Consider the following 139036-nt stretch of genomic DNA (forward strand, 5'->3'; position numbering starts at 1 on the left):
CTGTACTCGGTGCTGGTGAGGCCGCACCTGGAATACTGTGTCCAGTTTTGGGCCCCTCACTACAAGAAAGACATTGAGGTGCTGGAGCATGTTCAGAGACGGGCAACGAAGCTGGTGAAGGGTCTGGAGAACAAGTCTTATGAGGAGCGGCTGAGGGAACTGGGGTTGTTTAGCCTGGAAAAGAGGAGGCTGAGGGGAGACCTTATCGCTCTCTACAACTACCTGAAAGGAGGTTGTAGTGAGGTGGGTGTTGGTCTCTTCTCCCAAGTAGCTAGCGATAGGACAAGAGGAAATGGGCTTAAGCTGCGCCAGGGGAGGTTTAGACTGGAAATTAGGAAAAATTTCTTTACGGAAAGGGTGGTCAGGCATTGGAACAGGCTGCCCAGAGAGGTGGTGGAGTCACCATCCCTGGAGGCGTTTAAAAAACGGGTAGATGTGGCACTTCGGGATATGGTTTAGTCTGGTCTACCCTTGATTAGTCTAGAGTGGGCTTGGTAGTGTAGGTTAATGGTTGGACTGGATGATCTTAAAGGTCTTTTCCAACCTAGATGATTCTATGATTCTGTGATTCTAACTTGCACAGCAGGGGGTCCACAGATAAGTTAAATAAAACTGGGGACGTTGGATCACCCTGTTTTACACCAATCTGAATCCCAATAGGATCCGACTGTTCATTCTTCAGGTCAATATGAGTACTGATGTTATACAAGTTTGTGATCAGGACAATAATATGATTGTCCACGCCCTTCTGTTTAAGAGCCGAAATGATGTGACAATGGCTCACGCTGTCAAAGGCTTTCACTAAATCAATGAAGACTACCTCCAGGGGTCAATGTTCCTTTTTGGCATTATGAATTAGTAGGTGTAATAGCTTCAAATTTTCTGTACATTCTGATGACTTTGTAAACCCCCTTTGTTGTGGATTAATGGGACATGCCTTAGTCAACCTTGCTGTTCAAATCCTGTAGAACAACCTTAAAATAGTTGATCCAATGGTAATTGGCTGCCAGTTATTGATATTATGCTGGTGCTTTGGTAAAGCAGATGTTGATATTAATGCAGTCTGACATTCTCGTACTATGTCCGGTATAGAACCAGATACCAACCATAGATTGAAAAGTTCCATTAATTGGGTATAGCAAGGATCAATCTTGATGAGATCTCTCAAACAAAGCCCGTCCAGTCCTGGTGCAGTGTTCTTACTCATCACCTCTCCTCAACTCTGTTGAATTGTCTGCCTAGCAATAGAGTTTCAAACTGACTCCCAAAGCATCAAGAGCAAACCCAACCTCATCCTCCCCATGCTCTTGCAGGATTTCAGCTTCCTGTGGCTTGATTCTTATGTGGTTGGTCAAGTCTCGTGCTGGTAACATTCCTGTTTCCTTTGGTTTTCTCTGGGTAAGAATCTCTTCCATTGCACCGGATATTTTTTTGTTTGGCTTTGTGGTTTTTTTTTTTTAATCTTAGAATGTGGCATGTGCTGTTCTCCTCCCACCAGTAAATGTTTTGGGTGTTTAACTCTTGTCACTGAGGCACCTGGAACTTGGCACCCTCTGGCAGGTCTTGGAATGAGCCAGGAAGAGATGAAGGGCTGGTCCTGTATAATGCTCCCTCCTGCTGGCTCTGGGGATGTCACAACCGTAGTTTTTCCTCTTGTTCCTTGGTGGTACCGCTCTTCTGCCCCACAACAGATTGCTGCATGCTTCTGTTTGGGAAGCAGCTTGTGATCTCTCCCTTGTCAATTTTAAGCAAAATTGCCTGGATTATTCTACCTACCAATTTACTGAGCTACCAATTTCAATAATCCAATATGGATTTTTTTCCCTGAATGTTAACAGGAGAAAGGGGGCAACAGCCTGGATGTTGCAGCTGATGCTGTGCTTGTTAAACCTGACTTTGTGAACTGCAGATACAAGAGAAGCAGAATTCTTCTAAAACACCTTTTTCCCCCTAAAATGACAACAGTGTGTTTTAGAAAATAAACCATGCAGTTAACTCACAAGAGGTTTTTGTGAAGAAGAGACTGGGAGGAGTTTGGGGTTCTGGCTCCCTGGGAGCCACTCATCTCTCATAAATCTTGTAAGCCAGAACCTTGAAAAATGGACTCCAGTTTTGGGTGCTGAGCTAGAGATGCAGCAAGGCCCCCCTCGCCCTCTCCAGCAGTATCCTGACAGCTGCTCTTCAGTGAAGTCAGTGAGCTTGGGCTGTGTTCATGTAACTAGCTGGGTACTTAAAAAATAGATCCTTGGTAAATTGGGGCTTTCCCCCATTTCAGATATTCCATATGCAGAACACAATACCTACCTCAAAGAGCTGTTGCCATGTTTAATGTGTGATATGAAATCTCAAGAGAAAAGATGCTATGCTGTAGGTACAAAGTGTTGTGCCATTGTTTACAATTAAATATGGCCGTATGTGAAACCTTTATTTTTAGCAACTTCTACAGGTTTGACCCATCCCACCACTTACTGGCTTCTGTCCCAGTAGGACTGGGAAAGGCAAACACAGAGTGTCTCCAGTGAGCACACATTAAAGGTGGATGTCAGACTAGACTGGGGGCAAAGCTGGAATGCAGTTAACTGAGTCATTTTGGCTAAACATTTTGCTGTCTTTCAGGTTTGAAAAAAGGTGCTGTGGACAGAACAGATTAGCCTTGTGGAGGGACCAAGGGAGGCTCTAGCCCAGGAAGGTGCAAAAGCAGCAGTTCAGGCTGCTTTACCACTTCCATGTGCTAAGGGTTAAGCTGTAAACCGGCACTCTAATGCACTCTCACACTGCCAGCAGGGAGGCACTGAGAGCATGTCCTGGTTGTTTCTCAGCTTCCTGTACTTGCTGTTGGGGGAAGAGCAATCCTGATTGCTGTGTGGTGAGGGAATTTGGAGTGACTGCAGTCTTATGGCTGGCCCATTTGGTTGTATCAATTCCCTTTCAGTAACAGGAAAAAAACAACTTTAAAAATTTATAATCCTGCTTTTGTTTATTCATCAAAATATTTTGAAAATGCCATAATCCAGGCATCTTAAATCTGTAACACTTACTGCAACTCAGAATTCCCGGTAGGAAGTGGTGAGCCCAACTGTCCACTCAGCTTGGGTGTGAAGCTGCTATGTACTGAGGCAGTAGCTAAGGCCAGCCATGCTAGAGTCAGAGGAGTCCCTTATTTCAAAATGCATTTTACTAGCTCACACTTCTTTAATATCTGAAATGTTTGAACTGTGAGCCAAACAATGCAAGAAACAGAGCTATTAGACTCTTAAGGACTGAAATTGACAAGCATTTGTCAAAGATTCCTGCATGCTACTAGCTTTAATACTCTTCCAACGTTTGTGATGATTCTTCTCTCTTGGAAGGCTAAATTGGAATCATGTGACATGCATTGGCTTTTAATGACATCAACATCCATTTCCAAGCTATTAGTTACATATATTAATTAAATGGGCATTAATTTTTTTTTAGCAAGCACTTACTTTCTCTCCCTTGCAGCTGTCTTCATTTTTATATATTGAAGTCCTGATTTTTCTCAGCCAAAAAAACCCAAATATTCTTGAAGAGCACACTAGCAAAATGCAGAGTGCTTTGTAATGTGTTACTTGACAACAAATGTACTTAGTTACAGTATTTGTAGGTTCTGGTAGGAGCTGTACATTTCTGTATGTTGGAAATAAAGCATCTTTAAAGAACATGTCTGTTTGCAACTGTTCAAATTACAGTAAACTCTGAAAATTTAAGTGTGTGTGCTGCTCTCTTTACTCACAGAAATGGAGGTAAGTCTTGCTTGTATTCAGTCATTCCTACTTTTTACTAAAATGTTCTTTAATTTTTCCTGTAGAACCAGCATTTTTTGTTTATTTTCATACCACAGAATAGGCTGGTACACATCATCCTGCAATGTAGTTGGTTATTTAAAAAGGGCCCACTGGGTTTGAATGGCCAACTGAGATTAACTGGGAAAGGATTGTGTCTTCCTTCTGCAACTGAGTATTAAGAATTTGAGTTTCAGACAGTTATTACTACAGACTTTATTAAAGTTTCAAACAGTCTTCTGTAATAGAAAAATAGAATCTGCTGTTTACAGGTTCATCTGACTCCAACAGTGGCACAAAATTTACATATCCTTTACTTGGAGAGATAAAAACAGTGCATAAAAATGTTAATGTTCAGGCTCAGGCAGGCTTTGAAATCTCCTTTGCAGCATTAAAGTAGCACACTAAAGGCTAGTTTTCCCTCACATGGAAGCAAACTCAAATACATTGTTTTTTGGTTTTTGGGTGCCTTTTTTTTAATGCATTGTGCAAGGATGTATTCTAGTAAAATGTCTGATTTCTAGCTGAGATGTTCAGGATCTTGGTTTCCTTGAAATACTTACTGATTATAGTCCCAGCTCACTGCTGGTAGTCATTCCCTCTGATGAGGGAAGGGCAGTTCTAGCAGTGTTGAGTGCGGGCTGCTGCATGGACTGTCCTGCTGGCTGAGGGCAGCACAGGCTGATCAGGCTTGGGTAGGGTGAGCCCAGTCCCATGGCTCTGTTTTGTGCTGCTGCTGTCTCTTCCCTTCCCCAGGTGGGAGAGTGTGAGGCTGTGGTACCTTGGTGGCAGGGCACCTCAGTGGCAGCCCACGCAGCTGGGCAGAGCATGCCAGCTTCTGGGAGGTGTGAGAGAATGCAAGAATTAAATTTTTGAACTGACAAGGCTTTTTATGTTGTTGTACTGCCAGAACCTACCAAAAATGCAGACTACTCCTAGGACTAAGGATTCAATAAGAAAACACTCTGGCCTTGCAGTCAACATGGGCCAGGTGAAGAAAGTCAGGTGCAAGAAAGCCACAACCCTGTGTGTCAGCCTTGGAGCCTACCACTGTGGCCAGAAGGAGGAATGTTGTGGTTTCATTGTGTGCTGCACCTGTTTCAACATTCTAAAACAGCTTTTTTCAGTTTTATGATAAAAGTCTGAGCCTGCCAGGGGAGGGCAGACAGTTATAGGCTACAACGTCTTTAAGCCAGCTTCCTTAAGCCTAGCTTTATGCTACAGGCAATTTATCTTGCATCTTAAAAACACTTAAAACTGCTCAGGTGCAAAGGGACCTTTCTGAAGTGCCTATGGCTTGCATTCCTCACCTGTTTCCCTCGAGTATTGGATGGAACCAGCTGATTTCCTTTCCTGCTGCAGCAGTGGAATTCCCTTATCCACCTGTGTGTGTGGAAGCTGGTGCCACGGCTTGTGCCCTGCATCCTCCTATGGCAACTAATTATGCAGTTTTGTTTGCTCCAGCCAGAGCAGCAGAGGAAGGGAGGGAAGCTAGCCATGTTCTCAGCAGGGCTGGGCCAGAAACAAGGGAGTTGTTTGGACTGAGGTATGTTACACTCTAGGTGTGAATGGCCTCTGTAACAGTCAGTGCTGAGTGGCGCAGTACAAGGTCCAGAGTAAAATACCTCATCTCTTCTAATCTGGGACTCTAAAGGAGTGCCAGACTTTGGTCCTGAGTATCTTCTGTCTCGGCGGCAGCAGATGTGGAGGTATGACTGGCTTCCCCATTCACCTTACTCAGAGGGTGGTAGAGGTAGTCACCACTCCCATGGTGCCTCTCCAACCTGACCTTGAGAAAAAGGCCTACATTTCCCATGGCACTAACTGTGAGAAGCAGAGCCAAGACAGAGGTCATGGAGATCCAGGTTTTTCTGTCAGACAGAAGAAAAATCTGCATAAGCAACATCTCTTGACCTGCTTTCACATGTTCCCAGTGTGCAAATGACTTCTCAAGCTTTGTACTCCCTTCTCTGTCATCAGAAGCTTGTGGTTCTGCTCTCAGGCAGGTGAGAACATGCTCTGTGAAAGCCTCTGAAGGGCTGCTGTGGCAGCCAGAGCAAACAGATGTTTTTAGCTTTCCACTCAGTTAGAAAGTGATCAGCTGTGCCTGCAGAGCAACTGTAGCTTCACCAATACTACAGAAGCTGTGCTCTAGTGTTGGCACTGTCCTTGTCCATTTGTTGCATGTACACCAGTGAGAGAGGAAAGGTGGCTCTTGTTTAACTCTAAGCTGCAGAGTGCTAGGCTCAGAGCACAAACTGTTAGTGACAGGGGGGCTTCAGCTCAGCACCTGTCTTATGATTAGGTTTTTATCACCTTGCCTTCCCTATCCTTATCTTTCCCATCATGAGGGCTGTAGGTGATATAAATAAGTCAGAACACAGATGCTTTGGGCAATGAAGCAGCAGGTCTCTAAGCTTCACTGACACGCTGCCCTGGCCCTCAGGAGGTGGTGTGAACAACTCCATCAATGAAGAATTGATGGCATGGCCTTGCTGTACGTGTGTGTGTATATATATAGATGATGAGTATTACACACTTACTCTGACAGAGAGAATTTTTCATTGCTCCTTCCCTTATTCTGGGAAGCCAAACACCGCCCAGCTGGAAAACAAAGAATAGATAGGAGAAAGGCAGTGTTGGGGGGAGGGTGTAAAATTCCACTGAAAAAGCGTAAGCTTAAGTAAGATGACAGCCAGACAGCTGATGACTTAAGCAAACAGAACATTATGCACCAAAACAGCTCTTCCAACTTTTTTTTTTTTTTAAACACAACCACTGTAACTGGAGGTACCTTTGTTTAACTGGTCCTGTACTGCCAATTCATAGGTGATGTTGCAGCTGCCTGTCTCCCGGTTGCAGGGACACATGTGTTCACATGCACATGGTTTCTGGCAGTTTGGCCCATACCAGCCCATGGGACACTCTAGGGAATACAAAGAAGTCAGTCATTGTCAAAGCTCCACATGCTTAGAAAACATCCAGTCAATCACTGCAGCTCCCCCTGCCCCCAGCTCAACTGTGCCTGTTTCCCCAACTGCACCAGCTCAGTGCCAGGAAGGATGGGCACACTCAAAGCTTTAGGAGAGGCTCAAACCTCACCTACAGCTGACCGAGGTATTCGTGTTGCTTCTGTCACCACAGCAGTCCCTGGCCTTGTTGCTTCCCATGTGATTTTCTCCCCGCCTTATCTGAGCTACGGCCCTGCTGTTTGGCTCAGAAGCAAAGGTGGAGGGGGGCATCAGCAGCTGGTTCCTAAAGGGAAGCAAGTACTCATGTTTGAGTACAAGCATCCAGTGGGCTCTTTGGCTGTGCTGAGCAGTCGGGGCCCCAAGTTTCCTGCAGCCTGACAAAGCTGTTCTGCATTCCCACCCTGCTTCCTCCAGCAGCCCGAAAGCACCAAACTGTGAGTTAACTGCTGTTATTTTGTTTACTTCAAGGAGATTTTGTAAAACAGGGATCAGACTGACTGGGAACAAAGCAGCGCTAGCATAACCATGCACGTAAGAAGTTTACACCCACGCTGCAATTAACTTGTCCTGTTACCAGAGCAGGCTATTCAGTCAGAAACACGGGGTCTGTGAGCATTTCAGAAAAGCTGGAGTGGTTACACAATTGAGAATGTTGCTTGCTCTGCTAGCACTAGCGCCTGCACAGCCCGAGTTCAAAGGTTGTAAGCCACAATGGCCCTTTGGAGCATTTCACACCCACTGACTTGGATCACCTGAAGCCCAGGCTACAGGCAGAGCCTGGTGCAACACCCTCAGGTCAAGGATGTTCAAGCATTGATGTTCTACACTCACGAGCTTGGGAAAGCCACACGGTTCTTTGGGGCACAGACTAAATAGGCATCCACAATTTTCTAATGATGAAGAAAACTCCTCTTTCCTCTCTGCTCCCTTCTTTTCTTTTTAGCCAATTCAGGTAGGGCAGGCAAGCCCTTAAGAGCTAGGAGCTGGCAGGTTATGCTCCACCTGTGAAGTTCAGGCCTGAGCCTACCTGGCTAGACCTCACACTTGCTTTGTGTGGCTCAGATGTGATGCAAAAGCCTCTCCCCAGCCCAGGATGTTATTCAGAGCAGCCCTTACCTTGCTCACAGCTGGTGCCATAGTACCCAGCTGGGCAGGAACAGGCTCCGTGCACGGGGTCACACAAGCCACCATTCTGGCACTGGCATTTCTGGGTGCAAGCATCCCCATAGAAACCGCTAGCACAAGCTACAGGAGACAAGCAGAGATCCCATCAGGGCCCTCATTACAAAGGCAGCAATCCCACCCCATGTTTATACCCACAGAGTAGTCGCTGGCACAGGGTGCTGATGGCTGCTCAGAGAACAGAAGCTGAGTCTGTGCCTTCAACAAGGAGCAAGGGCTTAAAATGCTTCGCACCAAGCCAATCTTAAGATACTCAGGCTGCAATTAAACTCATGCTCACAAAAAGAAGGCACGCTGTGTAGCCTTTCCCTTCACTGCTCCCTCTTGGGGAGCCACCCATCACTGCAGGCAGCCAGCTGTTAGGAAGTGGTTCACATTATCCTCTTGGTGGCTATGAAGTAGTGGAGTAGAAGTCAGCATTACCTTCACTGCAGTTGCTGCCAATCCAGCCAGCATCACACAGGCATCCAGCTGTGCAAACACAAACAGGCATTAACAACAACAGAGAAAGACACAGAAACAGCAGGAACTCAAAATTAGGAGCCTCTGCTTCTTGGGGTGCCCTCTTAACCTTCCCTGCCTCTGCCAAGGAACCCACAGAAAAGGAATCCTGAACTCACACACAGGTTAGGTTCAAATACCCACCCACTACAGCTGCCAAACACAGCAGAACTTCCTGCTGATTGGGTTTTGAGAGGTTAACTCTGGGTCAACATCTGTAGCCACTGAGCTCTGCCCAGTCACTTCACTGGTGCAAACTTGGCTGTGAGTTCAATCAGGGAGGTAGCAAAGAAACAGGAAAACAAGGTTGACCAGGCACAGAAGAGCAGAAGCCAGAGGTCATGTATGATGGAGTCCCTAGATTCAAAACAACTTTACAGAAGAGTTGCAATTGCTCACTTGTAAAAATCGTGAAGCAGGAGAGTCAAGAAGGAACAATAAGGGGAGGGGGCAGAACTCAGCTGCTTTGTCATACAGGGTAATACGCTGCCTTTCCCATCAGCAGATTTACAAACACCCCACGAGCACAACCCCAGGGGGCAGAAAGGAAAACTCAGACACTGAGCAGGAAGTCAAGTACTATTACAGGTCCAGCTTCCAGATCTGACTCCCAGCCTAGCCCCGCTGCTGTCTCCTAAAGGCAATGTATTCTGACCACCTCTACTGCTGATTCAGATGCTGGAGGGAAGGGGGAGAGCAGCTCCATACATCCAGAAGGTAAGACAAGGGCTGAGGCACACAGCACCAGCTGGCTTCCAGAGTCAGGGCATGGGCTGGCCAGACAATCAGCACCTGCAGCCCTAAAAGGCTGGGCTCCCGGGGCTGGGAAGCCTCTCGAAAGACTGCTGCTCTCTACAGTGAAGGAAGCGGCTACTGCTGGTGCCAGTTCATGTGAACTACACTCCTTCACACCAGGGAGGGAAAAGGCTCCATGGACCAGCCAGGACTGCACACAGTGATGCGCTGAGGCTCCATGGTGGTGCCTCATGGGCAGGTACGCGATATTCCCCATGTATACACTGGCCAGGTCTGTGCTTCTCCTAGAGCTACCCACAGGCGTCTCCATGTTAGAGGCCTTCTCTGCGCACCACAGTGACTCACAGTCAGTGCAGACACCATGCAGGCTGCAGTTGGAAGGGCCACAGTCCAAGACATCACAGGCTGGGCCTCTCCAGAAGTCCCCAGTGCAGTGGCACTCCCCTTGCACGCAGTCCCCATGACCGCTGCAGTCTGCGGGCTTGCAGGCAGGCTCGTGGATACACATGATGGTCGAGATGCTCCGAGGGCAACGCCACATGTTGTCAAAGGAGCTGGGGACAGAAGACAGGTCCCATAAGGCATGCAAGCATTGTGCTGCTGCCAGCCCTACATGAAACCAGTTGATATAATCCACATTTTCATCCTGATTATCACTGGCAAACAAGAACATTAATAATGGGAAAATATAAACATAAAACTAGATGTGAGTCAATGTTAACTAAGCGTTAACTATTACTGGATAGGAGTAATTTCAAACGTGGAATTACAGAAAGCAACATGCAAGCAAAGTCTCCCTTTAAGCAGTCCTAGCTTCCCTAACTTTGGCATTCAACACGCCTTTTCTTGAATATTATTTGCTTTGATATAAGTGATGTCATTGCAGTTATAGCAACGCTTAGCTTTCAACTGTCAGACCGCAAACTGAATTTTAAATCCCTTCATGTTTACAGTCAGAAATGACTAAAAAGCTAAATTTAAAGTAAAATATTCTTTCAGCTTCTCATGTGAGGCAGGGCAGGGTCTCCAAGTCAGTGTTTCTCTTCCATAATAATAAGCTGTTGACAGAGCTCTGCTAATTCCTGTGAATGCGCAGCTCTGAATCTCCCGGTCCAAGAGCTGTTTCCTTATCCGATTCCCACATCAGGCCACTCAGTCATGTCGAACAGCTTTGCTGCATGTCTGAAAACAGCTAAACTTTAATCCCAGATGACTAAGTGGAAAAAATATGTAGTCACTAAATCGCTTTAAATTTTAGAGTCACTCCCTCCCTGAAAACCTGTCACTTGCCTTCACATTGTGATCTTCCAGCAATGCAGACTGACTCCCTTGCAGAGCAGAGGGGTAGGACTGAGCTCTGCATGCTAACAGAAGCTGCGTGGTTGCTTGTACAGCCCTTGGCATGTGCAGCCAGCACCTACCAGTGCTCAGATGGGTAGCTTGCAAGAGTCCCATTTAAGACAAGTGTTGCAGACCCTCCACCATCCAGGTTGATAGCATTGATGAGTCCCTGCTGCTTCAGAAATTCAGCCATTTCCCAGAGGTTGACCCTGCAAAAGCAAACAGTTGTTCGCTGCTCATTCATGCTATCCGACTCCAATGAAACTGCTATACTAGAAGCTTGGTCCCTCTCCTCAGTGGAAGGGGGGAAGTTCTCCTATCCCAGGTATGCTGACTCACTGCCCGAAGGCTGCATTAGCCTCTTCTGGCTCTGCCAGAAAGACACCAAACAACAGTGTCTTCAGCTGACCTCTTCAGCTCTGTGAGTCTCTGCCTTAAAACGTATTCCTGGCAGCTGCAGAGTCCCTCCAGTTCCAGTGACAGAATTTAAAGACCGATCTCGCACCTGCCCCAAGACCTTGCCACAACCCTGGCCTTACCCTCTGGATTCTGTCTGTCCGTCCACATGAACCAAGACCAGCTGCCCCTGACTGTCGTGTCCAACCGCAGTCCTGGCTGATATCACATTGATGAACTTGTTGAAGGTTCCTGTGCAGCAGAGGGAATAATTCACACACCAGATGGGTGACAGAACTGGCTGTTTACACACATCTGCCTGCAAAACAGTGCCCAGCAAGGAGCTAATCTAAATTGAAACACAATGAGAACAGAGCCCAGGTACCTCTTGTTCATCCAAGTCCATCTAGGAATAACATTTCCAGAAGCACTCTTGTTAAGTTTTTGTCTGGCACAGGGACAAAGAAGGGGATTCACAAGCACTCAGTTTTAAACTCCTGTAAGAGGCATCTGCTTTGAGTTTCTCTGGACAAGTATTAATGCCAATCATGCCACCACTATTTACAGTCCTCAGCAAATTCTATTCAACAACCCTGAACAGGCGAGTGCAGCCTCATCTTGCAGGAAGCCTATTTCTTGTACTGCACTTGCCGCAGACTCGGGGTAAAGTAGCACAGAAGAAATATGGACTTCTTAAGTGAGTAGCAAAGTGCAACTAGACAACATAGTTTCCACTGCTATCCCTTCCTTGCAACAGCCCCATCAGAAGGATAATCTACACCCAGGCTGAAGCTAGGCTTTAACATATTTACCTGTGGTTTGAATTTCACCACACTCAGCCATTTGACTCTGACTGACGTACACTTCTCCATCTCTTAGGAGCCAAACTACCCCACTCACAAGCTGTACAAACGGGTTTGCTTGATCCAAGACATCTTCCTCAGACAGGTAACTAGGAAAGAGAGAGCAGGAAGGGTTACCCAGTCACAGCAGTGTCATGTAAAAGCCTCTTCTGCTGCCAGCAGGCTCCAGAAGCAGGGAGAAGGGGAGAAGGTGGCTGAATGAAGGCTAGATACATCCAAAACTAGAGGCCAAGCAGTGCAAAACATTATTTCAGCAGCCAGACTGGACCCTGTTCTCTGCTATTCTGCACAAAACCACTGCTAATGATGGTCCCAGGCCACTGTGCATGAAACAACTCCTGCCAACCATGTGGCCAGTGGACCTGAGCCACGATAATAAGGGGAGAAAGCAAACGGCAGAACATGAGGGCAGAGACATTGCCAAATACTCAGGGATCTGTGGAAGCAGCTGTAACATCTTGCTGCCTGTCAGCTTCCATTCTGCAGAACAGTGATACTAAACAGCTTTTGAGAGTTTTCAGCAACAGCATCCAGTCTGCCTACAGCTGCACTGAGGGGAAGACACTGCTGGATGCTACCTGCTCCCCTCCGTCTGGGAAAGAGCTTCCTCTACTCTTCCAGACAGCAAAACCTTCCACTGAACAGTCAGACAGTAAAAGGACTGTTCAACAACCATTCCATGATGGGGCGTCGTGTGTCACTGTTGTGGGGTGCTTCCCAAGGGATATTCTTCTCTCGAGATTTAAGGTGCTGAGTAACATCTGCCTTATCAGAACCTGATGCTAGGTGACGTTTGCAACTGACAGGAGAGGACAGCAGCAAAGGTTGGGGATGAACAGCTGTGTTTTCGCTGTAAACTCTGCCAGTGGTTTCTGGTTTAAAACTGCTTGCTCTGCATGCTCCAGACATGTCTTGTGGGAGCTGGATGCTCAACTTTTAGTTTTCTAGTATCCATGATTGCAGCCAAACAAAGCTTCATGCTTTGTAGAAAAGTGTCATTGAAAATACCTGAATGGAAAACAGGCAAAAAGAAATCCCTTTACCCATGGGAAGGGGACTCAAAGACAAAATGAACACAGCTGAAAACGGATCATATTGCACAACAGCTTGAGCATGGATTAATCAACTGTCAGCTCTTAAAGCCTGCAATTAACCACTGCCAGTCTAGGTGGTAGAGGCAGCATCTTTGCTAGGTGGGGCCTAACAATGTGCCCTGGTGCACCATCCTGCTGATCATGATATGGTGTGAAAGGGTCAAGTGCAAATTACTGCCCTGACAGACCAAATTATTTAGAACAAAACTATTTCTAGTCTCATGTTTTGGAAACCGCAAAGACACCAAGCAGACAACTACTCACACAGTGCCATGACTGTATTTAACACGGGAAATCCTGCCAGAGCAGGAAAGAAGCAGGGCAGAGCTGAGATTAAGTACTCAACAGTGACCTTGCAGTTGCTGATGGTCCCCTTGGCAGAAGCCCCCTCACTAAAGCAGACAGGTCACCAACTCTGCCAGCCCCTCCACCACAGAAATTAAGGCCATGGTTCTCAGGGCTATCAGAGAATGCCTGAACACTAAAGCCCCGGCTTGGTACAGTCAGTTTGGCTTTGCAGGGACCCTTGCTGAGGTCTGCAGGCTGTGGGAGTGGGCTAACAGAAGGGTGGAGAACGCAGCAGCTTCCAGACTGCTTCTCAATCTTCTGAGACCATCAGAAGGACCTCTGGGAACCCTCCTAGGACTTTAGGGTGCCTGCTGCTGGGGAAGGGTAGCTACCAGGGGCCTTTACTTCCAGCAAGCACTGACAGTCCCTCTGTCAGCTATTCCTCACTGAAGGGTGCTTTGAGCTTTTGTCTCCAGCTGATTAGGGAGTATCACACACCCTTTCACCTGGTGTCAGGAAGAGGCCTATGTAACTGCCAGGCCGAGACCACAGCTCCCAGCAGCCAAGAGATGCTGTGGCTTGTGCAGTGGGGAGCTGGAAACTCTACAGAGAGCAGTGTCTGTGGTCAGCTGTGTGACACACCACAGGGAACAGCCTCCAGCACTGACTTCTATAACCACCCCCAACACAACAGACACCTCAATTCAGCCAGAGTAGTGGAGGGTGAAGGCAGCGCTCCAGCACTCAGGCTGTGGGGATACCTGGTGCCTCTTACTTGAAGCTGGGGCCAAGGGAAACAGTGTCCTAGTGTGTGCCAGCTGAGGAGCTATGCTGCCAAGACAAGGAGCTACAGGAGGTCTGCATACTGCACAGCAGCAGGAATGACAAGAAAGAGATAGACAGATCTTCCCTAATAGCCTGCAGAAGCAAAACCCTGAACCCCACAATGCCCAGGAGCACCCAGGATCTGCTTACTGGGGTGGTAAATCCTGTGATGATGAAAGCTGGAACTCCATGAGCTCTGGCACCAGGAGGGAGCTCTTCCTCCAACCAGGTTCAGTGCCCTGGCAGCAGGCAAGGGGCTGGGAGCTCTGTGAAATGATGTGTCTGTGTTAGCTGAGCCTGAACCCCACAGCAGCACCAGAAGAGGTGGGTGAGTGATGGGGGGAAGCTCCCTGCTGCAGGGGACAGAGCCCTCACCTGCTAACCTGTCTAGGGAGGTGTGCTGAGAGCTCAGATCTAGGATGGTGTGGGGAGACTGCTGAGGCTTCTCCAGCCCCAAGACTATTACCCCCTGCTGCTCTTCCACACAGGCAACAACAGCACTGCCAGGGGAAACCAGGATTGTATCAAGAATGAGTGCATGGCTCTGGGGGTGATAGCCAAGGGTGGTCCAGGTGGTCCTCTCCTCAATCCTGCTGGTGAGGAGGAAGGGCTTGAGAAGCAGTGGATGGATTCTGTGGGTCAATATGCAGTAGCACAGCTGGTGTTGACAATAGGAATATGTCTTTTACAAGGACAGAACCCTCTCTGAGGAATAAGGACCTGACCAAGTGAGGCAAAAGTAACTTCTGTAAATAGGTGATCTGTTGAGGAGAGCTTCACACTAGGGAGGAGCTTTACACAGGAGGGAGATGATCACCCACAGTCAAGTGAGGAAGTGGTAGACCAGACTGGGAAGTGAAGGTTGCAGGGTGACATGGGCATAAGAACTTGAAACAGCAAAGTATAAACAAAAGCGGATCTCAACCATATGCACACAAATAAGGAAATGGTGAGAGGACTTATGGGGAAGGTCTCACACTCATTCTAGAAAATCAGAGTGGGTGCCTATGTGAAGTTGCACAGTAATGCAAGCAGTATAGGCACAAACAGGAGGAATCAGAGGTCTGTGCAGCTGCAGGGCTACAACCTCACTGGGATCATCCAGACACGGCAGGATAGTGCATGTGACTGGAGTGCTGCAATGGATGGATACAGGCTCTTTAGGAAGAGCCTGTACCCAGGGAGCGTGGTAGGAGAAGCGGGGAGCAGTTGCCCTTTATGTGAGAGAGCACTGGGAACGCCTGGAACTTTGCCTAGGCACTGACCACAAAATAGCTGAGGGTTTACGGGTTAGGATTAGAGCTCTGGCAGATCAACATGGGTGACATCATGGTGGGTGTCTGCCACAGACTGCCTGGTCAGTAAATAGTAGATAAGACCTTTTCAGAAAACTGGAAAAAGCCTCATGTTCACAGGCCCTGGCACTCATGGGGGACTTTAACTATCTGCTGAAAGGGCAACACAGCAGAGCACAGGCAATCCAGGAGACACCTGGATTTCCACTTAAGTAGCTTTTTTTTTTTTTTTTTTACCGTAAAGGGTGGTCAATCACAGGAACAGGTTTGCCCACAGAGGTTGTGGAGTCTCCATCCTTGGAGATGTTCAAAATCCAACTGGACATGGCCCTGAGCAACTTGCTCCAGCTAACTTGTGCTGAGCAGGGTGCTGGATGAGGCACCTCCGGAGGTCCCTTCCAACCCAACATTTCTGTGCTGTAGCCAGAGCAGTTATGCAGTCCACTCTGCCTCTCATCTGTGGGGAGGACAGAAACCTCTTGTTCTTCTACCATAATCAAGTGTACCTGCTGCATGTTGGGAGAGGAGACACAGGAACCTAAGCAGCTAGAGATCATCAGAGTAATTTATCCAGCTTGTCTTCATCCTAGGAAAAAAAGCCAATGGCCAGAGATAGCTCAATGGGGTACAGGTAGGACAGCCCTAATTTAAGTGTTCAAAGCATCCTCATGCTGTAACTGGGAGAGGCCAAGGAGGCAGTGCCTGGGCAGTGCTTCCTGCCTCAGTGATTCCTACTGGCATTCAGGGAAGAGAGCGTGCCCTCCAAACATCCCCCAAGTTCTTACCCAAACACCATGGTGCCATCCTTCCGGATGCCGAACTGAGCATTTTGCAGGCCTCCAGAGTTTCTCACCAGCTTTCCATTGCTCACAACATTTCCAAGGCACTCTCCAGTTCCCATGTCGAAGTACCCACCGTTCTGGGCCACCAGACACTTCCCGAGCTTTGCGGTCTCTTCCACAGGGGCCCTGCGGTTAGCCTGGCAGCCTCCCACACCGCCCGGCTCTAGCACAGAGAAGGTCCTCAGAGGGTTCCTCACAAAAGTGAAGTGGCCATAGACTGCCCTGTGGTCCTTGCCCCCCGAGGGGATGTAAGAAACAAATGTTCTGGTGGTAGCCACTGGGCTGCCCGTCCTGTTGTCGCTGGGCCAAGCTTCGTGTGTTACGTTGCCATACTTGACGGGCTGACAGTCTCTGACGTGCCGGTGGTGGTGCCGAGAGCCGTGCCGGGAGGGGAAATACGGCTGCAGCAGAGGGTCGCCCGGGGGGGTCCTGCAGTGAGAAGATGCGGTTGCCCCAAGGCTGCCCTGGCAGAGTGCGCCTGCAACCCTGCGCGGTGGGGCAAGAGCTGCTCCGCTCGGGGCGGCGGGCGGGGCAGGCCTCACCGACACCCCGGGCCCCGCTTCTCCCCCGGCCCCGGGGAGGCTCCGGCACCGCTGTAACCCACCCCGGCTGTAAGGGGGGCTGTCCCGCTTCGCACCCGCACCACCAAGGCGACCTCGGGGCACCGGCTCAGCGGCGCCCAGACTGAGCGCCAGGAACGGAGCGGCGCTACGGGCCGCTAAGGGACCCCCGGCGCCCTCCCGTGCCGCCCGCCCGGCACGGCAGGGCTGGCACCGCCCCGGGCACCCGCGCGGACACTCACCCGGCGCCGCGCACCGCCTGCAGCCAGCCGAGCGCCGCCAGCGCGGCCGCCAGCACCGCCCGCCCCGCCGGCACCGGCGGCCGCCGCCGCTCGCGGCCCCCGCCCGCGGCCCCCGCCGCCCTGCAGGCCGCCATCTTGGCGGGCGCTGGCCGGCGGGCGCTGGAGCGCGCCCTCTGGCGGCCGGCGGCGGCGCAGCCCCAGCGCCCGGGGGCCGTTTCCCGCCGGGCCCCGCCGCCCCCAGTCAGGGGGTTTGTGCTGTGGGTGCGGCCTGTGCTCAGAACAGCGTCCTAAGACGACATTTACGACTAGGAAGATGGAAAGAAATACTTTTAAAGTCTGGTGTTCCAATAATAAGCTACGGCCCGTCTCTGTATAGTTGGTGCCGACGCGCCTGAATTAGCTTTAGCCTCAGGGAGGACATGCTCTCCGTTCTTCAGGGTCTGGCATTTTCCCACCACCATCTCTGACAGATTCTCACCCGTGTCTCACAGACAACGAAGCAAATACAGCCTTTACAGCCACTATAGCTTCACCATCCTCACTGGGAGGATTAGGATTTTGTCCATTTTCCACAAGGGAAAAATAACTAAACTGGGGTGTGTGTGTGTGGGGGGGGGGGTGTGTGACAATATATTCAGTCATCTCTAGGTTTTTCTAAGTGTAACTTAAGTGGCTTGGATTCTGCGATACACCATGGCTAACAGTTAGGATGAAAACTCTTGGAGAGCCTTAGTTTACGAATCTGGGAATTTTTTTCTTTCAAGAAATATCCAAGTCAAATACATGATTATAAAAAGCAAATCCTCCATTGCTGTATCAGCCTATAAGGTAATTATTTTTTCTAACCAGGAACTAGATGCCAGACCCCTCAATTTCAGTAAAAATGTTTCTCTTTCTAATCTCCATAGTTCTATTTTGAATCAAAGAACTATTTTGTTAACAGTGGTAGGGACATCTACTTTATTCGCTGTGTTTCATCTTTATCGAGTGCTTAGTCCTGTCACCTCCTCAAGCTGTACTGACTGCTCCAAACACTTGTTAAGTTTCGTATTTCTTTCTCTTGACCTCAGTAGCTTGCTCTTGGTGTTTTCAGCCAAGTTTCAGCTCTAGCCCTGACCAAACGAAAGAGACTGTTTGGAAAGCCGTAACCACTGAGAAAGCAACAGTAAAAGCAGGCATCCTTTGCTTTTCTACTAAATTCTAACAAGTTAAATAGCAGAGGAAATTAATTGGAGAGGTGTTGCCAGGGTTTGGGGGCTAGTTGCTAGGGGGATGTAAATGCTAACTTCAGGACGCTGTTTCAGTGTTTCATTGCTCCGTTCTGAGCCATACCCATCACTGAGGAAAATACTGCTGGTATGTCATTACATCGGAAATGAAATTTCAAAATGTTTGTCTTGGGAATAAAGTACATCTTTCAGGCGTGCAGGCAGCTCCCAGGCTCATGAGGCTAATCTTAAAATCCAAGCTTCTGTTCCCCCTGGAGGCATGGCTCTGGCACAGACTTTGACACCTGTGAATGCAGAGGGCAGGCCTGCTGCTGCTGTCTGGCAGCAGATGCTCCTGTCTTGGGATGGGGGATGCAATTAAACTCTTTCTTTTCCTTCCCTGCGTGCAAATAAGCAGCTTGAGAGAGAAGTTTCATATTTTTATTGCAAAAAAAAATCAAGCCTACTGCTGAGCTGCATTGCACGCAATTTCCCTGAGCTACTCGGTGAGTGGAGGAGAGGGGAATTCAAGGAGGAAGCTTTGGGAAAGCCCCATTCTTGCTGTAGAACGCTTCATTACATTTGCCTGACCTGTGTTTATGTCTGTTCAGCCTGTGTGAGGCTGATGAAGAGCTCAGTTAGTTGTCTCCTTACTTTCAGGAGTTTGACTCCATAAATGATGTGTGATACAGGGGCAGGTATCGCCCCTGTGAATGGGGGGAGTGGGGCTGTGGAGCCGCATGCCCAAGGCTGTATTGCAGAAGCCAGTGTTTCCATGGCCAGTGCTAAAGGGGGAGGGGGGGTAACGCCTCAGCTCTCCCAGGATAAGTACACCTGGTATAGGTAGGTGTGCTGCTGTCTCAGGTACCTTGCAGGTGGAAAAATGTACTTTTATTTCAGAAATAAACTGGAAAACTCCCTTAGCACAAACCAGTGCACTAAAAGATTTTAGCAAATGGGTTATTGTGCCTCCACTTTCATTCAACAGTGGAAAGCTGCATGTGTCCTGCTTGTGTTTCGAGCTGGAAACAAGGCTGCCCAGTTGAAACTCCAGGGTGGACTAACAATGTGGTTTTAATGCTCTAACTCAGCTCTGCATAAGGCAGTGAGTGGAGTACTCTGGCAGTTCATTCAGGACCGTGCTTTGGCTTTTGCTCAAAGATCTTAAACTTTTTGCAGGGAACATGTACTAAAGGGCTTCATCAGAAAGCTTCCACCCAATTCCCAAACTTACCCTGTGTTTTCCGTAGCTTACAAGAGAGGCTAAGATCACAATGTGGGGTGTAGAATCCACAGGCCAAAAGCTGCATTTGGAAATCCATAGGAAACAGAAACCGCATGCAAACCAGAATGGAAAAAAAAAACCAAAAACCAGCAAAACAAAACAAACCCCCAAAACAGTATTTGAAAGCTGAGTAGTCTTTCCTCTCTATATAGTGCATTTACTTTGCAATTTACTTTCCTCTCTAAAGCAGCCCCTCCCAGTGGACTAATATTACGTACTGCATGGAGTATAAGTAACTTGTTTTTCTAGAACTTTTCCAAGAGGGAAGGGTGGGCATTGTCAGAACTTCAGTGTTTGTTTGCGGTGACACAAGATTTCCCCATTAATGGAAATAACTACCTGTTGTTAAAGATAACCAGTCCCGATTTCAAGCATGTCACAAACACACTTGCCTCCCCAAAATACAAGTTCTAAAGCATGTATGTGCAGGTGCTGGCAAACCACCTTATGACCGTGCTGGAATCTCAGAAGCTAAGCTGTCCTGGGCTTTGGTATGAAGACACAGTTCCAAACCTAACCTAGGTTTTAGTCTAGGTCAGGTTCTAAATCAGAATATCTCTGTTTTCTTCACTAAGTAGAGGTCAGCCAAACTTGCCATTCTTTTTTTTTTCTGTTATCACAGTGAGTATCATGAAAAGAATGTGCATGCTGATGTCTAGATCCAATACTAGCTCCACCTCTGTCTTGAACCAGAAGTTCAGCCCAGCTCTGAAAATTATTGTGAACACAATTATCAAGTATTTGATGCTTTTCCTGTAATTTGAAAATTTTTAGTTGTGGAAAAACATGTCTAATGATTATTAATTTGAATTGCCTGTGGGAACTTACCAGGAATCTTACAAGCTGTATATACTGGCTCTTCTCTTTCTGATTAACTTATCTCCCTTTTTCTCTTCTATGCCCATATCTGTAAAACTGGATGGAAGTAAATAATTAATTTCTGTAACATATACCTGTACCTGTCTGAAAATATGCCTAAGCCACTACAAATCTGTCAGGAGAAACTGTCTTTGGGAAGTTGTGTAAAAATTTCTTCTTTTTATCTTCACACTTTCCTTAAGGGATTTCTTGGGTTGGAAGAAAATTAATAAAGCTGATAAAAAGCAGCTAGTGAGATTAAAAGGCAGCAACTGAAAGAAGGGTGCAGAGTTTGGAGTGGTAGAGAGTGCTATGTGTGGAAAAAGGGTCATTCTTAAAAGGGTCTTTCGGCTCCATTTTCCCTTCAGGAGGGAAGGTTGAGGTTGGAAAGCTTGGTGAAAAGATTACATGCTATGGTTCTATCTAGTGCTAACTGTAGTCTTAGCATAAAGGGGAGAATGGCTCACATTAGCTGAGGTTAGGCAGGTGTACAGTTCACATCACAGCATGTACTAAATAGAATAAAATTAATTTCATATTTTAGAGCATGGTGGTCCTTAGAGGAACGTTTAGCTTGGGGCCAGGGAGACCTACCTACCTTTGAAACACCATAGTCTTTTCATGCTCAGTGCAGTGAGCAAAGCACAGGAGATTCTCGGCAGCATCAAAACAGGCTGTGGGCTCAGTGCTAGGCTACCTGCAGTTGCATTTCAGGCTACTTAGAATTGCTTCCAAATTGAGCTGCTTCTGTGCCCAACTCCTTTCATCTCCACTATAGCAGGTGTTGTACTTTAGAAATTGAGCAAAGAGAACAAACACAAGAAGCAAATTACCTTGCTGTTAAAAAGGGCAATAATTTATCATATGATGATATAGCACAGCTTCAGTAGTCTGAACCCTTTGAAGTCATGTTGGTTTTATGACCACTGTTAGTCCATACCCCCACAGTGCAGGTGTGGTTAGTGCAAATAAATACTTATTACTGAGATATCCCATGTGAATTTTTTCAGTGCAAATGAAAAAAATATAATGCAATTTTTAAAAGGTTTGTACTACATATATTATGTGACAATAAAAGTAGCCAAGGTAACGGCAGGTTTTTGCGGGGTTAGCTTGAGACAGTTGAGTTGGTGACTTCTGGGATTAGTGAAGTTCCACTAGTGTCCTGGTTTTGGCTGGGATAGAGTTAATTTTCTTCCTAGTAGCTGATATAGTGCTGTGTTTTGGATTTAGCATGAGAAGAATGTTGATAACACACTGATGTTTTTAGTTGTTGCTAAGTACTGCTTATGCTAGTCAAGGACTTTTCAGCTTCCCATGCTCTGCCAGGTGCACAAGAAACTGGGAGGGGGCACAGCCAGAATAGTTGATCCAAACTGACCAAAGGGCTACTCCATACCATATGACGTCATGCTCAGCATGTAAGCTGCGGGGAGCTGGCAGGGGGACAGCGATTGCTGCTTTGGAACTGGCTGGGTATCGGTTGGCAGGTGGTGAGCAATTGCATTGTGCATCACTTGCTTTGCATATTATTATTACTATTATTATTATATTGTTGTTATTATTATTATTACTATTTTACTTTATTTTATTTCAATTAGTAAACTGTTCTTATTCAACCCGGGAGTTTTCTCACTCTTACTCTTCTGATTCCCCCATCCCACCGGGCCAGGGGGAGTGAGCAAGCGGCTGCATGGTGCTTAGTTGCTGGCTGAGGTTAAACCACGACAACTAGTCAGAAGGATTTAGGCTTCTGTGTCTCTGCTTATTGCACTTGCAGCAATCTGTCAAGCTGAGGAAGACTTGAGATGGATCCTAAGTGCCTACATGAGCATGTAGTGTATATCTGTCAGGGAGAAGAAGTTTGGTGATGTTCACAGGAACAGACATGACTCAAAAGCTGTGTAGCCCTTTGATTTTTTTAAGCGCTCTGAGGTGTAACCCAATGAATAACATAGTGGCTAACTGGTTATTCTGTACACCCTGAGATATTAACAGGCATGACAAAGGAATTAAAACCAAAAGTGACTTGAAACAAAAATCTGCTAACTTAGCACTGCTCCTGAGAGCAAATATTGCTGGGATGCATAAAAAGTGGCCGTTTAAGCCAAACAGTCTTAGGAAGCTGGTGCTGGGTCTAGATTTTTGACTCATTGAGCTTAAGTAGACCATTTCCAGAATATACTGCAAACAGCATTTCCAAATTTTCTGAAATGTCACAAGAAGAAAAGAGGGAAAAAGCCTTTTGAAAAACATAATTGTTATTCAATAAATATGAAAAATTTTACAAGCAGAAATAAGTTCTGTCACAAAATGCATTTCTCATAAATGCATTCATCTCTATTCCTATTTTCAGAACTTCAGGTATAAATGATGACTACAGCATATTCATCTTTTTCCAACTAAGTGCTCTGAAGACTAGATAGGCTAAAAGAACATTTATTACGACTCTACCTTTATAAACTCAAGTCACTGTATCTATAAAGCTAATACACTTGTAAGTAATTTTAAATAGTTTGATAACCTGCCAGAAAATACAGATATATGGAGTTCGTGGTGTTATGCCTGATAGTCTACAGGAATCAGTCAGTCACTCATTCCATCACAGGACATGATATTTGCACTCTATTCGAGGAAGTAAATATGAAAAGCAGTTTGCATTTCACATTAAAGTGATACGCAGCAAGTGGCTGTCAGGTGAGCTAGGTGAGAATGAAATGAGAGATTCCCAAAAGAACAGATCTCCTTCAGGTTGGTATGGATGTATGACTGCCCATGCCAGGGGTGTATGTGTAAAAGTAGGCTAGGGTTGTGGGACAGCGGGGCTTTTCTTGAAGAGACCTTGACTGCTTTCCCAGTTAGAAAAAGATGCATTCTGAACACGATCTTTGAGCAAATATTCCAGGCTTTATTATCTTGTTGAACCAGTCTGTCCACACTGGTAATTAGTTATATGCTTTAAGAGGGAACAATGGTTTCATTGTTACCACATACTTGGTGGTAGGCAATATGGAGAATTACAATGGAAATATAATATCTAACACCTGTTTTTGTCATAGGGATAAAAGAAACATAACCAGAATACCAGCATACCATTCAGACTGGGTGGCAGGGTCTGCAGGTTCTGTATGTCTTTATTCCTATTTGTAGTGAAGAAATACTATTTATTCTCTGCATTGTGTGACACATCTTATTTGATTCCTGGTCAGTACATCTAACCTAGTTTGAAACTCTTGAACAAGGCTCTAACTTAATGAATTTTCACCGTGGGATTCGGTTACGTCCACAGGGCCTTGGCAAGATAATGTGGCAAATGTTTCTGTCTGGAGGCTTCTATTTGCTCTCGACATCTGTATTTCCACCACAAAACAGGGATCAGCAAACTGAAAATAGCTGAAAATTGTTTATTACATACATGTATTGGAGCCCAGTGGAATGCAGATGTTGAAGGTATTTAGTACCTGTTAGAATCAGAACTTGAGACAGCAAATTGAGAGATACCACAGAAATATTCAGGATATTAATTCAGATCCAGTGAAGTTGAAGATCCCTTTAGAATTCAGCAGAATTTGAGCTCGAGAAAAATGTATGCATTCAATGTATGGTAATGGGGCTGCACTGAAATCATCCCTGACTCTCTGGGATGCTCTAAAACTTACTAGGAAAATACACATTGTGGACGACTGTCCAGTATTGCTATAATTAAAAACTAGCTCCCAAGGTGGAGCTCCTCTTTGCATTGCAAGACAAGATTGTGATTTAAAAGGTCTAATCCTATCTCACTATGGAGTGAGGACTAGTATTGCTCAAGGCCCTCTCTGTGCAAGTGGCATTCCTCATTGACAGTCTGCAACTGTCAACTGTCCTCATTATTAAACAAGGTTACATGGCTTGCATAGGTGATGATCTGTACTTATTTTAAAACCATATGCATTTGGAAGGCTACAGCAGAGTTTAGTCAGGGAGATCAAATGGTCAAATTGAGCTGCAGGTTAGAACTTCAGCTGCGCTTTATAGCCATCTCTGCCCCGTGATTTGTGTGTGACCCTGGGCTCAGCATTTGAGCTCGGATAAAATACCCAGCTGTTGAGATAAGTGTAATCCTATTTTTTTACCTAGCAGGGATATTGTCAGTCTTTACTATGATAGCCACTGAAGAAAAAAACCTATCCTTTATATAATGAAAAACATTTTATTTCATGATATGAATTTGTATCACAGTATGAATAGCTTCAGTTGATATCCATATGTGCAGGACTTCTGTAGTTCCAGAGATCAGAAACAGGAACAGACAAATAGATTAGTACTGGAGTTTCCACATGAGATGAAAATGTAAGAATTTTAAGATTTCTGAATTTCCTAGTGCTGGGCATCCTGGAGTATAACTCAGATAGGGAGTCATTTGACTCATTTTATGGATGATAACGACCATTAGCTCTCTGACTACTTTAAACAGGCTGCATTAGATAACATGTAGCATTTGTTCAAGTGTTCTATTTACAAATGCTGTATCCATCATGTCTTTCAGGAGTACCTTTTTTTTTTAACTATATTGATACATGATAAAATGATAATATGGCTAAGCTGGTGAATGTGAAATTTAACCAACTTTGTTTACAAGTCACCTGCAAATGGACTTGGTGTTTCCCAGTGCTAGTTTGTCAGGGTCCTGAGTGCAGCAGCAGGCACTAATTGCCCTGACCAGACTCACCTGGGGCCTCCGTATCCACACCCTCTGCCCGTGGGCCTAGAAGCCTCATTTAAGCTCAGGCCTGGCCTTCGCTCCTTCCCTGAGCTATGTTGTAGAAAGATTTTGGACATAAACAACATTAATGATTATTCCTCTTCCAGTGGAGATATGGGGGCACCCCTTGAATTGGAGATTTCAATAAGACTTGACAGAAATGCTATAAAACAGCCCTTTGATTTGCAGTCTGTATCTTATATGTTTAGACAAAGTATCACAACACCCCACTCCTGTGGATTAAGACTTACTCACTAGGTTCCTCAAAGCATCTTTCCTTAGGCTTCTACCAAGTGAGACTCTTCTCCAGCCATCATGTGAGTTTGTAGAAGTCTGAAAAACCAGACATGCCAAGCAACGTAACCAGGGGGAACAAAATGGGACAGAAGAACACAGGTTTTTTTGTCATTACTGCTTTATATGCTTGATCTCCAGAAAAAAAAAAAAAAAAAGATGCTCATAAAGCTTAACCAAAATCATACCACATTAATCCTAGCAATCTATTTTAACAACAGATTTAGGCAAATAAATTCCAGGTTTGGAAATGACAGCCCTTACAGTATAGCTAATGTATGTAATGATCATAAACTTTACTTTATACACCTTGCTTAAGTTGGGCTAAAGATTCAGGTTGTAAAATTTGAGATAAATTATCTGGTGCTAGTGTTTCAAATGTTGGATAATTTGTTACTTTAACAGAGCAAACATGTCTTATCTTTTGTTAGATGACTCATTGCTGCTAAAGAAAAAGCTTTGCTTTTATTATTTCACAATAACATTTACCACATTGTTGGTTAACTGAGAACAGATAACATACTGTTTCCCACTGAAGAGGTCTTGAGAAGAAAACTTGAATCCATCACTTTCAATCTCCAAGTTTATTTTCATTATGCTAGCACAGAAAATACTCTTGTAATACTCAGGAACAGGTGATCGGAGCATCTTCTCTAGATACAGAAAAGATCTGAGTATTGCTCAGCATTTTATTAGACTTTTTCTTTTCCTCTGATCTGGAGTAGGGAAGAGAGGATCTGAGAGCTGTGAATTGCAATTGAAAATCTTACATTGGATTCAAATATTCTGCAATACGTCAATCTAATAGCATTATTTTTTAGCAGGATGCATCTTCATGGACCATAGGCTCCCCAGAAATATAATCATAGAATCGTTTAGGCTGGAAAAGACCTTCAATATCATCCAGTCCAACAATTAACCTAACACTACCAAGTCCACCACTAAACTAATTAAGGGTAGAGTAATAATTAATTACATATTTCCTGGCTTGGTGGCTGGATTATTTTTTAATGAAAGTAAAAAGTAGGAATCATTAAGGTTGGAAAGGATCTCTAAGATCATCAGTTCCACCATCAACCCAACACCATCATGCCCACTAAACCATGTCCTCAAGTGCCACGTCTACACATTTTTTTGAACACCTCCAGGGGTGGTGACTCTACCACCTCTCTGGGCAGCCTGTTCCAATGCTTGACCACCCTTTCCGTGGAGAAATTTTTTCCTAATATCCCATCTAAACCTCCCTGACACAGCTTGAGGCCATTTCCTCTCGTCCTATTGCTAACTACTTGGGAGAAGAGACCAACACCCACATCGCTACAACCTCCTTTCAGGTAGTTGTAGAGAGTGATAAGGTCTCCCCTCAGCCTCCTCTTCTCCAGGCTAAACAACCCCAGTTCCCTCAGCCGCTCCTCATAAGACCTGTGCTCCAGACCCTTCACCAGCTTTGTTGCCCTTCTCTGAACACACTCCAGCACCTCAATGTCCTTCTTGTACTGAGGGGCCCAAAACTGGACACAGTATTCCAGGTGCAGCCTCACCAGTGCCGAGTACAGGGGGACAATCCTGATACAAGCCAGGATGCTGTTGGCCTTCTTGGCCACCTGGGCACGCTGCTGGCTCATGTTCAGCCAGCTGTCAGCGAACACCTCCAGGTCCTTTTCAGCCAGGCAGCTTTCCAGCCACTCTTCCTCAAGCCTGTAGCATTGCATGGGGTTGTTGTGGCTGCAGTGCAGGACCCAGCACTTAGCCCTGTTGAACCTCATACAGTTGGTCTCGGCCCATTGATCCAGCCTGTCCAGATCCCTCTGCAGGCCCATCGATCCAGCCTGTCCAGATCCCTCTGCAGGCCCATCCTACCCTCGAGCAGATCGACACTCCCACCCAATTTGGTGTCATCTGCAAACTTACTGAGGGTGCACTCAATCCCCTCATCTAGATCACTGATAAAGATATGAAACAAGACTGGCCCCAAAACTGAGCCCTGGGGAACACCCAATGTGTCCTTCTAAACAAGCCTGGAGGGAATGGAAAAGAACACCAATATATGGTATACCTACACAGCAAGCAGGGACCCTCATCATCAATCTGTTTCAAGTCTAACAATATATGAAATAATATTTTCAAGCAGCTTGTTTGGCTCTCAACACATAGAGTTGTCCCAATAAACACATATGTTGCCTGGTGCTTAAGAACTAATTAGGTGCAAGTATTATACCATTGGTTACTGGGTAATGTGTCACATGAATAATGTGCATGTTACTCTTTGCAACTGGAATGTCTTTTCTATAGATTTTTGGGATGAAGTACACAGATAAAATATTGGTGTTAGTCAGGAGGGAAAGGAGTGGCCCTAAAACTAAGTTAAGAAGTTGGGGAAAACATGACCAATAAAATTACAAATACATTCCTAGCTATCATAGGTGTATCACTGTAGTTCAGGGTATTTGCAAGTGGAATCAAGGAACCACAGGCTCTTTGCTCTTTCTAAACTTAGCTTAGAAATGGTGTTCAGAGAAACCCATCTTATGCCAGAGGGTAGGTTCATTTCCCCTTGCTGTGGCCCTTTTTCACAGCCTCTCCTTCCTCAAATTCTGAAAGCAAATCAAAGAAGAAAGCCTGTAACTAACAGTGTAGTAGAGGGAGTTCTCAGGTCCTCCCTGATTTCTTAGATTGTCTGTCTATACCCAAAGGTACTCTTGCATGCATGTGCATGCAGCTATTTTGAAGAAACATCCATTTAGCTATTTTTTTTGAGGCTAAGCTATCTTGCTGACATACCACAGAATAAGGCACTTTATTTCTGCTCAAAATGACAGAAGAAAAAAAGAGTCCCTTTAAAGTTAATGGTAGTGCCCCAGAATGATAGGATGACATTTGCAAATAACCTATATGCCAGAAAAAATAATTTTTGTCTCTCAACAGATATTGGCCAAGTGTATGACTGCAACTTCACTGCCAGCCACCAGACAGCTTGGAGGGACCAAACAGGGAAGCTATGGAAGGGACCACGGATTTAGTTCCAGTGACTTGAAAACAAGCACTAGGCAAGCCTGAAGCTGATCTTGCCTCTCTGTGGCTTTCACAGCTAAATATCCCTGCTATGCAGATCTGCCCTCAGTGCATTTCTCCAGGCTGCCCCCAAAAAATCAGCAGTAGATTCTTAACTCCAAGGAGCCCTTCTTGCCTAAGCACACTCAGGACGGATACCAGATGTTGCCCTCACTCTAAGTAGACTGTTCTTTTTTCATTAACTTTAGCATCCTTGTTTCATAGAATAGAATAGAATATTTCAGTTGGAAGGGACCTACAGTGATCATCTAGTCCAACTGCCTGACCAATTCAGGGCTGACCAAAAGTTAAAGCATGTTGTTAAGGGCATTGTCCAAATGCCTCTTAAACTCTGACAGGCTTGGGGCATCGACCACCTCTCCAGGAAGCCTGCTCCAGTGCTTGACAATGCTCTTGGTAAAGAAATGCTTCCTAATGTCCAGTCTAAACCTCCCCCGGTGCAGCTTTGAACCATAGGCCATAGCATAAAGGCAGAACACTGCAATGCAAATACCTTGAGCTTGAACAAGAACTGTTCTTCACCACCCCCACAGGTCCTAGTTATTTTTATCTTTGCAATATTTGGGGTCATTCTGCACTGGAGAATATGTCACTTTTTCAATTAGAAAAGACAACTCCTTCACCAAGCTTTCAACTCGGGCACGCTGAGCAAGTAATTCACGTTCTGAAGGCCGCTCTTCCAGGGCTCCTGTCAAGTACCCTGCAGAAAGAAAGAAAATTCATTTCGCACGCTACCATAAACTCATTTTAAAATACAGCGTTTTGGAGCCTCCCCCAGCGGCCGCTGTTCACCACCACCCCCGTCCTTTACAATGAGATTTCCCCCGGCGCCCGCCGCTGCTCTGCCGCCGCAGAACCGCCGAGCTCGGGCGACGCCGCCAGGAGGCGCCTTCCCGCCCGTTCCGCCGCCGGCGCCACAAGATGGCGGCGGGCGGCGCGGCGCTGTCGCTGGCGGCGGGCGCGGTGGTGCTGGCGCTGGCGGCGCTGCTGTGGCGGCGGCGGCGGGCGGCGGCAGCGGGCGGCGCGGGGCGGGTGTGCGTGGCGGTGCTGGGCGACCTGGGCCGCAGCCCGCGGATGCAGTACCACGCGCTCTCGCTGGCCCGGCACGGACGCGGCGTCGCGCTGCTGGGCTACCTCCGTGAGTGAGGGAGGGAGGGCAGCTCCGTCGCCCCCACCGGCGTCGGCGCCCGCGGGGCCCGGTTTGAGCTACGCTGAGGCGGCGGCTGGGCTGGACGCGGGGTCGGGCCGGAGCGGGGCGGTGTGCGGGGGCCGCTTCTCTGACGGGCACTCTCCCATCTGGCAGAGAGCAGGCCGCACGGCGACGTGCTGCGGAGCGGGAACATACGGCTGGTGCCCGTGGCGGACCTGCGGGGGCTGCGAGGTGGGTGCGGCACGGCTCCGGGTCCCGGCCCCGCCGGCCGTCCTCGGCCCGGGGCGTCGGGGGAGCGAGTCGCCGGGGCCCGGAGCGTGGCTGTGTTCGGGGGCCGGGAGGAGCAGAGCGAAAACGGGAACGGGATTTACGTGGAAAAATAAACAGCCCGAAGGGGGTTGGGGCCTCGCTGCCGCGGGGCGATGGGGCCGGCCCAGGGGCGTGTGCTGGCTCAGCCCAGCCGCACGCAGAGGCTGCGCAGCCTTGGTGCCTCCCTACCTGCTTTAAGCACTTGCCGCTGTGGTATTGGAGCACGTTAATGCAGTTCTGATGCAGGCTGAAACAGGGACATTTTTTAATTCTTATTTTTTTTTAACCTTGTGTGTATGTTTATCCCTACCTACCCCGATTTCTTTCTATACAAAACACAGAATGGGAATTTGTGGGAATTGCGAGATGTTTGTTTGAAAAACAAGTTTCCATTTTTATAGTGTACTGTTATTTTAAACCTTTCTGCAGAGGTGGCTGGTTCCGTATGAGGTGCATGTTTCTGGAGAGCTGTAATATTCTTACCAGGTTTTCTCATGTGTTACAGTTGGTCCGAAGCTTTTCCAGTATGCCATAAAAGTTATTGTGCAGGCAATACAATTACTCTACACAATGCTGAAGATAGATCAGCCATCCTATATTCTTCTTCAGGTATGTTTTCTGTTGGGACTAATTTTAATAAAATAAATAGTACTACATTGCAGGGCATTTTTAGCAGTCTCAGACTTTGTTCTAATTATTTAAGAGCTAAAACTGGCCTAATCAAAGGTGTAAACCTGTATCAAACTATTTTTTTGGCTCTAAACTTTGATATTTCTGTTAACAACTCAGTTTGTTCTTCCTGTTAATTGTTGAGCTTTCAAACTTCATTGACGTGGATAGTAGTAAAGAATAAATCTTAACAGAAATGTTTGTATGTTTATTGGAGGGGAATTTTGATCCTGATCTGATGGTAAAATTTGAAGTGCCTCCCAATCTTCAGAGGAGAAACTGGCAGTTCTGTAGTTGGTGAATATAAAATTGTCTCTGTTCATTAAGATCCTTTAAAGCAATGTAATTTCAGTAATTTGATTTTATTTTTTGGTGGTCGCTTAGTGTTTGTCACTTGACTAAAGTCTTACGCTATTTTTACTTATTTTGTTTATTAAACAGAATCCTCCAGGCTTACCTAGTATAGCTGTTGCCTGGGTAGCATGTCTTTTCTGGAGAAGCAAACTGATAATTGATTGGCACAACTATGGATATACTATAATGAGTCTGAGTCATGGAAGAAATCACCCACTAGTACAAATTGCACGATGGTTGGTACAGTAATTTCTTCTCCTCTTTATAAAAAAATTACGTACCTTTGCAGAATTCAGAAGAATGAAGACCATTGGGGAGAATATCAAAGGACTGTTTCCGTGAAGGATTTCTGGATTTTGCTGTGTTGAGCTGCTTTGTATTTCTGTAAAAGGCCTTCGTTAAACACGTAGGGAGGCAACTGTTGAAGTAGGGAGGTTGCTTTTATGTGCATATGCAAACTTTGATCTTGTTACTAGAATTTCTTTATATGTATTGGGTTTTTCTCTAATACTGCTTTACACTCCAGCTCATCCTTAAAGGTCTGTTTCTTGCTGAATCTAATTGGTTACATGTAGGCTTTAAAGGCTTTCAAGTGTGGTGTTCTTAGGCCTTAGAGGGTAAGGGAGTCATGCTGTATCTCTTCTCATAAACTGATACTGCTTCAGTATAAGGAGTCAATCAATAACTGATAATTAAGTTTCAGATACTGGAGGCAGTTGGGTTTCTTTTGGTTTTGTTTGGCTTTTAATTAGCATTGGCACTGGTGGGCAGTAACTATTTGGCTATTGCAATTGCCTGTCTGTGGTTTCTAACTAAGATTTAATTTTTGTCAGGTATGAAAAGCTTTTTGGGCGTTTGTCTGACTATAACTTGTGTGTCACTAATGCAATGAAAGAAGATCTATGGGTGAATTGCAACATAAAGTAAGTCGCATACCTCTAACAAATCGGTGTGCGCGTATGCAAAGTAAAATGAAATAACATAGCCCTGATGATTCCAGATTCATAGGAATCTTATAAAAGCAACTTTCCTGAGCCCTTTCATTACCACTGAAACGCATTCGTTCAGTTTTGTAATGAGCTAGTGGAGTGTGGGCATTCAAGAATCTTCATAACCCTTCATAATTAACACCCCATTGACTAGAAGGTACCAGTCCAGGTGTTACGGAAGTTTGCTATCAAGCTGTCTATAGAATTGGAATGAGGCAGACGTCACTGCATTTATTAACAACTAGTGTGCCCTGCAAATTTTTCTTTTGCAATCAGAGGGCTTTAAGACCAAAGTTGCTAAGGGATGATCATCAAGTAAGTTTAAAAATCAGGACAATGATGGCTGCAGTTTTTACGGTTGCATTACACCCCTTGAATATGCACACAAGAAAGGGGTCCTTTGTTATGGGATTAATATGTCCATCTTGGTGTATTCCAGTAAGCTTCAGGAATACAGAAAGTTGTAAGCATCAAAAAAGTCATTATTTTGCTGTGTTAATTCACTTAATTACTTTCTCCAATACATTGCTGTAGCCTGTTGCTGTACCATATGCATTTCGTTACATCTGTGCTTTATTTAACTTGGAAATTTATTCCATTACAGGGCAGTTACGCTGTATGATAAGCCAGCTCCTTATTTTAAGGAAACGCCATTAGAACTTCAACATCATTTGTACGTGAAACTTGCCAAAGACTATAAGCCTTTTAAACCACGGTATGTGTAAGTAAAGCATGCAGTTACAGTCCTTACCCAAATGACATAAAGTTATTGCACTTAGTTACCAGAAATAGTTTTGCATGGGGTCACAAGTTACTGAACATCAGGCAAGAGTGGTCTCTGTGCGCTCTTACCAGCAGCAGATGCTGTGCAAGTTAGCTTAATTGTCACTAGGAGGGGCCAGAATAAGTGAAATCATTGAACTGTGGTAACACAATGCTTGGTGTGTGAAATAATAGAAGTGTTTTATTTTTAAAGAATGTGTCATAAGTACTGAGGGAATCTGTAATAGAATACCTCTAGGGTGAAACTCAGCAGTTGTTGTCTAGTTCCCACTGAACTAGATGACAGTGATTAGATGCTTCATTTATAGCATCCCTTCTTTTCATATACTGTGGAGAGCTCTCAAGGTCTTGGTCTGTGTTAAACATTTCTCTTTGGCTATGTGTGGGATGTCTCCTGTAGTAGATTTAACAAGGGTGTTACTTTACCAAACTAATGCTTGAAAAAGAAGTGAAAGCCATAGTGTATAGCAGTTCCTTTTTGGAAGTGCCCACCATAGAATGTATAGGTTCTGGGTTTAATTGTATAAATGTACTGTTGGCCTCCATGTTCTACTGTATGTTTGAGACGGAGCTGGAAAGAGAGGCTGACTATTTTCTCCACTTGTTAAGGAAAACACTTGTTGATGAAATCATGCCTGTAGCAGTAGTGTCACTAGGCTCTTGGTAGCAATAGGAAAGATGAAAAATGATCAGGTCTCTCTTATGATCAGGTATCTCTTGCAGCTCAGTACTGTAATGACTGTGTTTCCAGAGAAGTTGAGCAGCACATCTGAAACAAAGTGTTTGGAAATCCACGCTGGTTAAGCATAGTATTTCCTTCTGTGTTTATTGGCTGTGTTTGTGTAGTCCATACTCAGAAAATTCTGTTTCCGTAGTACAGAGTCTGTCAGTTGGAATGCAGAGATGTCTGCCTTTACAGAAATGGATGAAAATGGACATGTGATAAAAACTAGAGGACGGCCAGCTCTTCTAATCAGCAGCACAAGCTGGACAGGTTCGGAAACAAATAGCTTTTTTTTAATACTTAACCACTGCTGAACAAAAGTTGGCTGTTTATACTTCCCCGCACTTGACATGTTACAGAGGCATGTTTACATCATCAGTGGCAAAGTTACTTTTCCTTCATTTTGCTGGAAGAATTTGAAGACAACTTGTATATATACCTCAGTGGCTAAAAATGATTTTAAAACGAAGTTATATTTTAGTTATGGAGCTACAGTCTAGCAGCTTGGCTTCAAGAATGATTAAAAGAGATTTTCTACTTCTGTTTTTAACTTTCATTCTGGACATACTATATTGCATGGTGGCGTAAAATGGATTAATAAACTAAAATATTTACTCCTTTGATAATGCGTACTACATATTTTTCCTCACTTTTTTTTTCCTCTGCATGAAAAAGGGAGCAGAGACTAGAAACAAATCCATTGCTGGCAACCATGGGCAGAATTGTCTGAATTAACAGGGCAATTTCTATGCTTACTTCTCTAGCTTTAGAAACTAGAAATTTTTAACATGATAGCTTTGGAGATGGCCAGTATTTGTGGCTTATTTGTCTGCCATATTGACAGTAAGGGGAGCAAATAAGCATTGTATATGGTTATAGACTTTTATTTATGAAAACAGTTACAGCAGATTTTTAATAGGAAAAGCATGTTCAGTACTTAAATCATTTAGGTGAAGGTGAGGAAAGTCTTGATTGTTGTTACTTAAAGACAATAATTCATTATAAATTATAGAAATCTGAATGTCACTAACAGTGCCCCCTCTCTTTCAGAGGATGAAGACTTTTCAGTCCTTTTAAAAGCTTTAGAAGGTAGGTATGAAGGAATTAATCTCACCTATTCAAAGGAGAATGTTTTTTTTCTGGACTGTTACTAAGGGCTTCTCTAAAGAACAATGCCTCCATATTCAAGTGAAAATGCAGGTGCATTTGATTAATTAGCAGTGGCTTAAGAGTAGTAGTTGAAAAACAGAAGTGCAACATCTGGATTCAATTAGAGTAGTTGTCAGGGAGAATTATATTTCTAACTAGCTTCTAAATTGCAATTTTAATTTCTAAGCTATTACATATACTCTCCATAGGCATCTGATAGTAGGAAAAAAGGGAATATGTATTGTCTTATTTTGTAGACTTTGCAGTTGCAGTTTCTAAATTAGTATATTGAAACAGACGATATGGTGTAGTAGAACAAATGCTTTATGAATAGTGCATTTTAAACAGACCATAATTTATTTCTACAGAAGTTTGACAATTTTAATATTGCTAAATTTACTCCTATTTTACTAGGTATATGCTTGTAAAGAAATTACTTGAAGTAGGAAGCTAATCAATTAATACACCATGACCATTCTTAAACCAGGCATTGTCAACTCTAAACAGTTTTTTATCTTCTCCAGATTATGAGCAGTATATCAATGAGGGAGTCAAGCTTCCATCTTTAGTATGTGTGATAACAGGTAATAGCTTATTTGTGTTACAGTTCTTTCAGTGCTAATACAAAATACATTTTCAATTGTGTTCTGTGCTGACTCTTCTGTTGATGGTGAAGAGAGGAGAGGGGCTGTTGTCTTTGTCTGGTTATAAGAGTAGTGATCTACAGTTGGACTGTTACAGCCATGTAGTCATGGCACATCTTTAAAGAGGAGAAACTCTCAGCCTGCCTATCTAGTACAGCTATGTTCAAAAGAATTTAAGCTCAACATTGAGATGATGCTGCAAAAGAAACTTAAAATCTGATGTTTGGAGTGTTAAGCACAAAGGTTCTTATTCAGTGCTGGAAAATGGAACCTTCTCATCAAACAAGATTTTGCCAAAAAGTTGTGCAGACAGAATGAATGCTGTTTGGTTAACTTTCTCATTAAGGGAAAACTAAAATTCAGTGTGATTTTGAAGGGCCAGTTGTGCTGATGAAATTTATTGTTAATTATCTTACGGCTGTAGACAAAATGCAGGTCAAGACTGGGGGATATTGATGGAAGGCTCTTATAAATATTGAGTAAATAAGAACTCTAGGTTCACGTTGCTTTCAAGGGGATTTAGTCTTTTACGTGTCTTGGGGACTGTGAGTGGTATCTTTTTTGATGTACCCGATACAACAGGAGTTTGACAGCTGTACAGTGAGATGCACAGACCGTGCTATTTTCAGTCATCTTGATGAAAAGCCTATCATATATTTTTTTCTGTTCAAAACAGGCAAAGGACCTCTGAAAGACTATTACAACAGACTGATAAATAAACTGCACTTTAAACATATCCAGATCTGTACACCGTGGCTTGAAGCTGAGGATTACCCTCTTTTGCTTGGTAAATAGTGGATTATGAAATAGGCTTGAGAATGCTAAATTGTTTTTCATACAATTTGCAGAGAGCTGATAGAGATTTTGCTTGGAAGCTGGTAGAATATAGTAAGCAAATGAAGTTGCTGGTTAGTGATGGTGTACACGTACACTGTTTGTGGTTTTGCTAAATGGCTAAATTTCTCCAACTAGAGTTTTTCACTGTTATCCCAAGAAGTAGGCATGGTACCTGCGTTGCTATTTTAGCCTGTTCTTTGTACTCTTCATTTCTTCTAACTACGCTGAGATACAGTGTGCCTGTGCATATTCCAGTTTACTTTCAGGGTCACTTCAGTAAATGAAATCATAAAGTTTTTGGCTGAGCAACCAAAAGTAGCTGAAATCCTAAATTAACATGTCCTTGGAATAGTATTCCCTCAGCATGTTCATTGTATTAGCGTAAAGTGTGAGTAAGCTTAATAAAGTAGTAAAATACATATTTGACTTGATCTGTGTTCTGCACGGTTAGAGCCTGCCAGTTTATATGGCTGTAAAACACCGTATTTATTTGGTACTTCTTAACTAATGAATATAATGTCTGTAAAATCATGCTGTAATTTATTTTGAAATCACTTGAACTGGAAGAGGTCGCTAGTGAGCCACGCAGCATATCCTGTCTGGATTGTGATGGAGTTCTCCTATGCACTTGTCCATTTTTAGCAGATTTAAGAGGCAGAAAGGCTGTTTTAAGATATGTGAAATTTTAAAATTCCTTTTAATTTAATATGCACTCACCTGGTATGTTTCTAAAGCCTGACTAATTTTAGTAACAAAATATATTGCACTTTCTTTTTTTCCCCCTGCTCTGAGTGCTTGAAATCAAGTCAGTCTGGATGGTGTTGAAGGTTGCTCATGTTTAGCTTGCATCACCCAAAGTAGTACATAAATAGAATGGTTTACAGTAGGTCTAGAAGAGCTGCTTTCAGAGAATTCAGCCTCCTGTCTGTTCTGTTTGATTTTCAGGCTCAGCAGATCTGGGGGTGTGTCTCCATAAATCATCTAGTGGCTTGGATTTACCCATGAAGGTGGTAGATATGTTTGGCTGTTGTTTACCTGTGTGTGCAATATATTTTGAATGGTAAGAGGTTGCTTATTCTGTTACAGTTTAAGTGGATCATATAAAACAGTATTTTTACAAAGCAAGAGTTCAGCAGCTTCTGCATGTATCAAATGAGAATCCAGTAACTTTTTTTTTAAATTCATTAAGATAAATTAGAAATCAAGGTTGATTTATTTAAGGTCAGTTAAATTAACACCAGTTTCTGCAAAGTTGGGAGCATTTAATGCAACCAATTGCCTTAAAAACCTACCCTGTAATCCTTTGTTCCCATATACTTCGTGTAAAAATACCTTCCTTCTGCATAGATGTGTCTGTGTTTTGTGAAGGGGTGAGTGTATGCATGGTCAGCCTTAAAATTTACAGTCCTTTGGGGAACAGTAGGTTTTATAAATAAAGATACATTATTTGTGAAGGTCTCATGAACTGGATCATGGACAGATTTTCCTTGTAGGTTAATTTTGAAGTAGATTATTGCCCTGATTTTTAATGTATGTCCCAATGAATGGCACAAAGACAGAGAGGGGGGCCCTTTTGTACTGTAATGGTAGATTTATAGTCTGACATAGAAGGGAGAAACAATCTTTAAACTTAAACCTTTAAAGCAGTCTTCATTCCATTTTGTCAGGTATGAAGCTCATATCTGGACATCCAGGATCATAATGTTACAGATACCTTAGCACAGTCTCTTCAGATGTCACTATGCAACTTTTTGAATGTATATGTCCCACTCACTGCTTTTTGTCTCACATTTTCTTCTATGACTTTTGTTCACAGTTTACATGAACTTGTGAAACACAATGAAAATGGTCTGATATTCAGGGACTCAAATGAACTTGCAGAACAACTAAAGGTAAAGGCTTGACTGACTTTTATTTTTTTTCTTTCCCACTAGCTGTAACTGCACAGGTGCTACCACGTGAGCCACCTTTTCATATCTATCATCTGTGTATTTTCCATTCTCAGAAGATACTGCTTTGTGTGGTGAATGTTATTGGCCTCACTTCTATTTGAGTATGAATCTGAAGCTGACAAGAACTTTTAAAATGTTGTCATCGTTCACTGTTTATAGGGCCAGACCAAAGAGTGCTCTCTTACTGCAGCATTGTAGTTGAGGGTTAACACTGGGGAGGCTAGAATGAGCCTAAAATGTAATATGACGGTATTTTTCTGTGTTTTTCCTTTTTAACTTACAGATGCTTTTCTTGGGATTTCCTACACTGGAAGGCAAACTTCATAACTTCAGAAAAAACCTTCGTGCGTCCAAGCAGCTGCGCTGGGATGAGAGTTGGGACCAGACTGTTCTTCCTTTGCTTGGGCAGAATGAATGACTTTGTGGGGGAGGAGGGTGTCAAAAAAGCTAATCCATTCCTGGAGCTGCATACGTTTGATAAACAGTGAATAAACACTTTGTATTGTCAATAGTTGCAGTTTTTAACTACTTCATCTTGGAACAAGTGTTTGGACACACCTCTTCCTTTACAATCTGAGCTTCTCATGTGACTAAGAATAGTGCTGAAGGTGCAGCCAAGGCTATTTGCTGTGTGCTGACAGTGTAAGTCTTGAGGGAAGACATGGGCCCTGTGCTGAAGAGCTTGAGCCTTGCCATCTGGACTGCCTTTCCTCCCTGAGCACTTGGGATGAATCTTCAGAAAGTGGGAGGGAGGTTTATTTACTCTAGGAAGTCATATGTGCAAATCTGTTACCTGTGCTGCTTACAGGTCACTTTTTGGTGAAGATACTTCAATGCATATATAAACTATTACCAGTTATACCTATTGTACAGTAAGCAGTTTAGTAGGTGATTTGGGTGTGTTTTCTTGCAAATGGGAGATGCCTTTTATTTGAATTGTTTTATTTGAACTGACGATACAGTTGTGGTTTTATTTTTTCAACCAGTTAATATTCTTGGCTAGTCTTCCCTAGATAAGCGCTGAATATCCTCTTGTATGATTCTGTTGAGACAGAACCATTTTGTTTCAAAGTTTTCCTTTTTACAGTGTGTGCAGGAATGCGAGAGCACAGCCACTGGTATGTGACAGCTTTATAGAATCATAGAATCGTTTAGGTGGGAAAAGACCTTTAAGATCATCCAGTCCAACCATTAACCTACACTACCAAGTCCACACTAAACCAATCAAGGGTAGACTAGACTAAACCATGTCCCGAAGTGCCACATCTACCTGTTTTTTGAACACTTCCAGGGATGGGGACTCCACCACCTCTCTGGGCAGCCTGTTCCAATGCTTTATTGAACACTTAGAGGAAAACAGACATCTCAGTGAGTGTTGTCCTTGTACACTGAAGTGAATGTGCCCATTTACCTTGAGAAAGACCATAAAATATACCCCTTTTTGAACAGATGAACAGAAAAGGAAAAAAGAAAACTAAAACATATTATTAAAGTATGTATAAATTAATAAAGGGCACTTCACTTTCTGAGTGCTCACTCGGGGTATACCCTTCATCTTTTTATTGTTAATATCAATATTAATATGCAAACCTAATGCTTACAAGATGCTTTTTTCATCACCTTTTTGATTATAAAATAGATGTCAGTTATTTAAGGAACGAATGTGCTTGGTTTTATCATGTGGTCACTGCTCTTCAGTGGTGGTAGATGATTACACTGGGTTCTGCACCAGCATTTTTAAACCCGTTTACTGAGTAACTGTTTAATATCTGCTTTTGTCAAGCTAGACAGCCATTTGCTAATCTTGCCTTTCCCCTTCTGCACTGTGGTTATTGTAGACACTCTCTCTTGTGATAAAGATTGTTGGCAGTGATTTGGTTCCACTGGTGGGAAGGTGAAAGTAGGAGTCCAAGTTGCTTACTGCAGGAGTTTGGCAATTTCACTAGTTTATTGACTGAAGTATGATCCATAAAGATTTATTTGCCAATTCCTGCCCCCGCCGCCCCCCCCCCCCCCCCCCCTTTTCAAGCAAAATCTTGCATGATAGTTTGCCCATTCCCCTTTAGCAATTGATGTGCACATGGAGGTAAATTAGGCACTTCTCTAAACAGCCAAAAGCTTTAGAGAGGTTTCATCTTCCTATAATAAACTTTTTAAGATCCAAAATGAGCCATCTGTACAGAACTTTTGAGTGACTTGAATTTTGTGTAAGGGGAGCTAAAGAAGCTTCTGTTTGGGCTGCTAGCATGCATTTACTGTACAAACAGTACCTTTGAATTCTTCCTTCTTGGGGAGACGTAGCTAAAACCCAGGGTGGGGTTACTTCTGTATAGCCAACTTAATACTAGCAGTCATGGCCTCCTTCAGCTTGAAGACTAAGATGATTCTTCAAGTTTCAAGTTACCTATCGTCCATTTTCTCTCCATTACTACAGAAGGAGAAGGCTAAAGTATTTGTTAATTTTCTTTTAAGTAGCTTTTAAAACAAGGTACAGAAAAGGAAGTCAGAAGAGGAGAAAGAGCAGCACACTTCGTTTTTGCTTCAGGACCAATACTGTCCAACAGGAAAATTGTTAATGGATTGTGGAAAGTTTCAAAGAAGGTGAGCTCAATTCTTCCCCTTTGCAGTGTATGTAGAGCATTGCTACAGAGTATGATTCTTTTTTTTTATTTTCTGGCCAGTCTGAGATGATGGCTTCCCAATAGCTAGTTGTGAAAATGACAAGTCCTTATGTGAGAGAAATGTAAATTAAGTTCTGATATCTGTCATCACTCCAAAGTAAAGACGCACCTGATTTACAGCAGAGTCTGTTACCTCCTCTTACAGCATCATGTAAGCTTGTGACACTCTACCACATTCACTGCAGGAATTATTCATTATTCATTTTAAAAATGACCCATACTGCAAATATGCGGTATATACTGACAAGTACAAAAAAAAACAGAGTAGACAATTACAGCTGGTTTTAATATTAAAAATATTTATTACTATGAAACAGTTTTGCTCCCTTGTCAGTGTGAGATACTCATCCTGTGATCCTGCAGATGTGCCTCCATTATTTACAAATCAAAACACAGTTGAAAAAAAAAATACAGTTCAATTCTGTTGTCTTCTACAGAATCAAAGTGCAGTATGATTAGAGCTTTTTTTTTCTATTGCTTGAGGTTCACAGATACTTTTCAGGGGCAACAGCTTGCTTGCATACATGCTGACAATTACAGGAAGAAATGTAACTCACTTTGACAGCAGTCCGTGCATATAGTTGTATCCTTAGTGCCTCTCATGTACGTTTCTAGAATTCAAGATAATCTTGTTGCGAGGACGAGAGAGCTCCTGTTGGTCTGAAAATTCTAATTATGTCGTATTTGCTGAGTCTATGTAAATAGCTGTAGAATAGTTATGTTTGGCTGCACGTCACAGAGAAAAATACTGGTGCTGTGGGCTGGAACAATCTGCCATCTGATCCCAACTTTATCTGTAAAGAGAAACACTGGGAAATATTTCTGCTTAATAAAATTAAGATTTTAGTTGAAGTTGGATGTCAAGTTCCGTAAGAAGAGATCTTTAGCATGCTGTTAAAGCAAGCTACAGGCAAATGCTTATGAGTATGTATTTTTAAAACTTAATAGTAATGCTTCTGCTATGCACTCGGCAGAATTTTGTGAATTAACCAAGTGCTGTAGACCAGCTGTACAGCTAGTAGACTGCAAAATTCAGGCTTTTGAGGCGTGTATGAAGAAAAATCCAAAATTCCTCCCTATTTTATTTAATCTGTAGTTGGTTTTTTTTTTAACCCTCTAAGAACAGTTAAGGTAAGTTAAAAGTTTTAGGCTGCATCTCGAATATTATCACTGTGACAAGTGCAGCACAGGTGGTTTTCCTCCTTTAACCTTAACCCTTTTTTAGTTTTCCTATTGCCACCACATTTGCAATTCATATCAAGCTGGCACTAACAGATGTGAGCTGTGATAGACAGGATGTAGCAAAAAGCTAAGTTCCAATCTCCTGATCAAATCCATGTGGAAAAGTTACTGCTCTTAGGCAGACCACTCTTAAATCCAGCTCTAGGACAAGAATCTCAGTATCAGACAATACCCATCACCAAAAAATGCTCCTGTTCAGCTCTACTACAGATTAAGTAACAGGGAAAGAGGCCAAAACTATTGATACACTTCATGAAAAATGCACCTACCAAGTTCAGCCTGGAACAGGTGATACGTGTCTGGATTACGAATTGTGAAAGCAATGTAAACCCTGGGAGGTTTTCTATCTGCTCTGGAAGTGGAGAGTGTTTGTAGCATACCAATAAGATCTAAAATTATCTCTGGATCGTATACCACATCTGCACAAAAAGGAAAACATTCAATATTTATTGAGAATTGAGCAAGAAGCAGAACAAAAACTATGAAAATATAAAATATTTACCTTACAGGAGAATACGATTTTCTTATCGAGGGGTTAAAAAAATCCCAAGAAAAGATCTTAGAAAATGCATCTGGTTTATGTGCTATGTCAAGTTGCCCTCATCTCTAGTATCAGTCCAAAATCACTAAAAATCAGTGCTCCTTTTTGTAAATGGCTTGTCAGGTATTGTATTTAAGCCCATCTTAAGGGAGACAGCAAAAACATTGAGCATTGGTACTCTCTGTTACAACTGTCCTTAGCAGAACAAAACTGCATTGGTCAAAATCTGTATTTTAGAGGCTGATTGCAAAAGACTTGATTTGAACTGCAGCAATTTTTATCTTGAATAATTTATTTGAGAGCAGAAATAGTGATGAAAGGTAAAACTGATCACTAAGGGGTACAAAATGTCAGCCTTACTAATTAGCACTGTGATTCTGAAATGCATCAGTCTTGTGTTCAGGACTGATATTCAAGAGGTGGTTGTTTACTACACAGAAATGTCGAGGTACGTACATGTACCACTGACAGACATACCAGTTACTCTTGATTCAATGTAGTAAGGGAATGTCCTGCGGTAACTAGTAATAGCAAATAGCAGATACATATAAATCACCTTCAGTTTTAAATTGCCTTGCCTTCATGAGTCCAGCCTGGGCTGGTTTGTGCATTCTCTGAACAGTATGGTTGGCATTAGGTAACATATATACAGTGACTTCATTTTACAGAATTCATGTGTTTAATGCATCATGTGATACTTTGATGACAAAGGCAGTATATTTTGTCATTTCTTCCACCTAAATTCTTAAGTAATTTTTGTTTTGCAAAGCCCCAAGACAGGGAGTAAAATCCTGTAGCTACAGCTAAGAAATTTTACTATTGCTAGATTTTGCCATTATTAAGATTTTTATAACTTTCCTCCATATACAAGTTCCAACAAAGTGGCTTTCTTTTAAAATATGTATGTGCTATCCCTCAAGACTGCCAGTTATTGATGAGGCTCTTTTAAGATTTATCATCTTAAATCTTTTAAGATTTATCATCTTCTGTTTTTGGACTTTTTAAAAAAATACAGAAGGAAAAAATAATTTCCTTTTCAGTCTTACGTAAACTGTTGAATATCTGAAAAAGACAGAATGGTGAAATGAACTGGGAGAAGATCTGTCATACACTTCCAGATACGGCAACTGGAGGAGGGTTAAGTGAATCCTGCACGCAAATGCCTCTGCGTTTATCTCTCTAACCTGCTTATTCCTGCATGACAGCACACAGTGAGGCATAATCAGAAGTGTAAAGCACCTGCTGCAATGATGACGTCAGGCTGAAGATCCAACAGTTGTTTTTCTGTAACTGAGCCCCAGTCAAGTTCTGCAACAATTAGTTTTGGGTTTTGGTAATTCGTTGCTTCTGCCTCCTGGCCTTGGGACTCTGTTTGGATATGACGAGTAGTTTCAGGCTCCAAGACAAAGCCATTCAAACAGATGTTTTCTGTCAGCTGTTTGAGAACACAGGGGTGGTAGTCACTAAATATATATGTCTTGGGATTGCAGGTTTTACATATTGTAATTCCAGTGAAGCCGATCCCACTTCCTAGTTCCAAGACTGTCCTGAAAGGGTAATGGAGCAAAAAGTACTTATTAGGACTCTAAATTGAGTTAAGAAATCAAAGCATTCTAAGTGTATCTAAAGGTAAATTCAATTACAGATTCTTGCAATGAGTTTTGAGTAAACCATCTGCAATCTAATCTGTTTCAAATAAGTGGTAGAGTTGGTAAACACTGAAGACGCAATTATACGCGTAAAAATGAAGTACTTGAAATACTGCTTTTGCATATGGTACAAAGCATTTCCACTGCTGGGGTGAGATACATTCCACCTGGTTTTACACTTCTGCAGCATGGCTGTCTCCATCTAAACTGGTTGTCCAGTTCTTTTCATAGTCAGGTGAGAGAAACAGACACTTCATCAGCACAGTTCCTTTCCTTGTGAGGTCAATATTTAGAATTAATTTAGCTGAATCCTTCCTCAAAAGTGCTTGTTCTCTTGACTGCTTATAAACAAAGTCTAGACTATGAAATTAGATGTCCACACCTGCACATTGATCATCTAAAGTTAGGTGAGATGAATCCCATCATAGAGTGAAGTGCACTTGTTAAAGTTACTGGCTGGACAGTGTGGTAGCTGAAATTTAACAGCCTACTTTATGGAGCATGTCTGACTGCGTGGTGTAATGGTTTTGATCTTAAAACCTGTCTTAAAATAACTATGAGGTCCTCTCCTGGATTAAAGTTTGACTGTTGCAGAACAGACAAGAGTAGCAGTCAGCCAGTAGCAAAAGGGTGTGGACATTTCCATTATTTGGGGGGTAAATATTGTATATTGTTAAATTAAAGCTGCATAGCTCGCTCACAATATGAATGAGAATATGTTGGCTTTTTTCCCCATCTTCCTGTCTGTGCTGCTGTCGTTACCTGTTACTGAAAACTGCAGAGTTCTCTATTGCCCATTCAGCAAGATGAAGAGCAGCATCCCATGTGACAAGCCCTGTGGTTCCTCCAGAGATAATTGCCACGCTCTCGGAGAGGGTAACACACTCTCCCGTGGGCTGGAGGACACACGCAAGAAGAGAAGGATGGATCAGCACAGACAACGGATTCCACAGTTTACAACCAATATTAGTGCCTGGAAACTTTGGGTTTCTGGGGGTTACTTTTAAAGCCAATTATTACTTAGTTCAGATGATTAAAAGTGATTTACAGTAATGCAGCATTAGTTCTTACCAGTAAGTAGTTTTTGTAACAGTGAGTAGATTCTTCTTCATTTAAAATATCTGCCAGTGTATCATACAGTTCATCCAGGGGTTCGGCTGCTGTGGATTCATGCTATGCGAAAGAGAACAGGGCTGTTTCAGGTATCAAATTGTTTGTTACGAAACAGAAAACGTACACACAATAAGTGCAATTTTAACACAGCACTGGCCATAATATTTACACTGAGTGCTACTTTTTGTTAATATAAATAATTCAGCTTGGCACATAATGTAAGTCTGGCATGTTTGCAAGGAAAAAAGAAAAGAAAAGTTGCAACCAATGTGAGAAGTAAGCACTACCTTTTTGATGAGTTCAGTTAGAAAGCATCTTCTGTACTTGGTGGAAGGGGGATATTTTACACACACAGGGTGGAGAATCGTCTAAAACAAAACAACAACTGCAATTGAAACCAGTTACCAAGTGAATATTTTATGAAAGGCAGTAAGGGGCAGAGAAAGACACAGGAGCCATTAACTGGCTCTTTGCATCATGAAAAAGAGTTGTGATTCAGTCTGTAGCTAAAAGAAGTGACGCTGAGCAGAAAATGAAATTGGGTGGTTTCTGATCAGCTTGTTAGTTTACAGATCTGTGGCAGCAAATGCATTTTTCACTGTTCAGAAAGTAAATACCAAAACTGAGTGGAAAGCCAGTCCAATTAGCTCTATTTTGCTTTTCTCTTCTCTCTTTTGGTTTGCTGCCTTACGTGCTATTTCCTGTCCACGTACAAAGTTTAAGCACCGTAAGGGTCGATGCATTCCCACGGTGACTTGGGTCACCTCCTTCCTGACCATTAGAGCACCAAGGTACAGGACCAGCTGGGCTGATTTGCTTGTGGCATTAAAGACACCTGTGCTCAGGCACACAGGGCTTAATTTTGACGCTAAGAACAAATAAATAACAGGAAGAGAAGGAAGTTTGCTGTTCTGCTGGGCCTGAAGTCCCAGTCCCCCCTAAAATCTTTGTAATTATGGGCAAAACCCATCAATCGCCTTGGTCGCACCAGGCGATATCGGCCGTGCGGGGCAGCCCGGGCCACCGAGTCATCCCAGCCTTACCTTGTGCAGAATATCTACGAGTAGGGGGGAATCCGGCGAATTCCGTAGGTTTTGTTCAAGTTCCTAAAACAGAGGAAACAAAAAGCTGAGGCTTCCCCGTCCCCTCGGGACCCGAGGGCGGCCGCCCACTCCCCGCTGTACCGTCCAGGGGAAGGAGCGGAGCTGCCGGGCCGCCAGGAAGCGGCGCTGGAAGCGGATCCCCAGCTCCGGCTCGGCCATGGCCCCCAGCAGGCTGCGCGGCCCCCGCCTCGCCCGGTCCCGGTCGCCGCCCCGGGGCGGGGCCGCAGAGGAGCCGCCGCCAAGAGAGAGGACCCCTCCCGCCTGAACAGGGGCTCGAACCCTGGACCCTCAGATTAAAAGTCTGATGCTCTCCCGACTGAGCTATCCAGGCCCGCAGGGGGCAGCCCCCGGCCCCCTGACGCAGCCACCGGGCTCGGCCTGCTCCTGTGCCCGCCCTGCGCACGGTGATGACGCATCACTGTGCGCCCCGAGGACGTCACTGCCGCGCGCCGTGGCGAAGGACACAGCGCCCGCCCGCCGCGCAGAGCCGGGCCAGGCCGCGCCGGGGCCGGGGCCGCCATGAGCGGCTACAGCGAGGATGAGAAGCTGCGGCTGCAGCAGCTCCGCGCCCTGCGGCGCCGCTGGCTGCGGGACCAGGAGCTGAGCGAGCGGGAGCCAGTCCTGCCGCGGCGGCAGCTGGGGCCGGTGGCCGCCTTCTGGGAGCGCTTCCTGCAGCCCGGGGGGCTCTGGCGGCACCAGGTGAGCGGGGGACGGGACACGGGCCTGGCCCCGCCGCCCCGGGCCGGGCGCCCCGGGCCTGACGCGCGTCCCTGTGTCCCGCAGGTGTTCAAGGCCTACCAGACTGGCGGCTTCGTCCTGACGCGGGTCCTGGTCCCCGCCTGGATCATCCTCTACTACCTAAAGTACCACGTCATGGTGCGTGCGGCCCCTCTGTGCAGCCTCTGAAGGAAACGTGAAGAAGGGGTTTCAGGGAGAGTGAGGGAAGTCTGGGTTAAACCCTGGAAGAAGCGCTCTTGTAGAGAGAGGGGCTGATGCAACAAGCAGTCACATAGGGGTTGTATGAATATGCTGGTTAAGTGTCTGCTGCTGGGTAAGGTGACTTCCCGTGGTCTGTTCACTGCTTGTTTTTCCTTGCTTGGGTGGTACAAATGTATATTTTTTTGGTCATCTTTTATGGTAGTGACCAGCTTTGACCGTGCTGCCTCCTGTGAGCCGGAAAGCTGTGTCTTAATTGTTACTTTCGTGGAGGAATGATGACCCTGGGGATAACCTCACTGCAACTGCTGGTGTGGGGAAAGGGAATGGCCAAAGAAAGCACTGACGATGGGACAGACCTTCCACTTCTACAGTCTTGTCTTGCTTGTGAGGTGTAATTTTATTAGCCTCAGGTATTTCTTTAACTAGTGGAAAGAACCTGGCTTAATGAGCCTTGTACTCAGTAGAGCTTGTGTTTTAGAAGGGTCGTCATCCTTGTTTTGGAAATCCTTAATACTTCATCTGAGTAATGCTCCTTTTTCCTTACCCCCCTCCCTCTCTTCTCCCCCCCCCCCCCCCCCCCCCCCCCCCCCCCCCCCATTTTCAGAAAATGCCGCATGGTATTGTTATGTCAAATCCACGGATATTCCCAGTAAGTCTATTAATACTTGTTTTATCTTCCAACTTGGCAAAACAAGCAGAAAAAGGGTGAGTTAGGGAGAAGTGCAGGTTTGCGCAGTAGCCTTGCAGGGAGAATTTCTAGAAGGATGAGCTTGATACTGTGGGCAGGCTGCCCTGGAGCAGCACAGTTACGGTATTTTTGAGCAGTGTTCATCTTGTCCTCAGAGCAGACAGTCCCTGTTTCAGTGTTACCTCCCTCTGTAGCAGCAACCTTTCAAGTACCTGGCTGACGGCGCTGCCCATCCTAGGCAGAAAACACAAACGTTCCTTTATGGAATCTCCTGTAGCGACTGGAGCAGGTTCCCTCTCTGGAGAAGTACGCACAGACCACACAGAGAAGCTTTCCTGTTTGGTTCTCAGTTTGCTACTTGTGCTAATTTCATGGGAAGCTGAAGTGCTGGGTCCATCAGGGCATGAAGTACTGGTGAAAGCCAGGGCTGCATGTTCCCACCACCCTGCAAAGGGGCAAGCCCAGCTGCGTGCCTGTCGTGGTTTCACTAAGAACAGGTTGAATGTAAGTGTTAATTACTGCGTGTCTTTGTGAAGGGTTTTGGGTGTTCAGTGCCTCTGTGAAAATGTGATTATTAATGTATGGAATGACAGGAGCAGTGATTGTCAGGAGTTGGGAGGAGTTCGGTGCTGAGTGTGTTAGTTCTGGCCGCACAAGCTTGGTCCCAGGCGTCCCTGAAGGTCCCCCACACTCGGGTATCGCCAAAGAGATAGACTCATGCCACCCCCAGCTTGAGCTTTGGTTTACAAAGTGGAGGGTGTCAGATTGTTTGGTCTTTACTAGTTTTCGGACTGCTCTTGAGCTGTTACTCATTGCTTGGTGTAGTGCATCGGTAGGCAAATATGCTCATATAAGTTTAGGTCTGCTATTTCTGCCAGTTGCATTTTTTTTTTTGCATAACATCTGCCTAATTGTGCTTTATCTAAAACAAAATTACAAAAAGTTGCATCACTAACAACCACATAGCAACATATGGAAAGCCAAGCTGTGGGCCTCTGACTTCAGCCTAATTGCTCACTAGAGTTAGGTCAGCTCAGTAGGCCAAGACAGTGCCTGAAGCTCTAACAAACAGCACTTGGGCATCAGATTGATTTTTGAGGGGTTACGTAGCTCTTCATGGGCTACAGACCATGGGTTTGGAGACTCGCCAGAAGTTGTGGTATGTTGAAGGTCGTTATGCAGTGCTATAAATCCAATATACATTTTAAAACAATATAGTCTTGAAATGTTTGGCTCCTGTTTTGTAGCTGAAAAGAAAGGAGTAAAGCAAGTACAGATTTCAGATAATTTGGCTGTGATGTTTTTTCAGAATCCTGGGAAATATTGAGTGAATGAGAGTGTGCCGAGTGAGTTGTAGTAAGAATTTTTTTTTTTGTCTGGAAGTGGGGACAGCTACAGCTTAGTTGAAAGACTGTGCTGTGTGAAGGCAGAGACTGGGTGTAGGACAAAATGCTCACCATCCTCTCTCATTCTATCAGGGGGACAGAATTTTAGAGACAGGAGAAATTATTCCACCCCTGAAAGAAGAACCCGATGAGCACCACTGATGGATAAAAGCTGATTTCCTCCTTCAGTGAACAAGGCGAGAACTGCAACTGCTTTATCTCTTCTATAAAAGAGTCTTTATTCTGCATCGCCTCAGCTTTTCTGTCATTTACTTTCTCCTTTTAACCTTCTGGTTGCTACTCATGTTGGGAGTTTCTTTTGCCTTCATTGAACATTATGGCTAAGTCCTGGTGATCTCCAACCCCCCCTTCCTCAACTTTTTATCTGACCTGACAAGATCTGACAGCAGGACAATGTGGGCCTTATAGTAATGGGAGAGATGCTATAGGTCCCAGGGGATTGTGGAATAGTCTGTTGGAAGGAAGGGTGTCACAGCGAGCTGCACACACACACAGATGCAATGTCTGTCCTCTTCCAGTCTAGCAAGCCCTTTTCTATCAACCAGTTCTGACAGAGACTTCCAGTAAAAATTAAGCTTCCACCTATGTCATCCCGCTTCCCTGCCAAGAGAGGGTAGCAGAAGTGGCACTGCTGCCAAAAATTCTTTATTCTTTACCCTTCAGCACTTCCTTCTCTGTCTTCAGCCCTTTCTGAGTTGGAGTCTTCCTGCCCTCACTGGCCCCACCTATCTGGGGCACTTCATACTGGGGAAGGCTGGCCCCTAATCGAATGCTAAATCTACAAGTATTTTGGTGGCTACTTTGGCGACAGAAATGAATAAACCAGCAATCCAAAGGGTAACGTGAGGCACGTAAGGGGAGGGGCTGGGACAGAAGCCCCTCATGGAACCATGAGGTCATGGTTCCATGGTTCAAACACAGTATAGCCAGTGTTTGTGAGGTCAAGGTGACAGGCAGGAGCCCCTCTGCTGTGCCTGGGGGCAGCCACACCCCTCATAACCCCTCCAGTACAGACTCGCACCAACAGGGCCATGGCCAATGCAGGGGTGAAAACCCTCCTGCAGTCGAAGGAGATCAGGGAGGCTGTGGACCCCACATCAGGCACCCATGCTCAGCCCGCAGCCCCCAGGCCACTGCTGGGCCTGGGTGCCCCCCAGGCTCTTGCCCAGCCTGCAGCCGTCTCTTTCCCCGGGTAAAAGGCAGCTCAGGGTGGGATGGCAACTGGGGAACAAAGTGGAGGGGCAGTTGCAGGCTGTGAGAGGGCAGTAGAAACCTGTGGGTCATCACTGTGAGGCTCTGGAGGGGGGTACTGGGGAAGCTCAAGGGTCTCTGGGGGGCTAGAGAGTCAGCAGGGGCTGTTGGGGGGGCACCAGGGAAGGTAGAGAGTCAAGGGGAAGACTGGGGAGTTGAAGGTTGTCAGTGGCAACAGGGGGACAGTGGGGCTAGTAGAGAGGTTGTGGGGGCCGCAGGGGGTTGAGACCTATGCTTCCTTCCCATGGCTACGGGGATCCCTGTCACTACTTCTGCCCCATGGTGTGTCAGTCCCCCCAGCGCGGAGTTCCCCAGGAGCGCTCCTCCCCCAAACTGCTGCAGCCTGAAGCGAACCTTTGCCTGCACCAACTTGCTGCTGCTCAGCCTGGCCGACCCTGATGATGGCACAGATGAGGAGGCTTCCTCTGGCTCCCACCTGTGTGTGTCGTGCCCCAAGGATAGCACCCAGCCCACCGCTCTGCCGGTGAGTGACCACTGGGGATGCCTCACCTCCCTGGGGTGCCTGGACACCCCCACCCCACCGAGGGACTGGTTGGGGTGCCCCTGCATCTCCAAGATCTCCCTGCACACTTCTGCAAGGCTTGTGAGGGACTGGGGACCCTGACATCTCCTTAGGACACCGCCACACCCACGGGGATGCCCGATACCCCCAGGGCTCCCAGATTCCCCCAGGGAAGCCCTGACACCTCTCCCCCTCTATTGAGAGACCCTGCAGGACTACAGAGTAGTATCCCAGAGTCCCATGGACATCCCCACAGCTCTAGCACCCCTAGAGCCACCACTGATCCCCCTCATCTCTAGGTTGTGGGGCCCAGTGCTGTTCTAGGCCACAGACTGAGTCCCAAGTCTCAAGAACTGGGGTGGGTCAGCTTGTGGGGCCCTGGGATCGCCTGGGCATTTGGGAACAGATAACCCTCCCTGGGTAGAGGGAATGGATCTCTCTCCCTCGATCAGGGAGGGGTTTGACTGTCACAATCCCACCAAAAAAGACAATACAGGACACGGAACATGTCCCGGCACAGTCACAGCAGGAGCATTCATCACCACCACCTCACCTGTCCCACTGAAGAAGACAGCACGTGGCACTCAGCGAGCAGGACAACCCACCCACTGTAAGACACCATACTGCTGATGGCGTGCTGGACCTGTGCAATGAATGTGCCTCTCTACAAATACAGTATGGCTCTTCCCTTGGGGACTCTGGGCCTCAGTTACACCTCTCAGAATCTATGAGTCTTATCTCCCTCTTGCGCTAAATGTGGGTGATGCATTATCTTGACAAATCAAAACTCTTCTGGGTTTGTACAATACTGTTCCCTTAAATGTCCTCTGTGTTATACACCCCCCCCCCCCCCCAATACACATATGTACATGCAGGAGTAAGGGGAGTACGCACAGGTACATCTACATAACTTCCTTTTGAGATCCCTACTAGCTAACAAAATATTAAAACTGCTCTGATCAGTGATAGATACACACATATATATTTAGTCAAGAGTTACATTTGTTGCCACTGTCTTGTTGCAAAAAGCCTTCCATTACAACAGCTCAAGGACACATGGAGGAAGATGTCGTCCCAAACACGTGATGGACCATATGCTCTGGGCTGTGACTTTCTGACCAGCTCTTTGGAGACCCATCAGGACCTCCTTCTTCCTCAGGCTGCAGATGAGAGGGTTGAGGGCAGGCACCAGAAAAGAGCCACTTGCCGGTCCCAGGCTAGCGTAAACCGGAGGCTGAGCAGAAGTAAACACTCACTAAAAGCTTGGTGTCTTGGGAAACAAGGACTGGAAGACCTCAAGTGGTTGAACACGCTAGCCCTTCCTCTCTCTTGTCCGATGCGCCTCAAGCAGGAGCTGCTGATTCCAGCACTGGCTGCAAGAACTCAGCCAAGAAGCCTCCCTGTGCATCCCCCAGTCCTTGTCAATGCTGGGTGTGCCATCCTTCATGCTTGGCTAGCTGGGTCTGCTCCAGGTCAGCCCCCAATTTCTCCCACCCCACAGGGTATCCCTTTGCATACTAGCTCATGGTCAGTGCCAGGCAAGCTTGTTTACCGGAGGAGGAGACACTGAGGATATGGAGCCATCTCAGTGCCTGTGTTGACGTACAGTGGAACCCATGAGGATTCATACGGTGTTTGCTTGTTGGATCTTGACTGTGCAAGTCCATGGGGCCGGACAGGCTGCAGCCTGGGGTGCTGAGAGAACTGGCTGATGCTCTTGCAGAGCTGCTCTCTATCAGCTTTGAAAAGTTGTGACTGCAGGAGAACCTTTGTGACTGGAGGAAAGCAAGTTTTGCACAGTCATCAAAAAAGGATCAGAGGACCTGGGCAGCTACAGGCCAGCCAGCTTCACTTCAGTCCCCAGGAAAAACATGGAATGAGTCCTTTTAGAAGGCATGGCAGGTGGAGGAGAAGATGGAAAACAGTCATCGTGGAGTTACAGTGCCTGAAAAATGTGATGGCTTTCTGTGATAAGATGATAAGGTTTGATCAGGGCAGAGCAGTGGATGACATTTTCCTTGCCTTCAGCGAGGCCTTCAACGAGGCTTTCAGTGCTACTAAGGCATTCATTTTCAGGAATGCAGTTCACTGAAATATTGATGCCTCTGCTGTGTCGGCCAAATGTGTGATTCTCTTTATAATCAATGACAGAAATAGGAATTTATCTGGAATAACTGGAACTGTCCATCTTTCTCCATTGCTCACAGATGAAGACGTGATGACCAGTACAATTTACATGCCTCAGTTTATACATCTAAGATTAGGTGATGTGAATCCCAGTTCATGTGCCTTCCTAACAGAACACGCTGGCATTTGTCCACTACTTGAAATCACTTTGGAACTGGGCAAAGTTAGTTTTATGTTTATTCTCCAAATACAGAGGGTCAAACTGATAATGTAAGTTCAGCCAGGAACTCCCGTCACACCAGAAAAGCTGGATGTCAGCAGCTGGTTTTTTTGTGCCGAGTAGATATGGTGTTGAAACCCACACCAAGTATGCAGTGACTCCACCACTCCTCTCTTCACTCAGTATTATGCAGTCATACTTCTCATGTCTCAATAATCATGCATAACAAAAGGGACTTAATTCAATTGCCCACACATAAGCATGCAGAGATATTTTAGGTGCTTTGAGAATCCTTGTCTCCAACTGCTACTCAATAAGGTTGAAGGTATGAAGGGTGCAGGCACTGAATGGTGTCCAAATGTGTCACTGTAAGCTAAGCACCCAAGCTCCCGTTACAGCTAACGCTCAATAGTTTAGATGGTGAGAGATCTTACTCAAAATAGCCACCATGGTGTAGCCAGTGGTTTCTTTCTAAGCCCAACTTCACCCTTTCCTCAGGGGATCCTGACAGATTTTGCCCTACAATGGGCAGGGGAGCCCTACCGGCCATTTTGGGATGCTGACCCTGCACGTACATGCAGGGCCGTGTGCTGGGATGCCTGCCTGTGAGTGAGGGCAGTGGGGAACTGCTCTTCCCCAGTTCACCTCTGAAGAACAAAGGGAGGGCTGCTTCTGCAGCCTTTAGAAAAGATGTATCTACAAATAAATGCATTGATATGACTAGCAGTTGCATCTTACAGAGAGATGAACAGAAGCAAAAGCTATCCACTTGGCTTTTGGTCCCTGCATCGTCTTTACAGAAGACTGACAGGCCTCCCAAACGTGTCGCTGTCACAACTCCCCTCAACTGCCAGCACAGAAAGCTTTGGGTCCCCTTTGCGGGGGTCCAGCAGCCTGAAGAAAACATTCCCCTAATAAGCAGCTGTCCTTTTTCATTTAGCAACCATTAATCCCCCTTCCAAGTGCGGTAGCATGAATGACGCTGCTTTTTCTGGAACAACAAGCATTTATTTCACATCTGCGTGTGCCGGACCAGCTTGGCATCTGGGATTCCCCTCCCCATTTTCACTTGTGACTCTGGGAGGGGAGCAACCCTGCACCCCGCCCTCAGCAGGTGCTGCACAAACTGCTCCCACTTCTCATCTCAGTGGGGCAGGAGGGTTTGAAGGTGCTTCTTAACCAGGTGCACCTGGCAGGGGGCCAGGGTTGGGATGTCCGTGAACTCAAAGTGGGGGGATTTAGATCTGAAGCCGGATGGAAGAGCTGGCCCGACCTGTACCTACCTGGCAGCGCAGCAGCACCTCAAGCACTGCCATCGCAGCACCTGAGGGCTGCAGTTCACAGGGGAGAGCTTTTGGGAGGGCCACCAAGGCTCCCACCGCTGTGCATCCAGGTTCTCCACCTCCCCGCCAGCACGGCTCCTTGCGATCCAAAGCTGAAGCATGGCTGCACATCGCCTGGAGGGCTGAGGTGACTCGGTGCCAGTTTCAGGTGCTGCCAGGTCATTAAGAGTTGTAATTAGCCAGGGTTCAGCGGCTCCTTCCAAGGCGGCTGGGCTGACTGTGCAGTGGGAAGGCTGGGAAGCCTGGCTTTGCTCAGCCCCGGGCTTCTGATCTCTGCACCAGGAACGCCTGAGCCCTAATCCTCCAACTCCTAATGCTGGTGTCTTCCCTGAGGAGCAGATGGGGACCGCTCACCCCGCAGCGTTGGGACAGGCTCAGGGGCTCACGCAGCCTCAGAAGAAACGGTGTTCTCCGTTTGAGAGTTCAGGACCGTGCACCCTGCCTTCCGTACTCAGGGCCCCCAGCGACTGGAGACCCAGGGGCCCGCAGGCCTCGGGCCGGGCCTGGCCTCGACGAACGCCGCCGGAGCCTCTGGGGGAAGCACCGCCTTTGGTACCGACCCCCCCGCCAGGGGCGGCGCTCTCCCCCAGCGGCCCGGCGGCCGCAAAGCACCCCGGGAGTTGTAGTCCTCACCCTCAATGCAGGGCCCCCGCTACCGGCCGCGCCTCGCCGCCTCCCTCCCCCGCTCCCGCCGGCCCCTCGCTCGCCGCGGGATCCCGCCGGCCGCGTCCCGGCCCCGACCCACCGCTCCCGGCGCGCCCCGCTCGGCCACCGCCTTCCGCTTCCTCCGCGCGGCGCCCTTCGGGGTTTGTAGTCCCCCCGCGCTATTCACGACGGCCTCTGCGCTGTTTCCGCGCCGTAGCGCCCGGAGGCCGGGATGGGGCGCTACGCCACGGCGGCGGCGTAAGGGCGGGCTCGGGGACTCCGGGGCAGGCCCGGCCGGCGGCGGAGCGGGAGGAAGGCGCCGGCGGAGCAGCCGGGCGCCGCGGCGGGCGGGGGGGCTGGAAGTTGCTCTGCCCGGGGGAAAGTGCGGGGCCCGGGGGGGGACGCGAGCAGCAGCGCGGCCGCCTCCATCCCCAGGTAAGGGTCGGCGGGGGCCTCGGGGAGTGCGGGGGAGGCGGGGACGGGCCGCCCGGGGCCTCCCGCCGCAGCCCCGCGGGCCGCGGCTCCCACCCACGCCGCCGGGTTGGCGCTTTCCCGGCCGGAGCCTCTGGCTGGGCCCCGGCCTCCCCCGGCCGCCCCGCACCACCTGTTGCCGGTGGGCCCGAGCCCGGGGGGGCGGCGGGAGCCGGGCCTGGAGGCCGGGGAGGGGGGGCCGGTGTCGGGGTCCCACTGCTGAGGCGAGCCGGGAATCCCGCCTCGGGGGTCCTGCGGCTGTTGGGGTGCCTTATGCGGGGTTTGTGAGGTGACCTGAGGGTTGCGGCTGCCCTCCTCGTACCTCAGCCCGGCCGCACGCCCCGACGGGCTTTTGACGAGCTTGGGAGTCATGCAGCAGCCATGGGGAGACCGGGGAGGCTTCGTGAATCCCTGCACTGCAATGCCTTACCTGCCTGCACCGAGCCCTTGCAGTGCACTCCTGTCTCAGTATGGGGAGATCGAACCTCCCAGTCCTCCTCTCAGGCAGGTAAGCCTTGCTTATGGCAGTTAATGGGCACAGTACAGCTGAGTGCCAGCTCCGGGGCTGGACCACAGCAGAGCCCGTGAGAGAATCAGGGATGCCTGTACTTCAGGTCTGCACTCTAACCTCCAGGTTAGAAACTCATCTGCTGGGGGCTAAGCAGGGTTTGGTGCAGAGTTTCTAAAGCATTTGTGAGTTTGCCCTTTAGAATCGGTTGGCTGGCTCTTATGCTTGGGTCTTTGAAGGATCCTAAGGCTGCTTGGGCCCCAATGCCTCATCAAGACCCCTGGATTTTACTGCACGTCAGCTCAGCTGCAGTTATGAGCACGTCGGCCTCCGGATCCTGGATGCAGAAGTCAGTCACAGTGGATGGAAAAGGCGCTGTACGCTGGCTAGCCTCTCCATTTTCTGAGCAGCTCTTCTGTCCTCTCCCCTCCCTGTGCCTGCTTCTGCCTTCTTCTCGCTTTCCTCCCAAACATCAAGAAAGAAATGTTTCAGGATGGTTGTCCGGTGAACTATTGAGGGAGATGTGCATGTTGTGTTTGAAATGTCACATTGTTTCCTCCAACCGTTTTTTCAGATTGAAACCTCAGCTGGCACTCAGCGATCTGTAGGCCTTCAGGCCCAGGATGCGGATGGGTGGTTTTTCATGGTCAGACAGAAGGTTGTCTGAGAAGTGCTTACTGTACTTGGCCTGGGGCATTCGTGCATGGACGGTGGTGCGCTGCTGCGGGTTGGTCAGGAGGTACTGGAGACCAGAGTATTGGTTTAGAGAGAGACGAGGTGGAGATGAGTGGTGCGGATCACAACCGCTGGCTGATGGAGATAGGCTGCAGATCCCATACTGTAGCCCTTGTCGATCTTGCCTTACTTTGCACATTGTCGCCTGGGACTTGTACGGACTTATTCTTCAGGGGCTGTATTCTGTGCAAGCTGCCACCTTTCCTAAACTGGAGCAGACCTGTGGTGGGAGGGCGGCCAAGTGGCAGACCAACCTTCTGTGGTGCTGCGAGTCTGCTGGTGGTTTTTGCGTGGCCATTTCTTGAGACCTGCTGCCAAACAGACTAGCTTGTGTCTCTGAGTGAACCAGAGCAGGGCTGAGCTGTGCCTGAGAAACAAGCTGCGGTAGCATAACATGTGTCAGAGAGGCATGATTCAAATCACCAAGGTTTTATGTACGTGGGGATATTAACCAGTTTAAAGTTGCATCAGCTTCTGGTTTTGTCTAAGGCTTTAACAGTTGAAGGCAGAAGGCAAGACCCAGCATTGCTCCCTTCCCCGGGTGGGGTTGGAGGGCTGGAGAGGCCTTTGAAGGTTTGATGTGACTTGCTGTGTTTGCTGAGCCATATTACTTTGGCAGGAAAGAAAGCAGCCTCCTTGAGCCTGATGACTTGGTACATTAGGGAACCCGAGGTGTAGGCCAGGCATAATGTCTTTTGAATTGGAACAAATATTGGAAAAAAAACCCCAAAACTGCTAAAGTTGCACATAAAAAAGGTCGGGCGTCCTGCCCAGACTTGGAGCTGTCTTGTAGTAGTGGAAAGGCTGGGTGACCCTGTGGAGGAGCCTGGATGCCCTACTGATTACCCCGCTGTTCTCCTGGGCTGTCCGCAGGGCACCCTTTATCTTTGCTTTGGGCACCCTTTATCTTTTCTCTGAATGCTGCTGGCTTTGCAGAGGGAAATGTCCTGGACCCTGGTGTTGCCTCCGCCAGCTGAACACGATTGGCTTTATCTTGTGGAAAATACAGTGCTTTCATCCATCCCAGAGGTTTTGTAGGAGCTTGCCAAGTTTGCAACGGTTGCATGTGAGACCTAGAGAGAGACCCAGACAGTTCCCAGGCTGGGGTGTGTGGACGCGACTGTGCTGACCTCCACTGGCAGGGACATCATCTGCTCTCAGGTGAGATGCAAGTGGGAGAAATGCCTTTTTCCTCCCATCTTCCCGCTTCATCTGAAGCCAGGCTTTTATTCATTTCTGGGTTCATTCTGACCCTTTCTGTGAGCAGAGGGGTCTGGGAAGGAACGGATCCTGTGGCATTTCTCCAGTGAGGGTCCTTATGAAGCAGGGGGAGGCTGGAGTGAAGGGCTGTGGCTGCCTGTGGTCAGACCCGGGGGGCAGGGAGAGAGGAGGCTGATTTGGAAAGCGTGTGTCAGTGCCCAGTGTCCTGCCAAGATGGCTCTCTCCTAGCATGCAGTGCTGGGAGGAAACTTGTGAACAGACGATTTGATGCAACTTGGGGCTCTGAGAAAGGTCATATACAGTGCAGCTTTGGGAAAGCTGCTTATGCGGGTGGGACAGGTGAGTCAGTGGCTTCCTCCTCATTTTCCGTCATAATCTCACTCTTCAGAGCGAGACGTGCTGTCTGCCTGCTCCCCAGAAGCCTCCTGAATCTGCCTGCGTTTGCCTCAACCTTGCTGGTTGCTGTTGGACCCTGCCTGAGTATGAAGACCTTTCCAGGCCACCGTCACCATGCCGGGCAGGGAGGAGCAGGCTACTACCGAATTTCTGTTGCACTCTCGTTGCTATTTCCAGTGTTGACGCTTGCCTTCTATTTAGCAATGGCAGCTGAGGAAGCCAAGGGAGGCAGAAGGGCTGTTGCCTGCGCACAAGAAACATTTAACTCTTGCCTTCATAGCTCCCTTCCCTCTGCATTGGCAGCTCTCAGGTTGGCTGATAGGAAATGCCGGTGATGTTCCCAAAATTTGCTCGTGTTTGGTCACTTAAAAGATGAGGAGAGTTTTTGTGTGCCCTTTCCTCTTGCTTTGGAAAAAAATGCTGCTGCCCTGGTGCCTGTGCAGAAGGGAGAAGGGGTAGCCCTGGAAAGGAAATAAGATCCAAAGAAATGTGTCACCAGCAGAAGAGCAATTGTTTTCCTGCATTTATGTTGCAGAGCATCATCCTGTTCAGGCAGCTGATGTTTGACAGCCAAGATAATACATTTATATTGATGTAATTAGCGGGACGTGGAGTTTGCTGAATGGCTTGGGGGCAGCATGCTTTTCAGTCTAACTCCGGCAAATAGATCAGGGAGGATTGGAAAGCTGCCGTGGGTTGCTAGAATTGGCCCTTTGGGTTTCTGGAGGTTGAGTACATAACTGCTGATATTTCCTATTGTGCTGTACTCTGCCTAGTTGAAAAGAAAATAACTTGAGGGAACACGGGGCTATTTTTGCCAGCTTGAGATGATCAAGTTTGATTTCTGAAAACTGAAGCTGAGTCTTTAGGCTTGCCCATTTAAAACAGTATTGGAACCATATCTCTGTTCCTTTACAAATGCATGCCTCTGCACTTTGCCAATAGGGTAAACTCTAATGTGTGTTCATAAAAAAAGAAATAGCTTTTCTGTTTCTGCAATGCAGCCCCTTTTGTAGCAAGCCAGGGCACTAACTAAATGCTGTGGGCCTGAACAGCGTCAGCATTAGAGGAGGGTGGCGATTGCACTGTGCCAGAGAGGCCAAGCTGGCATCTTGCCCCAGTCCTGGGATTAGCAGCCCTTACCAAAGCCGCAGGGTTATCTATACACATTCACTTTGGTAAAATAGAGACCGAGACCTTACAAAAAGCTGTTGTCCCCGTCTGGTGATATCGCCCAGCTGCATTTCTAACGTGGCACTTCCTGTGGCACTGAAGTTTTCCCCTTTGGCATCTTGTTCCCAGTGCCAGCCCAGATGATTTTGGCTTACTGAGGATATCACAGGCAGCTTCCCAACTTGTGTTGTGTTGTGTTCTTCTGACAGCAGAAGGTCCTTCTGCTCCTGTAACAAAAAGGTTTGCAGAGAAGCTAACTCTCAGACAGCTTTGCCAGGTAACAAGATAACTCCCCCATATTTGTGCTGGTCCATGGAAGTGGGAATATGGCGTGAAGGTCTTTGTGTGCTGGGTTGTATTCTCCCTGCTGTGGCAGCTCTGCTCTCCAGAGAGGCCGGAGCACTGATGTGGTCAAGGTCTTCTCTCCAGCTTGTCTGTATCGGTCACCTGCCTGCAAGACTCAGGCCAGCAGGCAGAGCTCAGGCAGTCCTTGGAATTTCAGCACAGCCAAAAGGTTTTATTTTAAGCTGCTGGGTGTTAAGCAGTTTCTCTTCCTACCCCATGCGTATGTGAACACGTTTCCTGCAAGAAAAATGACACGGTGTCATGTAGACTGATGTAGGCATTTGCGGGGTACTCCGTCCTCTGGTGTTTGTCTCACTCTCTCTTTAGCTCTCATAGGTCTTAAGCCTTTCCAGTGAGCAGGAGCAGCTTGACTGCCTGAGTGCCTCACAGATGGTGTAGGCCAGGAGTTCCCTGTGTAGCCAGTGCTGTACAGACCCTTGTGTTTAAAAGGATCAGGATGGTCCTTTTGAACCTTAATCACTCCATTATTTACTTTTGACTGGTTCCTGAGTGGTGTCTCTTGCCCTCTCCATAACATTCTCCATTTGCTGGTTTGACTTCATTAGCAGCACGTGTCCAGGTGTTCACCACAGGTTGTCTTTCCCCCACTGCCTGGAAATCTCGGTGGTGCGGAGCGCTGGAAGAGAAAAGCTCTTTGTGAATTCACCACAACCTACCCCAGGGGCATCATGCTGCATGCAATGGTGTGGCTGTGGGGAGAGTGGGGGTGGGGGCAGAACCCAGTCTGTTACTCTTGCGTGCTTCTGCCCTGCTCCCAAAGAGGCTCAGTGATCACATTGTTCTGGCTGAATCCTTATTTGTTTTTTTGTGCCCTCCCCAATCTGAAATACAGAAAGTAAGAGTGTGCTGGTGAGCCAGACAGTTATGGACAAGGGTTCTTGTTGCCTCCATCTGATAAAAGCCTGTCCCAAAGGAGACAGCACTTTGACAAAGTATGAATTTCATTAAAATAGGTTGTTTCGAGAGCAGAGAATATGAAGGGGAAATATCTTGGGGGAGGGAGGTTTGCCGAGGCAAGTATTCAAACATCATGCCTTCTGGGGGTGGGATGGGCACATCTGACATAATCAGAGGAATTTGTACTTTTGAATTTCCAGTCGATGTAACTGCTAACGATGTCCTGGCCATGCAGAGTAATTAACATCTGTTTCTGTATTTGAACATTCAGGCGGTGTGCCCCTCCAGACATCCCTGCGTTCACATCCAGACCCCTTGGGAGATCCTGCCCTGTTGCTAATTGTCGAGAGCTGTCCAGAATCCTTATCGTTACGATCCTGCTGTGCTCATGAGGTGTTGCGTTACCTGGTACGACGACAGCTCTCACCAGAATGCTAAGCAGCAGCCGCCGTCAGAAAGAGTAAGGCCAGTGGTGGGAACAGAACTATAAAGTCACCGCCATAGGTTCTGAAACAAGTGAAGAATCTGAGTCGACCCAAAAGCAGACTGGTTCCCATCTCCAGGCGGGACCGAGCTCCAGCCCATCGCCAGCTGGATGCCGTGGGAAGCACAGAGCCTTCTGAGAGCTGTAGTTCAAGTGGATGCTGATTGAGTGACCTAAAATGCGAGGTTGGTTGCATGTGCTGGTGCGGTGCTGATCAGCCTGGAGTCTCAGCAGCCATTTATTCTTACATGCCTTTCTTTCCTCTCTGTTCACCAGCTTGGTGCAGCAGCCACTCCTTCTAGCAGGCTTGGTGTGCTACCGGTGGCTCTGTGCAGAGACCACCTAGCATGCTCCTCCACCTGGGCCACTCAGCTGGTGCCAACAGCAGTCGTTCGGTTCCAGGGACTCCAGGCTGACTTCACACCAACCCCAGTTGGTCTGCATTGGACCTGCAGAGCAGAAACTGTGTTGGGTGAGAGGCTTTTCTGACTGCAGTTGGCTCTGTGCTGGGCTGGGAGGGGCTGAAAAGAAAAAGACCTTTTCTCCTCTGGTTTGTAAGCACGGTTACCCTGCTTCTTGCTTCTTCCCACGCCTCTCGTTCTTGTCTTTCTTCCTTGTTTTGATTCCTTCTTCCTCCTTCCCTCTCCTTGCTGTCTGTGTGAAGGCCACATGCTCTTATGGGTGGGGATACTGGCATCCCCTGGTTTTGTCATGGTGAAGAAGAAACTATAAGAGTAGAAGAGAAAATGTGGGGTCTTCCAGGACCTTACAATCTTGAGCCGTGGAAACTGCATGAGTATCCCAGGGTGTGTTTGAGGCAGTGCAAGGGCAGGGAAATAAATTAATCTAAGAAACTCTGCATTGCTTTGCCTGCAATAACCACAGTGCTGTGGCAGTTCCCAGCCCAGGACTGGGACAGAGAGATGATTGTGTTGTACCTTATGTGGCTGGGCTGCTTTCAGCCTGGCGATTCAGAGCCTGCTCTGCAGAGACAGGACAACGTGGCGGGAAGCTTGTACCTTCAGGATATGCTTGCGCTGTCCACTGCAGGAGAGCATCTAATGGTGTTGTCCTTGTTTTTGAGCAAGCAAAATTGATATGGCCTTACCCAGGCCAGGGCTTTGGATTAATTGAGTGGGTGCTAGTGTGCTGTGTGTGGGCAATCTGGTCTGCCTGGATGCTTATGGGCTAGATGGAGTCTCTGTGTGACTTTGGTGTCCAGCCTCAGTAGAAGGTCTGCAGGAATCTCTTACGGTTTGGGGTCAGTGAAGCCAGGCCATAAGCACTCTGGTCTTTGAGTGGTGACTGTCACCAGGCAGGTGTCGGCTGAGATCTGCGCCATGGCTAGTTCTCAACTGTGGGAGGGATGAAGTAATGTTCCTGCTCTTGGATCAGTTTTGATGCAGCCTTGGAGTGTCTGGTGAATGCTACTGCAGGTGTGCAAAGCCCTTGTTCCCATTGCCTGACCTTGCCATGCGAGGCGCTTTAGCAAGCAGAGCCTGGTGGAAGGAAGGCTGGGGGACTGTAGCACCACATGGGGCTAAGGCAGCTGGATATGTCTTGCAAGGCATTTGAGAGTGGCTCCTGTAACATGATCTCTTCTCCATTAGCCTGTTTCATTTAACATGGGTTCAGGATACAGCCAGCTGGTCTTGGTTAAGAGGCCAGCTCCATCACTGTGCTGGGAGGTGTGTTGGATGGCCCGTTAGGGCTGCCTTTGCTGTAGCAAAGGCAGCTTCTTACTCAAAGCATCTGCATTATGTTTCAGCCCTCTCATCTTAGAGCACAGCATTTTCCTCGTGCGGCCGTTATATTTGTTCAAATAACTGCTCTCATGGGCAAATATTGCTTAAGGCGTTGTGTAATTGAACACATCCTACAGTTTCAGCTGTATTAGTGTAGCTGAAGAGGAGCCGCTTGTCACAGAGACAGTAAGCCAGTATAGCTACTCCGGTGAGGAAATGGGAGTATCGTAGTGGTGTCAGGCACTGTTATATCTCTGTCACTTCAGTTGTACCAGCTGTTATTCCAGTCATAAAATTTCAATTACAATATCATCTCCTAACAGAAATAATGGCATGGCTATGACATCGGTATGCAGAAGGATTCACGTGTTTTTCGGATGGCCCAGGACAGAGTAGAGGTGTAATCTGGAGGTGGAGAGGGGTGAGCAGTAATGTGGTGCTTCTCCGTTAGGTTATTGCACTGAGCTGTGCTAGAAGAGGAACTATCTTTTTGCCCCCTCTGGGTTTTACTCTCCCTGTTCCACCTCCCCTGTGCTCTCTTGGTTCCCTGTGCTCGTGGGGAAGGTGGCAGCCTCTTGCGTGGTTCTCAGCCATTCTTATGCTTTTATCTCCTGGTTGTTTGTGATGGAAATGCCAAATGCCACTGTTGTCTCTCAGGCTTATCCTACCTTTGCACTTGCCTGAGGCACAGCCAGAGATCTGGTGGTTTAAATCTAGTCCAGTTGGTTGGAAATTGGGATGTGGTGACTGATTAAAGCCAGGAAGGGCCAAATTGCATAAAAATGGCAGAAGGAGACAGCCAGGTATTGCTGCCCTTGTGTGAAAAGTCTATGTGGCTCCCGACAGGGCACTGCAGTGAAAACTGGGAGCTGTCTCTAGCAAGGGATGCAGCTGGATTTGGCTTGGACAAATTACGTATTTACTGTCTGTCTAATCTCTGTTAGAATTAAAGCTGTGACTGGAGTGCCTGGGGACAGTGTGCTTAGGGGTCATCTTCTCCACCCTCTGTCTCTGAGACTTCGCTTTCCAAGTCTGTGCCCTGGGTTTTCACTGGCTGTGAGACTCTGCTTCTTGCTGCAGCTCTCTTCCCCTCCCTTCTGCAGTGGCCAGCTCTTCATCTGCTTATCTGTCAGCTTAGCATGATCTGAAGGTACAATCCCTGATGTCCTTTTGGGTATGACCTCGTGCTTGTGCTATGCCTGGGCACCTATGGCCCTCTACAAATTCAGCTTGCTGAGTGATTGGGAGGAACTTCATGGGTCATCAAGTCCAGTTCCCTACTGCTGAAAACATCTTGTGCAGGTCATGAACTTGTCCAGGAACTAATTGTTGCAACTAACTGTGCTTTTTTTCCCCAGTGCTTCTGGAGCAGCTGGTCCAGAGATCTGCTCTTTGAAAGGTTAGAAACCCTCCTCTGACTTCCAGTATCCAGTTTTCCGGGGCTGGTTTATTGTTCGTGTGCCATTGCAGAGTGTCATCTTGCAGATGAGAGATGACTTGCAAGTTTTTTTCCTTCCCTGGTTCACTGTAACCTTTATGTCCTGCACCAGTCATGACTCTCAATGCAGATTTGTCCTGAGAAATGTGTTGAAAGCTACTTTGTTTTTCCATTGCTTCTTTTTGGGAGGTTGGTTTTGCTGGGCCCGTTTATTTCCGTGTTGTGCTTTTGAGTGTTTTTAAGTGCAGGTGGAGTTCTGAGCTGCAGTTTGTGAATGTTAGCGAATACAGAAGAGCACTTTTTGCGCTACTGTCACTTCTGTCGTCTTTTTTAATGTTTGTCCTTGCTACTTTTGCCGTCTTGCCCCTTCAGGAGGGAGAGATGATGTCAGAAACAGTCGAATCAAGGTGAACCTGATAAAGCAATGTATTGAAGAGCCCGTGCCTGGCTCTTACTCGTGGCTCTTATTCATGTTTATCCCTAGCTGTGAATGTGCAATAACAACAGTTCTGTTCTGCACAGGCTGGCACAGCCTCAGACAGGAAGATCTGCTGTTTACCAATCAACACTCTGCTGTAAGTGAGAAAGGGGAAAAAAAATGTTTTATTGCTGCTGGGTAACCCAGAGTGTAGTAAAACCTTTCTGGAAAAAAGAGGAAACTAAGAGCACATGTGTTACTCAAGATGCATTTTTCCTGGCAAGAGTCCCATGTGTGTGTTCTTCCTGCAAAGCATCCCTGCTTATGCTGCTTCCCATTAAATCTATAGCATATTGGTAGCAGGCAAGTAAAAGCTTTCTGTTTTTATAATGCAACTGGTCTCAGCAGGCAGTCTGTCGAGGTGATTTTTCAGCCTGGCATGTTTTGTAGCTGGGGCAGTCTGTGGGCTGAGGTAGGATAACAGAACTCTGCTACAAGGATTATAAATACAGGGAGGAGAAGATCTGGAAATCAGATCTGCTGGTAAAGTTTCCCAAGATTGGATGCTGTGGCTTGTCTTGTTTTGTTTCTTCCCCTTGTCTGTCTTTCTGTGGCATTACCACGATGTTGCTAATGAGACAAACCGTGCCAGCCCGCACACGCTTTTGTTAACACTGCACTCAAAAGCCAGCCACAATTGGCTAGTAAACTGGAGGATACAAATGGCTCCTTGCACTTCATTGAAGTGCAATGTTAATTGACTTAATAGAGCACTAGGGTTTTAGAGATTTGGGGTTTTTTTGTTGTTTGTTTTGTTTTTTTTTTTTAATGTGTGTACATTCAGACCCCACTTCAGCAATGCCTTTGCCATTTTCGTGCTTATTCAGAAAAGGATCTTCCTGCTCTTCAGCTGTCAATGGAGATAGGTTTTGAAGTTAACCCTTATTTTGAAGAAACCTTCCTGTCCACTGCTTCTCCCTCTTTTTTTTCTCCCTGTAGCTTAATTAAGATGTTGATTGCCCTTTCAAATCTGTATAATCCCCTCTCTCAAAGTGACATTGATAAATTTCCAATAGCTCGCTGGATAATCTATCACTGGTTTACAGTGTCCTGTGCAAGGAAGAAGAGGAAACTTTTTTCAGGCTTGGACGCTAGTTGCTTTGTGCCTAAGCTGGCTCTACAATAAATCTACTTTTCCTATCAATCTTTTGCTTCAGGCTTTGGACACCTCTTCCTCTGCCTGCCTACTTATGAAGAGTCAGTGCTGGGCATTAAATGCAGCTCAGCCCAACTCAGCTGCTGTGTATGAGTTTCTTCTGTGTTAAAGTTGGGCCAGAACAAGTTTCAAGGCAGTTGAAAGAAGGTAAAGATCCTCAAGCTTGCCTTTGCATGTTAATGTCCGTGGCCAGAAAGATGTGCTGCTGTTCTGGACTTTGCTAAAGCGTAGCATGAAGCGTGAGGTCCTGTTCTGCGCTGGTCTAGGACTCCAGGTTAAATTATCTTGTTACCTCATTAATAGTCCACCTGGAAATCTGTTTCCAGGCAGCTAATTTCATCTAATGATATCTCTGCAAGTAATGCACCAATCTTATTTCTCACCATGATTTGGAAAATAGCTCATTTGCAGCTTCCAGTCCCATAGATTTTCTCTAAGGCAAGAACATTTGACTTGCCTCTCTTCTCTCAGCTCTGCTGCCCCATAACAACATTTGGCTAAGTTTTACCCTTCTCTCCATTTTCCTCCCATTTGCGGTGCTTGTGCACTGCCTGTCATCCTAGTGCCTTGTGACTCTGAAAACTTCTTGGCCCTGGGAGGTAGGGCAGTGCTTTCTGAGTCACAGGACTATGCCCCGAGTCACACAGGAAGCTCTGTCGTAGAGCATGAAGGCTGAAAAAGCCTCCCACGTCCCAGCTGAGTGTGCCAACCACTGGCCTGTCCTTCCTGTTACACCTATGCCTCAGTCTGTCCTTGGAGGTACCTTCTCACCCCTCCCTGCCAGAAGCTTTGCAAGGAACTGCAACTTGCTGATGCCTTAATTTCCTGTCAAGACTGCAGCACTCAGGCTGCCTTGTAGTGCTGGCTTGGCAGGTGAGGACAGGAAGAAAGAGCAGCAAAACTTTGTTTCTTGTCACCAAGACACCAGGTTTGTGCAACATACCTGCTCAGCAGGAGCATTCCCGTTTGCTTGGCTGCTTTGCAGTAGGGGTCCCACAGGTGATCACGGGATCTCCTGCTACACTTGAGCCGTAGAGCTCTCATTGGGTTGGTGTTTAATATCTTGGATTTCAATCTGTCCTGCATCTGTCTGAGGTGGATGTCTTGTTGCTCTTTCCTCCCTGCCTTTTGGAAAAAGAGAGATTGTTCTCCCTTCCTCCCCTGCAGTTACTTCTTTTATCAGGGTCTTCTCAGCATGGTGAATACAAGTCATGCTCTGCTTGGTGCCAGTATGTGGCTTTGCATGTCCTCAGGTTCTGCCACCCTGCCCTGCAGAGCAGGGAGCCCAGCTGTGTGTCATTTGCTGTGCACACAAATGCTTGAGCTTTTTTTTCCTTGCTTGGTTGGCATAATAACACGATCAGGCCTCAACTCTGCATCCTTCTTTAGTTATCCTGTGCCAGACCTTCTCTGTGACTTAATAACCTTCTTATGCTGACATATCTCAAGCTGTGTACCTTACCCATCCCTGCACACTGTTCCCTGCTTACCCTGGAGCCCTATGAGCATGTGTCTCCTTCGGTGGTAGGTGGGGAGGTCTCCTCCTCTGTCTGGTGGCAAGATTGGTAGAGGGTCAAAGGTCTGCCCTGTCTTCATGATGTATGAAGTGGTCTCCTCCAGTCTGATGCACCAAGCCAACCACAGCTACTCCAGCTGCACTCATCTGCCCTTGAACTACTTTGTGTTTAGGATGTGTGATTTATGTCCTGCAGTCTCCAGAGAGGAGGCTGCCTCCTGCCAGGGCTGTGTGTGGGGACTGGACATTCAGAGCTCTTCAGGAACCCTTATTTCTCCATGCAAGCCACAGGTTGCATGTGAGTGGGAGCAGAGAGCTCCTCCTTTGCTGTTAAGGGTGGTACCAGGTCCCAGCATGTCTTAGTAAGCCCCCAGGCAGGGGAGTTCACACAGCAGAGGGAAGAGAAGGGCTGGTACTTGCAGCTTCAATACTAGAATTAATCCCTCTGCTATGTGGCTTCCTCTGGGCACAGCTTTGAAGGATGTTTTTCCTACAGGTACATGGTGTGCCTTCTCCTGGGCCAGCGGCTGGCCCTGCACCTCAGACAAGAGCTGTCTGATGTGTGGGGTGGCTGTGTTTTCATTTGTGAATCTTCCCTGGAGCAAGGGAGTAGCTCAGAGGTGACTTTATTTATAGACTGGAGAAGTGGAGGAATTAATGAAGTGACAAAGTCTTGTCCCAGAGTCTGGGAGGCTGAGAACCAAGAGAGGTTGGAAAACTCTGGCAGGAGCTGAGCTGGCTTGTGCTGCATGTACAAATAAATTAATAAGAAAAGGAGTGTGGGGGATATTCCATCACAAGGAGGGGGCTTCTGCATATGGGACCAACTGGGGTCAGTCCGCCTCACTGGTTTCCTCAGTGGGCTGGAGCAGCTCCAGGGACCTCTGTCTCTTCTTCCTGCTGTGTGCCAAAGGGAAGAGCTTGGGGCTGATCCTAGGAGGATCCTAAGAAAAGTTGATCCTGCAACTTCCAAGATACATTAAAACACGTGGGCTAGTTCCATTTTTTTTTTCTTTTTTTGCTCTCTTCAGAGCCAAAACCTACTTTGGAGCCAGAGGGAAGGAAAGGGGGGTGGGCAGACTCAGATCCCCACCCTTCCTGCCTGCTTCACTGTGGGTGGTGTGACAGAAGAGCTGGGGCCCAAAGGGTCAGCCCTGCTGACTGGTGTTGAGGAATAGGGTTTATCTGGAAGCATCCAGGCGACTGCTCTGCTGTCCCCGCAGCAGGAGGAACCTCCATGGGAAAGCTCTGCTGTCTTGAACTCGCTGTAAGTGCCTGCTACTCAGGGTACTGGTGGGGCGATTTGAAGAAGGGTCTGCATCAAATACAACAGATCAGGGTAAGCGGGTGCGAGTGGCTTGGGGGTGGAAAGATCAAATCTGGTTTTATTTTGGAAGCAATATTTTGGGAGCAGTTAAACAGCGTCAGTTGAAACCTGGTAATTATTGCAGCTGCAAGGGGCAAAAAACCAAAATCCAAACTCAGCATCTTGCTAAGGTGCTTAACTGTAATTTCCATGAGTGAGATCCACCCTTCTCAAGACACTTCAATCTGTTCACATTGTTATATCCTCTCCTGATTAGATAGGTGGAAGCAGTGCTTTATTAATTAGGAGGAAAATCCTGCTCCCTGCTGCCAAGCCAAAGGAGCTCTTGGCAGTTTGCTCCCCTTCCACAGCTGAAGCCTTCCCTGTTCAGCATGGGCAATGTGCCTGCAGGGCATCTCCTGGGCATCTCCTTGCCCGGTGGGAGAAGTTCCTCAAAAATAAGGCTGAGTGCTTCCACAGAGGCTTTCTTCTTTAATTGACCCCTTCCTTTGCTAGAGTGTAGTTTTCATTCTCACCTTTACTTCTTGCAGGCTCTTCATTTGCTTAGTGTTGGCCAAAGGCATCTTCTGGCTCAGTATGGTGAGCGCATACATGCTTTATATTGAGCTGTAATGCTGCCACTCTGCCTGTTTTCAAGCAGGTTCACCCTCTCCCCTCCTTGGGCCAACGTTCCCCCCTAAATATTGTTCATTGGCTGCTCTCACCTGGCATGAGGGGTGACCTGAAGAAAAGGATTTACTGCTTTGCCCGGAGAAATCCGATTTCACGCAGCACTTGCAGCCAAGCAGCCCACTTAGACCAGACAGTCTTGGAGATCAGTACGACTTAGCTAGGTTATCCTCCACCTATTTATAGATCCCTTCCTCTCCCCAGCTCCACCCACCATGGGGTTTTACCACACTGCTTTAAAGCAGGTCTCCCAGCCTCTCCTCTCCCTGCAGAGCGTTTGCGTTGAGCTGCCTGCTCAGACTCCCTGGTGCGGACCTGGCGGAGGAGGACGGGCCAAGACACAAGCAACACGTTGGGAGCCAGCAGTAATGCAGGCAGCAGGCATGTCTCTCCCCTGTTGTGGTGAGCTAAAACTGATGTTTCCGTGTGTAGGAGGAGGAAGCAAAGGGTTCTGCTTTTCCAGCTTGAGAGTGAGCTGAGGAAGTGGTCTCGAACCAGCCTGTGGAATTGCTTTATTTGGCAGTTTAGCTCTGCTCGAGAGGGGAAAAAGGCTATTAACTGACTGAGCATCCTGCCTTCTGTTTCGCTCAGCCTGTGGTGAACTGTATGGGGCTGTGTTTCTACCCATCTTGCCTTTATTTATTTACTTCATTGTAGTAGAAACCAAGTCTTGAGGTGAGACAGAGGTTGTTCTTCTAGCAGGGCTCTTAGTTGCATCCCCCATGCCTTTGCTGCCGCTCTGCAGCGCAGCTGCTGGAGCACGTACAGCGCTCGCTATGGGGGAGCTGTCGAGGGCTGTGGCAGAAAAGCCAGAGATGCCGTAGGTATGGGACAACTGATGTCTCCAGTTAGACTTGAGCTGATGACACTTGGAAATACTCTTCTCCTCACATCACATGGCTTTCATTTAGCCAGAAAATCGGATTTGTTACAAATTAACTGCTTGAATAGCAGGAAATGAGAGCAGAAGTGCCATGGATCCATTTTGGCTGCATCTGCAAAAATCAGTGAAATCTTGCTGTTGGGCAGGTAGCAGGAAGCAAAGTGTGGAGATGTGTTGGCTGATGCACTGCAGTTAGGCAGACCAATTAAAATGAGGAAATCCAGGTAGGGAAAATTGTGTTATTGGGCTTTTTTTCAGTTTTATTTTGTTAGTCCAGGCTTTGCAGGTTGCAGAGAAGAGACCACAACAGAGCAGTTAACATTCTTCGGCTAATGGCCTAATGCCGGCACATTCCGGTATTAAGCTCGTAGCAAAACTGCACCTGCTCCTTGAGCTGCAGCATTCGAGAGTCTGTTATCTATCTAGGCCTTTCTTGGTCCCTTAGAACAATCCTGGGATTGAAAAACTGTATTTTAGGAGTCTTTGTTTCAGCCTATTTACTGCACAAAGTAGTTTCTTCGCAAAGGTCCTTCCTGCAGTTCATTCATCTCTATAAATCCTGGTGGGTAATTGAATAAGCTCAGCTGTGCTAATTTTTTTTTCTTCCTCATTTCTTCTTTTTTGCTCTGTTAAATGTTCCCTTGATCCGTTCCTCCTGACATGCATCCAGATTGCCATGACTTTTTCCTTTAAGGAGAGACGTGTATGTTTAAACTTCTTTGTATACTAAAGGACACGAAATGTTTCTGTGGTTTAAACTGTGAGGATGCTCAAACAATAAATTCTAAAAAGTAGGAAAGAGAGAGGGAGAAAAGGAAGAACAGTCAAAACCCCAAACCTGGGTAGGGGGATGCTCAGTATCAGCTAAAAATTGGCATGAGCTGAAAGAAAGTATTTCATTGCACTGTGTGAAATAGTCACAGAAGACATACTTGTGCAGATACCCAGTCTGTCTGTTTTCAGCCTTACTGTGGTATTAGTGGGGAAGAGGAAAAGAGGGATATTTTATTTTACATACAAGAAAAATAAAATCTCCTTACCGCATACAAGCCATCGAGTCATACGCCTGATAGCTGAGCTGGTGTGCCACTCAGAGGCTGGAGCTTTCAGAATAACTTTTTGTGCATGTGATTCCCAAGGGCTGCTGGTTTGGGCTCTGAGACTTGCTTGCCCCCTTTTCTGCTGCTTCACCATGGTGGCAAGGGCTTTCTGCTGGGCTCTGGTGTGCTTTCCTCCACTAGTCAGGCTGCTTCCCTGTGCCTGGTAACTCCTGGTGCTTAAGTGGGGAGAGCCTCTTCTAGAGCCCCCGTACACCCCACCTCCGGGCAGTAAAAGCTGGATTCAGTGAAATGGCCCTTCCCATCCCAGTAAGTGCTGGGATGGGGATCCTGGTCAGAGCATGCATTAATAGGCTTCTAAAAATGGAGGGTTGTTGCTCAAATCATACCTTATCTTTCTCTCTTTTTCTTTCCTTTTTTTCCCCTTTCTCTTTTGTTTTTTTTAACTCTTGATCAGAACCGACCTTCCTTTCTCCAGTGTGTTGGGATCTTTACAGCAGCCCATGCCGCAGCGCCTCGCCTATTCTACCCGAACTGCCCGTGCCACTGGCTTGGACCTAACCTAGGATAAATCTCAGCGTGGCCTGGGTAGGGGGGAATCATGGGGAGCTCTGCCTCATCGCTGGCCGCAGAGACGGAGTCGGACCATGGCTTCACTAGCACACCTTACCCGGGGCACCCAGCTGTGAGCTGGTATAGGAGTAGTCACAGTGGCCCTGTTTGGGAAAGTGCCCTTATAACACGGCAGCATCAGCATTTACACCACCGGGTGCGAAGGTAAGGAGGAGGGGAAGGAGCCTGCTTACCTGCTTACCTCTCAGCTTGAATCCAGGGCAGTGCATTTGGGAGATAAGTTACTTTGCATCCTATTGGGTTGTCGGGTCCTTTCATTCAGAGGCTCAGTTCAATTCCTCATGAAAGCTAGAGCCAAATTTCCACCGATTTGAGTGATGCCAAGCCATGTCCTTTATACAGGGCTGCTGATGTCTCCTGCAGAGTAGACTGCAGGACTCATCCCAGCTCTTCCTCACTCACCTAAATTGTGAAGGTGGCTGCCTGGGAATGGGATCTCAGTTCCTTTAATGGGTTTGCCATGTTCTTGTGGCTTCTCTTCTTTCTGACCTCCCAACTACACTGTAGGTGTCACAAATGGAGGATTGTAACTCCAGGTTGGGTGGCAGTAAGTAGCAAGAGTTTCTGAACTCAGAAGAGCAAAAGAAGTGGTTTTCATGCAAAAGCAGTGAAACGCTTTGAATGCCAGATCCAGGGGAACAAAACACACCAAAGCAGAATTATTCTGAAAAAGAGCTCAGTGTTTCCAACCCTCAATTTCTATCCCTCCTTGATGAAATCAGCACCTCAAATGTGTCTCTGAGTCATTGCCTCTGCCCCTTCCCCATCAGCCACTTGCAGTGGGAATTTTTCTTCGTGTTGGAGGGTTGGTGTCCTGCATGCAGTCTCTGACAGGTTGAGAGGTATGTCAAAAGCATCTAAAAATCCTCTGCCCGGGGGCTTGGCTACAGAGGCTGCCGTGTTTTGTGCTAATAATATTTGAGCCTTTGCCTAATGCCTGCTTTGTGTAGATTCCAGTCTGGTTGGGTGTTTGTACTTGCTTCAGTCTGTTTGGAGCCACTGGTCTTTTAGGAATAGCTGCTTGCTTCTGAGTGTCCCCGAGCTGTTGTTGCTTTCCACTGGAGGCATTTGCTGTGATGGTCATGCCGTATCTGTCATGTAGTCCTTGTTTTCTTGCTTTTCTGCTGTTGCGAGTTCTGGAATCTGCTTCACGGTGTCTGGTGCATGACTCCGTGAGACTCTGAGGCAAGCGATGTTACGCTTTGCTCCTTTGTAGCCCTGTCTTGGGTTTCCTTGAGCTGGTAACAGTGTGAAACCAATTAGCTGTTGTCTTTGCTCTCAGTCATGGGCTTGAGTTCATAGCAATGCCCAAGAGGCCTTTAAAAAGGCCATTTTGTGCAGTTCCCAACATCTATTGCTGTGTGCACCAATCTTTGTGGCTGGCCCACAGTTCTGGTTGGCGGTCTGTGCTGTGTAGGTTTGTCCCCTCTAGTTTAGAGGGATCCTGTGGAACAGAGCTGGGTCTTTCCTGCAGGATTATTCCTTCCAGACTGCTGCTCTTTACCCTGTTGCCTTGAAGAGTTGGGGAAGGTGTCAGCAGCTCACAGATGAATACCATGGTTTGCCCATGCACAGCCAGCACTGAGATTTAGGAGCTTCCAGTGCAAAGCTGGCACCAGACACTGAAAAGGTTGTGTCTCTGCAGCCTCATGTATGCCAGCTGAGACTGCTTGTGATTTGAAGTCTGGAGCTTGGAGGAGCTTGAGAAACTTAAGTGAAATCTGGACACACGGAAATAAATTTCCTGAACAACCAGCCTTCGTGGTGGAACGGATGTTGGGGCAAGAACAGGAACTGCCGGTCTCAGTGCAGATAAAGCCAGTGTCCTGTTAGGACAGGAGTGTTTTTTCTGGTAATTATGTATTTCCCCTGCTAAAGGGAGAAGAGAACTCATCCTGGTTAAGTGCCGCATGGGTCCTGGAGACAGGAAAATCACTGGCCATGATTCACTGAGCAGTGAATTACGTGGGAAGAACCTGCTTTAGGCAGTGATTATGGAAGTGGGTTCAAAAGACCTGCTGAGATCAGCCAGGCTGTCAGGCATCAAAGTACCTGCGGTTCCCATGGCGAGACGGGTTAAACAACAGGGCGAAGAAACAGCAGTTTCCAGAGAGGAACAGATAAATATATTCCTTTAAAAAAATTAAGTAAGTCAATAGAACAAGTCAGGGTAGGTAGCCCTGCCTCTGAATGTCCTCGTCCCTGGAGTTCTGTAGCGCAGGAAGGAAGTGGAGTACTGGGGAGTCAGTTTGAGGCTAGACAGTAGTTCTGGGATAGACTTTGCTTTTCCTGCTGATTTCCTGTCTCTGCCTGCGGCTGCCTTCAGAGCTGGTAATGCTTAAGCTACTCTAGAGCGGCACAGAGCCAAGCCAGCTCTGGTCTGTCTCAGGGATGAACACAGACCTTCCTTGGCAGGAAAACAGGGACACAAGTACTTCACAAGTGACTTTGGTCTGTACTTGGTGGGGAAATAGGGGAGACTTCCCTCACGGTGGTGTGGGAACAAGGGAAGAAATCAGTGCTGTTTGGGTTTCAAGATTTTAGAAGCTGGGAGGAGGCTGCATTGTCTCCTGTTGCCTGGGTGAGGCTGGTGGTCTGGAGTTCCCTGTCTGCTGAAGACGTGGACATGAGGGAGAAGAAAAAGGGCCTTAATAATAGAAGCAGTAGACTTGTGACATCCAGATTTGAGTCCCTGATCTCTTCTGGACCAGGCCACACAGTCTCTTTCTATGTGTCAGTGTCCCACCTTTTAAACAGGAGTATGTCCCTGCCTTCCCCAGCATACCAGGAGGACATAGCTACTTAAAGACTAGAGGTACCGAGTGTTATATGCATGTTAGTTAGAGGGGTCTTATTGCTGAAATCTCTGCTTAGGGCACAGATGTTGTTTTTAAATACATCCTTGGTAGCTGTGTGCAGCCAGACAAATTCTGGCTTATTTACAAGTCCCCTTGGGCTCCTCCTTGCTTAAAGGTGTTTGGCCTGGGCCACTGTTGGATGAGAGTGTTCAGCTGAGCCTGCAGACCCATCACAGCCAAGCTTCCTGAGATGCCAAACACTTCATGAAGCTGAGAGCAGCAAGGTGCAGTGCCACAAGTCTGGGTGCTGGTGGCTGGACATAGCTTCATTGCTGCTGCTGCAATTGAATGGTTTGGGAGCCGTGGACTCGTCGTGGCTTCTGCTGCTGCTGCTGGAAGTGGCGGTGGCAGCTCTTTGGTGTGCATCCTTCCACATCTCTAAGCTGTTAGGAGGGAATTAGGGCACTGAACTGTCTCCCAGATGTGATTTAAGGGAGTGTTTCTGTTCACCTAGCCTTCATTCCCTAGCATTCATAAAGAGGGACAACAGGGTCCTGTCCTGGTCAAATTCTTGATGGGACCCAGAGATGAATGGGATCTTGGTGGGACCATCAGAGAAATGGGGCTCTTCCCTGCTGAACTTGCTGGATTGCTGTGTTGCTGTGGCCCGTTCAGTGAGGTCTCTGCCAGAGCTGGGTACATGTTAGCACCAGGCTGGTGGGCTGGGAGAATGCCTGGGTTGCAGAGCGCTTTGGATGTCTTGTGAAGGGTTCATAGCACTGAGAATTGCTTGAGTTTGCTCCGCTCAGTGGAGGCTTTTTGGGGAAAGTGTTGCAAGATCTGTGTGGCTGAATCTAAGTGTCTCTGCCCACCACTCAGTTTGGCTGAAGCTCTCTGAGCTCCTTCCTTTTACAGAGAATATGCATTTTTCTGGGGTTTCCTGCAGTGTTCTACAAAGTCTTTGTATTTTTCTTTAAAAGCCTCTTCAGGATAAAATAACTCTGGGCCTCAATGGCTGTGGAGGGAGGAACAGACTCTCTTAATTTTTTTTTTAAATGCTAAAAATAGATAAATCCCTCTGCTTTTAGAGGGAAGCGAGGACACCTGCTTTTGTGGTTGGCAGCTGGTGGGAGGGCACTTGCTGTACCTCCCCCCGCTCCTCAGAAGCACCACTTAATTCTGGAGAGAAACACAGAGTGAGGCATCCGTGACCTTGGTGCTTGTGAACCCCATGGCTTAAACGTGCAAAAAGAAGCAAGTCAAAACTGCTGCATAGCATCACACAGTCCTGTCTCGGGGCCTTTGAGCCATCTTGAGGTTGGTGGAGATGTTAATAAGGGGACGTTGGCATATTGATGAGTGGCAGGGAGCCATATGGAGTGGGGATGTGGTTGTGTGCAGCTCCTTCTCTCCCTCCTGTGTTGTGGCACTTCACCTCCAAGTGCGGCATAAGCAGAACTGGTATCTAGAGGACTTGTTTCTTGTTGGGGAAAGCAAGGCCCAGAGGAGAAGTGAGATGTCTGGGAAGAAAAGCTAGTGGGCAGGTGACTCTGCCAGTTTCCCTGCTTCTGTTTTCTGTCACCAGACCTCGGGTCAGTCATCAGCCTCAAGAGGTCTGACAGCCTTGGTGTGCCAGTGTCCATGCTATTTGGGGTACAGTTACCCCAAAAGAGCTGGGGTTGGGGCTGTGGGTTGGGGCAGGCACAGTTCCTTGGTTTTTATCAGCAACGTGCTTGGTTTTGGGTATGCTCAGAGAGGAGATTTTGCACCTTGCAAGAATCACAGACTGGTTGAGGTTGGAAGGGACCTCTGGGATCCTGCTGGTCCAACTCCCCTCCCAAGCCTCCATGTGAAGAACAGAGAACGTGTGGCTGTGAAAAAGCTGGGGATAGCCAAAATCTGCTCTGACTCTATATCCACAGAGGAGGGATGAGGAGGGAAAAAAAGAGACCAATCTTCCAAACCACAAGGGTACTAACATCAGCTCTGATATTCAGGACATGCCTGTTCATCACACCAGGGTGGAGCCCATGTTCCCCATGTGCTGCAGTGAGGTGAATGTGTTCCTGTGTGGGTTGTGCTCCCTCTGGAAGTTGTTATGGCATCGAAGTTCAGCTGCGATTTGGTAGAGCAGGTTGTCGTGGATACCTGCTTGATGGGAACATTGAGCTTGTAACTGTTTGCTTGCCAGTTCTCACCAAAGCACACGGCAGCTGGAATAATGTCTTGCTCAAGAAAGTGTGCACTACCAAGGAGTTGGCAGCGGGTATGCTGTTTCATCCGCCTGAGGCTTTCAGTCCTGCCCATCCGCTTTTCATGCTGGCAACTCCAGCAGTCCGCTCACTCATAAAGCCTCTTAGTTGTTTAAATTGAGGCTATTTATAGCTCTGGAGCCGTGAAGAACTGGGAGGATGGCATAGAGTAGCAGAGAGCGAAGTTCTCAATAGGTACCCAAACAAACTCTCCCTTTCCTCCCCGTTTCCCCCCCAAGCTCCCCATCTCCATTTCCCACAAGTACAGGTAACAGAGCTATCCTGCCTGCTTACCCTCTCCAAAGAGAGGGCAAAATCCAGGGCAGGGAGTCAATCAGAGCTTGTGTGCTTGTCTTACCCAGCAGGGTTGGCTAAAACCTGAACAGAAATGCCTGAACCCCTTGCCTGGAGTGTTGCAGCATGGAGAGCACAGTGGACCTGTCTCTTTGATAGTGCCAACCATAAGAAAGGAGAGCAGCACCTTTACCTGGTTTCGGGTGCTCCTGACACCATGGTAGCTGAGCACCCTTGCTCCCAGGGATGTAGATTCCAGTCCTTCTACAAGTGCAGGCATTGGGTAATTTTGCTGTGGTGCTCTCAGGATGCCATGCTGCATGAAGGGGATTAGCATCCAACTTTAGCTGTGCCTAGGTCCATGGTCCTCTACTTTTCATCTCTTTTGGGAAGAAATCCTGGAGATGTGATTTTGCTATGAAGGAAGCTGGCCTCTTGTACTCTGTGCTGCAGCAATGTGTGGTAGGAGGGCCTGGTAGAGCCCTTTGGTGCTCTATTTGGAGCAGACATGTTTCCAGATGCAGGTATGTTGAAGGTGGGGTGGAAAAAGGTTTGGCAGGTGGTGAATTTTTTCGTTTGTGTTTTATTTTTTTAAGAGCAGACAATAGTAAGGAACCAGAGCAGGGATTTTTCCAGACAAACCCTTCTGCGTTGCTCCCTTGACTTTTTTTGGCTGTAGAGGCAGGAGCTTGATCTAGTGTTTCATGGCAAATCATATGCACCACTGAGAGGTGTCATGCATGTAGCCTGGAGCTGTGAAGTGGTCTCAGCTCTCCAGAAGAAGCTGATGGATGGATGTGATGACAGTAGGAAGCTCAGGAGCCTGGCTGAGCTGCTGCAAAGAAGGAGAAAATGTAGGAAAGTGTGTGCGTGTGGGTTATTTGTTTTTGCCCCAGGGTCACGTGAAAGAGCTAGGCTGGGAACCACAAGCCCATCTACCTAACATTGTGCAGTATCTGTCCTGGAGGGAGAGGTGCCTTCATTAACCTCATGCTCCTGCTGTCAGGGGCTTCTGAGAGGGGGGGTGAGGGCAAGAACAGCCTCCTGCTTTCTGCCCGTGGTGTCGAGCAGGGACCTCCCTTCCCCTCTGAGCTGTTCAGTGCTGCCAAGTGGCCAGCTGTTTCCTGGGCTCGTTCCGGAGCTCATTGCTTTCCTCCAAAATTAGCAGGTACTGGTTGCTGCAAAAGGCACATGCTGGATTTCTCTGACCGGTAACTTAATCCAGTTTGACATTGGTAGCTCTGGGCTCAGGTATCCAACTAAGTTGACTCAGAAACGGAGAGGGGAGGACATGCAGAGCTGCAGTCTCCCCTTCCCTGCCTCCACCCCCTGCTGTAAGTGCCTGGCCTCGAGCTGGCAGTGGCACTGAAAGGCTGCGTTGATCCCATCTCTGCTGGAGGCTGGTGCTCGTGCATGGAGGGGACGGAGGGGAGTGTGTACTGAACGAACCCTCTGCAGGCCTTTGTTCCCTCAGATGAAACAGCCCCCCCAGTGCGGGGCTACCGCAAACAGAAGGGCAGTTGTTCAAGGGACACAGAGACGAAAGATAAGCTGTGGTTGAATGCTGTTTGCATTTGGCAAGCTGGGGCTGCATTTGTCTGTCCTGCCCAGGGATCCACAACCCTCCCAGGTAGCTGTGCCTTATCAGCCACTCTCCTCAACAAACTGCCCTGGGCTTTTATTTGAATTGGGTACCTGCCCATGCTTCTTGCCCTGCTGTGCCTGCCAGCCTTCCCACTCTGCCTGGTGCTGGCAAGGCACCAGTATTGCAGCCGGCAGCCCGTGCCAACCGGTGCATCTCACAGCATCCGTGCCCACAAGCATCACTGAATCCCTGCAAGGGGTAGGTGCTGAAGGTCACTGTGAGGAGGTATGAAGAACTGATCTGAAGAGAAAGAAGCTGCTCCTGTGTTACAGATGGCATTTATGAGGCTGCAGCAGGACATTCAAACCAGAAGGAAACTTGAAATGAAGTGTGAATGCAGCCTGCAGCCCTTCTGGATGGCGGTGGGACAATCAGCAGGAGAGTCAGGGCAGTGCATGGGGTGAGGATGAGAGTTTGGGCTGCAGGTGCTTAAAGGCTGCCAAGTCGGCAGCTTGCTGGGAGCTGGAGGGGTCTCGCCTGCCCTTGCCCAGAGCAGTACAGAGCTCAGCTTTGTCTCCAGACACATGGGTTCAAGCCCTGCTGCTCCCAGCGCTCAGAGTGGTCACATGCTGGGGCTTGTAGTTACATAGAGCTGGGCTTCTGCATTTGGAGTGTGGCAGATTCACTAGAGCAAAAGGAGGTGTTGGGAGGCTGGCTCTTTCCAGCCCCTCCAGTGGGGTGAAAGGGACAGGGTGTCCATACACCCCAACCTTCTGTAGCTTTCCCCACCTGTGGAGTAGGGAGAAGGTGGACACAAGCAGGATTTTTCATCTTCCTGAAAACCTGATTTTAACTTGCATACCTTGGAAAAGTGAAACTGTAGATAAATAGGTAGATATGTGTGTGTCTGTCTGTATGTATGTATGTATCTGTATTTTTCGTCCTGATTCCTTGGGACACCTTTTATTCAGAGCCCTGGCATTGGCTGGCACGTGCCCCATGCAGCACTTGGACTTCTCATCAGACCTGTGCCACCAACTGTAGCAAAAGGGGTCCTCTTTAACCTTCCCTGCTGAGGAGCTTAGGCTTCTCCTGCTGCCTTACCCCACAGCTGTTGTGTCTATCTGGGGGGGGGGGGACAGATGTGGAAACACTTGGTGCTTCTGAAATGTGGAGAAGACTTTTTTTCAGGAGCTGCAGGGTTGCAGCCCGTGGCACAGAACGGACTGATCATTGATGCTGCTGCTGTCTTGCCAAGCAGCCTCCGTGGCACATGCAGTGACGCGCATTGGGCACATCATTGCTTTACACACCCCCTAGAGAATCTCCTAGCAAAGCTTGGCACAATGGCCTATTTTCCTTGGGTTGTCTTTTCCATGTCTTCTGGGCATGCTGGTGTGGGCACTGCAGCTCCTGGCTCTCTCAGAGCGTGTGTTGGAGGGACTGCTGTTGGTGGCAATGTGATGGCGAAGGCACTGCGGCTGACAAGGCCCATCTGTCTTGTGCAGCATTGAGCCTGCTGCAGACAGGGCACGCACGCTCTTTCTCTCCTCTCTGTCCTGTGTCCGTGGGATGGCAGTGATGTGCTTCACATTGTCCTTGAGGAGCATGTGTGCTGAGGATACCCAAGAGCTGTTTGTGAATATGGGTGTGACTTGAAGAGGTTCAGGAGCTTTAAACGAAAGTGGGAGCTGCCCTCCTTGGTAGGAAGCGCTGTGTCCTGCTGAGCTGTTAGAGGAGCCCCAGCATGGCCTCTGCTGGATTGCTGCGATGGCAGGATGCTTCTCTGTGGCATGTGGACATGTGAGGGTTAATTGCACATGCTCAAGCCAGGAACATCCTCTAGATTCCAGCTGTCAAAGCACTAACTTCAGCATGTGTCATATTTATGAGGCAGTAAACAGTACTACAGTCTGAATTACTGAGTCCAGAGGCCTCCAGGGTACGGTATAACTTGTAGGGGCTTCCCTGGTAATTACTGCCTGCCTGACTGCTCAAGGAGTTGGCCAGATATGTTGCTGGCTCAGTTAAGGTGGCAGTAGCTCTAGAGCATGGGGCAGGAACAGAAGGAGCAGGTTGGGGTGCTGGGTGGTTGTGTGGCTCAGCCTGCCCCAGCACAGCATTGTTCTGCTCTGCTCCTGGCCCTTCCAGCTCCACATAACCCACCCAATCCTCCTCACTGTCTCCGAGAAGCCAAAGAAACCAAACAGCCACCATTTTCAAAGTGCACAGCAATGCCAAACTGAATCTGAGGCCAAGTGTGGGTTCCTGTGTTGAACCTTTGTTTGATGGGGTGGTGGGAGCATGGTGGGCTTCTCATGTGGTGCAATGCTCTTGTGTCCTGCTGGAGCTCCTTGGTTTGCCAATGGTATCCTAGTGGGTGATCTCCTGTGGCGTAGCAACTGCCCTGGGTGGCCTCGAGGCGCTGTTGACTGCCACATTTCACTTGGTGCCAGTGGGGCAGGAAGGTGCAGGGGAGGGTTTTAGGCTGGTGGGGATCACAGCATGCTGAAGGAGCCCATCTTGCTGTCTGCACTGGATGCTGTGCCACAGAGGGCACAGGTCTGGGTCTGGTCTGCACATCCAGGGATATTTTATATGTGCACGCTGGTACTGAAGATTGGCCCAGGACTGTCCTAGAAGCCATCAGTGCAAGGAAATGAAAATGGCAAGTAGGCTGTGCAAGAGGAAGCATTCTCAGCCAAACCACAATACGATCAGCATGATCTCACTGAGCTTCTTGGAAACTGTTGATAACTGTCCCCTCTAAAGTTCAGATACATGAGAAATAGAAGTAAGTGACCTTTATAGGTCAGCTGCAGATGCGCACACAGACCCATTGTTGTTGGTGGCGCTCAGCCTGTGCACAGGATCCCTTCTTCTCCCATCTCCCTTGCAAGAAGGAATGGGACTCAAGCATTGGAACAGGCTGCACGGAGAGGTGGTGGAGTCACCATCCCTGGAGTTGTTCAAAAAACGTGTAGACGTGGCACTTTGGGACATGGTTTAGTAGGCATGGTGGTGTTGGGTTGATGGTTGGACTGATGATCTTAGAGATCCTTTCCAACCTTAATGATACTATTCTAATTTTACTTTCATTAAAAAATAATCCAAAAGCCACCAAGCCAGGAAACATGAATAATTCATTATTACTCTACCCTTAATTGGTTTAGTGGTGGCCTTGGTAGTGTTAGGTTAGTGGTTGGATTTGATGATCTTAAAGGTCTTTTCCAACCTAAAAAATTCTGTAAGTTCTATAAGACTGAGTTGCTGGCTGGAGCACCATGAGAAGGTACTTCAGCAGCAGGGCTTGAGAGCTCACCGATGCCTGTACGGTCAGTGTTGGATTGATATTTTGGCCTCTCATTAAATTGTCCTGTAGTGATCTCTGTAATAAAGTGTGAGTCCTTAAGGCTGGCCTGGCTCTGTCTGTAAAGAGCAGGGATGCTGAGGTGGTGAAAGGCCAAAGTCTCCTTGGATGTAAGACTTCTGAATTTCCTCCGTGGTTTCAGCAGTATGGGACAGAGCAGCTGGCTCAGGGCAGGATGAGTTTCCCTGATGTCAAGAGGAAGCTGTTCTGTTAAAGTTCACTAAAGAGGTTTTGCTTTTGATTTTTCTGAAAGTTACATGTCAGCATCCAGTCCTGCAGAGCAGAGCCAGGATCCCTTGAGAGCTGCAAGGCGCTCTGACCTTTCCTTGGCTTCCCCTCAGAGGAGGGGTCAGTGGGGGTTGCGGTGGGGGAATTGTGTGGCTTTTTATACATGCAAGGATATTGATCTATGACTTCAGCCTTTTTCCTGCAGATCTAGTGTGCAGAGCTGGCAAGCTCCTGGAAGTGCAGAGGGTAATTTAGCTCGCCTCTGACCTCAGCAGGTAGGAATGGTGTTTAACCAGTGCTGGAATGAGAAGGTAGAAGGCAGGGAGTGACATTTGGGATGAGGGTGTCCCTTCTCCTGTCCTCTGGAACCTTGGAGGCTGCAGTTTGGAAGTCCTGGGAGCAGCTGCCAGCCTGCAGGTGCCCTGGACCTTTTGTGCCATTCTCTGCCTGCTGTGTTTACTGAGCCTGACGCTTCAGCTGCTGTGGAGATGGACGTATTTCTATTAACCGTAACCCGTGTGTGCCCCCCTGTGAAGTGAGTCCAGGTATTATCATTGCAGAAACTGAAGGCTGGAGCACAGCAGCTGGAAATGCAGGGTGATTTATTCAATGGAGGTGCGAGAGATGGGAGCAGACAGCTTTGGAGCTGTGTTGTTGCTCCCAATCCATTTCCCCTCCCTCCCCTTTCTTTTATTCTCTTTTTCTCTTCCCCAGCACTCTTCCAATTTTATTTTAACAGCACTACAAATTGCAGCATAAATCTTAGCTGAGCAGCAATTGGGTTGGTGACCACTGGTAAATCTCCTCTTCAGCCTCCCCACATGAGAGGGAAGTTGCACTGGGAGTAAAGGGCTATGGGTGAGTCCTGAGTGTGCCTGGTTTACAGTCCCATCAGGTTTCCCTGGCTCATAGCATCTTTAGCCTTTAGTCCCACATCTCTCTAGTCTATGGAAACAGGAAAATTCTTCTCCCACCCAAGCCTCCAGTACTAACACCTGGTGTCTTGGAAAGTGGTGTGAAACAGTCTCAAACATGGCATAGAAGGGATGCTAGCGTAAGTTGCAAATGCTGTTGTTCAGGTGTGTGACATCTAAAGTTGTTCCCTGTTCTTAAAGATAATAGAAGGTGGCCTTCATCTGGAGAAAGGGATGCAGGTGCTTTTGTTTTCTGATGCAGAATGCATGTATCCTCTGCAGGCTGTGCTGGGAAGAATGGCAGAAAATAGCCCTGTGCGGTGTGTGAAGGGCAAAGTCTTTGTCATTTGGTTCACACATGGGACCTATCTGCGCAGTCCCACACCAGGAGCCGTTTGTCCTGGCAAACATGTTTCCCAGCTGCCTGTACTGTCTCCTTGGATGTGTGCTCCGCCTGTGTTTGTAGCCCCCTTCCCACCATGCTTGAGCCTGACCACCCTGCATTGAGGCCAGGTATTACAAGAGCAGAATAAGAGTACAGACCATGCCTTCATCTTAGCCTCTTCTTGGCTGGCTCTGAGGCTTCAAAGGCATTTTCCATGAGGGGGTCTTAAAACATTGGGCAAGTGTTGAAAGATGAAAGGATAGGTCGCCTGATGTCAACAAGACTTGCTTTTTGTATGATGTACCGGTGAGGAAACCAAGGTGCAAAGGGGAAAGGCATCTGCTGCAGAAGTGTGTTAGAAAATGGTGAGATTCTGGGGTTTGCAGTAGCTGGGATTTTTGCAGAGGAGAAGCACAGGGCCAGCAGTCCTGCAGTGTCTAGGGACTGCAGGGCTCTGAGTCCAGTTGGCCACCTTGCCCCTGCCTTGCTTTGTTCTCCAGGGAGTACAGAGTCTTTTGAGGTAGACCACAGACCCTTGCTTAAAAAATAATTTCTTAATTGGCTTAAAGACAGAGAAACAAAAGCAACAAGTAGAGTTTCATCTTCTCTTCATCCACCTTTCTTTCCTCTTCAGGTGTTGCTTTTGAAGTGATTGCTCAAACATACCTCAGGTGTGGATAGCTAAATGGGGGAAATCAAGTGTCCTTTGGTCCCAAGAGTCCACCTTCCTTGCTGAAGCTGTCCCAGCTTCTCAGATGAGAGAGCAGCTTAATGAGTTCAGTTTCTTGCTCCTTTCCTTGCCTCCTCCCCTCCCTCCTGAAAGCAGGTAAGTCTTTATTGTAAAATGTAACTGAGGAAGTCAGCCCCATTGGTGCGTTCTTTCCTTCCCACTTTGTCAGATTCATAGCACTCCTTCTCTTTCTGTGCCTCTGTGCTTAGATCCTCCTTCAAAAAGCAGCCTGTGCTCTGCTTCTCCAGGGCCTGTTTCAAATTGGACCTGGAGAGAGGTGATAAAGACTGTTATTTGAAGGATCGCCATGCACAGGTCTCTGAGCTCCTCCAGTGGTACCACAGCTGCTTCTTCTGCAGCTGGGGTGAATGACACATCAGCAGGTTTCTGGGACAGCTCTCCCTGTTGGGATCCTTTCCTCCCCCAAGAGAAGTACTGCCCAGCTGGGCTGCTATATTGCAGGGTATCTTTTCTGAGCTGGGCTCACCCAGCGCATACACAGAGCCTGCTGTGACATGTTAGTGAAATTGGGGCAACAGAGACCCTCTTTATAAGCCCTGTTGTACCTACCCCTGAGGGGCTTCCTAGGTAACAGGCAGCATGGAACTCACTGCCTGCCTGCCTCGGTCCTTGCATGCAAGCAGTACCTGGCATGCTAAGAGTGTCCTTAGCCAGGGCTCCCCTGGCTGTAGAGGGAGCAGTCACAGCTTGATTCAGCATGAATACTCTGCTTCCAAGGGCCATGTGTAGCTGCTTCAGGTCCTGGTTAGATCCTGTTTAACCTGATCTCTGTCTCTGGCCTTGTCCTGGAGATTGGACCTTCATCCTGTTCAGGGGGTGGCAGCTGTTCTAGAAAGGGAACAGGAGCCCTGATGATCTCCTGGGCTGGTATAAATCTCCTCACTAGCACTGAAGGACCTAGGGTGATGTAGGTGAGCAGCTAGAAACTCATTCACAGCCCTTGGTCTGATGTTTGCAGACAGAGGTGGTTCTCTGCTCCTCTGTGGCCAGGCTCTGGTGTCTAGTGTCTGGGTGCTCAGAGGTCCTAGTAGCTCTCTGAATCCCAGGCTCAGATACATGTTTTGTTCTCTTAAGATTCCCCCCACATACATACACAAATCTTTTTATAGCTATAATAAACCATATGACCATTATTTAAATAGAATAAATAAAGTTGGAAAAGCCTCCCAGGAGCATCTGGGACTTCACCACCTTTGGAAAATCGAGTTAACAGAGCTGTTTATGTAGTGGAGAGCAGGGAGAACAGCCCATAAAGACAGTGTCAGCGGAAAAAGAGGAGTGTCTGAAAGTCTTTCATCTTTCCATTGGCAGCGCTCAGATGTGACTCCAGCTGCTTTCTATTCTGGGATGCAGGCAAGTGTGCGCTCCCACACTTGGTTATTACTGCTTGCAAAGAGCAGGTCTGGATTGACCCAAAGGTTTGGAAATCATTATGCTATCGAGTAAGGATAATTTAGAGGATGATGAAGGAGCATTGCCAGGACTTGAGAAATCCATGTTTGGTTTCTGGACTTGTCCTAGACTTTTAGTGGTTGGGCAGGACCTGTGGTCTGTCAGTGCCTTGGTTGCTGTCTAGATAACAGGCCCCATGAAAGGAGAATCTGAGGCTCTCCAAAACACCACTGTCTACTGCAGGTACAGGGCTGCATAGGTACATACGTAGAAGTGCATATAGACATGAAGTCTTGGTTTTTTCAGCTGCTGGTTGTGCTTCTTAGGCTGCAGCGGGAAAGTCATTCCCAGTTCTGTCCAGAACCTCTCCAGCTGCTTTGTGGAAAGAGGGAATCTGTCAGCCAGGCAGGTGTTGCAAGCTAAGGAGGACACAGCCATATCTCTGCATTCACTGGAGGCCAAATGGACACTGGAATTACATTGCTTCAAGAAGGGGCTTCTCTGCTGCTCTCTGTTCTCTCTTGGTTAATCCAGACACCTAGCATCCCAGATTCTTCTTGTTACAGGTTCCCTACAAGTTAAGAGCTTTTATTTCCTGGTCTCCCGGACAGTGAACACTCCACAGCCAACTTGAACGTCACTTATAAGCTCAAGATGCAAATATGAACATCCCACCTGTGTCACGTTGCTGGATGCTCCTTAACACTGTGTCTCATCCCAGAGGCATTTGTGCCCAAATGTTCAACCCCTTTTGAGGCTGAAGGGTTGAAACATGAACCCTCTAGAGAGGGGTATGCTGAGAGGTGCCACAATGTGTGCCCTGCTGCTCACTGCCAGCCCTGGATGCGGAGGACAAGCAGTGATGGCTGGCTAGCACACACCGTGCTTGCCTGCCACCAGGGTCCCAGGTGGGTAGCCAGGTGTCTTTTGCAGCCTGGTTCTTCCAAGTTGCTGATCATCTCCCTCTGTGAGTGATGCATATATCACTTGACTGCCGGTACCCTCCCCTCTCCACTCCAGCATGTAAGCCTCTGTGTGGTACACCAGCTTTGACAGAAAGAGCCAACAGGCTTTCACTGTTTGTCAGAATAAATTGCTTCTCCTATTGCATGGAGGAGATGCTGGTTCATTTGCCCTGAGTCTGAACAGCATCTGGGGCAACTTCTCCCCCCTTGTTCTTCCTCCCCCTGAGCCTGCAAGGAGAGCAGAGCCTGCTGGCTGCAGCATGGCAACAGGCTCCCAGAACGACAGCTGATGCAGCAACAAATTTTGCGCAGTCTTGCATTCATCTGCTTGACCTGACATAACCTGGGAACAGGGCTGGAGAAGGTGCGGATGATCCAGGAGTGGGAAAGGCTGGAGCTATCTGTGAGGTTGGTGGGGTTTACTGCTGTTCAAAGCCTCTGCTCTCCATGCAGGTCAGCCCACCTGACCAAGCAAACCCTTGGCCCCACTTCACCCCAGGTCAGTAAGGCATGGAGAGACGTGGCTCCAGTGCAGCAGGCTGCACCAAGCCTTTGTGCATGTTTTTTTCAGGACCTGGTAATGAATGTGAGTGCGCTTGAAAGTTGCATGTGGACCCAAGGACTCAGTGGAAAGCATGAGTGTGTGCATGTTTGTGTGAACTCCAATACCCAGTTCAACTGGGACATTGCCCCGGGCTTCTGCTCTGTGCATTGAGATCCTCCTCTGGGATCGGTGTTCTTTGGAGGGGTTACAGATATGGTTCCTGAAGGAGAAGAGAGGACATTCAGGTTTGCCCTCTGCCTTCTGATCTCCTGTCACCAAAGGAGCTGTTCAAGCATGTTGAGAGATAGCAGGGCTTGCTAGTTGGTGGCTGGGGGAAGAACACCCACCCTCACCTTTTTCCTCGCTGCCAGATGACATTTGTAGTGTGGCTGCAGTGCTTGATTTGCCATGCCCTGATCCGACCATAGGCTGAACTCCAGGGATGTTGGGAGTTGCCAGAGTTCCTCTCTCTTCCTCTGTCCCTTGGCAATCTTTCTTTCTTTCTGCAGATCAGTGCAAAGCTTGTTGGCTGGGTTATTAAGCATGAGCTGCTTTCCTGAGGCACAGAACTGGCTTAGTTTTTCATTAAGGCCTGTTAATCATCCTGAAGAAAGCCTGACAGCCGCTGGCAACGGACCACAGTGCCCTGCTGCCTTCCATCTCGCCGGTGGGCGCGAGGTCCCACTTGCGGTGCCCCAGGTGTGCCTGGCAGCTGCCGGACAGGTGCTGCATGGTCTGGTGTGGGACAGTACTACTGTAGAGCTTGGCAGTATGGGCTTGGGCCCTGAGAAGTTTCCTTGTTCGTAGGGAGAGTGCCCGGCAGCAGCTCTGCCAGGAGTCGGGATGATAGCCAAGTTAAAGCCCCAGGAGAGGAGGAGGAGGCTGGGGGCTCTGCTCTCCTTGGTCTCAGCCCTCACAGAAACACCAGTCTTTCTCTCTCCATCCATCCCAAATGGTACTGAGCTCTTGATTACTGTTGGGTTTTTCTTAATTGCACCTTGGAGCTATGCCCTGATTTATTTTTTCAGGGAAAATTTATAGTAAAAGATGGTTGTTTCTCAAGCAAATAGCGACCTGCCCTGTGCAGCTGATTATGGGCAGGGCTGGGAACTGGTGAGACAAAAGGAGAGAGGGGCTCAGCAGGGTCCTCCTACTCTGTGGTTGTGCCCGCATTGTGATAGCTCCCACCACGCCACAGCCCCTGCAGGGCCATGCAAGGGGGCAGGCAGCCCTCTCCAGACTTGTGTGGCATCCTCCAACAGCAATATTTTGCCTCTTAGGCCTCAAAGGCAGCAAATAGCTTTGAATTTCCTTCTCACCCTAGGAAGAAGGGATTTAATTTACTCTCTGAAAGTACAGGGCAGTATTTTGGAGCTGAGCTGGTGGCACTGGCGGTGCCAGTGAAGTGGAATTGCTCACAGAGCATCACTCACAGCTCCTCAATCCTGTCCCATGCCATGCTCTCCAGACATGAGATGTCCTAAGAGATGTCCTCTAGTCCATTCCCTCCCACATTCCATCTGAAATCCTTACCCTTTGAGCTCTTCTGGCCATCCCTTCCCCTCTTCCTGACCTGAGCATCATAAATAATCATTGAAATGAAACTGTCCCCATCCCCATGTCATCTCTGGGCAGGCACCACACAGTCAAGCAGGCATTCCCATGGCCAGTCTGCAGGGGTGGATAGCAGATGTCTGCCCCTGGCTTGAGAAGGGTTGATGGCAGGGCCTGGGTCAAAGCCAGCTCAGCAGTTCTGCAATGGGAATAGTTTAAGAGGCAATAACACAGGAGGGAGCCCAGAGGAAGATCCCTCAACCATCAGATCTGAGGGAATGACACACATCCTTGATGGAGCAAAAAAAGAACGTCTCTCCTTGGTATGTCAGCCTCATTTATGTCTCAGCAATGCATCAAAGACAGCAAAGTCTTACCTTTCTTCCTCTCTGGGCAAAAGACATGGTGAAGGGGATGTTCTGCAGCCTCCCTGAATGCCAATAGGCTACTGCTAATGGTTTGAGAGAGGCATTAACCCTATGTTGCTCTTCCCTGGGATCTTCTCTTGGTTTGTTGCTGTTACCAGCTTTTGTGTCCTTTTTAAAGGGCACAATTTCTGTTGGCCTTTTAAAATGAAAACCTGCCATGATTTGAAATGCACTGGTGTAATAGTAGTATTAGTAAAGAACATCATCTTCCCAGCTGTTCCTCCCCAGCATCTTGCTTGTCCTCCTAGGTCTGGCATGTTGGTCATAAATCTTCTCACTATTGTTCTTGATCTCCTCTGATTTCTTTATGTCTTGTGCTAGCCTAACTTCAGTGGTGGCTTGGAGGTCTGTGTTCCTGATGGGAGTGGCACCTGTATGATGTGTCCTGCTCACATGTTCAGCGTTAAACTGCTCACCAATTTGTCCAGATCAGCAGGGAGCCCTCATGACTGCAAGAGGAGAGGCTGCCTCCGGGGTGTGATATGGGCCAGTCAGGGAATGATTAAATGCATTTGTGGAGCCCCTGCCTTTCCTTCAAAGTCTTCCTTCCTAACCAAGGGGATCTTCTCAGAGTTTGAAATTTTTTGTTCTTTTCCAAATAAGTGTTCAGGCTTCTCCACGTGTGAATAATTGCAAACTCCCTCCTGCTGGGGCTGTTGAAGTAAAACCGCGCTGCACATCTGTACTAAACCTGTTCTCAACATCAGCAAGCAAGCGGGGCTCCAGGGCATCCACCGGTGTGGATACGCAGTGAGCGCCTCACACAGCAAGGCACTCTGCTGGTGCTGGCGTCTTGAGTCTTGTCTCTGACTGCCAGGATGTGGGATCAGCCCTCTACTTCGGTGTCTGATGTTGAGTTTTCGTCCTGTCACCTTGGTGTGGACAGTCAAAGGTCCACGAGGTTTGTTTGGTGTTTGTGTGCATTGCCACCGGCTGGACGTTGGCTGGAGATAGCTGTGGGACTTGCATCAGCAGCAGGTTGTTCTCATGAAAACCTCTCAAGAAAATATAATTCCTAAATTCCCTTTTGCTGTGTCCAGAAAAACTTTCCTCTGGCGTTGCTGTAAAAGATAAGTCTGAAGGGCCAAAAGCTGAGTTCCAGCAGCTCTCATAATCATAGAATCATAGAATGCTTTGGGTTGGAAGGGACCTTTAAGAGGTCATCTAGCCCAACCCCCCTGCAGTGAGCAGGGACATCTTTAACTAGATCAGGCTGCTCAGACCCCCTTCCGACCTGACCTTAAATGTTTCTAGGGATGGGATCCTTGTGTTTCCACATAATGTAGGCAAGATCCTTACCCTGTTTGGCTTGTGGATCACATTTTCTTTCAGTTTTTAGCATGGAGGCCTTGGTTTGATGGCTGGGTGTGAAAATCTGTTTTTTTCAAACCTTTCTGTACAAGCCATCTTGCAAACAGCTAATTGTTTTATTTAGCAGCAGATCTGTAAGATGCATCATCCTGGTCTGTGGGATGGATTTCACTGGAGTCTAAATCCTCCTCCATTTCAGGTGCTCGTGAATTTTGCTGGACAATTTTATTTTATGTGGGAAACTTCTTGGGACGCTGCTCAGACCAAAGGTGGAATGTAATTGTAAAAACTATGTGAGATAGCTGAACCAATTTTTACCAGGCTTTCTAAAGAACAAATCTACTATTTTCCAAGGGCCTTCTTGCTCCAAGTGTGCAAGAAGCTGAAGCTACAATTATCCAATATAACTTGGGTCTGTCATTCTTCTAGGGTTCAGGCCTTTCTGGTCTGTTGGGTTTTTTAACAACAACAAAAAAAATATCCTTGAGTTCTTGTCTTGTGTTTGCTGGAGGACTGTGGGCCTTTTTCCCCTGAAAATGCAGCTTTTGTGGGGGCTGCAGGCATACTGAGACACTCCCAAATATTTTAGCAGAACCAGGGTATCTGCAGAGATCCTTTGCACTTTCTACACTCAAATTACACCAATTTCATGCAACTGTGACAAAAACCTATAAATCTGGTGTACCACCTTTCTGTATTTGCTCTTAAATGGGTTCAAATATCCACTGTATGTGGATTTTAGTCAAAGTCAGTGTAGCGTAGTCAAAGTAAGGCAAGCTATGGATTGAGGCCATTCAGTTCATCACCACCTTGAGCCAAATCAATGTATTAAGACACTATCAAACCTGTTTAAGCATGTACATAGTACGGGCTGAGTTAGTACTGGGCTGAGTTAACGACACAAATTTTCCTCACCTAGTATAATGCTTGAGTGCAATTGGAGCTTGATATTGTTTGCTTTTAAATTCCCTGGACACCCAAAAGACCAGGGAAATTAGGTACAGAAAAGGGAAATAAAGTAGTTGAGTCCAGGAATGACGGCAGCAGTAGCGCTGTGCTAAATTGGTTTCTTTGAAGTAAACTGTTATTTGAACTGCAGAAATTTCCCATGCTTGCATGCAGGGAGGCAAGATGAGATTATTAATTATAACAACAGGCTGGAATTGATCTTAATGAGAAACAGTGTAGCCTGAGAGGAGCTGAGGCTGTCCCCAGGGCTGGGGCTCCAGAGAGAGATTCCTGGGCTGTTCTGCCAGCTTTGCTGCAGCAAAGCCTGTCTCGTGATGATCCGGTGTGACTGAGTGCCAGTGTAGCACATTCCCCATGCCTCCATCCTGAGTTTTGAAGATGTCACATTGCCATTGGCCATCTTGTCTGGGCCCTGTATCCCAATAACCTTGGGTAGCTGCAGGAGGTGCTTCTTTATGGGGAGACACCTGGTCCCTCATCAAAAGCTTGTGAACCCAGAGCTTGCAAAAGCTCATGACATTTCAGCAAAGCTAGAACTCGGACTTTGCTGGCCTCCTTGAAATACTTGGTCTGCCTTTTCCTCTTGTATCCCCAGGGTTTCGTCTTGTTGCCCTGGCAGAGATTTGGGTAACCTGTTCATTAGCAAAGGAGCTTTTGAGAATGGTCTTGTCTCAGCATGCCTGTACTGCACAGTGCTCTGCCAGCCAAACTGGTTTTCTTCTGAGAACTAATATCTTACAACACCAAAGCAATTAAGGTATATTAAAGGCTAATGATGCACGTCCTGTTTTTCTCACAAGGCAAGCCTTCCAGATTCTGATTCTGCTTTGATGATTTTGCATGAAGAACGATAAAAGTCTCTTGTCTCCAGTCCATCAGTTTAGGATAATGTTGCCTGTATGTCCTTAGCCTCGGAGGAAAGCTAGTGTGAGGCATACTCCTTCCAGATGTGTGTCACTTTGCATTCTTGCAGCAGCATCAGGCGAGCAACTCCAGTGACCATGTATTCAGATGAGCAGATCCCTTCAAAGGCTCTGCTCCTCCTCTCATTTTCCTGGGCCAAACCCAGCCAGGGATTTCAGCTGTGAAGAGGACTCTCCAAGTGATGATGGTCTCCTCAACTTCCTTCCTTCATCAAAGCCAGAGTTTGGTGCATGTTACAGGGTGCTCCTGTCCCAGCTGTGCCTCTGCCCTCCTCCCGTTTCCCACCCTGCTCTTGACAGGTTCCTTGGGCCCTCTTCCATGGCCAGTGAAGGGTACAGGAGTGTGTTCAACTTGCATCCTTTGCAAGCAGTTGTACTTGCAAAGCATTGCCTTGGAAGTCCTTTCTTCCCTGTCCTACAGCAAAATGTCCCCTCTCACCCTTTACATCTGTCTCTTTTGAGACAGGCAAGCCCTGTTTTCTGGGAGGTGATGGCAAAGTAAATTACAGGGAAAGCTGCAGTTTGAGAGTGTGTTCTGTGGTTTTGTTGGCTGCCAGAAAAATATACTACTGAATGAACTCCATACATCTGAGGCCAGTGTTTCTTTTTCTCAGATTTCTCATTAGTAGAGTTTGATTTTCCCCTGAGAACTTCTCAAAACTTGCAGCCTCTTTTCTTCCTGGGCAGTGGAGCACATATGAGCTGGTGGAGCTGTGTCTAGTGTGGGAAAAGTAGAAGCTAAACAGAAACTGTGCAAGAACCCTCTTGAGGTTTGGTGCAATGGGACCAAGAAATTCCCAGGAACTGGCGTGTGTCATCAGCTTGGAAAACTCTTAGTGTCCGTCTGAGCCTCTCAGCACCTTCTGGGGAGGGTTATGTGGTGTTGATGGGTCTTTAATGGCCCCATTCACTGTAAAGTGCTTACCTTTGCACGGTCTACTGCTGCAGAATTAGACTTCTTTTTTTTCTCCCTTCTGCTTTGATGAGTGATTTTTTTGCCTGCCACCATTGCTTTATTAAACAGAACAAATCCAGTTGTCCTACTTCAATTCATTGCAAGTTATTACCAGTGGAAAATGCTATTTCTGGCATAAATGCAATTGTCTGCCCCAGTGAATGGTCAGGAGCACTGATACTGTGCTGGGGCTGGGAGGAGGTAACCTCCAGAAAGAAGGGGTGTCCTGGCCAGAGCAGAGTTTGGCATGGAAGTGGAACAGGCTGGTCCCTCAGCTGTTTTTCCTTCCCCTATCTAAGCTGTGTTTCTGGGAACTGGCTGACAATTTGTCTTGGATTGACTCTAAAAGAGCAGATATAAATATATGATAAAGCTCTGGAGCACTCAATAATATTTCAGGATCAAGAATTCTTTATTTCATCAACTGCTTCAACAAAAGGAGGAATTTGTGTAGTTGTAGCCATTGTGGTTCCCTTCCACCAGACTGGAGGAACAAAAAAGAATGGTGGAGCCGGGAGACCCAGGCCCCAGCTCCAGTCCCTGCTAAAGGAGCCACGTGGTATGAGAGGACTAATTAATTTGCCTCCTCCCTGAGGAGGATGAGAGCCACCAGCCCCGTTCTGCAGGGTTGCTCAGACTTATACAGTACCAAACACTTACCTAGTGCTGTGCAAGGAGAGCAGGAGTGCAACCCAGAAAGGTGTAGTGAGATTGCAGCTTGAACTACTAAATGTATATCCAGTTTGGGGCTTCCTGGTACAGCAAAGACCTCGGCAAACTGGAGCAAGTTCAGTAGAGGGGCACTAAGATGGTCAGGGTGCTGGAGCACGTGCCCTGTAAGGAAGGGATGAGGGAGCTGGGCTTGTTCAGGCTGGGGAAGAGAAGGCTTTGGAGGAGGTCTACCAATATCTGCAGGGACATAACGCAGAAGACAAGAGCCAGGCTCTTCACAGGGGTGCGTGGTGAGATGACAGGAAACAATAGGTGCAGGATGAAACAGGAGACGATCAGACTGGGTATAAGGAGAAGCATTTTTGCCTCAAGGAGAGTCAGTAGAGTTTGCTGCCCAGAGAGGTTGTGTAGTCTCCATGCTTGGAGGTTTTTCAAGACCAGACTGTATAAACCTGAACAACGTGCTGTGATCTCTTAAGAGATGCAGCTTGGAGCAGGAGTTTGGGCTGGAGACCCCCTGAGGTCCCTTCTGACCTGAGTTATCCTGGGATCCTCCATGCTTGCTCTTGTGGAAGTGGGTGCTGCTTTTGCTCACAGGTGGAGAGGTCCAGCAAGGGCCCCTGTTTTGTGGGCACATTTGTGCCATTGCAGTTGGCCTGCCTGGCACTGCCTGACTTGCTTGCTTTGATATGAGCCTCCAAGAAAGCACGGGTGAGCATAGGGGAGGTTTTCTTTGGTGTTTCTGCCCTTCCTCAGTAGAACTGTGCTGGTGTGAAGTGGGAGAAGAGGGCAAAGGGACAGGTCCCTTCTGGTGCTTTATTTTCGCCTGCACCTCTCTGAAACTGGGTGAAGGTCACTGGTACTGAAGCCCGTGTTATTTTCTTGTCTCCCTTTGGTGGAGTGGGTGAGGCAAGATTTGGAAATACTTACGCAACCTGCCCTGTTTGTATGATGCTAGCACCGAGCTGGTGACAGTTCTGTAGCCTTCAGGGTTTAGAAGTGTGAATCAGAGACTGTTTTTCTCCTATAGGAATTTGTAAAAAGTGCAAAGTCCCTGTTCATAGTGTTTCTGTGTTGCTCTGCCAGTATATCTGCTGCAACCTTCCCCTGGTCCAGCCTACCAGCCCTTGCCTGGCTCTGCAAGAGCGAGTCAGCTCAGCCAACAGCACCTCCTTGCCTGGGCTTCACGATGTGCGGGACATGATCCCAACCCACATGCCCTTCTAACAGTTCAACTGCCAGAGTGGTGCCGCGTGGTTCCTGACCTCTCTCACCCCTTTCTTACATAGGCATGGATGTCTCCTGCTCCGGCTGGCTCTGGAGATGTGGTAGGTCCACGCGGGAGATGGCTCAGTGGTCCTCTCTTAGGTCAGAGCATGCTGTGTCATTGAAAGGAGTTAAATAGAAAACAGTGGGATGGGGAGGAGGGGAATTGATTCACAGTTCGCAGACAATCGAGGCAGGATTTTGTTTGGGGTTTTTTGTGATTTTTCTTTTTCTTCCACAAAGTTCTGGTGCTTTTTCTTGTATTTGTCAAACAAGAGGATTTTGCTACAATGTGTTCTGTTTCAGAGAACTTGGGGTTTGTACGTTGCTGACTAGAACAATTGATTTTTGTTTATTTGTTTATTTACTGCAGGAGAAAACTGAAGCAGTAAGTTTTAAGGCTTTAGCTGTTCTGTAAGAGTTTTATTTAGAGAAACAGCCTGATTCTGTTGCTACGTGCAATTTGACACAAGCTCATATAATCCCTGGAGCCCTGAGATCTCTCGCTCCAGTGCCCAGGTCACCTCAAGCCATGCGCTCTGGCAGTCCAAGGTGCTTCTGTCCAGGGCTGGTTGCCATCTCTTGCCCTGGAGCTCAGCTGCACATCACACAGGCTTGGCACGCCACCAGCTCCCTGCTAGCAGGAAAGACGCAAACTGCAGGTTTTTGGGCACTTCCTGGTCTCGCACCCTGCCCTGTTCCTTCCTGTCTTGCCCTGCTTTGAAGAGGCTCCAGAAAAGCCTTTGGTCCCAGATGACACCCAAAGGTGGTAAAGACCCCTGGCGTCTTTGATGGCTGTGTAGGAGCCAGGGCTCTGTAGCAACAGGGCATGCAAGCTCAGCAGAGACTCCTAAACTCATCGCTCAGCAGAACCCTAGGAGGGGGACATCGCTATCCTAAGGTAGATTTGGAAGGTGACCAGCTGGTGCCGCCTTAATCCCTTCCCTGTCTTGTCCTAGCAGTTCTGCCCGGTTCTGGTTAAAGGAAATTTCCTGCATGCCAGAGGGAGGCAAAGGGCCACAATGTCCCTGCAGTGACTCTCCCTTCCCTCCTAGTGACAGCCTTCCCCCACCACTTCTGTGTACTCAGAAATGGTGTCCAGAGGGAAACAGCCACACACGCTTCGGGCAGCTCTGCTTCCAGATTCTGCCTGCGAAGGCTGCCTAGGCATCCCAGTCAGTATCCCTGTCTGGAGGCTGTCACCTCAGCAGTGGGCTGTCTTTGGCACTCCTAACTACGCAAGGCAGAGTGAGCAGTAAGGTTCCCTGGGACCTGATCAGCACGCTGAAAACTGTCTACTTGGTTAAGTACCTCCTATATTCTTTTTTAAGTATTATAATTATACTGTTGTGACTGCCAAGGTAGGTGCAGTCCTGCCAATGTGGTGATGTCTCCTGCCAGCTGATGTTCACACTGTCTTGGTTGGGTAGAGCTACTGCAGTGGGAAGCATGGCTATGTAGGGCCAGCCCTGTCCATGCTGCTGGAGGTGTGCGTTGGTACGGCTGTTGCCCTTTCCTTGCCATGTGCACCCAAAAAGAGCCTCTAGCAGATCTCTGCTGCCAGCCTGATGAGCTGCTGAGAGCTTGTGACATCGTGCTCCCTGTAAAGTGTCCCCTTTCCAAGAAAAAGCCTTTCTGTGGGTGGGTGACTTTGCCAGGTCACTGTGGAGTGGCTGGTTTTGAGAGGAGCTCCTCTCCTGCACAGGCGCCTGGGAAGGTGGCAGGCAATGTTTATCTCAGTTGTGTTTTCTGGGGCTGGAGAGCATGTGTGTTATCATACAGCAGATGGGCCTGGTGAATAGATGGTGGAGACACCTGTATTTCCTCATGCAGGCTCATTGCCTGCTGGGAACGGAGCCAGCTAGACTTTGTAGGGAGAAGTACAGAGCTTGGACAGGCTGCAGTTGGGTTTCTCCTTCAGCCACTTCATTTCTGAGAGGTAGGTGTTGGTGTGGGACTGAGGCTGCTGCTGCTGTGATCCACCATGTGCTGGTATAGGGTGTACCGTATAAGGACAGGTTCCAGCCTTCTGCCCTCTGTGATCTTTGGACCCTTAAATTAAGTCTGGTGCTCCAGGCAGGGACTTGAATTGTCCATCAGTCCTAGGCAGGAGTCTGGTGGGAGCAGGCTGCAGTCTGGTGTACTGCCAGTCATCAAGGCTGGGGAACCAGTGGCTTGTGCGGGACAGCCAAAGATGCCTGTCCCATGTCCTCTCCCATTTTTGTGTGTCTCCCACTAGCTTGCACAGAAAGCTGTGCAGCTGCCAGGCATCGCAACATGGTGTGACAGCCATCCCGGGGAGGAGCAGGCAGGAAAGTCTCCTGCCAGAGCTTACCACTGCGATGGGAGCTACAGACCTTTGAGGGAAGAGCTGATGGCCTTTCTAGGAGGTTTTTTTGTTTTCCTGAGAGCTGTCATTGGAGAAAGTCAAGTAGGTGGAAAACCTAGCAGCTGGCAGGATGGTGTCCCTGGAATGGACAGTGTTGGGAGCAGACTCCTATGGTGTGGGGGAGAAGAAGGGACCAGGAGGGGGACAGCATGGCTGGGGAGCAATTGCAGCTCCCCAAGGCCAGTATCAGAGCTTGGGGGAGAGTACATGCAGTGGCAGGACAGAGCACTGCAGTGTCCTAGCTTCTGCCTCCCTTCTTGCTGCCTGGAGCTTGGATCCCCTGCCCAGCCAAGTGAAACGGTGCTGCCTTCCCTGAGCCCGCAGCTCATCACTGATAGCGCATCAAGCAGGTCTGGCAATGCGGGCGTGTTCCACTGTCCCCTTGTGTGGTACTTTTGTCTTTGAGGTTATCCTGGTTTTCCCCTTCTCTCTGTTGGTAAGGGAAGGGATTTCTTTCCATGGACCTGTGGTTGCATGACCAGAAGCCTTTGCCTGCTGGAGGTGACTGATAGGACTGAGGGTGTGAGAGTGATGTGTGTAGCAGGAAGATTGGTGGCCGGAGGGTCCCACTCTGTGGTAAGCAGCACGGCATCTGGATTTAGGGGTGGATTTTTTGGAGAGCCAGTGCTCTCCAGCGTGGTGTGCAGTGGGTAACAGCATGGGACGCTGCAGGACGGATGTGGATGGTGCAGGTTGCTGACAGTCTTTGCTTGCCTTTTGCTGATGCCTGTGGTTTCCAGAAAGACAAATGGATGTGACAGGATCACGGTGCCCTTCATGGCCCTGTTTGCTTCCTTGTCTCTGCTGGAGCCAGGCACACAGCTCCTTCCCTTTCTCTGTTTGAAGAATGATCTCCCTTTCAGATGGTTGTGGGCATGGTCCTGCCACAGGGGAGAGGACGGTACAGTAGCTTACCGCTGTAGGACTTCAGGCAGAAAAATCAATGTTTCTATTTCTTTTAGCTGGGAAAGATTCCTTAAATAACTCCAGTAAATAAATACCTTGTAAAGTTCCAACTATGAAGGCATATTGGTATATGAAGGTATATGAACCAGAATGAATTTTCAAGCTCTCTTGCAATAAAATGAATTTCTTGGGTTCGGGCTTTATTTAGAGAAACATTTGATTTAAGAAGGGAGTTGAAGGTTGTATTTGATCTCTTTGTGAGGGGGAGCTGATGGTTGTGGGGCATGGTCTGGAAATGTGGTCATATTGCTGCTGCTGGAGTATTCCCAGGAAAGTTTCTTGTGTACCCAGCCAAAGGGAGGGTCACTCTTCTCCTCCCCAGGGTGGTTCTTGCTGCATCCTCTGTCCCCTCAAGACCCCGCTGCTGCAATGCTATCTGCTCAGCCACTTTGGGAAGCTGGTTGTGCAGGTGCTGCTGCTTGGGATGCTGGAGACCAGCCAGGACCCAGTTGACTCCGTGGACTGCTCCAGCATCTTGTAGCTTCCTGCGCTTGTCCCCTGTGGCATAAATCATCATCTTTCCTTTCTTTGAGGCTGTGTTGTGGTTGAACCTGGTCCTTGAAGGGACACTAGTGAGGGAGCCAGTGGTGAGCCCACTGGGGTGCAGCCCCTGTGATTTAGGCTGCTGGTTCCTTGGTCTGGGATGGCCTGAATTTGCTGTTCCCAGGAAGAGCTGAGGGCATGGGGTGGACTTGGAGGTTTCTTCTTCAGAGTTGGCCCTGCCTGGGGTCTCAGGCAAGCAGTGCAGGGTGGAAGGGGTTGGAAGGAGACCAGCTCAGCTGGAGAGAGGCGCAGCTGGCCCAGAGATTGGGTTCAAGATTGGAGCTTTAGAATTGGCTGTGTTATCTGGGAGCAGGAGTGCATGGAGGGCGGGCTTTGGGATCATGCTTCACGTTTACCTGAAGGAGAACTGTTTTGTCCTTGTGTGAAGGAAGAGGAAGCAGAAAGCTCTGTTTCAGCCCCACCTTTGCTTGAAGCTCCAGGAAATTACCCCAAGCAGGGGACAAAGGGCACTGCGCAGGGCTGGGATTCCTTCTGCTGTTCGTCAGCATGCATGCAAGTGTGGCATCGCCTTTCTTAGAGCACCAGGAGGGCCGCAGTGAGGGAAAGCTGCTCCCTGCAAGCCCAGAGGTTGCGGTGGCCTGTGGAGCTGGTGCTTGCTGCTGCACTTTGCTTTCTGAAAATTGAACCTGCCTGGAAAACGTTATTACGACTTTCTGCCCTGGAGTGAGGTGACTGTGGTGTGCGTTGGACCTGTTCCCCCATCAGGGTTTCAGGCATTTCTGGGTAACACTGGAGGTTGAAACTGAGGGCTGGTGCTGACAGCAGGGCTCTGTGGCCTCTCCACTTCCCAGGTAAGCAGGGCAGGAGCTGGAGCTGGGACACGGTGCCTCACAAAGCCTGCTGATCAGAAACGCCTTGCCTCTGCCGGAGGTTGGGGAGAATCAGGAGCTGCTGCTGAGCTCAGAACCTGCTGGTGAGCTGTCCTGGCGCCGGCTCAGCGCAACCCACCTTGGCTCCGGCATGTAGCTACTGCTTGCAGACTGAACAGGCCAAGCTTCTGGCCCTGAAGCCTGTAGTCAGGTAAAAGCATCACCGTACACCACAACCTGCTTTTCTGTGCTCAGTGGTGCCTGGTGTGGTATAACACAGCCCAGTGTGGATAAGTGGTGTACCCATGGTGGCAAGCCAAAAGGAGAGGAGAGAGACAGGAACAGAAAGTGAAACAGAGGTGGATTGGAGTGACACCGAAGGAGAAAAGAATTGACCCTGGGAACCGCAAGAAGGCAGAGCAGGGTGTCACCTCCTCCAGAGAGTTACAAACAAGCTGCAGACTAACAAAATTGTCGAGGTTGGGCGCAAAGGTGGTGTGCTTGCTTGCTGGGGCGCATTCTTGCAGAGAGAGGGGTCAGCAGGGTTGCAACACTGTTTCTTGTGCCCTTCCTGAAGTGTTTTGGGTGGAAGCCAGCGCATTGCCGTGCACTTGGAGAAATCGTTTGTCAGTGCCAGAGGAACAAGTGCCTGGAGAGCAGTGACTGGATTGATGGTTGTCCCCTTTCTGGAAGCAAGGTCCGGACTATGCCAGCCCAGGAGACGCATGGTACCCCCATGTACTGTGTGGCCTTAGCCTCACGCTGTCTTCTGCTTTCTTCCAGCCACTCCCACTCTCCTGGCTCCATGGCTGCCGTCCGCGAGTGGTCCTGCACCCGCTGCACCTTTCTGAACCCCGTGGGCCAGCGGCAGTGCTCCATGTGCGAAGCCCCCCGCCAGAAGCCTGACCTTAACCACATCCTGCGGCTCAGTGTGGAGGAACAGAAATGGGCTTGTGCCCGCTGCACCTTCAGGAACTTTCTGGGCAAGGAAACCTGTGAGGTATGTGGCTTCACCCCGGAGCCAGGGCCCAGCGGTTCCCCCTTGCCCGTCATCAACGGCATCTTGCCCAAGCCCGCTGTGCTTGTGGAGCCCAAGGGCGCGTCCAAGGAAGAGGCTGCCAAGGCAGAAAGCAGCAGTGAGGACTCAGAGGGGAAGAGTCCTGATGAAGCAGAGCTGGAGAGTGGCTGGGCTTGCCAGCGCTGCACACTGCACAACACACCAGTGGCCAATTCCTGCTCTGCCTGTGGTGGCCCACGCAAGCTCTCCCTCCCCAAGATCCCACCAGAGGCGCTGGTCGTCCCTGAAGTCATCACCCCTGCCGGATTTCACATGGCCCCCTCTACCTCGCAGCCTTTAGTCTCTGCAGAGATCTCTGATGGTGACGCCGTGGCCACCCAGGGCCCCATGGCTATGGAACAAGAGACCCAGAAGATACCAGCCTTCAGTCCCTTCTCCCCAGGGCTCCAGAACAATCCTGTGCCCCGAAGCCGCCGGGAGGTGCCCCCCCAGCTGCAGATGCCGGGCCCTGAAGCCTCCCAGCCTGTGGCTCAGAGCGCAGCGGGGCAGAAGGGCTCTCCACAGGGTCAGGCCAGGGCTGCCCCAGCTGCCCGCTTCCAGGAGCTGCTGTCCAACAAGCGGCTGAGCGTGCTGGAGGAGGAGATGGAGGTCAGTCCATCACACTGGAAGTGCAGCTCCTGCTCCCTGCTTAACTCCGCTGGGGTTGGCAAATGCGAGGCTTGCAGCGCCCAGAAAGGCAGTGACACCATCAATCTTGTGGGGGACTCAGTGAGATTCACTCCGTGCAGCCCCTCCAGCCCTGACTTCACCACCTGGTCCTGTTCCAAGTGCACCCTCAAGAACCCCACCCTGGCCCAGAAGTGCAAAGCCTGTGGCTCCTCCAAGCTGCACGGCTTCCAGGAGCATGGGACACAGGGTGAGCCATCACCCCGCTGCCCTGACTGTGGGGCTTGTGACAAGGGTGGCTGCTCCTCCTGCAGTGGCAGGGCCCCATCCGCCCGCAAGGTTGCCCGACTCTTCCCATCCCAGCTGCCTACCGGCCAGGAGAGGCCGGGCCAGTGGGCTTGTCCTGCTTGCACCTTGCTCAATGAGCTCAAGGCCAAGCACTGCGTGGCCTGCCATACCCCACAGCAGTACATGGCCCAGCGCAAGGGCCTCAAGCCTCTGAAGAGACGGGAGAGCATGCACGTGGAGAAGAGGCGGCAGACAGACGAGGGAGAGGCCAAAGCCCTGTGGGAAAACATCGTGACTTTCTGCCGGGAGGTGAGTGCTTGCTGAACTAGTCCTACTCCTGGTTTAACTTGGAGGGGGCCCTCTTCATGCTTTCCCTGTGGGTCTATGGCATTGCTTGGCATAGGCAAGCTGCCTTCTGTGTCTTGGGTCCCAGAGAAGATCTTCACCTGCAACAGCTGGATGCTGGTTGTTAACACTGAAATGGAATATTTTAAATTGGTGCAAGATAATCTCTAGGGTGAAAGTGACCTATCCAGTTAACTCCCAGTCCAGGGGTGAGGAAGTCTGAGTGTTAACTCTGAAACCTAGTGATATTTTAAATCAGCGAGGGAGAACATCTGGGTTGAAGGGGACATTCTTAGGTGGTCAATACAGCTCCTTCCCTGTCCAAGGGTGGGGAAGGCTGGGAAAGATCATGTCCAGGTTTGCTGGTGGCACTGCTGTCTGTGGGCAGCAACTGTGGCATGTGTCTGTGCAGGAAATCTGGGGATGCAGGCAGAGGCTCAGAGCACCAGCAGGGGTGCAGGTAGAGGAACTGTTGCCACTACCAGCAACTGCAAGAGTTCAAGAACTGTGAGCTGGGCCTTGGCATTCTTGGTTTTGGTGTTTGTGAATGCACAGCTGCAGCTGTAAATGGCTTGCTCCTGTTTTGGGAAGGACAGCTGAGGTTTAGCTGTACCGTGGCTCCAGCTGAGGGTCTCAGGAGAGAGACTGAGCTATCGCCCTCCCCTCCCACTGTGAATTATCTGGCTCGATCTCTTGGGTTTCAGTCTCAAACAGTGCTGTGATGGCCCCATTTTTTGCCCTCAGTGGCCTAAGATGCTCCTGTGAATGCTGCTCTTTCTCTGCCCTCCTTCTGGGGGAAGCCTCCAGGTCTTCTGGACCAGATGGAAAGGGAGTTGCAGTCCCATTTTGACAGACAGACAAGGCTTTTTCTGCCTGATCTGAGGAGTGTGTCCATGCCTGTGCCTCCGCTGCACAGACTGGGGACCACAGAGATGTTTGGCTGAGGAGAGAAGCTGTTAAGAATGATCCTGTTCTGGTTTTTTTTTAATTGCTACATGTCCATCCTAACAGACATGGATGTCTTTATAGCAGAGAGACCCTGATTCTGCTTATCCCCCTCTTTTAAGCAAGTGAATAGCCTCTTCTGTAGGCAGGGAACGTCTGTTACATCCAGTGGAATCAGACCTGAAGGACGAATTATGAGAGATGGCCAAGTTGAATTAGCAGCTTGCTGCTGCCAAGAACGGGAGTCTGCCTTGCCCCATCCAGCACAGCTCTCGGTTGGAACCTTGGCTGAGCCCATTCAGCTCACTAAGCTGGCAGTAATGGCCTATTAGATCAGCATGGGCCATCTTCTGAAAATCCCCCTAAAACTAAATCACTGCTATGTTCTGACACTGGTTATGGTAAGTCAAGGGCTCTGCAGGTCTGAGGGAAGGGCTGGCAGCGGTGGTGGACAGTGCTGCTCCCACACTCATGCTCACTCTGCTCTCCATATGCCTGCAGCCTCCCACCAATGCTCCTGTTTGGCCTGGCATGTAAGGCAGCCTCCAAGCTTCCTTCTGTCCATGGTGTTTCACAGGCTGTTCAGCCTTCCCCTGGAGGAGAGTGTCAGGCTGGCCAAGTTCTCCTCCGCCTGTTGTCCCCATGCCCCATGTTGTGTGGAGCAGCCCACCTTGCTGCACTGCTCCCTGCAGGGATTTCTGCTTGAGCTCCTGCTGTGGGTGCTCCCTTCTCTGCTATTCCAGGGGTGCCTTTTCCAACACTTCTCGGTGCGCAGCCCCCACTTTTAGCTTTGCCCTTTCTCTTCTGTCTGGGAGGAGAGCAGAGCTGACCTCTTCCACTAGCTGCTTCTGCACCGGGCATCTGCTTTGCTGTCTTGTGCTGTCCCCTCTCTTGCTTATCCCGCTGTCTCACAATTCTTCTCTACTCTGATTAACCATCCTTCCTGCTTTCTGAATAACAACATGCATCAGCATGTTCTGCAGAGCTAGAAGGACATCCCAGGACTCTTGCTGTCTGTGCCATGTTCTGGCACCTCTGCCTGCAGAGGCTTTCTGTGTACTGGGGGAGGCCCCATTTCTGTTTTCCTTCTTCTCCACCTGTCAGACAGTTTGCTACTGGCAGCAAGGCCATGGGGGCAAGGCAGCAGCCTTCCTTGGCCCATGCTGTCCTGGGGAGGTGGCAGCAGAGAAGGTCATGTCTCTGGTCCAGAGTCTCTGGTCCAGAATGGCATGAAGAAGGTTGTTGGCAGAGCAGGAGGAGTGAGGGAGGTCCGATGCCTGGTTTTATCCTCTTGCAGGAGAAATAAGCAGGACTCCTCATCTGGCACCCTCTGTGAGCGGGTTCGTCACTTCCTGGGCACAAGAGGAGTTACCTGCTCCTGTCCCCACTGCTCTGATGCTGCCCCTGCAGTTCTCATGCCTCTCTCTCCCTCCATCTCTAGGGATATTGGTAGTGACAACTTCTCTAAAGCATTTAGAAATAAGTGAAGGGAGACATCATGGTATAAAGGTAATTAGCTTGTTAGGCAGGCTTTCCTGATGTTGCTGGGGAATTGCACTGCTACGGCTCTTGCATTGCCTCTATTGTCAGTGCTGGTGAGGTCTGTGGGCTCATGTTCAGGCTCCCGCAGTCCTGCTGAGTACTGTCATGGCCCTGGTGAGACCCTGGCCATGATACCGGCAACACTGAAGGCTTCTTCCACCTCTGCTGCTTGGAAATGCACCGCAGCGACTCCACAGAGGACAGAAAGCTTGCAATGCCCATGGGCTCTGACTCAAGACCGCTGCCTTGCTCTGTGTCTGCACTGCCCTGCATGATGGGTTCCTGGGGAGCCCTGGCTGCACCCCGAAAGGCGAGTGTGCGAGGCTGGGATGTGGCAAGATGTGGTTGCTTGCTGATACAGCAGAGGCGGCTGCTTGTCAGCTGCATGGAGCAGATGCTCCCCTTGAGAAAGCCAGCAAGCCCTGGGATGTGTCCTTTTTAGCCCGCATTGGTATTTGAACAGTAACATCTATTAGCTGAAAAACAGCCTTCTGCAAAAGAGAAACTGGAAGTGCTAATTGAGGCACCACATAGAAAGCATTCACATAGGATTGCAACAAAAGAGGAAGGACAACTACTGGTTTGGTGTGCATAAAAGCTAATTTAAATCAGAGATGGCTTTTGCTGAAAGAATTTAATTTCATTTAATTAACAATAACAAAGAAGTCCTGGTTCTTATTTCACCCTGTGTTAAACTGTCTGAAAAAGCCTTCCTTCTCCTCCTGGTGAAGTTCTGTGCTTCCATCCTGCCTCTGTGGCTAATACCTGTGGGATTATCTGCCCTTCAGTCCATCCTATTTTATTTAATGCGAGCAGCTATTGCAGGTGGGCTCGGACATGGGATACCCTCACTCTGGAATTGCTTGCCTGTTTGTGGTCAGGCTGAATCCAATTGTGAAAGGTGCCATTAACATCCTCCATGGCTGTGCCTTGGGGGTGGCACAGGACTGCCAAGCCCAGCATGTCCCCTCCAGAGCAGGGGCAGCTCAGCCCTTAGCACAGGGCTTGGGTTGAGGAGCATTTGCTTGCCAGGTGGCTCCTCACAGGCTTGCTGCTCACATGCTTTGCCACTTATAGAAGCAGCCAAGGTCCCCCACGGTCCAGCTTTTAGCACCAGCACAAAGTGCGAGACAGTCCCTGCCCGGGGAGGTTCCTATGAAACAGAAAAAGGCAGATTTGAGTTGCAGTCCAGAGCTTGGGGGCCGGAGAGACGAGCTGGCTCGTGGCAGGGCTGAAGGCTGGACCTGATGCACAAAATGCATCTATGCCATTGCCAGCAGACATCCGGTCCCAGACCTGCTCCCTGGCACAGCATCAGAAGAGCCTGCCTAGGCCAGGCAGGAGGGCTGGGGGCTCCACTCTCACTCCTGGGGGTGCAGTGGGAGGCTTTCCAGGCCAGCCCCATCCCAGGAGGCCCCGGGGAGCTGCATGCCACACAGCTGCACACTGATGCTCTCCTTGCCTTTCGCTCTCGCAGAACAAAGTCAATTTTGTAGATGACAGTTTCCACCCTGGGCCCAAGTCCGTGGGATTCCCGGAAGGTGACAGCGTGCAGCAGAGGGTGAAACAGTGGCTGCGACCCCACGAAATCAGCTGTAGCATCTTCAAGGACCGATCGGTGAAGTGGTCAGTGTTTCGCACACCCAGGCCCTCAGATATCCTGCAGGGACTGCTGGGAAACTGCTGGTAAGGGGGAGCAAGCCAGACTGACACTCTCCTACCCCCTCCTCCTTTCCCCCCCTTCATCCAGCACCAGATCAGACCCCTCAGCCCTACTCAAACCCATTCATACCCCCAGGCTTGTACCCCATTCTCTGCCTCACCCCTTACCAAGCGGCTGTGGACTGCAGTCCCCTGCGCTGCATGGCTGGGCAGCTGCCTGCTGCCTGCCCGTGCCCTGCTGAGACCATCCCACGTCCCGTCCCGACAGGTTCCTGAGCGCCCTGGCCGTGCTGGCTGAGCGGCCAGAGCTGGTGGAGAGGGTGATGATCACAAGGACGCTGTGCCCTGAGGGTGCCTACCAGGTACGGCTGTGCAAGGACGGCACATGGACCACAGTGCTGGTGGATGACATGCTGCCATGCGATGAATGTGGATACCTCCTCTTCTCACAGGTCAGCAGCCCTGGAGGGGGAGAGGGGTGCTGGGATGGGGTGGGCAGTGCTCCAGGGGCCAGGGGAGGCTCGTCCCCAGCTCTCCCAAGAGAGGACTGATGGAGGCAGTGGGAAGAGGTACTGCTGTGGTTTGCATGAGGCCCCTACTCTGTGCTGCATGGGGCATTTGCAGCTCAGGACCCTGATTTTTGCTGCACCTTCAGGACAGCTGAACTCTCTGAGGCCATAATATAAATCTATTTAGGCCTCTTTTGGTATTTTCCAGGCTGCGATGGAGAAGTTTCGTTTGCAGTTGCTTTTCCCTCACTCCTCCGTGCACCACAGCCACTTCACTTGCAGAGGAAGCCATCCTTATTCCTTACAGCAAAAGGAAAATATTTTAACCTGTGTGTTTTGCAGTGCGAGGGCTGAGGGAAAGCTGTTTCTTTCCTCTGCGGGGAGGTCTGGCAGCTTGGCTTTGCCAGGGAGGGACCATGGAGAGGGAGGAGACCACACAACAAATCAGCCTGTTTCGAGTCAGTGCCCAGTTGCTGTGAGCATGCATACTCGGGTGGCATCTGCTAGGATTAACAAAGCTCCCTCAGCCACTTTGGGACGTCACTGTGCGTTATGCCATGCCCTGCCCTGCCTGCCAGGCCCAGGGGCGCTTGCTGGGATCATATCCATGAAGGAGACTGAGAACGTCTTTATTGAAACTCAGGCGGCAAAATCTACCAAACAAAAGAAAGTGCTGCTGTCAAGAGGAGACAGGGACCCAGGACTGCTGGGTTGGACTTTGTTCTGCAAATCCCAGTCCTCTGTTTTAAAGTACACACAGCCCCAAACCACATCATGTGTGAGCTGTAGATGTCGGGACAGGACCCTGGCTGGGGAAATGGGGCCCAAAGATGAGTATTTGGGGAACTTAATGTCCGTACAGCTTGCACAGTCCCCAGCCTGTGTGGGCTTGTTAGCCTGAGCCCTCCACAGCGTGGAGGTGGCGCAGTCCTGGGGCAATTGCTAATTGCATTGAAGCCTAATGGGCCTCGTGGGGCAGCAGTCCTGGCACAGCTGGCAGGGCCAGCTCATGAGCCCTGCTTACCCCCATCTCTGGGCAGAGGGGTCTGGGCAGGGGCTTCACACTGTGCAGGCACAGGTATGGGACTGCCAAGCCTGCACTGCCTGGCTGCTTTCTCAGCAGAGTGGGTGATCCCCACAGGGACACTGAGTGGGGCAAAATGGTTGCCAGCACTGCTGGAAGTTGGTCCTGTTAAGGAGAAACTTTGGAAAGGAGAAGAAGAAGGAGTCTGTGTCTACGTTTTGCCTCACAGTAGACAGAGAGGATCCAGTCAGGCACGTGATTTTCAGCATAAGATTTGCCTGTCTTGTTTTTTTTTCTTTTCAATCCATCTTTCCTCTCTTAAAATTTCAAGTCTGCTTTTTTTTTGAAGATTGAAGGTATTCACATGGGCTGGGCTTGCCTTGCCTTTGTTTCCAGGGGCATCTGAATGGTGACGAGATTTTTCTGCTGAGCATTTAGCTGTGTGAGCTGAATGTGGGGGCTAAAAATGGAAAAATTGAGAGTTTTAAAAATAAAGGAAAATCAGGCTCTTATCAGAGCTCCCTGGCTGCGGCTCAAGCAGAAATAAACAACATGGATTTTGTTGAGTAAGGTACTCAAAAACAAGTGAAAAGCACTTGTAAGGTTTCTTTATCCATTGGAAACAAATCTTCACTGCCCTCCTTCCCTCTTCCAGCTCTTGGCTGCCACCTGTGAGTCGCACGCAGTCACAGTGTGCCAGTGCTTTTCCACTGCTGCCCTCCAAGCATTCGGTACCGAACCTGATTTGTTGGGGACCTGGAGGCCAGCAAATGTCTCCTTGCCTTCTGCCCTCATACACCTTCCTTTTGTGTCCTTGCTGCAGGCAGGGGCTGGAATGGAGGCATCTCCCTCCAGCCTGAACATGCCCAGGAGTAAAGCACAGCTTGTGACTGTACCCTGTGGCATGCCAAGGACCCACAACAGTAGCTTGGACATAGTGGTGAAGGCTGTGCCCTGAGCCTGCATTGACGTGGCTGATGGAGGCTTTGCAAACCTCTGGGTGCATTAATGCAGTTTCTGCATTTCTTTCTGAATCCGTAATCAGCCTAGCGATGCCAAGAGCAATAGCCTGGCACTGGAGCAAAGTGACTCCAGGGAGAGTTTCTCCCCTGCAAAAATTGCATCTTCTCATTACATCTTGCCACTGTCCCTGTGCTGGAGTAAGACTTTGTGCGTCTGCCTGGGAGTTTTTGGAGCTTGTCCTTGAAACAACATCTCTGTTCCATGGGTGAAATCTAATCAGTTCCACAGTTGTGTGTGCTCTAGCCAGCCTCCTCTGCCAAATGTTGTTGGTTTTGGTTTGCAACGGTGTGCGAGTGAAAGGCAGCTGTGCCAGGTGTGCTCAATATCTTCTTCCATTATTAAACATTTTTAAATCCAGGTCAAAGCAGAAGGAAGGGACCATTAGCTTACAAGGTGGACACCCACTGCTGCCAGCCTGACTGCTTGGGCACCCCAGGGTGCAGCTCTGTCAGCATCTGGGCCTCTTAGGTGTTCACTCCAGGCCGTTTTTCCAAGGGGAATTAAACTGCGCAAACAAAACACTGAGCAGGCAGCAAATGGGGTCACCCTTGGCCTCATGCGGAGAAGCTCCTGGGGGCTTGGCCTTGCTGCTCCTGCCTCTCCGGCTCCCATCACAGCGGGAGGGCTGGCAGGCGTGGGTGAGCGGGGCTTTGCCTTGTCTGTGCACACTGCCTTTGCTTTCCCATCTCCTGCCTGGGGCTGCTCATGACATGTTTCTCCCTCTTTCCGCAGGCCCAGAGGAAGCAGTTATGGGTTGCCCTCATTGAGAAGGCGCTGGCCAAGCTTCATGGTTCGTACTTTGCCCTCCAGGCGGGGCGTGCTATTGAAGGCCTGGCTACACTAACGGGTGCCCCCTGCGAGAGCCTGATGCTGCAGGTCAGCTCCACTAACCCTCGCGAGGAGCCCATTGACACTGACCTCATCTGGGCCAAAATGCTGAGTTCTAAGGAGGCTGGGTAAGACGAGGCAGGAGGGTGCCCTGGAAGGAGCATGGACACTCGGAGGAGGGGGGCAAGGGGAGCTGCTCTCATTTGTAGAGGCTCAGAGGAGAGGGGCTAGTGCATTACCTAGGGTGCAGTCCACCACTCTTGGCATTCATCTGGAGTGCTGATGGAGCTCCCCTTCTGAGCTCTAAGAAATTTCTCCTTTGTTTAATTTTCATATGAAATTAAAATCCTGATGAATTCCCTGTGCATGTTTACTGCTGTCTTATGGGAGATTTGAAGTGGCTGGCATTGAGTCTGTTTGCTTTGCTTTGAGTTTTTTTGTATTGTTAAATGCTTGACCCTGCACGTGTCTCCCACCCATATGTGGCATCTTTGCTGGCCATACCTGGGCATGACTATAGGTAGTCTATAGGAGACAAAGCAAAAGCAAAGTCCTCTTGCTCATCACTCATCAGCAAGAGGAATGGGAGGACAGTTAGGTTGGCTAAAGGCAGGGTTGCTCCTGCCAGCCTGCAGTATGGGGCCACATGGGAGGCTGATAGGTCCCAGCATGTGGTTTCCCCCAAGCCTTGGCTGGTGCAGACCTCCCGCCCCAAATAGCCTCACCCCTACAGAATGGGCCAGCTGCCTGCGAAGTGGAGGCAGACATACTGCTTGCCTTTCTGTGCAGCTGGTCCCTACCATCGAGACGGGCAGGACTGCGAGGCCTGGCAGAAAATGGGTGAGGTTTGGGCAAAGCTCCACTGTGCGTGGACAGAGCTTTCAGCCCTGCAGGTGAGGCCACTGCTAGAAAAGCTTGCCACGGAGCCTGGGCTCAAGCATGCACATGAGTGGGTGGAAGGAGCTCCCTGCTGCCCAGGCAGAGCTCTGGCCAGTGGGGCTGCAGCACTGCTCTGAGGAGGTTTACAGTGTTGTTGCAGAGAGGGAATATCCAGGAGCCTCCTTGGGGGGAGTCTGTCTCGTGCCTCGAGCAGTGGGGACAAGCTTCCCCTGCATGCCAGGCCTGGCAGGATGCCAAGGATTTTGCTGTCCCCTGTGTAGGTTCCTCATGGGTGCGTCCTGTGGCGGAGGCAACATGAAAGTGGATGATGTGGCCTACGAGAGTATGGGTCTGCGTCCGCGGCATGCCTACTCCATCCTGGACGTGCGGGATGTCCAAGGCTTCAGGTGAGTTCAGGGTGGAGGCTGGCATGGTACAGCAGATGCTCCTGCCAACGGCCCGCACAGAAGCCCTGGGGACAGATAACTGAGTGCATGCCGGACAAGACCTCGGGGACTCTTCAGTGTCCTGTCCTCATGGCCAGTGTGTCATGTAAACCGTCCTTGCCTGGCACTGTCTCCACTTCCAGGGCCACTGCTCCAGGATGCCCTGTGGTGCAGAATGGTTCACCTAGTCTTCTCACAATATGCAGAGGATTGAGTTGAGCTCTTTCAACATAATGAGGGAATCAGGGCATCCTTCTTACCTTTGGAGGGTGGGGGAATAGAAGGGGGTGCTGCGCCCAACAGCCTGGGTGCTGTATGAAGCCCCATTTTCATCCATGTCACTCCTGGGCTCGTGCAGCTCTGGGCACACGCTCGGCAGCCCCTTCCCCACCGAGCCTCTTCCCTGCAGCGCCTGGCTGGAGGCCCTTTGGGCAGGGAGGGGCAGAGGGAGCTGCAGCAGGTCCAGAGCTGCAGGACGTGGGTATCTGGGGCCACAGTGGGGGTGGCAAATTAGGTCTGGGTGCTGTGAGGGCCTTGAAAGGCAGGGGTGGAAGTGGCGTGGTGCTCTCTGTGGGGGTCTGGCTGGGTCTGCAGAGCTGGGATAGCGTCTCAGAGGTGATGTTCCTTGCACTGTCCTTCCTCCTGGACCTCTGACACCATTTTTCCCCTTCCCCCAGGTTACTGCGGCTCCGAAACCCCTGGGGCCGCTTCTCCTGGAATGGCAGCTGGTCTGACGAGTGGCCACACTGGCCGGCTCCGTTGCGTCATGACCTGATGCCCCATGGCAGCAGCGAGGGCGTCTTCTGGATGGAGTACAGCGATTTCATTAAGTACGGTAGCGCCCAGGAGGCAGAGGCTGTGGGGCGGGAAGCCAGGCAGGGGACAGAAAATGGGACATGGGGGTCAAGATGGAGCAGGCAGGACCAGGCATCCCCAGGAGGGTGCAAGTGACCTGCTGGTGCCTGCTGCTCCTGGCTGTGTGAGCTGCAGCATGCTGGGGCATGGGGGCAGAGCAGTGTACCCGCAGAGGACCCTGCCGGGGCTGAGCCCAGCTTCCCCACAGGTATTTTGACTCTGTGGATATCTGCAAGCTCCATTCGGACTGGCATGAGGTGCGTGTGCAGGGCATGTTCCCCAACAAGGCCAATGGGCCGGTGACGGTGACATCGCTGACAGTGTTGGAACGTGCCGCCCTGGAGTTTGCCCTCTTCCAGGAGGGCAGCAGGTGAGCTGGGCAGTGTACAGGCTGCAGGCAGTGACCCGGACCCGGGAGAAATCCCAAACACATCTCCCTCTCACTCCATGCCATCCCGCGGGGTGGCAAAGCTCGGGGATGGGCCCCCACTGCCATTTCTCCAATTCTCAGGGTCTGCTCATATTTTAGCTGAAACCCAACCCCTGAACGCACACACTGGTTCCTGGGGCTGGGTACTTGGGGCAGTGGGAGGACTCTTCCTCTGGACCCACTGTCCTGCCCATGGCCTCCATGTGTTGTGCGGGGCGGCACGCAGGTGACATGTGACCCTTCTCCCCATCCTGGCACAGGCGGTCAGACATGGTGGACAGCCACTTGCTGGATCTGTGCATCATGGTTTTCCGGGCCACCTTCACCAGCGGGAACAAGCTGAGCCTGGGCCGGCTGATGGCTCACAGCAAACGAGCCGTCAAGAAGTTCGTCAACTGCGATGTCATGCTGGAGCCAGGGGAGTACGCTGTCGTGTGCTGTGCCTTCAACCACTGGAGCACCGCCCTGGCAGGCCCCGCCACTGCCCAGGGTAAGGGGCTGGGCTGCCCTCCCCGCTGGTGGAGACCTTGGGGGAGGCAGAGGTGACAAAGCCCTCAATCTTCACCATGGGGACCTGGCTGGGGGTGGAGGTTGCCTGCACATGCAGCAACCCAGCAGCACCCTGCTCCTGGGGGCTGTGGGCTTGGTGACAGTCTCACTGATCCCCCCTTCCTCCGTGTGTCTCCGCAGCATCCAGTCCCACCAGCAGCCGACCCGCCACTGATTATTCCAGCTATATCCTGGCCATCTACAGCTCCCGCCTGGTGATGGTGGAGCAGGTGGAAGCACAGCCCACCACGTTGGCGGACGCCATCATCCTGCTGACCGAGAACAAGGGCGAGCGCCATGAGGTGGGTGTGGGTGGCACGGGGCAGGTGCTGGAGGAGGGTGATGCTGCCAGCAGGAGTCTGGGCCCTGCCTCTGCTGTGTCCTCAGTCTGGCAGGAGTCAGGCAGGGCTGTGTCAGTGCTGGCTGCCACCTAGTCCCCTCCTACCCTAGGGATGCCCACCCCCTTTGCTCCCTGGGGCAGCATGGGGTACCCCAGCAGATAGGTAGACCTTGGCTGGAGGTGTAAGATGCTGGTCCAGGGGCTGAGACCGGGAGGCAGGGATGCCAGAGGCTTCACACCCCTGACTCTGCTGTTTGCCCCAGGGCCGCGAGGGGATGACCTGCTACTATTTGACACACGGCTGGGCAGGGCTCATTGTGGTGGTGGAGAACCGGCACCCCAAGTCCTACCTGCACGTCCAATGCGACTGCACCGACAGCTTCAACGTCGTCTCCACGCGTGGCAGCCTCAAAACGCAGGACAGCGTCCCCCCCCTGCACAGGTCTGGGGTAGGCAGGGGTGGGTCGGCAGGGGGCTGCCCTGTGAGGGCAGGCGGGTGCTGTTGGCCCCTCCTTGGAGCAAGGCAGAGCCTGGGGCTGGTGGGGAGGTATGGGAAGAGGGTGGGCACTGGGATGACAGGCAGGGGGTGGGATTGCTGGGGCAGAGGCTGCTGCTTGGCCCTGAGCCCGTCACTCTCTTCACAGGCAGGTGTTGGTGATCCTGTCCCAGCTGGAGGGTAATGCCGGCTTCTCCATCACCCACCGCCTGGCTCACCGCAAAGCCACCCAGGCCTTCCTCAATGACTGGATGTCAACGAAGGGCACCCACAACCCGCTGCTCACGCCCGAGGTTGCTGGGCTCCACGGCCCCCGGCCCCTATGACGAAGCGCCTGCCCCTCCCCTCTCTGCTCCCCCGTTATTTTCACCGAGCCTCTGGCCTGGGGTCGTCCCCCAAGCTGTCAGCGCTGAGCCGTGGGGCAGAGCCGGAGCATCACACCCAGCACTTTGCCCTGCGCCGCGGGGCCGGGGCGAGCTCTCAGGGCCAGGACCAGTTCTGCCTGCTGCCCCCTGCCCTGGCACTGCCGGCCCCCCATGCACTTTATGAGGAGTGGCTGGGGGCACGGGGCCATCTCAGGATCCCACCTGCCCCATACCTGCGCTGGGGCCCGGTGCCCTTGGCCTGCCCCAGGCATGCAGCCGGGGGCTGCGGGGGGTTGGGACTGGAGGTTGCTGGAGGCACCACGCTCAGGACTCTGCCCGCCCCCCCGTGGCGCCAGGGCCCTGGTGCTGCAAAAAAAAGAATATACCTCTGACGTCTGTCCGTCTGTGTGACCCTTCATCTGACCCTGGGCCCTTCCCACTGTCTTGTTCCCCCCATCATCCGCTCCCAGGACCAACGTGGCACCGAGGTACTGTAGCTGGGCCGGGGGGTGCCGGGGTCGCCCCGCTGTGGTGCCACCCATGCTAGCTGCTTGTGGCGAGGATCCGCTGCGGTGCCTGGACCTCCCATCCACCTCGCCCGTCCTGGGTGCCGGGGCTGCCCCCTGTGCTGTGCCCAGGGCTGGGGAGGAGAGGGCTCTGGGTTGTTTTAGAAAGCTGCTGCTGCTGGGTTTTCACCGCACCTTGGGGTGAAATGCAGAGGTGTCCTCTTCTGCTGCTGCTCCAGAGCGGGGAGCGGGGCCACAGGGCGATGTCTGGAGGGGCTGCGGCAGTGGGGACCCCGCTCAACTTGTCACACAAGTGTTACTATGCAAAGGCGGCCGCTGAAAGCAGTGCCTGGAGAGAAGCCATGTGTCCCAAGCTGGGCTCAGCCCCCCGGGCACTGCCCTGCAAGGGGCCTCCCCCTCCCTGTGCCCTGCGGGAATGAAGGGCAGCAGTTACAGACCCGGGGTTTGGGGAGCAGCTCCCCGTGGCTTTGCCATGTTGCCATGTGCCAAGGAGGGGGGGAGCAGAGAGCCCCAACCTCCAGAGGCCAAGTCCCGTGGAAGGTAGTGAGCACAGGGTGAAGGCTTGCAAGAGTCTGGTGCCGCTGGCCCCGGCGAGTGCTCCGTGGCGGGGGCTGACCCCACGGTTTCAGGGCATCGTGGCTTGGCGCAGGCATGCGTGTGTGTGTATGTGTGTGTGTGTTTTGGGTGGTCCCCTGGTGTTGCCCTCTCCTTCCCAGGTTGCTTGGGGGGGCGGTGGGCGATGCTCGGCCCTGTTTTGGCAGGGACTGTGTTGGGGGACAGCTTGCACCCAGCATCCTGCGCCCAGCCAGCCTGGGCAGGGGGCTGTGCAGGCTGTGGGGTTTGCCCCACGTGCCCCCCTGTCCCTCCCTCCCACCCTGGGGAGCCGAGGCAGGGGCAGGGGGGGTGGGCTGCCCTGGCACCCTCCTGGCCCCCCAGCTGGGGCTGCTGAGCCAAGCTCTGTCCGTACTTCTGTTTGTTGATCTGTTTTCTCTCTTCCCTGCTCCTTCTGCCTCAAGATGATTTGTCCTTCACTTTTTTTTTTTTTCTCTCTGTGTCTTTCTGAGCTGTGAATATTTTTAACCCTGTAAATACTGTCCAGCTCTTAAGAAACATAGGATATTTTATCAATTGTAAATCAGATCAGTAATCCCTGTATGATACGAATTATCCATGGGTGGTTTTCAAACTCAGGTTCTGATGGACCAAATAAAGTTTTGTTTTTTACTGAAGCTGCCTGGATTCACTGTGTGCAGCTGTAGCACCGGGAGGGGTGCTGGGGAAAGGGTGCCGGCCGGCATTCGGCCGTGAGATTTTTGGGGTCCAAGCAAAGAGTCTTGAAGCCATTTCTGTGGAGTGGCAGGCATCTGTCAGTGCTCTGAAGGTATTGCTGAGCACAAAAAAAAGGGTGAAGTCGAGTTTCGGGTTTCTTTGGCTGCTCTTCGGGGCGCGGGGGCCGGGAAGGGCCACGCAGGGGAGCAGAACGGGGCGAAAATAAAGCGAAATCCAGAAACTCCGGTAAGCGAGCAGCAGCTGCCCCTTCGCAGGGCCGAGCAGGGCTGCGCCGCGGCCGGGAGAGGGCAGCCGCCGCCCGCCCGGGGCAGGGGCTCCGGCTCCCCGGGAGCGGCCGGCGCCGGCGCGGGGCTCCAGGTCCCGGCCAGGGTCAGGCACCAGCCGGTGGGCAGGGCGTCTCCTGCCTCAGTTTCCCCCAAAACATCACGACGGGCTCCGGGATGGCCGAGGGGTGTGATGGTGCCAGGGCCATGCCCGGTGCGCCACCGACACCGTGCCCAGGTTGGGGATGAAGGAGCGGCTTCTCCACCCTCGCCACCACCCAGGGCAGCACCCATCCTCCCTCCTGCCTCCCCGTTTGGGCCGGGGGCGAGGCAGGCTGGCGCCGGGGAGAGCTTTCCGGCTGAGCGGAGGCGGCCGGCTGCGCGCCAGCCCGCTCTCGCCCGGGGTGGGCACCTTGAGACCAGTAGGGAGAGACAGAAGGAGAGGATTTCGGTCTTTCTTACAGCAACTTGTAATAGATTTTTCCGGGCGAAACATCTTTGCATTCAGGAGACCCTGTCACAAGCCATCAGCCTCAGCCGGGGAGAAACAGATGGAGAGTTAATTTTGGTGGGGAGGGCACTGCTGCGCTCCCCTCCTCTCCCCTCAGTCTGTTCAGGGAGAGGAACCATGTCGGCAGAGGCAGGGTTTAATCCTCACGGCCGCGCAGCCCCTTGCCCTCGCCTCTGCAGGCAGGCTGCCTGCGTGGGCCCTGCTCCCTGCTGCCCACTGCCTCCCAGGGATGCTGGGTGGGTTGCACGGCTAAAACTGCTGCCTGCTGCCCCATGCATGAACGGGATTCTCCCCCCCCAGCTCTGTGCTGCTCAATGCCAAGGACACACTCAGGTGTCTCAGCCCAGTGACCCCTTGCCATGATGGTGGCTGTGTGGCTGGCCCAGGTGGGTGACTGCGTCCTGCCTTCCCCACGGGGCTCTCTGGAGCCACGCCCCGGCGAGATCCATGCCAGCCAACGTGTGGGGGGCAAATCCCGCCGTGCCAGGAGCTTGGCAAGGCAGCACCCGGTGCAGCCAGTGACACTCGGGCACCGGGTGGGCTGGTGTGTGGAGGGGACAGCGTCTCCCAGGAGCAGCCATGTGGCTGGCAGTGGACAGCAGCAATGCTGCCTGTGGCACCAAGCCTCTGGGAGCCCTCAGGACAGCCCCAGGGTCACCAACTGGGTGATGGCCAAGAGCAGTGGCCATGGAGGAGAGGGAGGTGAAATGAAGCCGTAATTGTGCGTGATTCACAAGGGTTGAGCCAGCATTAACTGCTTTATAATTACATATAATTGTGTGTCAAAAGATATAATTGTATTTGACACATCAGCTTCGGAGTAGCGTGTTGCTTCATCAGTAAATTTGTCATCCCTTGACTCTGTCATGTCTTAAGCCTGAGGTCTGAAGAGGGAGATGGGGACAGGCAGGGAGAGCAGTGGGTCAGAAGGGAAGGACAGACAGAAGGATGGACAGCAGGATGGGGGGCAGAGGGAGGAAGAGTGCTCTTGTACCTACCCGTATGAACAGCACAGAGGCCCGGAGCACGTGTGTGACAACAAAGGCAGCAAGCAAGCAGGGGCTGTCCTGCGGGGCCCTGGCACGGCTGTAAGACCCTAATCAAGGGGACATGGCTACAAAAAGCCAAGTGCCAGCACAAGTCACCCCGAGAACGCCAGGTCACGCTTGGTGGGACAGGGTGAGCTGCTATGGACACGTGAGCCCACCACACTGCTGGCTGCTCCTGCTGCCCACAGCGCTGGGCCCCTCCATGCACAGGGTTGACGCTGCTCCTCCCTGGGCAGCCAAGAGGATGCTCAGGCAGGCAAAGGCATTTGCTGTCCCATTGGCAGCATCACTACCTCTTGACCCGCCAAGCCCCGGGGTGTTTCCCAGGGCCAGAGGTGGAAATGTGGGTCCTTGCTGCCGGATCCAGGCAGGCGCTGGCCACTCATCAGGCCCTGGCACCACCACTGCTGGGGCCCCGGGGCTGCACAGGGAGGGGGCACATCAGGGAGCGAGGGCTTGAGCGCTCTCTGTGATTCACTCTGACTATAATGGGAGCTGCTGGTGAATATTTTATGGCTCCCACAGGGCAGATAGAACATATTGTGCATTTTACGCCACAAATCTCTGCCTAGAGACAGAGGGAGGCTTAAAAAAAGAGCAGCACCAGTGCTGCACCGGGCTGGAGGGGGCAGAGCAGCAGTGCCAGAGCAGGGTTTGCAAGGGCATGGCTGCCCACCCATGCCACCCTCCCAGGGGTGCCCCAAGCCCAGCATCATCCCAGGCAAGGAAGGTGTTTTGCAACTGTGGGAACAGGCCGCTGCCAAAGCACTCTGCGGTGGCTGCGGCTGCTGGGCTGGCTGCCCCGGGCCAGGCCTGGCTGCTCTGCGGCTCTGCGGCGCAGGCAAAGTGCTTTGCCCGGGGCTGAGTGCTGCAGGAGGGGGCCCTGCCTGCACCGCCGCTGCCTGCGCCAGGGTCTGCCTTCCCCTTCGTCAATAATGCAGTCCCTGCCCCGGACTGCCCGCCGGCACTGCCCGCAATAATGGATCAGGGATGTGAGCAACCGCCCCGGCTCAGCTGAGTAGGAGGCTCTGCACCACCCACCCACCTCCTGGCCCCCTCCTCACCCTCAGCTGAGTCTGATGCTCTGCCATGAGCTGTCAAGCAATGGCAGAGCCCACTGCTGCCTTCACCCTCGCACGCAGCAGCCGCTGCCTGCTGCTGCCCAACTTGCAGACACCAGGGTAGGGGTTTGGGGGGGGGGGCTGCCTGCCAAGGTAAACCCACGCCAACCATGGCTCCCCTGGAGGGAGTGGGTGTGCTGGGGCCAGGGCTCCTGGCTGGTCCCACTCACCAAGGACACATGGCCCAGCTGGCACCAGCACTGTGTGCCAGGACGGTGGCTGAGGCTGGGACTCCCAGCCCTGCTGCAGGGCCATGTTTGCACAGGAGAGCTCTGGGTACCAGGGCACTCACCCCACCCTCCTCGAGCACACCCCACTGCCTGGCAGGCAGAGAGCTATTAGAGAGATTGCCGGCAGCTGCTTGCACTGACTTGGTCTGGGCTGGAGGCAGCTCAGAGCCTGGCAGCGGGGATGGGGAGGAGGACAGAAGCATAGGAACCACTTGGTCAGGGGTAGCCCATGGGTGCTGAGCAACCCCATGCCCCCCACTCTGGAGGCCCCTGGCTCCCCACACAGCCACCATTGTGCAGGGTGAGGACCTGATAATGGGGGACAGTTGGACCTTCAGATGGGGGAGAATCCCCCAAAGTCTGGGTCAGCCCTGGGCACCCCCTACTACCCTGGGGGCAGCCCCCAGTCCCCTGACATGGACATGCAGACAGCAGTGGGACACACACAGCCACCAGAGAAGTCCAGCCCGGGCTGCATCGTGGATCCCAGCTCTGATGGGTAAGCAGAGCCCTCTGACATCTCCTCCCACCATGTCCCTGTGGCAGGGGAGGCTGCTGTGGAGTCCTCAACTGGGCATCACAGTGGCACACGGCCAGATGGCTTCACAGCAGGGCTGCGATGGCATCCCGGGGGGCTGTGCTGTCCCCTGGGTGGGTTTCCCCAGGGACGAGGCTCAGGGGGTGATACAGACACCCACCCCGCCTGGACCATGAGCACGGGCAGGCCATGGAGAAGACTTTGCTGGGATGAAAAGGAAAGCCCCAATCCAGGGCGGCTCCTCTCCTTCTCCTGCCCATCCTCTGCATCCAAAGGCAGCTGGGCAGAGGGGCTGCGCCAGGGGCAGGGGCTGGCTGGCACAGCTGAGGCTGCGGCAGCCACGCCACCCGGGCTGTCACAGGCTGGGCTATTGAATCTGAAAGCAATTAAAGCCATCATCAGTGCTCGCTCGGGGCTGGCTCCAGGCTGCAGGGAAGCTGCCACAACAGATCATGTGCTCGATGCTGCTGGCCTGAGGACCCGGCTCAGCCCTGCGCCTGCTTCCACCTGCACCCCGGCACGCACTGATGCCAGCCCTGGCCAGCACCTACGCAGGGGAGGATGGGGCAGGGTGGGAGGTCACGGTGAGGGGCCACGTGGCATCCCTGGCAGGCAGCCACTCGCTCTTGGTGCATCTGCATGGCAGGATGGGGTCCTGCTTGGCAGAGGGGCTTGGCCACCACTGTGGTCACCACATGCTTGTTGTGACGAGGAGATGGCAGTGCTAGGCAGCAAGATGGGATGGCTCAGTGGTGTTCTCATGGGTGCTGAGGAGGGCTTGGCACCCCGGTAGTCTCCCCTGGGGCACAGTGTGTCTGGGCTGGGCACGGCTGGGAGCTGCCTGCACTGGGAGCTGCCTGCACTGGTGGCTGCCTCCACTGGCGGTTTTTCCCATCAGGATGGCTGGAGCCTGTGGCCCATGGCTCATCCCACATGGTGACGATGGGGACAGCCCTGGCAGGTCATACCCTGGGGCGGGGGGCAAGAAGGAGCAGACCCCGACCTGGGTCACTGCTGCAAGCAGAGTGGATGCTGAAGGGGTGCTACAAAGGCTCTGTCCCCAGCGCGAGGAGGGGGCTGTCACCAAGCACCCTTCCACCCCAACAGCCCCCTCCCCGCTGATGGCGAGCACTGCCAGGACCTCCCCCCCTGCACCCACCCCCTCCCCCATTTTGGTGAGGCTGCAACCGCCTGCCTGCAGTCCCCTGGTGCAGGGCCTGATCCAGCTGCTCCAGGAGCAGCTCCCAGGGCTAAAAGCATCCCCATGCTCCTGCTGGGGCACGCTGGGGAGTGGGGGGGGTCCCCCTCCTCAGGCACCGCACAGTTAAGCAGAAGTTTGCTGGTACGGAAGTTGCACATTGTCTTGAGGCACATTTTCTGTTTTTTCACTTGTGAAATATTTCTGTCAGAACCAGTTAATGTACAAATTAGCAGCGGTGGTCTCTCTTACGTCTTCTGACTCACTAATTTGACAGGGGGTGTTTCGGTGGTGGAGCTCGCTCTTGACAGGCAAACGGGAGGTCAGACACCCGCAGGGGGAGGAGGCACTGAGACACAGCTTCCCAGGGGTCTTCTCCTTCCTAGCCTGCCCCACCATTCCCATCTAGTCATCCCTGGCTGGAGGAGTAGAGCTTGGGTTTGGGTTTTTCCCCCCAAATAATTTTTTTCCCAAAAAAAGGCTCCTCTGCTAGGTAAGGAAATGGGAAGGGAGCCGGGGGATGGAGGTTACACTTTTGGGGTCCTACAGGCAAACCCAAGGTGCATGGCAGGAGGGAGCCAGCACAAGGAGGGGACATGGGCATGCAGAAGGCTCCCCGCACCACAGCTGCATTCTTCACCTCCCTCAAGCCAGGTCACTCCTGGGATTCTAGTTCTGCATTTGCATGATGCCCACCCCACCCCCCAAAGAGCCCCCATCCTCCTCCTGCCATTAGAGAGAAACTAACTGATGCTCATGTTATCTGTGCACATCATCCCTCCACCCCAGGTTATTGATGAGCCAAGGGGCTGTACAGCCCCCTTTTATTTCTCTATCTGCATAACTAGGATGTTAATCAGCAGGGGAGGGGCGGTTGCACCGCTGCCAGGGGGCTGGAGGCACCTGCTTGTCATCAGGGCAGTGGAGGAGAGTGGCTGGAGCTGGCCATGCCTGGGAGACACAGCCCCAGCGTTGAGCAATGCTCAGGACCATGTCGTGCAATCTGTCCCCGGGCTAGAGGCTCACGCGACAGATGGACCTCACGCCGTGCCCGGGAGGTCAACAGCTCTTTGGGCCATGGAGGGATGTGTGCTAAAAACCACCAGCCACTGCTCATGCCACCCTCCTCTGATGTCTGGGGACTGATAGGGACTGCAGCGAGTTGGCCCAGGACTGAACTGGACAAACATGAGCACCTCTTGACCACACTCCTGCTGGAGGAGGGGAAGGAGCTTGGTGGCTGCTTTCTCCAGCCATGGTCTCCTGGCTGTATGGCTGCCAGGGGCTGGAAATGAACCCAGGAAGACGACCACCACTGTGGGAAGGGCAGCTCCAGAGCATACTTGTGCAGCTCCATGTTTTCCTCATTTCCCCTCTTTCTACAGCTGTTTGCCAAGGGCTTTATTGGGGGGGGCGGGGGGAAGCTCTCCCTGCTCATTGAGTTTATTCCTAAAGACATAAAACTCCTTGGGATACTGGTGTTGCATCCTATGGCCAGCATCCACCTGTGTGTACCAGACCCCCCAGAAAATCCTCCCTCTTTGGTACCTGGGTGACCAGAGCTGGTGTTTCACAACATCAGGGCAGCAGCTTGAAGAGGTTTGAGCTGTTGCATCCTGTAAAGATGTCAAACAAACCAGACTGAGTAGTCCTTTCCTCCCCAGAGATTCAACTCCATTTTCAGACATTCTGTCTCAAACTGGAGCCCCAAGATGTTGCCCTGTAAGAGAGACACCAGATGCCAAAAGCAATAGTCGAGAAAACCAGTTTCACATCATGCTGCACAGAAACAGCAGTTCGGCCCAGCCTCTTCCAAGAGTCCCTTGGCAGCAGCATCAGGTCTGGAAAGGAACTGGGAACTCCTGATTCCCCTTTGTAAATGAAAAATGGAAGTTTGCTTTCCAGGGATGAATCTTTGCCCAGTTGGCAGACACAACTAGTCTCTGGTTATACTGGCAAGGATGCCCAGGCAGCTGCTGGCACAGCCTTGCACTGCAACACGTGCTTAAACCAAGGAAAGTTGCCTGCTTTTGGCAAGAGTATTTGGACTGGACAGATGAATGGGAGAGAGCTCTGGATTAACACAGCAGCTTTCCCTCTCAGCCTGATCCAGGCCTCCTTGGGGCCACCTGAGATGCAACATCATGGGAGGGTATCACTGCAATGGAGAGACCCTGATGAATCGCTGCCTGTGGCACAGTGCAGCAGCTCAAGGAGGGCTCTGCATAGGACTTGCAGTGTCTTTTAGGGGCTCTGGTGGGGAGCAACCCACCTGCAGGAGACAGCACAGAGCTGATGGATACCCCAGGGCCCAGGGCTCCAGCCAGGGGCCCTCAGGTCCTCTGCACCCCAAGGTGCCCTTTTAACCATGTGGCTGCAGATACATCCACCATACCACCCCAGGCATAGTCCATCTCCCCACTGTGCTGGCCATGCCTCACCAGGGACAGGGAGCAGGACCACAGCTGATTGCACCCCATAGAGCTGCCAGCCGGCTTCCCTGGCACAACGGACTGTGGGAACAGCGAGCACCAGCCTCGCTGCTGCCTGGGAGGGAGCTGCCGGATGCAGAGGCGGCTGGGGCGAAACAGCTCAGGCAGCACAAATCGACTGTGACAGCCCCAGAAAGGCTGAGCCCGGGGGTGCGGAAAAATACAAGTTAGTTTCCTTTTCCTTACCATATGCTCCCCTTCAGCTGTGGGCGGCACAATAATTACTGCCATCCACCATGCTGGTCTGGCTTGTCACACAGGCTGCCGGCTGCTCCACAGCAAGGGCTGAGCACAGCCCCAGTCTGCAGGCGGAGCCTGCCCCAGCCCCACTCATGTTGGGGAGTGGGATTTGGGTCCCTGGTCCCCAGGTTTGGTCCTTTCTGGCACAAGGGGCACCAGCCTGAAGGCAGCAGAGGTGGGGAGCAAGATGCAGACCCCTCTTCCCCTAGCAGTGTCTCATGGGGGATGCATACCACCTTGCTGTTCACTTTGGCATGGGTGCCACTTCTCCACCAGTCATCCCCCAGCTGCATTGGAGCCAGATGTGACCATCTCTGTCCCGCTTAGCAGGATGCTGCCAGGGAGGTCCTGTGCTAGCTCCCATGCCTGGCTGCCAGGAGACTCTCTGGGGCCAGCTACTGCTTGGGCAGATTAGAAGAGCAGCTGTGTGGAGCACCCTAAAGATCAGGGAGGGGGTAGGCTTTGAGCAGGCGGTTCAACCAGACCACCTCCAGAGACACATTCCAGTCCCAAGTGTGTTAGAGCTCTGTAAGGATGCAGTTGGTACCATGCAGGGAGGAGCACCATGCCCCAAAGAACAAGCCAGGGCACTGTTCCCCAAGGCAGGAGCAGGCTGGGGCCTGGCAAGTGGGTAGCTCTGTGCCAGGACAGCCCCAGGACCATGAGGTCCATACATAATAGGATGGAGCTCTGCCCTATTCAACCCTACAGTGCCCTCCAAAACCCAATGATGACTCTTCAGGCTTCCTGGTGCTCCACCAATGATGTCCCTATAACAAGCATCCATACTGGCATCTTCCTGGACTGTGTAGACCAGAAAGGTTGAAGCATGATTGGTTCTCATTACTTTCAATGAGAGATGTTATGCTGGGGAAGGGACAGGTTTGTCTTGGTCAACCCATGAATTGCCCTTCCCATGCATGGGTCAAAGTGATCTTCATTTATTATGCCTGGCATGAACACAAGCTTCTTCAATCCCTTTATTGAGCAAGAGAAAGATAATCCCAGTGACCATGTCACCTCAGTGTCCCTTTGTACCAGAGCTGGACTACGTGCCCAGTGTAAATGGCTGCTGGTGGTGAGGAGGTGGGTCCATCACCAAAACAGCCCCTCTTTCCCCAGTCTTCACCAGCCAAGCCTCCCAGGTGCAAGGTGGGAGAAGGGTCTTGGCACACACCCTGTATCTTGCACCACTTGCTCCTCACCATGGGAGTGGGATGGGGACATGGTGCCACAAACTGGTGTAGTCTTCTCCTTCCAGACTGTCACAACAGCGTGTGCCCAGCCATGGGCCTTGCTCCCCATTGCCACAGCAGCTCCATCTGTGGCTTCTCTGGTGCAAACAAAGCCAACAGCTTCATGACAGTGCTAAAACCCATCCGTCATGGCTTTGGATAGCATATGTGCTCAAGAATCCAGCCCGTGCCTCAGTTTCCCCATCACATCAGATCACTCCCTCTGGCCTCAGCAGCATCCTGAAGGTGCAGGGAGGTGGGATGCAGAGGGGACAGCTCCAGCTGGAGCGCTAGAAGGTGCAACAGCTGAAAAAATAATCCAGACTCTGGCAACTTCCTCAGGATTCCCTCAGAGGCCATGATGAAGAGAGGAATGGATCTGACCCCTGGCCAAGCCACCCTTCCCCAGCCCTGCGGGCTCAGCTTTGCAGGGCATACACATGGTAAAGCAAAATTTAGGGGATCTGTGGTGCCACAGGTTCAACACCACCTTGAGGGATTATCTGGAAGATTAACTTTCCCCACACACTCAGTGGGGATCTCACTTTCCCTTCCACATTTCAAAAGGAAAAAGTCCTAAACCTCAGCTTTCCTTCTCCACCCCATCCCTGGGAGGTCCCCATGCTTGGCGGTGCCCGCACCACCCCTGGCTCTGCCCAGCCGGTTGAGTGAGTCACTGACTCTTTAACTGGTTCTGCGGCGAAGGACCTTAATCGAGTCACCGCGCCTGGGTCAGGATGCTGATGCGATGTGACAGCTGCCCCGCACACCTCCCCGAACACGGCTGCTTGGGGCAACGGCCAGCGTGGCACCCTGGTGCCAGGGTGCAGGTGGCAGTGGGGCTTTCAGCAGCACCAGGGTGGGAGGCACCCACCTGGGGAGGGCTGGGGTGCTCAGGGCCAAGGGGTGCTGGGGAATCCTTTGCCATCACCCAAGAGACCCCTGACGTCACTGGAAGGCGGTTTAATATCTGTCAATCGCATGGAAAATTGTGTGTTTGGCCCCAGAGCCCTCGTCTCCACGCCCCTCCCCCCAGCTGCCTGTCCTATTTTGAAGGGCTCATTTTCTCAGCGCTAATGAAAGCGACAGCCGTGCAGGGCTGGTATTTGGGGTTATCAGTGAGAATATTAATAGCTGGTGCTCAGCATTAACTCTTTGAGAGGCCAGCCAGAGGCCAGAGCTGGGCTGCCATTGCTGCAGCGCCCAGCCACGGAGGAGCCTGGTCTCCCTAGCATTGTGTCCACGACTGGGATGGTGTCGTGGTTTAGCCCCAGCCCGCAACTAAGCACCATGCAGCCGCTCACTCACTCCCCCTACCCCAATGGGATGGGGGAAGAGAATCAGAGGAGTAAGAGTGGGAAACACTCTTGGGTTGAGATAAGAACAGTTTAATAATTGAAATAAAGTAAAATAGTAATGATAATAATAACAACAATATAAAAAGCAAGTGATGCACCATGCAATTGCTCACCACCCGCCAACCGATACCCAGACAGCTCCCGAGCAGCGATTGCTGCTCCCTGGCTAACCCCCCCCCCCCCCCCCAGTTTATATACTGAGCATGATGTCACACGGTATGGAATAGCCCTTTGGTCAGTTTGGATCAACTATCTTGGCTGTGCCCCCTCCCAGTTTCTTGTGTGCCTGGCAGAGCATGGGAAGCTGAAAAGTCCTTGACTAGCATAGGCAGTACTTAGCAACAACTAAAAACGTCAGCATGTTATCAACATTCTTCTCCTACTAAATCCAATACACAGCACTATGGCTGCTACTAGGAAGAAAATTAACTCTATCCCAGCCAAAACCAGGACAGATGGTGATCCCATTTCCACAAGGTTTTAATTGCCAGTTTTCAGGCCTGGGGGAGGCTATTGACCCAGATGCTTCCTGGTGAGGAGGCTGGGGAAGCAGAGAGGTGGAGGCTGAGGGGATGGTGGTGGATGCTGCTACCTGGTGCAGCAGTGAGGGAAGGACTTGGGGCAGTGGTGGAGGATGGGTGCCTCCAAATGCCCTCCCTTTGGACCTCCTCAGAGACCTGAGGGATAGGCAAGTGCCAGAGGTGACCTGTGCCAGGTCACAGATAGGGAGAAAGGACAAACTCACCTTGTAACCAGGAAGGCTCTGGCAGTCTGAACGTGTTCATAGTCAATTAGGATGCAGAGTTCCCCACAAGGGGTTTGCAAACACCTGCATGCACCTGTTGAAGAACAAACATCTCAGAGTGTCTCCTATAACACTCATGGTTTTTTACCTCCCTTGCTCCACCATTGGCATCTCATTTGGTTTCCACATAACTCAGGTCACTTCAGTGCCAATGGAGTTACCTGCATGAAATCAGCCAGACACTGACTCTCACTGGGACCTCAGGGTGCCTTCTACTTGTTGATCCTGTTGGGCATGGGCTTGTTGCAGTGGTGAAGGGGTGTTTGTGGTGGATAGCCTGCAGAAGACATTCATGTGTGATGGCTCCTTAGGAAGAAAGTATCTCCTTGGGCTGCATCTCAGCAACAGATGATTGTGGTCATGAAGAAACCAGCTGAGAAGTTGGCACATCAGCCTGCCATCACACAGGCTAATCCTGCCAATGAAGAAGGGACAGGAGAGTTGTACTGTGTCCAGAGACACCAGGCAGCAGTTACAGCAGTTCCTTTGGAGACCAAGGAGTGGTGTAAATGGGACAGAGAAAACACAGACTGATTTTATATCAACATCTATCCAAGCTTTGAGCACACCAGGATTCACTTACAGGTTTCTTGGTTCTGCCATCAGTTGTGCTGCTATAAAAATCAGGAGTGACACCGTGAAGGCCAGCAGAGCAACAGCAGTGATAAGTCACGCTGAAGGGAGGATCATGTTTACCAGGGAAAGAACAACTCTCCATCAACCTCCAGTTAGGACATGAGTTTTTTTGGCAGGGACCCCTGCACATTTGGGAGCTCACTGCTTGTCTCTAAAGTCCCCTCTAATTGGATGCATTTAAAGATGCCTCCTGAGCTGTCTTTGTCTCCTTGCAGCCAGCAGGACACATGTCCCTAAAATGACACCAGCTAATTAAGGCCGTGGAAGCCCAAGAACTCTTCTGTGCCTTGTTTGTTATCTGAGAGCCTGAGGCAACACTGAGGCCAGTAGGACCCTGACAGGCAGCTGGGGAAACCTGGTAATGACAGGGTCACCAAACCAGTCAGGGAGAAAGAGGCAGAAGAGTACAGAAATCAGCAACGACAATAACAACCAGCCACTCTAATGGTGCCGAGGAGCCTACTGTGCCTTGGAGAGATGGGATCAATGAACCAGAGAGCTTCCTCCCTGCTCCTCACCTTTTTCCAGGCACTTCCAGGCACCTCCAGGCTAAATGGGATGGAGGGTGGGGGTGGCAGCAGGAGGGCACTGGGGATGGAGTCTGCTGCAAGAAGGTCAAGAGATGAGTCTCTTATCAGGCCATTTCCTGCTTGCTGGGAAAACATAGCAGCCTGTCTCTGGTTTGGCTAAAGAACTGTCCCAGTCACCAGCTGCCTGGGATGCTATCCTGGCAATCCCTTTCTCTTTGCCTTCAGGAACTAGAAACCAGGGCAGAAGCTATGTGTTTAATATGCACATATGAGAGGCTGGACCTGGAAGAACAGTTAATGAGAGGACACCACCTTCCTCCCCTCCCTTGAGTTATCTCCTCCTGCTATTGTCCACCTTCTGCTTTTGCCTGCTGAGAAGAAACACCTTCTGCAGCATCCCTGAGCCCATTCCCACCTCCCTCACATTGCACTGTTTGCAAGTCCTCAAGACCTGCCTCTGCACCTCTTCAGCACAGTGGGACACACATGAATGCATAGATTAGCATCAGCTGCTCCTCACAAAGACCACACTGCTGGGGGTCCCCTGCCCATTGGGAAGGAAGAAGGCCCAGGGACATTGAAACACATGCACTAACACCAGAAGTACTCCTCATCAAGGCCTGGGACAATCACTCTCACCTCCCTCAGACCCCTCAGTGTCCCCACCCATACTGGCCCTCACTAACACACTTCCCCTAACACCAGCCCCAGCAGAGCAGCTGCCCATACCAGCACCCATCAGAAAGCCAGACATGTTGACGCCCCCTTTCCCAGCAGCTCCTGTCCACAACCCTGTCCCCAAAAATCATGGTCCTGACCTGCTACTAGCTCTTCGGTTTCCAGAGAAGAGATAGGACCAGATGTTGCTGAGGGCTGAGTTTATACTGATTTCCCAAGTGGAAACACCTGAGAGTTCATGAACCACACCCTACGATACATTAATTATCCCATCTCCATTGATTCACAGGACACTTGCACCTGCTGGAGATCTCCTTTACATCATGTGCGTCCAGCCCATCATTCCTTTTTTTCTGACAACACCATATCAGACAGAAAAAGAGATGTTTCTTGTGTCTTGTGCCATGTCTATACTATCTAAGCAAATGCTAGTAGTGCAGTAACACATCATGGTTAATGATCGTTGTGGTCTGCTTGTCCCTTCAGCTATATTCTGGTGATGGAGGAGCGTGCTGGGGAGTTTCTAGCTTTTGTACTGAAAGGCCTCAATAAGGTCTCCTCGCGGCCTTCTCTTCCCCAGGCTGAACCCCAACTCTCTCCGCCTGTCCTCATAGGAGAGGTGCTCCAGCCCTCAGATCATTTTTGTGGCACTCCTCTGCACCCACTCCAACAGGTCCATGTCCTTCTTGCACTGAGGGCTCCAGAGCTGGACACAGTACTCTAGGTGGGATCTCACCAGAGCAGAGTAGAGAGGCAGAATCCCCTCCCTCGACTTGCTGGCCACGCTTCTTTTGATGCAGCCCAGGATGTGGTTGGCTTTCTGGGCTGGAAGTGCACATTGTTGGCTCATGTCCAGCTTTTCATCCACCAGCACCCCAAAGTCCTTCTCTGCAGGGCTGCTCTCAACTTCTTCATCCCCCAGCCTGTATTGATATCAGGGGTTGCGCCATCCCAGGTGCAGGACCTTGCACCTTGTTGAACCTCACGAGGTTCACATGGGCCCACTTCTTGAGGTTGTCCAGGTCCCTGTGGATGGCATTCTGTCCCTCAGGTGTGTCAACTGCACCATTCAGCTTGGTGTTGTCTGCAAACTTGCTGAGGGTGCACTCGATCCCACTGTCTATGTCATTGATGAAGATATTAAACAGCACTGGTCCCAGAATGGACCCCTGAGGGACATCACTTGTCACTGATCTCCACTTGGACATCGAGCCGTTGACCACTACCCTCTGGATGTGACCATCCAACCAATTCCTTATCCACCAAACAGTCCACCCATCAAATCTGTATCTCCCCAATTTAGAGAGAAGGATGTTGTGGGGGACTGTGTCAAAGGCTTTACAGAAGTCCAGATAGATGACATCCATTGCTTTTCCCTTGTCCACTGATGCAGTCACTCCTTCATAGAAAGCCACTAGGTTGGTCAGGCAGGACTTGCCCTTTGTGAATCCGTGAATCCGTGATGGTAGATGACATGGTGGCCTGCTGCTAATGCTGGTGGTAACTGGCTGGAACGAGGGTACCTGATGAGCTCCTTGGGTGACAAGACAGCTTCATGTCTGAAGGTGAAAGGAGGTGCAGACGCCTGTGTGTAGCCCATCTGTGACCAGTGCAAGAAGCATCCCTGTACTTGGGGTTGCTTGCAAGAACTGTTCCAATGATGGTTGTCCATCTCAGTTTCACTGGCATGAATTGTTGCTTGTATCCATGGGGGACCATTAAATTCAGTGCTGGCCAGAGCAAGAAATACCCAGACCGTACCCAAGTAAAGTGACCTCCAAGCTCAGCAAAGGCACCACTAGCACCAAACCCAGGTGACCTGGCCCATTGACATGCTGTTACCCAACCCACTTAGCTCCCAAGCACTCTGGGCCTGGATCAGTCCCTCAGGGAGAGTTGCATGGCACTGAGCGTAACCGGGGCCTGACCTCAGCCAGCTGATCGCACTGCTCACTCATCGGAAAAGGGGTCAGTACTGATTACTGAGTGTGATCCTGGTCTGGGGAGACACACCGTGTCAGGCTGATCTGAGTGGCCAGAGCAGACCAATGGACTCCAGGGGATCAGGATCTCCAGAGACATATTTTGCCATGAAATCTGTCCATTTGTTATAATTAAAAAAAAAAAAAAAAATTGGCTATTAATCATGACTTTTTTTTCCTAGCAATACGCAAGTTGGGAAAAACTGATGCGCTCAGGAGGAGCAGATAAAGAAGGTTCAGTGCTGCAGTAGGGTGGTTGCCTCAGCTCTGCATGTGAGTGCCATGTTCCTGGAGATGCTCTGGGGAGCTTGCAGCTCTCCTAGGGACCACATTACATTTTGCTTTTCTCCTTCCAGTTACTTATGATTCTCTGAGCATCTAAACCCTGTAGTTTACATTATATGACAGAACAAAAAGGTCCTATGGGCAGGGGTCTAGGAAATCACACAAATAGCAATTTACTAATTTCATGCTGCCCATAGAAATCCTGAAGGCCTGGGGGTCTGAGGATGGCACATGAAGCTTTTCTCTTTTGGGGCAATTCGTTTCAATCCAGCCTTTCTAATGACTGAAGGTTCCTGCTCACCTGAAGGCACATCAGTGGCCTGCAGGAAAAGGGCCAGGGTCTCTGTGTCGCTCAGGTCTCTGGATCATCAAACCCATCTCTACAAGTTGGGCTGTCATGGGCCAGCTCAACAGAGTTTCACCCTTTAAGCTGGTGAAAAGATTAATGATAAAGATGGAGCAGGTAGACAGAGGTATGTCCAACCTTTCCATGGAAATTGTGGTCCCAAGTGAGAATGTAAAGGCTGCTCATGGGCTTGGCTGCAGGGTCTCTACAAATAATTTTCATCCAGGTTTGGCCAGACACAACCAGAACCCACAGCCCATCCAGCAGCCACAGCAACAGCAATTTACCCAGATAAATGAGGACGTTTCTCTTCTGAGCTGGTGTCCCCAAGCTGCTGAGCTTCCCTGGTTCAGAGTGCAAGTCTTCAGACAGTTCTCCCTGCATGGAGCAGGACCTTGTTGCTTCCCTGGATTACTAGGACTATTTTGCTGAGGAAGGCAAGCAGCAGGAGTCAGTGTGCCATTTATTTTGGTCTTACTGAGGTAAAATTCATGGAGCATCATTTGGAGTCTAAATTTCCTCCAGTGCCAGAGAGAGTTGAATGTTTGCCCAAGTGAAGACACATAAAGACTCCAGAAAATATTTGGAGGCCTTCTGGGAGGTTGTCTGACATGTGCGTGACCTGGGATTTTTGACCAGACCTGCTTGGGAACCATCCCCATGTTAGGCTGACAGCAGACCCTTGGAAGAGGCAGTTGGAAAGGGTAAGAAGATGCTTTTATGGAGAAGACATGGGGTGGACTTTCTTTCCCTTGAGTCCACCCCTCCCTGAGCAGCAGCTCTTGTTCCTCACCACACAAGTCCCAGCGGAAAAGGCCATTGTCTGGGTGTTGTTTCAACTGGCACATGAATGACAGGCAGTGCCCCAGTACAGGACTTTTCCCCAGGGCAGCAGGAGGGACAGTGTTCCTGCAGCAGAGCTACAGGATGCTTCAACACTGTCACTTACCTTCAGCAACCAAATCTGAGAGCCTCCATGCTCCATGGCTGCAATTTCACTGTGCTGGCTCCTCCAGGCATTTTTCCTGTGGCTCTTGCCAGGGGGACTGTCATGCTGCAAGGATGCTCTGAGTGGCCCAGCTCAGCTCCAGTTGCAGCAATCCAGCTCTAGCTCGCAGCTGCAGAAAGGTGTTCCCATCTGTTGCTTTCTCCAGACGCTGGCTACAGCGGCTATTGAAACAAAGTTCTCTGCACTGTCATAGCATTGTCACTGAGCTGAGGGCAAGAGGGCAGGATCTCACCCACTGATATGTGATTTTTTTCTTCTTTTCTTTGCTTGGATTGCTAGGAGGCTGAGGCATGCCTCTAGCTAATTTGTTGACCAGCATGCTTGGCTTCTTACAGCTGGAAGCATCTTCTCTTCTGGAGCACTTGCCCTGTACAAAGCAGGTTGTTTAAATGAGAAGCAAAGAGAAACAGTGTGTTTGTGCCTCATTGCAATGGGACACCACACAGGTTTTGAACTGAAGACTTCCAAGGGGTCTACCTTTCTAGGAGAGACCCAGGCTACGTGGTCCTGTGGTTAACAACAGGATGGGAGCACCCAGCCCGGCAAGGTTGCTGCCCTCCCACACCCCCATGGACACTGGGCGCCCAGGCAGACCCTGCTGCTTTTGCCTCCTCCTCCTCCTCCTCCTCCTCCTCCTCCCCAAAGCAACTCTTGTCTTACCTCTTGTGAGCTTCATTTGTCCAAGTGTAAGAACATCCACCAGTGTGGCACACTGCAGGAAAAACAAGCCCAGGGCACGTCCCCAGCCCCTGGGGACCCTGCACCAACCCCACACATGGTGGGGAGCCACGATTGTCCCCCTCCAACCCTGCCTCCGCTGCCTCACTGTGCATGCTCCCACTGTCCCTGCTCCCCACGCTGCCACTTCCCCCATGGCTGTCAGTGCTGGGACGGCTGATAGACCCTGACAGCGCTGCTCTTTTTCTCACAAGCCGTCAGCTGGCTGTGAGCGAGGGGACCCAGCCCATGCGGATACAATGCTGCCCCCCCGCCACGCCCCGCGGGAGGTTGCATTGCACCGAGCAGCTGTTCCACATCACATTGTGTCGCGCTGCCCACGACGATGGGACACGGCACTTGCACCGCTGACGTGGTGCCAGGAGCCATGGAGCCTGGCAGGATGGGGATTTGCCTGGGGAGGACGGCTGGCGTGGTGATCAATCTGGCTGCCAGAGACTGGGGGCATGAAGGTGCTGCAGAAGGGGTGACAGGAGCAGGCAGGTCTCCGCACGGCACAGCAGCCCTCACCTAGCTGCTGTGTTGGCCCAACACGCTGGTCCCAGCCTGCCTGCCAACCCTCATCCCTGCCCTGCAAAACTGTGCCTTCCTCCTCCACCTCCAAAGCTGCATCCAAGCATGCTGTAATTTTTCTTTGCTATTCTTGGCTCATCCAGCCTATGGCCAGTTCTGGCCTGCAGCATCTTGCTGCTGAAGATGGAGGGTGTCCAGTGCACCTCCACTTTGCATCCAAGCCTTCTCCTTTTTTTGCATGCTGGCCCTCCCCTGCAGGGAGCGGGCAGCTTTGCAGAGCTGGCAGAGGGTTCACCCTGGATGCTGTAACCCCTCAAGATGGGTGGGACATGAGCTTGGTGTCATGAGCTACTCCAGCTCCTGGAGAAAGGAGCTGGAAGACAATTTCCCCTTCAATCTGGATTCTGAGCAAGAGTAAACCAGTGCAACAGGGGCAGTGCACATCCCTCAGCCTGCTGGGGGCTACACAGAAGCAAGGACACAATATGCACGCTGCTTCCCCAAGCACAGGCTTATTCATCCTGGCCTTCCTTGGGCAGCAAAGCTTCCCGTCCCCTGCGCTTGCAGTAGTTCTGCAGTCTCACTGCACAGCTTATCCATTTTTAAAGAGCATACCTCATAAATACTTTGTAAAGCACCATCTAGCCAACGTGCTTTTTCTGATTATTTTTTTTCTTCCCCGGCTGCTTGGAAGGGATGCTCACTCTCCCATTCCTCTCTGGTCTGCAGCTCTTGCCATTATCTTGTACATGTTTGCTTCTTTGAAGTTGCCAGGACCCTGCCTTCAAGTTGAGCTCTGTGCGGGGCAGCATGTTGTTCCCAGCTGTGGGTTGCAGCGAAAGATTACAGCTCTCCTCTTTGCTCCATGCACCCTTCCCAGCACCCCACAGGTGCTGTCAGTGCCTCCAACAGCCCCACAGAGTGCTGAGAGCAGCCCAGGTGAGCAGGTGCAGGCTCCTCCGGACTCTCACCTGGACCCTCCTCACCCTTCTCCTCCCAAGGGGCATCCTTCCCTGCTGTCCATCTTGGGCACCTTGCAGTACCAGGAGAGTGGGACCCGCCCTCTTCCCTCGCTGCTGCTCTCACATCTTGACATGTGCCTCCAACTCTGCCATTTATCAGTTGATTTCCATGTTCAGTTTAAAAAGCAGGTGACTGGTGGAGCAGACAAGATGACAACCTAGACACAACTCAACAGGGCTGACTCCCTGCTTGGGAGATGTTCCTAAGCCAGAGTTTGGCTTGTCCAATGTGCAGCAGGTTATTCTTATCTTTTCCTCTTTTCTGAATCAATACTTTGCATGGTACCAGACCAGGCACTTCCAAAGCAGCTTGCCACAGAGCTATTCTCATCATCGGCCAAACTTCATCCTCTCCAAAAATGTGTCAGATAAGCTGAAGGAAGCCTGTTCTCCCCAGATCACATCAAGTGACACAGACTTTTCTCTAATTCCTCGTTGTACAGCTCCAGCAACCCTTGACTTCATCGGGTGCTGACGTCCGATGAACAACCTGGCAGTTCCTGCCAGTTCATCCCTATTCCTTGCACCCAGCTCCTGCTTATCCACTGGCTCCTCTTCCAGTTTAAATGTAGTGCCGTGGTTTTAGCTTGCTGCCATAAAGCAGCAAGGTTCATGTGGTCATACTGGCTGTCCCAGCCTTCAGCCTCCCAAGTGCTTGGTCCTCTTTCAACCAAATCAGACAAAATAGTCAAAATCTCAAAAGTGGTAAGAGGTTTTGTGAAGCTTCTTGGCTTAGTTCAAGAGAAAGACCCAAAGTGCTGCCCCACATTTCCAAAGAAATGCTGCTGCGTGAAGGCACCAATATCTTCTAGAATGACCACCAGGCCAACCAGCATGTGCATGGCCAGGCAACCAGCATCAATGCCCCAGGAGATGCTGCCTGAGGTCCCATGGGCAGAGGATATTACAGGGGACAGGGATGCGAAGGTCCCGCTAAGAGCTGGGGGAGGTGGGATGAATGGGGCTGGAGGATGGGAGTGTGTCCCAAGGGACAGAGGCTGGGCAGCAAAAGTGAGGTGGGAGGAGAGTGGGAACATGAATCCAGGAGAGCAGCCGCATGCCACAGCTTTTTCCGTCTTTTATAACCACTACCACTGGCCTCTGAGCCTGGTTGCTTCTTCTTCTTACCTGGGTGGTAAAACCATCCCAGGCAGGTTGTAGGGGCTCTTACCATTTTTCTGCTTCTGATTTAATTTTTTTTTGTTCTTATTTTTCAGCTGTAAAAGTCTCACCCTTGTCCAGAGCTTCACCTCTGCAGGCTTTGGCACCCCCAGCTCAGGGAGGACTTTCCCAGGCATGAAACGGACGGCTTCAGAGCCTTTTGTTGTTGCTTTCTCCCAGCTGTGGTGTTAATGGCTCTTGAAGGCAGCCTAACTCCATAAGGCAGCGCAGAGTAACCTGTGCATTGAGCGGACACCCTCGCCCCTGGGCAGGACCCGCCTGTGTGCAGGGTCAGCTTTGCTGCTGTCACTGTGAGACATCACAAGGGTCTGTCCCAGTGACCAAGGCTATTTGTGACAGCAGGTAAGCTGGGGAGGATGGGGTCTGCAGCTGGTGCACAGCACTCAGAGCTTTGTTTCTGCCTTGCTGTTGGCCTCTCTGCCTTTGGTTGGGTTGTTGAGCTTTGGCTGGAGATCCTGCATGTGGTATGCACTAGCCATCCCCAGAAAACTGGGTGTGGGGCAGAAGACAGGAGCAAGGGGAGCACACTTGAGCCTGCAGCTGACAGGAGACGAAGCAGAGCTTCCTGACTAGGCTGGAGGGAAGCGGCTGTGGAAGGGGACACAGAAGTGCAAGCCTTCACTCTGTTCTTCTTGCAGATTTGAGACTGACAAGGAGACCCCTGAAAGAAGGGGCTGGAAATGAGCATGTGGAGTAGGCCCCTGCTGTGTGACTCTAGGATCCAGCCAGGGATGTCCCCCAGAAAGGGCACTTCTTGGCAAGGAAGGGAGGTGAGATCCTGGCTCGCTCCCTCATTAGAAAACCAAGCTGTGTGAGATCCATACACTCAGAGAGGGAAGGCAGGGTGAAGGAGACCATGCCCTGCCAAGTGCTCAGTTTTGAAAGGAGTCTGGGTATTTACTGGGCTAGTGAAAAGCAAGTGTGGCAAGTTCCAGAAGGCTGGGGTGTGCCTGTGAAGGCTGTGCTTCGATGCAAGCATTGGGAGCACCCCAACAGGCAGACAGCAGGATCAGCTCTGTCTGCAGCAAGAGTGCTGCAGACTGGAGACTCCATCTCTCCCAGCTGCCAAGAAAATGGCCAGGCCACGAAAGACAGACCAAAGCTCATTCCCAGGAGAGTTTTGAGGAAAAAGGAAGAGCAAGCAGTTAAAAGACCTGCCAAGAGGAACATTATTCATATGCAAGTCACGTGCCCCTGTGAAACCCTGCCAACCAAAGACCTGTGGCAACCAGGATGCCTGTGAAAGCATTTAACAGTGATGAAACAGAATATTAGATGTGTAAAAATGCTTGAGTTGCCTCTGTACAGCCTCATCTTTTGGAAGTCATGGCATAAGTGATGATGCAACCAGGTGAGCTGAACTGGGAAGGCATAGACTGGGTGCAGAGCCTCTCACAGCTCCTGTACTCCTGGAGGGGTTTGAAGAGACCAACCCCTGAACAGAGAAGCAAAGCCAACAGCTCCTGTCTCCGAGTCGCTGGGCATGTGTGCACCCATGCTGTTGACGCTCTTTCCAGGCAGGTGCATATTATCAGGTCATCTTGGTTGCCCAGATTTATTATGAAATAACTCTGGCTGCATCTTTGATATATGTACAAGAAAGGGCAGCTTCACACAAGCACAATGAAGACTTCAGCTGTCAAATTTTTATTATTCAGATCATTAGCTATGGCATCAATTTTCTCCCAGAGACCTTTGATTAGAGCAGTTCTTTATTGAATTTGTGGCATGCTTTCCTCTTGAATGCTGCTACACTGTCCTCATTCTTCCAGTTTGTTCTTCAGGCTTCCACACCCAAATTAAGATGCCACTCGCAGCTGTTTTGGAAGTCCCTTGAAGATCTGCATATCTATTCTTTGAAATGTCTTTGAGAGCTGACTGAAGAGTGAGCAGCATCCCGCTGATCCGATCCAGCCTCACTCTCATGTGTTTTGTCCCTAACACAATCATTTGTACATGTTCAAAATGAATACAGGATGGGAATGAAGCACTCCAGCATCTGCATGTCAGTAAGGGAATCAGAGAAGCTGCAATTTTAATGATATGGAAGAAGTCGCTTGTTTAGAGCCTGATTTCATGATGTTCTATTACCTGTGACAGCTTATGCTGGGACTATATTTGCTTCTGCTCTCACCTTCCCACATTTCCTTGGATAATT

At 49.9% G+C, this 139036-nt stretch overlaps 6 protein-coding genes and 1 non-coding gene across 13 annotated transcripts; 3 read left to right on the forward strand and 4 right to left on the reverse strand.

The window, feature by feature from the left end:
- Positions 1-5434: 5434 nt before the first annotated feature.
- Positions 5435-17094, reverse strand: NAGPA (N-acetylglucosamine-1-phosphodiester alpha-N-acetylglucosaminidase). The gene is made up of 11 exons (XM_009478076.2): positions 16961-17094; positions 16102-16587; positions 11764-11903; positions 11095-11203; positions 10636-10764; positions 9560-9768; positions 8381-8428; positions 7892-8020; positions 6598-6729; positions 6347-6407; positions 5435-5674 (listed from the first exon to the last, which is right to left on the reverse strand). The coding sequence occupies exons 1-11, from the start codon at positions 17092-17094 to the stop codon at positions 5452-5454; spliced, it is 1800 nt and encodes a 599-aa protein (XP_009476351.2). The 3' UTR covers positions 5435-5451.
- An 8208-nt stretch (positions 17095-25302) lies between these two features.
- Positions 25303-29167, reverse strand: C11H16orf89 (chromosome 11 C16orf89 homolog). The gene is given in 5 exon segments (XM_075718922.1): positions 25303-25427; positions 25883-25972; positions 25975-26002; positions 28967-29121; positions 29164-29167. Coding segments are annotated over 5 exon segments (402 nt in total).
- A 175-nt stretch (positions 29168-29342) lies between these two features.
- On the forward strand, positions 29343-39149 carry ALG1 (ALG1 chitobiosyldiphosphodolichol beta-mannosyltransferase). The gene is made up of 13 exons (XM_075718726.1): positions 29343-29559; positions 29725-29802; positions 30386-30489; positions 30991-31139; positions 31737-31826; positions 32497-32607; positions 33551-33669; positions 34450-34488; positions 35073-35132; positions 35869-35979; positions 36975-37089; positions 37846-37921; positions 38265-39149. Exons 1-13 carry the CDS (start codon positions 29343-29345, stop codon positions 38397-38399), a joined length of 1404 nt encoding a protein of 467 aa, XP_075574841.1. The 3' UTR covers positions 38400-39149.
- A 1792-nt stretch (positions 39150-40941) lies between these two features.
- On the reverse strand, positions 40942-46469 carry EEF2KMT (eukaryotic elongation factor 2 lysine methyltransferase). Its single transcript, XM_075718692.1, has 8 exons — positions 46392-46469; positions 46251-46313; positions 45495-45575; positions 45166-45267; positions 44857-44990; positions 43685-43992; positions 42174-42323; positions 40942-41456 (listed from the first exon to the last, which is right to left on the reverse strand). Exons 1-8 carry the CDS (start codon positions 46467-46469, stop codon positions 41356-41358), a joined length of 1017 nt encoding a protein of 338 aa, XP_075574807.1. The 3' UTR covers positions 40942-41355.
- A 99-nt stretch (positions 46470-46568) lies between these two features.
- On the reverse strand, positions 46569-46641 carry TRNAK-UUU (transfer RNA lysine (anticodon UUU)). The gene has a single exon. It is a non-coding gene; the product is annotated as a tRNA-Lys (tRNA).
- A 188-nt stretch (positions 46642-46829) lies between these two features.
- Positions 46830-49568, forward strand: NDUFB6 (NADH:ubiquinone oxidoreductase subunit B6). Of its 3 annotated transcripts, XM_075718558.1 has the most exons (4): positions 46830-47009; positions 47094-47186; positions 47854-47898; positions 49416-49568. In XM_075718558.1, the coding sequence occupies exons 1-4, from the start codon at positions 46830-46832 to the stop codon at positions 49482-49484; spliced, it is 387 nt and encodes a 128-aa protein (XP_075574673.1). In that variant the 3' UTR covers positions 49485-49568. The 3 variants fall into 3 exon arrangements, with proteins under 3 accessions (XP_075574673.1, XP_075574674.1, XP_075574675.1); XM_075718559.1 differs by lacking the exon at positions 47854-47898; XM_075718560.1 differs by lacking the exon at positions 47094-47186.
- A 6288-nt stretch (positions 49569-55856) lies between these two features.
- Positions 55857-115181, forward strand: CAPN15 (calpain 15). Of its 5 annotated transcripts, none has more exons than XM_075718159.1 (17): positions 55857-55887; positions 61491-61888; positions 61980-62175; positions 64807-64847; positions 65409-65461; positions 72431-72750; positions 101674-103171; positions 107172-107380; positions 107625-107808; positions 110645-110868; positions 111901-112026; positions 112743-112895; positions 113129-113290; positions 113611-113840; positions 114041-114201; positions 114503-114681; positions 114884-115181. In XM_075718159.1, exons 6-17 carry the CDS (start codon positions 72575-72577, stop codon positions 115059-115061), a joined length of 3480 nt encoding a protein of 1159 aa, XP_075574274.1. In that variant the 5' UTR covers positions 55857-55887; positions 61491-61888; positions 61980-62175; positions 64807-64847; positions 65409-65461; positions 72431-72574; the 3' UTR covers positions 115062-115181. The 5 variants fall into 5 exon arrangements, with proteins under 5 accessions (XP_075574274.1, XP_075574275.1, XP_075574278.1 ...); XM_075718160.1 differs by lacking the exon at positions 55857-55887 and adding an exon at positions 58290-58327; XM_075718161.1 differs by lacking the exons at positions 55857-55887; positions 61491-61888; positions 61980-62175; positions 65409-65461 and having other exon boundaries at positions 64827-64847.
- The last annotated feature ends 23855 nt before the right edge of the window (positions 115182-139036 follow it).

Source organism: Pelecanus crispus, chromosome 11 (genome assembly GCF_030463565.1).
Source record: "Pelecanus crispus isolate bPelCri1 chromosome 11, bPelCri1.pri, whole genome shotgun sequence".
In the NCBI taxonomy this organism is placed as follows: Eukaryota; Metazoa; Chordata; class Aves; order Pelecaniformes; family Pelecanidae; genus Pelecanus; species Pelecanus crispus.

Bases quoted from the DNA above. Each gene is read 5' to 3' on its own strand.
- NAGPA (XM_009478076.2), bottom strand. From the start codon at position 17,094: ATGGCGGCCTGCAGGGCGGCGGGGGCCGCGGGCGGGGGCCGCGAGCGG. The intron at 16,588-16,960 runs GTGAGTGTCCGC...TTCTCACTGCAG, and splicing joins CAGGCGGTGCGCGGCGCCGG to GACCCCCCCGGGCGACCCTC. The intron at 6,730-7,891 runs GTAAGGGCTGCT...TGTATTCCCTAG, and splicing joins TGGCACCAGCTGTGAGCAAG to AGTGTCCCATGGGCTGGTAT.
- ALG1 (XM_075718726.1), top strand. From the start codon at position 29,343: ATGGCGGCGGGCGGCGCGGCGCTGTCGCTGGCGGCGGGCGCGGTGGTG. The intron at 30,490-30,990 runs GTATGTTTTCTG...TTTATTAAACAG, and splicing joins CATCCTATATTCTTCTTCAG to AATCCTCCAGGCTTACCTAG. The intron at 35,980-36,974 runs GTAAATAGTGGA...TTTGATTTTCAG, and splicing joins GGATTACCCTCTTTTGCTTG to GCTCAGCAGATCTGGGGGTG.
- EEF2KMT (XM_075718692.1), bottom strand. From the start codon at position 46,469: ATGGCCGAGCCGGAGCTGGGGATCCGCTTCCAGCGCCGCTTCCTGGCG. The intron at 44,991-45,165 runs GTAAGAACTAAT...TGTGTCCTCCAG, and splicing joins GTTACAAAAACTACTTACTG to CCCACGGGAGAGTGTGTTAC. The intron at 41,457-42,173 runs GTAGGTGCATTT...TTCTCTTTACAG, and splicing joins CCTGTTCCAGGCTGAACTTG to ATAAAGTTGGGATCAGATGG.
- NDUFB6 (XM_075718558.1), top strand. From the start codon at position 46,830: ATGAGCGGCTACAGCGAGGATGAGAAGCTGCGGCTGCAGCAGCTCCGC. The intron at 47,010-47,093 runs GTGAGCGGGGGA...TGTGTCCCGCAG, and splicing joins GGGGGCTCTGGCGGCACCAG to GTGTTCAAGGCCTACCAGAC. The intron at 47,187-47,853 runs GTGCGTGCGGCC...CCCCATTTTCAG, and splicing joins ACCTAAAGTACCACGTCATG to AAAATGCCGCATGGTATTGT.
- CAPN15 (XM_075718159.1), top strand. From the start codon at position 72,575: ATGGGGAGCTCTGCCTCATCGCTGGCCGCAGAGACGGAGTCGGACCAT. The intron at 112,896-113,128 runs GTACGGTAGCGC...GCTTCCCCACAG, and splicing joins GAGTACAGCGATTTCATTAA to GTATTTTGACTCTGTGGATA. The intron at 114,682-114,883 runs GTCTGGGGTAGG...CTCTCTTCACAG, and splicing joins AGCGTCCCCCCCCTGCACAG to GCAGGTGTTGGTGATCCTGT.